Source organism: Rhamphochromis sp. 'chilingali' (assembly GCF_963969265.1).
Source record: "Rhamphochromis sp. 'chilingali' genome assembly, chromosome: 5".
NCBI classification, from domain to species: Eukaryota; Metazoa; Chordata; class Actinopteri; order Cichliformes; family Cichlidae; genus Rhamphochromis; species Rhamphochromis sp. 'chilingali'.
The window spans coordinates 37,387,495-37,517,717 of record NC_137932.1 but is presented as its reverse complement, the minus strand read 5'-3'; the positions used below and the strand labels follow the sequence as shown (position 1 = coordinate 37,517,717).

Sequence of the window (130,223 nt, the reverse complement as noted above, 5' to 3'; positions counted from 1 at the left end):
TGTGGATGGTGGGGTGGGTGCAGTTTTCTCTGTGGTGGGGTTGGGTGGACTGTCCAGGGCTCTGTGGAGCCGGAGGGCGCTACTGCACTGGGCCCCGGTCTGATGGGCCTGGGCCCCCCTTCCCTGGCGGGTCGCGAAGGATGGGAGTGCCTACTGGGGTCAGCGGGGGAGCTGGCCCCAGGGAGGGGTTACCTGCCCCTCCCTTCCTTCCCTCCCCATCTCCAGCTGCCTCCCTCTTCCCGCTCCTCCACAACCACCCACACATGCAGGGCCTTGGAGTGGGGGTATGTCACCAGGGTGCAGAGGAGGCTACCCCCCCCCCGTCCCCTTCTGGCTGCCTCTGCCTCAATTTTATCCCACAACTTAGACATTCACATTATTCACACTCTCATTACACATACATATAGGATCTTGGGGGTGGGCACAATCACGGAGTCCAAATTACCATCAGGGTGTATACCTCACCCCTGACGTCGTTGCCCACCTCTCAATTTTAAATACACTTAGTCATTGAGGGCTAGCAGGAGGGACTATGCGCTTACCTGCTGCTCCTTGGCAGGTAGCTCCATGCCCTCCTGGGTTTTAATTGCACCTTAGAACACATATGCATCAACACTACAATGAGCGGGTGGAGGGAGGTTTGGAGTCTTCTCCCACCCCCATTCTCTGCGGCCTGCTGGAGCGGGAGGGCTAGTAGGAGGAGTTGGCCGTCCGACTGCGGTCTGGGGTGTGGGGCCTCCCTGCTGCTGCGGAGTCGGGGTGGTCTGCCTCTCCCCACCGCAGGGAAAAGGGTAACACCACCTGGGTCTGGGTGCAATTCCCCCCTCCAGGGGCAAGGGTACCTAGACCCGGTTTGTAGAGTACGCTTGGGGAGTGTGATTGTGTGTACAGCGTCTCTTTATGTCTGTCTCCACGTTGGTTGAGTGTGGAGTGAGTGCATATGAGAGCATGAGGGTTGGAATGGATGTTTGTGTCTGTGTGTGCCTGTATGTCTGCGTCTATATGTCAGGTTGGGTATCAGACGCCACCTCTCTGGGGACACCTCAGGCCCTCCAAGGTTTGGAGGCCTATCTCCACCCACCACCACTTCCCCTGCCGGTGGCGGACTCCCTCAGGTGTCGGTGTGTTGGTGGTTCTTTGTGTCTGGGGGTGGGCGTCCGGGTACACACCGGCTCACTCCTTGGCGGCCGCTTGTCGGGGCCTGGGGCCTGGGGCTCGCTCGGGCCCCTTTGGAGGTGGGGTGCCCCCGGCCTCTCGGCCTGGGGCTCGGTCACTCAGGCACAGCTGGGGGCCGGCGGAGCTCACGGGCACGTCACTGCAACTCCCCCTGACTTCTGCTCCGCGGCTGCTGGGCGAGCCCTCATCTGGGACTCTCCTCAGCTCTTACTGGAACAGTGGCGCGGCTGCCCCTCTGTTGGTCTTCCATGGTCTCTTGTGTTCTGGGGGCCTCTGGATGTCTGGAGTTTTGATCTCCTCCATACCCGCTTCACACCCTGGAGGACGGGGCTGTGGCCCCCCCACACTCCCTAGCAGATCATTACATGGAGAAACCTTTGGAATGCAAGCATGCTGATCCACACAGGTATGCACACATGGGTATTCACAGACGCGGACTAAAGCTTTCTTGGCTGCTGCCTCAAAGCACACTGTGCGCTGTCTATCTTGCGTGCTGCACAATATCGTTTATTATTTAGTAAATATTGATATCTATGACTAGCTAGATTATTGTGATGGTGCTTTGTTTTCTCTATTATTATGTTGCTCTTTGTTGTTTGCTGTCTCCTCTGTTTGTTTTTTTTGTTTGTTTTTTTTTTTTTTCTCCATACAGGTGACCCAGGAGTTCTTTTTTTTTTTCTCTCTCTCTTCCCCCCCCTTCTCACCGTCTCTTCTCCCCTTTGGTTTTCTTTCTTTCTCTCATTCATTCCCCCTGTCCTATTTATTAAAAAAAAAAAAAAAAAAAAAAAATGACAAAGGATGAACTGAAGCTCTGCCATCACGTAATGTCGCATACTGCTGTTTCTGATGTCATTTAGAAAAAAAAAAAAGAAAGCAAAATACACAGAAATGAGGGCAAACTCAGAACTTTTGCACAATACTATAACATTGCAACCAAACGTGTACTTTATCCTGATATGTGCACACCAAATCTATTCAGCTTATCCCCTTAACGCTCATGATTGCTGCAGTGACAGGGGCTGGGTATGTGACCCAGCTTTTTGAGTTTATTTTAGATTTGTGATTTCTTATATTATATTGAAAATATGTTAAGTTCTTGTGTTGTTATTAGTAGTTAGGATTTAGTTGAGTTTTGTTTTAGTTTTCTTTCACCTGTGTCTCCTGGTTTATGAGTCTTTTCCCTGTCCTCTATGTAGTTTGTCTTGTCCTCAGTGTTTTTTCTTTTAGTTATGCCCGTGCCTTCCCTTATCTGTTCTCATGTGTCCCTCCTTGTGTTTCGTGTCTCCCCAGTCTGTCATGTGTTCCATCATTAGCCGTTTCCGGGTCCAAACTAGGCTTCGGGTCCCAAATTCAAACGAACACTGCAGCATCAATGAGAGTTACAAACTGTCTAAATTCCTTCCATCCATCCATCTTCTTCCGCTTATCTGGGGCCGGGTAGCTTCACACTCGGCTTCACACTCAGCTGCGAACCGTTCCAGTGCGAGCTTCATCATCTGATGAAACCAACAGAACCACTTCATCCTCAAAAAGCAGAGATGACATTCTGAGACCACCCAAGTGAAAGCCTTCTGCCACTTGGCCATGCCTAGAATAAATTCTTTCATTTTTAATAAAATGATCAGCGTTGCTGCTCTACCAGGTGTAACAATTAAGTCTAACATCCAGGCATACACGAAAAAGAGTTTATGAAGTTTAATTAGCAGGGAGTTAGCTCGCTAGTTTTTATTTAAATATAATATACCATGTTCTGACTGAGAGATTTCTAAAAAAAAAAAAAATAAAAATTAACTACAGCTTTGCTATCACTTCTGACATAAATGAAGACATAAAACTAAACAGCAGTGACATTTGTCGGGTTACTGCAGTTGGGCTAGCTGGTATATAATGATGGCTACCTACACAGCTATGGTTACCATAATATAACCAAAGTGAAGCTAGAGGGTGAACGACAACTTTTTCCACTTGAAAAAAGTTAACGTGAGGGTTCCCGATGGTTAGGAGGTTAGGAACAAATGCAATTGCGTGGCAGGATGCTGTAAATGTACAATCAATCAATTAATCAATATGAGGTTAGTCATTAATATACTGCTGCATGGGCTGGGCTGTAGTTACAGCATAAGGTTTTAAAAACTAAGCTTTAAAACTTGCTGCAGATGAATAGTGGTAACAAAAACCAGGAGAGCTTGAGAGTGATCACTGACTTTTTTAGGGGCTTGTTCAGATGTGTATTTAAGTCCTGTGTCTCCTTCTGTTCCTTGTCGGGTCGTCTGTTTGTTTTCATGTCAAGTCCGAGTTTTTGATTCCCACTGTTCAAGTTTGAATTATTTCATTTTACGTTGTTGCACGTTCCTGTTCAGTTTCATGTTCTTGTCTCTTTTCATTGTCTTCATAGATAGTCATGGTTTTTCCCAGTGTAGATTTCAGTTTAGTTTCACCGCACCTTGTTTTTCTGGGTTTTTTGTATCAGACTCGCTTTTTGTTAAAAACACCAGTTCATTTCTCCTGTGTGTCCTTTTTGGGTCCGTTTCACAAACACACCGGCGTAACCTTGCCGTGACATGGAGTCTATCAAAGCAAGCCATTAAGTATACATACTTAATGACATATACATATAATTCTTTATTTATTCATTAAATAAAGACTTATGACACCAAACTGACCGCAAACATTACTCCTCTATTCATCAATTCCAATGAAAAACCACCTTGACCCACATGCGAAGCAATTTCAACTGAAAAAAAAAACAACTTTTGCAAAACCACATGTTGTTTCTGTAGCTTTACTCCATCTCGCTTACATTTATATAACAAAGAAAACTCCCTTTTAATCTCTCTGCAGCTCATATTTCTGTCAGCCTCTCTGTGACACATCATCAAGTTATAACCACTATGATGTATTTAATGAACATGATTAATTTCTTCCTTAATCTTTGCATGCTCCGATGAGAGCGACACCACATGAAGACATTCATGATGAACAATGTAGTTAGGAAACATCCACCATAGAGCAGCAGATGAGGATGAGAACATCCGCTGAATCCATAAATGTGGTTCTATTTAATTCTTGTTGGGCTGTTTGAAAGATATTTTTTGAGATGATAGCTTAATCAAAAAAGCAAATCCCTGTTGTCTTTCAATCTCCAGAAAACCCCAGCCAGTTTTCCAGCACATTTCTACTGATGTGATCAACTTTAAAGAATACCACAGAGGTTTTACTGTGTCACTTCCCAGCAATGAGCCAAACAAATGTTTTTTGTGTTTTATTTTTATATAAAGGTCAAGACACAATTCAGAGTATATAAGTCATACCGTGCTCAGTTGGGCATTGTAGCTATGTAATGCGTAACTGTGGCTTGTAATTTAGGCGCCAACACACTTTTGTCAATGGAGGGCAGCTCCTACGTCTGTTGAAAAATTTAGACGTCTTCTTTTAATATATGAGATTAAAAACTGTGATCCAGTAGCGAACAAACATGAAGTGATGCAGTCTGCAAGACATAATTACTTAGAGAAACTTTTGTGCTGTCAGACTACTAAGTGTGTTGTTAAGCAGAGCACTGCTTGGTAAAGTCAACATGGCAACACTTTGGCTTTCAGCAGTTATGAATTTGTCTTGTTCTCCACATCGGCTTAGTGCGTTTGGTCAAGAAATAGACTGTAGATAAAAAGTGGCAGTAGCCACTGTATTAGTACCCATGGTATAGACTTGATTCTGAAGTTCATCCTCATGTCAATTTACTGGAACCAAAACAGCAAAACCAGAACTTAATTTCCCAAAAATGGAGTAAAAACCTCTGAGGTGTTACACTGTTATGTTGTGTATGTTTTATAGTGCGCTGTCAAAAGTGTAAAGAACCTACAATAATACAGAGAAAACTCCCTATGAGCAAACACTTGGCGACAGTGGGAAGGAAAACCTCCTTTTTAACAGGAAACCTCCAGCAGAACCAGGAGGGTTAGCCATTTCCCTCAAACTATCATCATTTCTCGTATGCACAGTGTCACCGATGTTTAACGTGCTGTTGTATTTTTGGAGGACTACAATCACGACTGTATAATGTAAATTCTGCACAGCGTGCAGGTATCGGCATCCTGTGTTAGTAAACTGGTTCCCTGAAGCAGCCACTCCCCTGAAAACTTTATGCCTAAATATAATTTTGCATAAGTGCCTACAGAGACTAAAATTTCACCACACCAAACAGGTGTTAAACAGATGTTTTGATAAATCTCAGTCATATGGCATCATTTTGATTTTGTTATTTTATCAAAGACTCCATTATTAAAATACAGACCCAACTCATTGGATTTTTGCAAATCGGTTGGGAGAAAAAATGCTGGAACTGCTGTTTTTCCGTTCCCTGACAGAGTAACACTGTGCTGTGTCTGGAATTCATTATTCTGACTTTTGTGATAAAAAGATTAAGTGTTGGGGAAATAACACTGACTTTAATAGGGCTGCGGTGGTGTGAATAGCAACACTCCTGCAGTATTATGACGTATTTCTGTGCATGCCTTAAGTAAACCAGGTAAGAATGGAGTAATAGAAGGTTTAAGGGAACTTAACCTATATTCATCAGTCCAGCCGCTGACCTTTAATCTGGGAGAGACCATGGCTGTGAGCCAGCAGGAGGTGTAAATCTTTTTGAATTGCACGCACTACCAATTTGGTCACACCTTCTCATTTAATGGATTGTCTTAATTTTTCTGCTGTCTATATTGTAGATACAAACTGAAGACATCAAATATATGAAGCAAGAGGTATGGAATTATGTAGCAAAGAAAAAAATGATGAATAAATCTAAATATAAAGTAGCCACCCTTTGCTTTGGTGACAGCGCTGCAAACCCCTGGCTTTCTCTCAGTGAGCTTCATAATGTAGTCAATTGAAAGTAGTTTTCCCTTCACAGGTGTGCCTCGTCAGGGTTCATTTGGGGAATTTCTTGCCTTCTCAATGGGGTTGGGACCATGAGTTGTGCTGTACAGAAGTCAGGTTGGCACACACCTGACAGCCCAATTAGACTGTTAGAATTCATGTTATAGCAAGAATCAACCAGCTAAGTAAAGAGAAATGACAGTCCATCATTACTTTAAGTACTGACGGTCCATCAGTCAAAAAAAGAAAAAGAAAAAAAAGAACTGAAGGTCAGTCAGTCTGGATAATTGCTTTCAATGTATTCCCAAGTTCAGGCACAAAAACCATCAACCACTGAGCTGGCTCACATGAGGACCACCCCAGGAAAAGAACACCAAGAGTCCCCTCTGCTGCTGAGGATAAATTCATCCGAGTCACCAGCCTCAGAAATTGCACCTCAGATTAGAGCCCAGACAAATGCCACACAGAGTTCCAGTAGCAGACACATCTCTACATCAACTGTTTAGAGGAGACTGATCAGGCATTTATGGTCAAATAGCTGCTAAGAAGCCATGACTAAGGAAAAGAAACAACCGGAGAAGATTTGTTTGGGCCAAGAAACACAAGGAATGGACATTACACCAGTGGAAATCTGTGCTTTGGTCTGATGAGTCCAAATTTGAGATCTTTGGTTCCACCCAATGTGTCTTTGTGCGATGCAGAAAAGGTGAACGGATGGTCTCTCAGTGCATGGTTCCCACCGTGAAGCATGGAAAAGGAGGTGTGATGGTGTGGGGGGCTTTACTGTTGACACTGTTGGGGATTTCTTCAGAATTGAAGGCACACGGAATCAGCATGGCTACCACAGCATCCTCCAGTAATATGTAATCCCATTCTGTTTGCGTTTAGTTGGAACATCATTTATTTTTCAACAGGACAATGACCCCAAACACACCACCAGGCTGTGTAAGGGCTCGTTGACCAAGAAGGAGACTGATGGACTGCTGTACCATGGCCTGGCCTCCACAGTCACCTGACCTAAACCCAATGGAGATGGTTTGAGATGAGATGGACCACAGAGTGAAGGCAAAAGGTCCAACAAGTGCTCAGGAACTCTGGGAACTCCTTCAAGACTGTTGGAAAACCATTTCAGGTGACAACCTCATGAAGCTCAGAGAGAGAATGCTAAGAGTGTGCAAAGCAGTAATCAAAGCAAAGGATGGCTATTTTGAAGAACCTAAAACATTAAACATGTTCACTTTTTGTTTACTACATAATTCCAAATGTGTTTATTAATGGTTTTGATGCATTCAGTGAGAATCTACAATGTAAATAGTTATGAAAATAAATAAATATACATGATTTACAAATTTCATAAACCCATATTTTGGTCACGATAGAAAACAGAAAACATATCAAATGTTTAAAATGAGAATATGCACCTTCTCATAAAAAAATCAGCTAATTTTGAGATTGATGGCAGCAAAACACCTCAAAAAAGCTGCAATGGAGGCAACAAAAGGCTGCAAATCTCGTTTAGTTCAGTGATTAACACTAAAAAGAAACAGCTGGAGGAACATTTTTGTAACTTTTTAGGTTAATTGTCAACAGGGCAGTAACATGACTGGGTATAAAAGAGCATCTTTGAGAGGTAGTTTCTCTGAAATAAAGATTGGCAGAGGTTCAACGATCTGCAAAAACTGCAAATTGTGGAGCAATTTCAGAATAATGTTCCTTTTTTTTTTTTTTTTTTTTGGCCTGTCCCATTTGGTTCTTTAGCCATCAGAATTGTTGTCTGAAGACCAACAAGGATACCCAATGGATTTACTTTGCCAAATGGATCATCGTGGCATTGCCGTATTGGTCCATTTGATCGATCTTTGTTTTTATTATTTATTATATTTTATTTTCAGATGTTACAGACGGGACAGACATGAGTGAGGGATAGGAAAGGGAGAAAGAAAGAGGAAGGAAAAGAAAAACAGAAGGGGAGAGGGAAAGTGAGAAAGGGGGGGAGAAAAACAAAATCTCCTGGATCACCTGTTGAGAGAAGAAGAATAGAAAACAAGCAAAAAAAAAACCCAAAGCAACATACTAAACACAACACCATCGCATTAATCTAGCTAAGTGTAAACAGCAGTAAATACTAAATATTCAATGTTGTTGTGCAGCACGCAGGACAGACAGCGCACAATGTGCTTTGAAGTAGCAGCCAAGAAAGGTGTAATTTAAGTCTACGAGCAGTGAACACCCGTGTGCATACCTGTGTGGATCAGCGCGCTTGTATTCAAATGGTTTCCACATGTAATGGTCTGCAAGAGGATGTAGCGAGCCATAGCCCCGTCCCCCAGGGCATGAAGCAGGCATGGAGGAGATCCAGGCCCCAGACATCCAGAGGCCCCAGAGTGCGAGAGCCCAAGGAGGACCACCGGAGGGGCATCCGTGCCACCCTCATGGGAAGGGCTGAGGATCCCCAGACAAGGCGTCACCCAGTAGCCACCGAGCAGAAGCTAGAGGTGGCTGCACCGGCGTGCCCGCCGGCTCTGCCGGCAGCCAGCTGTGCCAGAGTGAACCGAGCCACAGGCCCAGAGGCCGGAGGCCCGAGGGCCCCCCGCACCCCGGAGGAGGCCTAACCGAGCAACAGCCCCGCCAGGTAGCCACCGGGAGTGAGCTGGTACATACCTGAGCGCCCAGCCCCGGACACCAAGAACCACCAATGCACCGACCCCTGAGGGCATCAGTCACCGGCAGGGAGTGTGGTGAGGGGAGATAGGCCTTGGAGGGCCTGGGAGTTCCCAGAGAGGTGGAGTCTAAGACCCGACCTGACATATAGACACAGACAAACAGGCACACACAGACACACACATGTATTCCCACCCTCATGCACACATATACAAACACTCAGCACTCACCCAACGTAAGGATTGACATAAATGGACATGTACACACAATCACACTCCCCAAACATACTCTATACCCCGGGTCCAGGTACCCTCGCCCCCAGAGGGGGAAACAGAACCCAGAATAATGTTCCTAAATGTAAAATAGCAAAGACTCTGAATATCTCCTCATCTACAATAATACCTGATGATATTAAGAGAATCTGGAGAAATCTGTGCAATACTGGATGTCCGTGACCTTCAGGCCCTCTGGCAGCACTGCATTAAAAACACGCATGATTCTGTCATTTGTGGGCACAGAAACACTTCCAGAACTCCCTTTCTGTGAACAGATCACAGGTTAAAGCTCTATATTCCACCACTATAGTCTCTGGACCAAAGTTCATTTAAAATGGACTGAAGCAAAGAGGAAAAGTGTTCTGTGGTCAGACAATTTGAAATCTGAAATTCTTTGTGAAAAACATGAACACCCTGCCCTCTGGACTATAAAAGGATAGGGACAAACACAGGTTGTTAACTGAGATTTTGGAGAGTTCAAATTCCTGCATCTCTGATAGTATGGGTGTGCAGTAATACCCGTTACACATCTGGAAACACATAATCAGGTTTTAGAGCAACATATAGTCCCATCTAGATTAAATCTTTTTCATTGAAGACCTGACATATTTCAGCAAGACACTCCTAAACCACAGAATTTAGCTATCACAGCAGCATGGTTCCATAGTGGAAGAGTCCAGGTGCTGAAGTGAACTTCTTGCAGTCCAGACCTTTGACAAATTGAAACCCTTGGTGGATCATGACATGAAAAATACAAAAAAGAAGACCTAGCACTGTCGAACAGCTGGAATCCTGTATAAGGCAACATTCCTCTCCTAGAAGTTCAGCAGCTGGTGTCCTCAGTTCCCAGACTGTTGCTACAAGAAGAGAGAATGTGCTTTCCCAACGTTTATGAGACATGTTGCTGACATCAAGTTCAAAGTGGGCTAATACTATTCTTAAAATGGTACATTTAAACATACAATCTGTTTGCAGAGTTATATTGCAAATAAAATATGAGTTTTCTAATCATTCCATTTTGATTTTATTTACGTTTTACACAGCGTCCCAGCTGTTTGTTTTTTTTTTCAGATTGAGGTTGTGATACTTGTTGTGCTTGTATGGGCTAAAACTTCACCAAACCTCTGATAATCCACTAAAAAAGCTCTAATCTAATTACTCGACTTTTTTTTTTTAGTTCATCCGGTGAGGTTTTGAATCCATTTCATCTGCTCAAAGGGTCACACTGTTTCCACAAGACACAGAAGAACATGTAATCCTTCAAAGTTTAAGCATGAAACGCACAACTACAGCTGATTTGTGGGATGTGGGAAACACTTGATCGCATTGATCGCAGTAATATGATGGAGACTTATTCAGATCCAGATATCAAAGCTGCTGATGTATTTGCACCATCATTGCTGGCTTATGACGTCACTCTCCATTAATCGGAATGTAATGTTCCTGAATTTGCACTGTACATATGACCATCACCTCAGAGGACAAGCTGAATAAAGAGGACGTAAGTCCCAGCTGACTTTCTTAACCCCTGTGACTCTTGTTGAGGTTTGATGCACTTTTAGCACAGCGATATCAACTGCAAGAAACTTTGGCCTATATATAAAGTTACAATCACATGTGGTCTCAGTTTGGATGAGAATCAGCTCCAGTTAGCAGCACTTAGCCTAAATTAATGACTCACAGGTCTGGCATGACATCAACACCTTGGCATTTTGGTAGCCACTGAAATCATGTCCTCTTTATTTTATTTTAGCTGTTTTATGTGACTTTTGGAAGCTAAAGTAATGATACATTTAATCAACTAATTTGCTAGGTTTTTTTTTTTTTAGATTGGGTATGCTTAAATATTGCTACTTCTTCTTTAAAACAAGTTCCTCTGTTTAGGTGAGTATAAAGAGCAAAATAGGAAATTAACTTCAAATCAGGCCAAAAAAAACCAACACATTAATAAAACCGTCCCACGCCAAGGTTGAGAATTTGGCAGAGCCCAGCCCAGCATGTGTGTATGTGTGTGTGTACAAATGTTGGGAAATGTCAGCATATGTTATCCCACACTTGTTCTTATTAAAAGGAAACTTGAAACCCCCTCGGTGCTTTGATGACAGCAGTCCACATGACCTTTTTCCTGCTTTTGGTGCTTTCTGCAGAAAGCCTAAATCCTATTAAATCGGGCACTGAATATCCTCCGGTTACTAAAGTCTCTAACATGATGCCAGATCTGCCAGTCCGATCTGAATATTCTGGCCTTTGTTTATGATTTCGGCTTTAAATAAACCCCTCTCATTTAGAAGAGATCTTGGGAAAGACATGTCTAATCTGATATAAAACTCATCCTGTTTTGGGTGGTTTTCAACAAATCAGTCTTGCTCCCTGAGAAAATGTCTGTAGTTGGATTAAAACCTCTTTGCTAACCTAAATATAATAATAAAAGTGCACTAGTTCATAAATATTTATTCAAGAAAGTGCATCACTTGCATTTTGAACCCTTATAAGAGGCAGAGCTTTCGCTAGAAGAAAAAGCATCATGATTTTTAAAGAATGAAACTGACAGGATGACACAGACTTGTTAAAGCATTGAAGTAAAATCAAATTAATGTTTAATACTGAGGGAATGTTTTCATTTTGAGGAATGATCCCCGCCCTTCGCAGGTCAGCACCTGTTTCTTTTTAAAATGAAATGAAAACTAGAATACCCAGAACTGCTGACTCGCATTCCCGTAGTCTTTCAGACTATTTTCCTCTTTATAAATTTCATTTCAGAAGCATGTGTGAAAGTCGGTGTGTCATCTCCTGATAAACTCGCCCACGAGGCAGTCTGCAGTCAGAGGGGCTTTAACGTAGGACACCGGATATTCAGGTTACTCATCAGGAGCGGTACTCAGCTTTAACAACATTTGAGTAATGAGTGTGACTGAAGGGAGGTCCTCAGTCTGACAAAATAAACATGATGATGATGTCATTGTGATGTCATCACATTTCAGACTGAATGCTTAATGAATGAGTTGAGGGGCCACAGTGTACGTTACATAGTACTGTCACCCCTCGCTGGGTTATATTTGGCTTCCAGGAAGCCAGACTTCCTCTTCTCTTTTAAAGCGGTCTTTAGGAACAGCTCTCTGTGCTTTCTGAAGGACATTGGCCACTTTTTCATACATTTTCTGTCTACTCCATCTATCTGACCTTTTTCAGAGGAATTTGTGGAAATCATCAATCATTCAAGCAAAAAGAAGAAGAAGAAGAAGAAGAAGAAGAAGAAGAAGAAGAAGAAGAAGAAGAAGAAGAAGAAGAAGAAGAAGAAAGTGCTCCTAGCTCAAGAGATGAATCTGTGCTGTCTACTTATAATAGACAACTTAGCAAATAATTACACAAGAACTGGACTGAAAATTAATGCTAACAGTTCACCGACTCCAAATTTGAAATTTTATGATTTGAATGGTTTTTAATATGTATGGCAAAGGTAAGGTGAGACATACAGCAGGTATCTGTAAAATACAGTCAAGAGCAGTGGGCGAAGAGGACTCAATGGCAGAGCTCGGAGAGGTCAACTTAAGTGCATTTATTTACAGTGAAACACCCAGGTGATGTTACAAGTTGTGATGGGGAAACAGGGGCTCCTGGGATGCAAGGATCAGGGGCATCCAAATAATCCAAACTCTCCTCACTCAGCTCAGGCACTCTCTCCAAGCAATCCAGGGAGGGGGAATTCCAGGGAATGTCTGTATACAAAGGAAAGAACAGGGGGCAGGCAAAGAGCACACGCCACACTAAAGAGCTGAGGCTTTACTAACAGCATAGTTGAACAGTCTAGCAAAGAACAAAGCTCAGCCACTCGCCTCCTGATGAGCTCATCTGGAGCAGGTGATTGACTGTTGCAGGTGTGTTCAGCCAGAGGTGGGAACCCGTGATGAGTCCCACCCATGAACACAGACACACAACCACAGAGAGAGGAGAGGGAGACAGAGAGTAAACAAAGCCTGCAGCAGGCAGCTCAGGAGGACTGAGGGACGATGACACGGTGAGACTGTTTGGTTTAGGGCTACATTTCAGCCGGAGCTGTTGGGGAGCTTGTCAAAATCCATCTTTACAGAAAACTGAGCAAAAGGCAGCCAACATGGAAAGAAGAGCTTTGAATGTCCTCCAAGGAGTCTGGAGAAATATTTACTTCACCTGCTACCCTCCTGCTGATCTCCCATAATCACCCCAGTGTGTATAAATAGTCCTGTCTGCCTCCTTGTCCTAGTCATACTGTTTCTATATTGTTGAAATCTAGTACACATTGTCATGCCTCTCTCAGTAAGGTTGTAATGATCATTGCAAATCTACCCGCATCCTCCCAAATAGCAAACACTAGCTTAATGTTGTGCATATGGTAAACATAGAAAAACACAACAAATATCAGCATGTTAGTATTGCTCTTGTGAACGTGTGTGAGTAGTCTGTTCCCCCAAACTAATAAAAATGCTCAGAGTGCCCCTTTAAAATTAAAAAATGCACGCGAAGCTCTCAATTTACCGGTCGATCTACGTCCCTACCCTCACCTATGGCCACGAGCTGTGGGTAGTGACCGAAAGAACGAGATCGCGGATACAAGCGGCAGAAATGAGCTTCCTCCGAAGGGTGGCTGGCCTCTCCCTTAGAGATAGGGTGAGAAGTTCGGCCATCCGGGAGGGGCTCAGAGTAGAGCAGCTGCTTCTCCACATCGAAAGGAGCCAGCTGAGGTGGTTCGGGCATCTGACAAGGATGCCTCCTGGGCGCCTCCTGGGTGAGGTGTTCAGGGCATGTCCCACCGGGAGGAGGCCCCGGGGCAGACCCAGGACACGCTGGAGAGATTATATCTCTCGGCTGGCCTGGGAACGCCTTGGTGTTCCCCTGGATAAGCTGGAGGAGGTGGCTGGGGAGAGGGAGGTCTGGGCCTCTCTGCTTAGGCTGCTGCCCCCGCGACCCGGCCTCGGATAAAGCGGATGAAGATGGATGGACGCTGAGATACCAGGTATCACATTAAAGCTACATTTAAACCACAAAGCTTTAATCTGCCAAGCCCAACATTGTAATTAAAGCATTTTAATGAGGGGTCCAGACACTTGGCATAACTGAATGTGTCCATCTTTTTGTTGACCGACTTTCATGAAGTTCATGTTGGTAGTTTTTGCATTGCGATGAGTACAAACAGAATAACAATTTTAAACGAAGGGAATCCTTTTGTGGTATTATGAAGGATTACATAACATCGCAATTAATATTTCATCTACTTATTTCTGAAAACATATCTGTCTGATATGTTTGTAAACTTTTATCCTTATCTTTCCTTTGTTTTCAGCATTTGCTCTTTTCTGGCTTCTCTCAACCACCCTTCCTGCAGAGTTTTTCAGAGAACCTCAGCTGTTATTTTAAGAAAATACCACCCAAATCTGTCCTTGAGGGAAAAGCATGACCTCACATTCATCCCCTGAGAGGGAAATTACCATGAACTGTCTGTCCTTCCTATTAGACCTTCTTCAGTCTACAAGGATTCCCATGTAATTGGGCCTCCCAGCGGATGTTAATATATCACCAGTGAATCTGCAGCCTGACCTTTGACTCTGAGATATTGCAGACAAGCCAAGCAGCAGGGAGAGAGCAGAAACACACTCTGAGCAGGTGAGGTGGATCAAAGGTTTTAGTCTTCTGCTTTTAGATTCAAAAAATCTACAATACTACCAGAAGTACTAGAGGGATTGTTTTACAAAATACCTTTGGTTTTCAAATTCTGTTTTGCAGCCAGCAATTGTGACGGGCTCACTGTTTTCACGGGATCCTCTGTCCTGCTTGCGTTGATTTTCTAAGCAGACGTCATCGTGATGGAGACACAGCAAACGGCTGGAAGTTTTCCTGCGCTGAGCCAAACCACTGTCACAGCAAGTATAACAGGTACAAGTGTTTGGTCTCAGCTGACCGTAAGGTTCAAAGTTAATAATGTCAGTAAAGAGTGCTCCCTCCAGAATGACGCAAAGCTGCATGAAAGGCTAACAATGCAAAGCGTGGATGTGCTTAGACTGTAAGCAAAGGCATATTTTACTGCTGTTCAGTTGCAGTGTGTGCTAAACGCCTCTGACTGAGTCTGGCTCTGGATCTATTTTCATCCAGGCTCTTCAAACTGTTTCCTCTAATCGCTGCACATTTGAAGCAGATACATAAAGCCTCAGAGACTAATTCAGTTCTCAGAAGTTATCTTCAGCTTTCACATCAGCTGCCCAGGTGAACTCCCTTCTGCTTGCTTATTTTTCCACTGGCATTGCATGTTGTGGCACACAGAGCTCATTTCCAGCTGGGCTATTTTGGGCTCAGCTGCCAAGATTCTGATCTTTATGGGATTTTAAAACTAAGCACCAGGAATAAACCTTTAAGTAAAATGAAAATCTTATGAGCTTTTAAAAACAGACTAGCAGTTCTGCCAAAGAGCCACTATTTACTTTAAGTTAGTGGGTCTAAATTGCACTTTCCATGCATAATATAAACAGCGCTGACAATATCACAGTATGTTTGGCTGTTAGTCCTAGCACAGTGAGTTTGTTGAGATTTGATGGGAACTGAAAGCTTTTGCAGGTAACGCTTTGTTTTGTTCTTCTGTTATGTCCTGTTCCAGCTGTGGGAGAAACATATGAGCTTACACGGTGGCTGTAAATCATTTGGCACATTTCCAGCTGCAAGAAGCTTTCATGTGAAGCGGATAAATGTCTGTTTATGAGGTGTAAATTTCAACAGTTTAGGCGTTTCCATTTGCAAAGCAGCTGTGTGGTCAGCAAAATGACGGACCGTCAGAGGAACTTTAATCTCCGACAGTAGATATTACATAATCCTTTTTAGAGACGTCTTTGACACATTAACTGCCATCAAGAGCAATCATGATTTTATGAGAATATGATCACTTTAGACTGTAGCTCTCAAATAAAACCCACAGCCACTTTATAAGGTACACCTCTTTAACTGTTCATTAACACATATCTATTCAGCCAATCACACGGCAGCAGCTCGGTGCATTTTGGCAAGTAGACATGATCAAAATGAACTGCTGAGACTCAAACCGAGCATTAGAATCAAGCAGAAAGGTGACCTATGCGACTTTGAATGTTGGCGCCAGATAGTCTGAATAATTCAGAAACTGCGTATCTACTGGGATTTTTCCCATATGGCTTTCTCTGGAAAGGAGAAAATATCCATAGAGCGGCAGTTCTGAGCAAAAGGGTCTTGCTGATGACAGAGGTCAGAGGAGACTGGTCAGATGCAAAGGGAGCCAAAAGCAGACTCCAAAGGCAGGCGGGAATAAAACACAAAGCACTTGAATGATGGCTAGTTTGCGATCCAAAATTAAAATCTGTGAAAGAAAAACAAATGTAATCCAATTTACTGCCAATAAATGGGAGAAGACAACAGAGACTCAAAGACAAAAAGCAAAAGGAAGGCAGCGCAATAAATACACAAAGGGTTCATTTGAGGAAATAGAAACGGGGGAAATGAGACAGCTGAAACCGACATGAATAATGACACAAAGGACGTGAAACTAAACGCAAGGACACAGGAGACAAATGCATACACACAATAACTTTACACTAAAGGAAACACAAGAAACTCTTTTTTTTTTAACTAAGAGCATGAAAATAACTAACAAATCTTCTAAATAATCACAACATTGGGAAAAAACTCAAATAAAGAAAGCTTGTTACATAGTTGCATACAGTAGCTTGTTACAACCAAGCTACTGTACGCAGAAGAGCTCTGAACTTACAGTAGCAGACCACACCTTGGAGCCAAGAGCAGGAAACTGAACCACAGTTCACACAGGTTCACCAAAAACAGACAACACAAGACTGGAAAAGCATTGCCTGGTTTGATGAGTGTCAGTTTCTGTTGTTCACATGATAGGGTCAACATTTTGCATAAACAACATGAAAACATGGGGCAAACCTGCCTTATATCAACAGTTCAGGCTGCTGAACAGCTCCTTGATGTGATGGTGTGGGGGGGTATTTTCTTGGCACACTTTGGGCCCCTTATTACCAACTGAGCATCGTTAAACAGCCACAGCTTACCTGAGTATTGCTGCTGACCATGTCCATCCCTTTATAACTACAGGGTACAATGATGGATTTATGATCTTAAACTGGTTTCTTGAACACGAAAATGAGTTCTTGGTACTCAAATGGGCTCCACAGTCAGCACAACATTGCTACAACTGACCTAAAGCAGCTCTGCACCTTTTGTAGTTAATATTTTCTAGACAAAGTGCTTTACAGTTTCAAATAAAACACAAGGCACAGAAAATCACAAAGGTTTTAAAGCCATGTGAGTTGCAGCTGATCTGGAACAAAAGCAATTTCTGAATAAATTTGCAATTAAGATTTTCGAGAAATGCAGTCTCAGTGATTCTGACTTTAATCAGAAGAAAACTATGTCTTAAATTAAAGTATCTGCCAAGTTGCGAAATATTCCAAGACTTTCACTCATTCGAAGCATGATTCAAAGCTCTTGGGAAAAGATTCCGGTCTACGTTATCAAACACTGCTTAAGTCAGAAGCGGCTAAGAGCAGAAGAGCAAGTGTGATTAAAAAGATGTCGGACCCTGAAGTGAATATTGGATTTCATGGGCTGTAAAGTCCAAAGCATTCACAGATGTCTGTTATCTGAGTCAACAGAAGCAACATATTTCTAAGTTCTGATCTTATCCAGTTCTCTTTTTTTTAACGATGCTATGACTGCTCAGCACTGGTATTTTCCTACGGTGTAAATCAAAGTACGACAGCCTGTGTTAGCTGGGAAATTGTTACCAAGCACCCCGATGAAGGCCACAAGTTGAAACGGGCTGGTCAAGCAGCAAAGTTTATACCACGAGTGTTGCAGGAGCTTCGACTTCTTTAGAGGACCAAAACTACCAAATTCTCACAAGAAAACTATAAATCAGAACTGATGAGTTCATGAAGTGTGACACAGATTGGTAGTTCAACTTTTATTTGCCAGTGTAGCTATAACATCTAAATGTCATCCACTGTAGCCGTTTATAGCTGGAATGTGTGTCTTCAAATGAACACATAGAAATAAAAAATTAATATAGAAGACTTGCACACAAGCTGGTGAAGTGAAAGCTCCTTATTGATTTGATATGTAAAGAAACCCAACGCACCTTTCCTAGAGGCCTGAGCATGTCAGTGCAGGGGTTGATCTGACCGTGTCAGCAGAAATAGTCCATTGACAACAACAGAGAGGTGAGGCATTTCTATACCAACGGCAGTGAAAGCTACCTGGACGGTTCTGCTAACACGCTTCCTGTTTAGTTGTGATGCACTTTGTGATCTTTGTCTCAAAAGGTCATATAGAAATAAAATTTTACTTATTTATATTGCTTAATTTATGTCACCCATAGGGCATGAGTGGAGACTGAGTGGAGAGTCAGTCATGTGCTATGGGCTTCACGGTCACCAAATGTCAGCCCAGCTAGACACTGGGCAGGTTTCTGGGCTGATCTTTTGAGAAAAATATCCTGCAGTCCAGCATCAAATCAAGCCATCAGATAGCTGCGGCTCCCTAAGCCTGGTTCTGCCAGAGGTTAAAAGGGAGTTTTTCCTTCCCACTGTCGCCAAGGGCTTGTTAGAAGGGTCATCAACTGCTTTGGGTTTTCTCTGTATTATTGTCGATTGTTTACTTTAACATATAAAACACATTGAGGCAACTGTTGTTGTGATTTGGAACTATAGAAATAAAACTGAAATGAGCTGAATTGTGTTGATTTCCCTTTAATTTGTTGCCAGTCTGTAGCTTTGTGTCGGTCTGTTTGTGTTCACCTTCGAACTAAACAGTGACTAAAATCCCGTAAAACTGTTACGTGACGCAAATGAAGCCGTTTAGGAGTCGACCTTTGCTGCAGTCACACTTTTGCATTATTGCTAAATTACCTGTTTCATGTCGGGAAATGGATTGAAACACTGACTCTGCATCAGTTAGATGCTTGCTCTGCAGTTTGCTTACACACAAGGAACGCCCTGTGTACACATACTCATAGTTTTAGATACATACACACAAATATTTACTCATATAAACCACAAATACTGCAATCTTTGTAAACACATGATTTGAAGGCGTGCGGACATCAAATACACAAATACACATAGGTTTTAGTGAAATTGTGACACACAAACTGTCATGAATCGCTGTGTGGCAGGCAAGCAGGAGTGGTGGACCCAAAATGCAGAACTCAGACAGGGAAGTGAAACTTAAGGCGCAGCTTTATTGCTGGGAAAAACCTCGTACAACTAAACTCACCAAAAGAAAACCAAAAGTCAGAACAGCGGAACCAAGGACTGAAACACTGGAAAGAAACACTAAACTGGAGCAGGAGACCAAACACTAGGAACATAGAAGCAGAACACACAGCTAGTTGAGGGTACGACACGACACTGACACAGAGAAACACAGGGCTTAAATACACAGACGGCAGAATCAAGGGATGAGAGACAGGAGGGGAACACACCTGGGAGAAATCACAGCTGACGAGACAGGGGAAACGTAAACTGAGCACACTCACATATGACACAAACCTTCACAATAAAACAGGAAACTCAGACACATGGAACCAGACAAGACATTGACCTAACCAGACAGATTCACAAACAGATGGGGTGACACCATAGACAGAGACAGACTCAAAGGCAGACCAAATATAACACACAGAACTCAAACAATAATAATCATCATCATCATAAACTAGAAAATGATAACTAAAAGCGCTGGGTCACCGACCCAGGACCATGACACAAACATTATCCTAAATCCGTTAATTAACCAAAATATACACATGTAAGAATTTCTGTGCTCTCACACAAATTCATCCTCATAATAATTTGACCCTTTATGTCCTCTCTTCATGGTTCCCAGGGGCTACCATGGTATCCATGGATACTATGTCTCGCTTCCACGGGGAAGGAGTTCGCTACAAAGCCAAGCTGATTGGCATGGACCCAGTACCCGACGCCCTCGGAGAAAAGATGTGCAGAGACTCCATGATGAAACTAAAGGTAGTCCACCGCCAAAGTAAACTGACTTCTGTCTGCTCTTGATTAAACTGGTTGATTTCCTGTAAGATCAATCTTCATTTTTTCACTTTATCAGAGAAAAAAATCAAAGATAAACACCAGACGTTTAATATTTCATGACTGCTGAGATTAATGTTATCATTTGGAGGTACTTGTATTTCACAGACCAATATTTTTTTAAGCATCACAGCAAAAGTATTTAAAAGCTACGTCAAGATCTGGGAGGATATATTTTTTCTGTCCTTCTGTCCATTTCGGTCAGCGCTCAGATGTCTCAATATCTAATGGAGGATTTGCATGAAAGTTATCACAGACATTTTTGGTTCCAAGATAAAAATGAAAAATAAGAAAGTCCTTGTTGTCTTGTGGTGACCCTTCCATCTAAAAAGAAAGGAATAAATCTTTAAAGTAAGTTAGGTGACAAGCAACAGAAAAGAAAATCATGTGCTATACTGTACTTAAAGATCCCAATCTTAAGTATTCAGATTCAGTAGTGTTGACAGTTAGAACTTACTTTCTGTCTTCTGTTTTAGTTTTTTAACCATAGACTGTATATAAAAGAAGGCCAAAGCCACTACACCGTTTGGTTTACTGACTCCGTTTTTGACTTGAGCTCTGCAGGTCATTATAAAGATCTGCCTTGCTTTTAAAGTGAAAACAAAACATCACATGTGTTAAGGTTAATTTACACCTCAGAGCCCTACTCTAAAAAACTGTCACAGCGAAAGAAAAGACACTAAACTGGCAGTTCAATTACAACTCAAACATTACATTACATTACATATAACATTACAGCTAACAAAGGCAGCTAGCCAACAAAGAAGAGCCACTCAGTGCTTCAGAGACAGAGAGTGAAAGTGGACAGTGTATCCATTTTTTTGTTTATTAATATAAAACCCATCTGTGAAGCCGGGGGCAGTACAGAAAGGACTCCCTTAGACTGCTTTTTAGTTTCAGTTTCCTTGTTTTCCACTGAGATATCAGTGTTATTAGTTAGCTAAATGTAAGTCTTTTAGCAGCAACACATCTGTACTGGCATGTGACGGTGCTGCACAGGCTCTAAAAACTAACTTTAACCACTTAAATCCAGCTCCATGCAGAGTGTTAAATCTATGGTTATTTTTAGAGGAAGCCTCTGTGATGTAAGTTAACACGTATTGTTTCATGCACATTTTTTATGCACTGTCTATGATATGAGTCATACGTAGGAAAAGCTCCTGATTGCTGTTTGTTTCAGTGGAAGAGCATGCATCAGTGAGTTCAGATCTTAAAGTTTTTCTTTGTGTTTGAGTTTATTTGCTAACTACAAGGTTTTAAATACTCACAGACTGCAGACTGAAAACTGTCAGAAACAGACTCGATGTGTAGTTTTTGGACCTTTGTAGACCTTTCTGATGGCATTTGAATTTGACAAAGCATTATTATTAAATATTTTTTAAAAAGAAACTCTTCCTTAACACAGTTTTAACTCTATGTTTGATGAATGAGCAGTGTCTTTGTTTTTTCAGAAAGAAAATGAGTTGTGGGAACATTCCTGCTGTGGAAAAATGGCTTGTAATGCCTCTGACATCCTGTTGACTCCTGACGTGTTCTTCTAATCTCAAAGGACTTTGCATGATGCAGTGAGAGTTTGTTTGGAGAAGCGCGCCACAGCTTTTGTAAAAAGTCAAAAAAGGGGGGAAACAATAATAAACGATAAACAGACACGGACAGAGCGAGGTCACAATCACTCAAAATTGTAATCACACTTGTGCGACCTGTCAAGACCGTCAGTGTCAGCATGCATCTAATGTAGTGTGAATAACTTTAAACTGCAATCAGCGATCACACACACACTGCTTTGAATATAAATGTTTATACCATACACAATACATTACAACACAGTTAGAAGAAACACACTACAGCACTGGTGTGAGTCACCGATCGCAGTCACAGGAAGGACATCATAGTAACGAGTATAAAAATACAGACGGCAGGAGCCAAACCACAAATCACTCAGCAAATAGAATCAAAGAGTGAACTTTGTGCAGGTAACTGTGGAGTAGCTCAGGATGTGTTTGACACAGATCTGACTGCTGTGAAGGCCAATTCAGGGTCTCTGGGTGATTGTTTGATAGCAACTGCAGAATCGCAGCTTTGCATATGAATAATGTAAGCTGTGTACAGTACTGTGCAAAGGTCTCGAGCCATGCCTGATGTTTGTCAAGACCAGTTTTAAAAAACCGCGAGAACATCTGGCTGCTTGGAAGTGTGACTCAAGACTTTTGCACGGTATACTTGTTGCATGTTTTGAGACCTATATATTTTATACAATTTAAATATAATAATTTATCAATAAAATGTGTATAATGCTGAGAAGAGGACACCTTTATGAAATATAATATAAAAAGCAACCTGCGAAAACCACCCAAACCACACACTCAGCAATAGCAAAGACAGCTTCCAGTAGGAAAAAGTGCTTAGAAAACCTACCCAGATCGATTGGGACTGAAACAGATCCACTGCCAATGTTTTTGTGGCTGTAAATCATGGATTAAAACAATTTCACAAAGTAAACCATCAAAGAAAGCACTTGCTTTTTTGTTAGCAGCAATGATCTGTACATCCTGGTTTGTAAGAGGTCCTTTCAGCAGACCACTTCTGGCTGCAGATACAATGTTCCCTCCGGCTGTCCCGGCATGCTTACTGGTGGTGTTACATCAATCGTAGACACAATGACTGTGAAATATGTCAGAACTGCTCTGTCGGTTAATTCGTTTAGCTTTACTCCTTAATGTGAGATTCATCTCGCTTTTTATGTGTGCTCTGACTTATCTCATTGGAATATATGTCTGTCATTTCATGTTTACTTCTTATTCAGCTCACCTGTGCTGTGCTGTTGTGTGAATGTGTGTGTGCTAAAGGGCTTTGAGGTAGCAGGAAGGAAACAGGGAATCCACAAGAGGAGAATTTGGTTGAAAATTTCCTCCAGTGGCTTGAAAATTCTGGATGAAAGGACCGGGGTGAGTCAAGCAAGGGATTTCCCAACATGTGTTGTGTTGTCCTCAAATTGTAGCGCCCCCTTTAGGTTGATAGTTAGTCTTAAAATGACTGTGATTCTTCAGTGGACAGTTCATGCTTGGATTGCATAATAAAAGTATTTTATTACACTGCAGTTTATTTTCCAAAACTGGAAAATCTTAAGAGGTGGAGATGATATTTACACAAGTGCTGAGGATCAGTATCATAAAGCTGTTCTTATTTTGGTGGTTAGAGTTTCTTGTATAATAAATAAAAGATAAATCCTCATTTCAGGCTGTTCTTCACGACCATGAGAGGAGCAGGATCAGCTCTTTGACCAAAGATGAGTCTGACCCCAGAGCTCTGGCTTACATCTACCAGCATCAAGACAACTACATCCTCTTCTACATCAAGATGGCTAACCTGGTAACGAAACACAGTACTAAAGCAGAAACAGGTGGTGTTATTAAATACTGCTAATATTAATGCTAATACTGCTAATACTGCCACATAACATATAAACATTTAATAGATTATTATATAAAAATGATTTAATAAGTCATTTATTAGCAAAAATGTTTACTATAACTCCTCCAGTGGGCACATATAGCAAGTATAGTTGTTTAAGCACATAAAAAAATACTGAGCCACCGCAATGCAATTTAATGCTGACATGATTTATCAGCATTATTTAACTTCATTTAACCATCAAACCATCCATTCTCTTCAGCTTATCAGGGTCACAGGGGGGCTGGACCCTATCGCAGCTGTGAGAGGTGGGGTACAGAATGGACCAGTAACCTTCTGATATATTAAAAAAATTAGATGAAATTCAAATGAATTCAATTTTATTTATACAGCGCCAAATCACAACAACAGTCGCCTCAAGGTGCTTTATATTGTAAGGTAGACCCTACAATAATACATACAGAGAAAAACCCAAGAATCATATGACTCCTATGAGCAAGCGCTTTGGCGACAGTGGGAAGGAAAAATTGCCTTTAAACAGGAAGAAACCTCCAGCAGAGCCAGGCTCAATGAAAATATACATTTTCATGCAGGAGGCATTTTTTTGCAATTTACTGCTCACAGTAGCAGTGCATGTTTGACAGATTCAGTCTGGACGGAGGAGAGAAACCTCAATTTCTGTGCAGTGTATTTATCTGTGTAGCATTAAAGTTCATTCTAAATAAATACAGTTAGCTTGCTCGAGCAGCATTCTAAACAGCTGGTCCGAAACTGTTTTTATCATTTACGGAATATTTCAAAATTCAGACTAATGGTGTCAAAGCCTGAACTTGAGATGATTATTCATGCTTTTATTTCCTCCTGTTTAGACTACTATAGTTGTGTCTTTTTACTTGTTTTGTTTTTTTCTTTTTTCTTTTTTAGCTTCTCTTTTCTTTTCTCTTTTTTTTTCGCAATGGGGCATCACACGCTGAGAGGCGTTTTTTCCATGACATGCAAACAAATAGGGTTTGTTTTGGTAAGCCCTCTGAGACTACTGTTCTGCTGTCTGCAGTCAATCAAAGTCTTTATTGTGTGCAGCAATTTAACCACTAGTTGTGTTTATGTTAATGTTGGGTATTGTATGAAAACATGTCAGTTGATGATGAAATGCTTTAATTTAAGGGAGTTCATTTTGGGGGGATTCAAATTTAAAAGACAAAATGTTAAGAAGCACTAAAGAAATTGTCATGCATATCTACTTGTGATTTCTTCAGTACAGAGAAACCTTTGTGTTCACATGTTGTGGTGCTCAAGGGCAGGGAAAAGAGATAATTTACTGATACATATACATATGTAATACTGTGAAAAACTCTTGAGCCACCCTTGATTTCTTCATATTTTGTTGAAGAAATCAAGGGTGGTTTGGGGCAATAGCTCCTCAGGCTGTAGAAAAGTCTTTTAAAGATTTTCTTTGGACATTGGCTGCTTTTCCACTTATTTGCAGTCCAGCCTGTGTGCCTGAACAATGTCAGATGATTTATTCTGTTTGTTTGTTTGATCATAAGTTATAGAACTTATGTCTACACACAGCAAACAATATAGAAAGTACCGATTTTTTTTTTTTTTTTTTTTTTTTTTTTTTTTTTTTTTTTTTTGCCTGTCCCGTTTGGCTCTTTTGCCATCAGAATTGTTGTCTAAAGGCAAAGAAAGATGCCCAACGGATTTACTTTACCAAATTGACCATCCCAGCCTTGCCGTAATGGTCCATTTGATTCACCTTTTATTGTTTATTTTATTTTACGGGACAGACTTGACTGGGGGAAAGAAGGGGAGAAAGAAAGAGGGAAAGAGAAACAGCTGAGAAGAGGGACGGGGGAGAAGGGCAAAAGACAAAAACCAACAGAATGGGCAGAGAAGAAAAAAAATGCATATATCAATCACCTGGGTCACCTGCTGAGAAAGAAAAAAGAAAACAAGCAGAAGAGAACAAGAGCAACAGAACAAACAACATCACAATGATATATGGGAATATGACAGCAAATACCAAATATTAAACATCATTGTGCAGCACATAAGATCAACAGAACACAGTGTGCTTTGAGGTAGGAGCCAAAAAGGGTGTAGTTTGTGGGTGTGATCACCCGTGTGTACACCTGTGAGCATGGACGCGCTTGTTTTTTGTTTTTTAAAAGGTTCCTTCTTGTAATAATCTGCTAGAGGGTGTGGGGGGGCCACAGCCCCGTCCTCCAGGGCATGAAGCAGGTATGGAGGAGATCAAAACTCCAGACATCCAGAGGCCCCCAGAACACAAGAGACCAAGGAAGACCAACAGAGGGGCAGCCGCGCCACTGTCCCAGAAAGAGCTGAGGAGAGTCCCAGATGAGGGCTCACTCAGCAGCTGCGGAGCAGAAGCCAGGGGGAGTTGCAGTGACGCGCCCGTGAGCTCCGCCGGCAGCCAGCCGCGCCTGAGTGACCGAGCCCCAGGCCGAGAGGCCGGGGGCACCCCACCTCCGAAGTGGCCCGAGCGAGCCCCAGGCTCCAGGCCCCGATAAGCGGCCGCCAAGGAGTGAGCCGGTGTGTACCTGGACGCCCATCCCCGGACACAGAGAACCACCAACGCACCGATGTCTGAGGGGGTCCGCCACTGGCAGGGGAAGTGGTGGTAGGGGGAGATAGGCCTCCAAACCTTGGAGGGCCTGAGATGTCCCCAGAGAGGTGGCGCCTGACACCCAACCTGACATATAGACACAGACATACAGGCACACACAGATACAAACATCCATTCCCACCCTCATGCTCTCATATGCACTTACTCCACACTCAACCAACGTGGAGACAGACATAAAGAGACGCTGTACACACGATCACACTCCCCAAGCGTACTCTACAAACCGGGTCTAGGTACCCTTGCCCCTGGAGGGGGGAACTGCACCCAGACCCAGGTGGTGTTACCCTTTACCCTGCGGTGGGGGGAGGCAGACCGCCCCGACTCCGCAGCAGCAGGAAGGCCCCACACTCCAGACCGCAGTCGGACGGCCAACTCCTCCTCCTAGCCCCCCCACTCCAGCAGGTCGCAGAGAATGGGGGTGAGAGAAGACTCCAAACCTCCCTCCACCCGCTCATTGTAGTGTTGATGCATTTGTGTTCTAAGGTGCAATTAAAACCCAGGAGGGCTTGGAGCTACCTGCCAGAGAGCAGCAGGTAAGCGCATGGTCCCTCCTGATAGCCCTCAATGTCTACGTGTATTTAAAATTGAGAGGTGGGCAACGACGCCAGGGGTGGGGTGTACACCCTGATGGTACTTTGGATTCCGTGTATCGTGCCCACCCCCAAGATCCTATATGTATGTGTAATGAGAGTGTGAGTAATGTGAATGTCTAAGTTGTGGGATAAAATTGAGGCAGAGGCAGCCAGAAGGGGACAGGGGGGGGGATTAGCCTCCTCTGCACCCTGGTGACATACCCCTACTCCAAGGTCCTGCATGTGTGGGTGGTTGTGGTGGAGCGGGAAGAGGGAGGCAGCTGGAGATGGGGAGGGAAGGAAGGGAGGGGCAAGTGACCCCTCCCTGGGGCCAGCTCCCCCGCTGACCCCAGTAGGCACCCCCATACTCCGCGACCCGCCAGGGAAAGGGGGCCCAGGCCCATCCAGACCGGGCCCAGTGCAGCAGCGCCTCCCGGCCCCACAGAGCCTGGGACAGTCCACCCAACCCCACCACAGAGAAAACTGCACCCACCCCACCATCCACTCATCTTCCAGACTACATAAGACAATAAACACCCAGGCTGAGATCTTCCTCCACCTCTCCTGTATCTCCCCCTCCTGCAGAGGGAGCTCCTGAGGAGAGGAAAGCTCCTGCAAGATGTGACAATCTCCCCCACCAGTTGAAGAGCCCCCCAGGTGGCTCGATGCACCGGCGGCACCCTGCTCCAGGGCTGGGCCCCCATGCACCCACCCGCCCACAACCCCGGCAACACACCAACCAGGACCCAAGCCCCCGAGGCCCGGTCCGGGTCCCAGCCCAGAGACGGAGCGCCCCCAGAACCTCACGCCCATCCCGGACCCACCCAGGGGCAGCCAGGCTACCAGGTCAGTAACCCACGTCCGTCAGCACAGACCCTCCCCTAGCCCCGCTGCACGCAGCCGCGAGGAAACAGTCACCTGAGAGCCAACAGAGCCCCTAACCGGACATGACCGCTACCCCGGGTTGAGCCCCCCAAGGAAGATGCCTCCGGGGAACCCCCCGACGCCCTAAGCCTGTCCCTACCCCCACACCAATCACAACAGTGAAGGCGGGACCAAACTATGACCCCCCACCCCCACTAGGTGATGGAGCTGATCAAAGGAGCCCAGAGCAATTGGTCTGATGTGGTGGCAGAGGCTGTATCAAGGCTAATGTAATCTAATAGATAATTTCTATATTGGTTAGAATTAAGATTATTTTTATTTTTCCAGTTCATGAGGACTGTTTTCTTGGCTATGCATAGGGCAGTGAAAACCATATGGGCGATATTCTTTTCTGAAGTGACATTATCTAAGCTGCCCAACAAACACACTAAGGGGGAAGTTGGAATGTTACATTTCAGACACTTCGATAAGTCGTCACATATCTCGCGTCAAAACTTCTGCACTGGTGGACAGAACCAAAGAGCGTGGATATAATTGTCCGGTGAATTGGTTTGGCAGTGTGAGCAGTTGTTGGTAGACGTAAAGCCCATCTTGAACATCCGATGACCTGTATAGTGCACTCTATGTAATATTTTGTATTGAATTAATTGAAGACTGGGATTTCTAATTAGATGAAAGGTTTTTAAGCAAATCTGAGACCAGAAGTTTAGGTCTAAGTTAACTGATAAATCCGCTTCCCATTTTGCAATAGGAAGTGATATTGATTCATCTGTTTTAGAAAGCATTCTGTATATTTTGGATAGTAATTTGGGGGTTTTAAGAGTAAGAAATTGAACCACACTTGGTGGTGTTTGTAGTTCAACTTGACCCGGTTTAAATTTCTTTTTTACTATGGATTTAATTTGTTGATATTCTAAAAATCTTTTCTTGTTGATCCCATATTTTGTAACTAGTCCGTCAAATGAAATAAATTCTGTTCCTTCTAGTATATGTTCTAAATATTTGATTCCTTTACCACTCCAATCTGAAAAGTTTATCATATTATTGTTTTGTAATATGTCAGGGTTGTTCCAGATAGGTGTACGTTTGCATGGGATTAATGAAGACGCCGTCAATTTTAGAAACTCCCACCATGCTGTCAGAGAAGAGCTGATGTTGATGCTTTTAAAGCATTCATGTCGTTGGATGTTTGAGCTGATAAATGGTAGGTCTGAGATCTCTAGATTATTGCAAAGTGCTTGTTCTACATCTAGCCAAGGTTCATCTAAGAGGGTATGTTTTAGCCATCCTGAGATAAACTGAAGCCTGTTGGCTAAGAAGTAGTGCTGAAAGTTAGGCAGTTCTAGTCCTCCTTTATCCTTGGTCTTTTGTAGTGTTTTTAAGCTTATACGTGGGGGTTTATTTTTCCAAAGGAATTTGGACATACATGAATCTAGCGATCTGAACCAATCTTGTGGCGGTTTAGTTGGGATCATTGAGAATAAATAATTTATTTTTGGTAAGACCATCATTTTTATAGCGGCAACCCTTCCCATGAGTGATATGGGTAGACATTTCCATCTAGCCAGATCATCTTCTACCTTCTTTAAAAGTGGGATATGGTTTAATTTAGTTAGATCTGCAAGCTTGGGAGAAACATTAATACCTAAATATTTTATATTTCCCGATTGCAGTGGTGTAGAAGAGGAATTATGGAAGGAGCAATTAATCGGTAGGACTGTAGATTTTGACCAGTTAATTGAGTAATCTGATATTCTTGCAAAAGAGTTTATCAATTCAATCAATTCTTTTTACTTGTTTTAACAAATCAGCCTTAAATCGTCTTCAGACTGTGCAGAATGCTGCAGCCCGTCTCTTAACAGGCACCAAGAGAAGATCTCATATTATTCCAGTTTTAGCCTCCCTTCACTGGTTGCCTGTAAGTTTTAGGTTTCATTTTAAAATTTTAGTTCTAACCTTTAGGGCCCTACATGGTCAAGCTCCCCAATATTTATCTGACCTGCTGAAACCACATTCATCTTCTCGAGCTTTAAGCTCATTAGATGAGAGACTGCTGGTGGTACCGCGCACTCGTTTTAACCCTCTTGAGGCAGGCGTTGCCGATTTGCAACAGTTAAAAACTAACAACCTGATTACCCCACAAACATATTTTATGAAGTTTTTTTTACTCAGAAGTACCACTGCAGGACTTGGTTGTGCATTAGCAACAAAAAGTTTAATTTGAGCCTGAGAGGGTTAAAACTCGTGGTAATCGTGCCTTTCAGACTTTGGCACCACGGTTGTGGAATTCTCTTCCACTGTCTCTACGCTGCACGTACTCCATTGATTCTTTTAAAAAAAACAGCTTAAGACATTTTTATTTAGAAAAGCATTTGAATAATTTCCTCCTTTGTTTTTTTATTGTTTTATTGTATTACATTGCTGTTTTATTTACTGTTACATTGTTTTATATTTCCATTTCTTGTGTTGTAAAGCACTTTGTGATTTTTATCTGTGAAAAGCGCTATATAAATACATTTTACTTACTTACTTACATTCTCCTCAAAACAGGCATGCAAAGCAAACTTTAAAAAGCCAGCTCATCGTGAACGAGAATGATTGTCACTATAGTTTGTTTTGCATGTGGCTGCATTGGCCTGTTAAGAGTTTGCACAGCAGTAAGATGTTTTATCTGTGTCTCTCAGGCACATCCAGTGTTCCTCGACATCCAGGAAGTTTGTCAGCATGTGGACCGAGAGATCTCGCAGCAGCCTGCAGAGACACCAACACAAGTCAGAAAGAAGTTTTTTTTTTGTCCCTGTGCTTTTGGTTGGTTTATTTGTTAGCTTTCACTCACCACTGTTGGGTTTTTTTTCTGTTTCAGGGCGCTTCTTTACTGGTTCTACACAAGAGCTCAGCAGCAGAGGTTCATTATTTTTAATCATCTTCACTTTTTCTAAATGAAGGTGATCCCAAATTTAAACAAAATATTTCTGTGTTTTTATACATGGACTTGCTTACTTTACAGGAACCAGCTCTTGAAGATCTGTTTAGCCCACGGCCAGATGTTTCATCACAGCAGACAAAGCAGGTATAAAACAACAATACAAGTTTTTATGTGAGATAACAGCCATATTTCACATGAAATAGCTGACAAAAGCAAGTGTCCAAAGTTGGGTTGAAATGGTAGGAGGCTAAGCAGCAGTGTCTCCCAGTTTCTGTTTTTTCCCAGGGGATCCTGAAGTTGTCCCAGATTAGATATGCGATCTCTCCAGTTGATTGTGGTTTTACCCTGGGGTCTCCAAACCTCCAAAGGGAGGCTTGTCCGAACTCCTCGTCCCCTCTCTCAGGCTGAGCGCAGCCTGCCTGAGGAGGAAAGTCATTTTAGACACTTGGGTTCATGACCTTACTCTTTTAGTTATTCGTGACTATTTTTAGTTTAGTTTATATTATTTTCACAGTTAGTTTCTTTAATAAATTGTGATTTTATAGTGCTATATGTATACATCTTTCTTGTATACTTGTATATGATATTATTTGTATATTATACTTTTACAGGTGCTCAGTGTGTTTAAGTTTAACTTTTTAACTAAAGTCTAGCTTTGATCCTAATTAATAATTTTTTTCACCCCCAGTGTCACTTATTAGTTTAGTTGTAGCTCATTATAATAGCTTTGGTGCAGCATTATGGAATCTCGCAAAATAAGACGATTGTAATACAACTACACTTCTGTCTCCTCACTTTTAGGTAACATGTAGGTGAGAATTTATATTTTATTCTCTCCTTGTTTCTGCCAGCAGCCCTCATCCACCAATGAGCTGATGGAAGTGTTTTCGACCCCACTGGGGGAGCCTCTGGCACAAACTCAGATCCCAGGTATCAGTAAACATAAGGACGCGTTCCTCTTAAAAACAGCAGATTTGTAATAACAGTACACCTCATAGTGTAGCGCTATTTGAAAAACAAAAACTATTTTTCTCCTCCGTCAGAGCCTCCACAGCAACAGCAAATGCTCTCCAGCTCGCAGATTCTCTCTATGTTCCCCACACATCCTGTAGGTGGCTCTCCATACTCATCTCCCACATACCCTCCAGCCAGCATGCCTTGGGGCCAGCAGGCGCTTCCAGGAAACCAGTGGGCGGCCCCGTGGCCCACTGCGCCTGGCAACATTTCACCATGGGCACCACCAGGTGTCACAGTAGCCCCTACATTAAGCCAGGCTCCCAGCATGGCCAACCCTGTGCCCGGTTTCATGATGGGAGGAAACGCAGCCCCTACGCCCTCTGGTGTTAACAGCTACTCCACCCCTTTAAACTCCTTAAACTCCACCCCTATAGGAACAACATCAGCGCCACTGTCAGTGTCCTCACCCTTGGAGAACCCCTCCCTCCTTTGAAATGAGTGTAGAAATATGAATTTATTGAGTTCATGTTTTGTTTTTAGAATTTTTAGTAAAAGAAAACACCACTACACACCTACAATGAAGCTCTAAATTATAGCACCAATATTCTTATATCATTCATTTTCTTATATATTTAACTACTTCAAGGGCTGCCATGAGATGAGAGGTGGAGAGGTTTCAAGTCCTTCACAGGGGCTAACAGAGATAGACAGACAACAGTTCGTGCTCATATCCACACCTACGGCTGATTTAGAGTCACCTGTAAACCTAAACCGACTCTAGAAGCCAGAGAGCCCATAGAGAACCACACAGGCACGACCATGAGCACGCAAACGCTACTCAGAAAGCCCCCAGACTGAGCCTGAATCCTCTTGCTGTGAGCCAACAGTGTTGACTCATTCGCCAATATTGTAAACTGAAGTACAGTTATGGTACAAAGTTTACATCCACTCAGCATGGGCATGAATATTGTGGTAATTTGGAGGTTTTAATCATTTATTTGAACAAGAATTGCGTGCACAAGTTTGAATTTATTTTGGGGGTGGGTTTCAAAAATATACATACACAACCATTAATATTTGGTGAAACGTTCCTTAGCAGGTTGCACCTCAATCAGACCCTTTTGGTAGCCATCATCAAGCATTTGGCATAATTCTGACTGGACATTTAACCATTCTTCTTGGCAGAATTCATAGACTTCAGAGTTCAGTTAATTTTGTTCGTTTCCTGGCATGGATCCACCTGTTGAGTGTAGTCCACATATTTTCAATAGGGTTGAGGTCAGGGCTTTGGGAAGGTCATTTAGTTAGCCTGCTTTATCCATTAGGATCATTGTCCTGTTGGAACATCCAGTTGTGTCCAAGTTTCAAGCATCTAACTGTTGATTAGAGATTAATTTGATGAGCTCAGAGGTAGTGCTTCTCCTTCATTATTCAATCCACTTTGTGTAATGTACCAGTACCATTTGCAGCAAAACAGCCCCAGAGCATGATGCTACCACCACCATGCTTGACAGCTGGTACAGTGTTATTAGGCAAAAAAGCTCAATCTTTGTCTCATTTGACCATAAAACTTTTCTCCAGAAACTGTTTGACTTGTCCATGTGGGCAACTGCAAATTTCAGTTGAGGTTGAAGTTGCCAGTTTTGCAGCAGGAGCTTCTTTCTTGATCAATACCCTCTCAGACAGCAATACTCACTTTACTGTGGACAGTGATGCTGCTGTTCCAGACGTTTGCAGTTCATGGCAGGCTTGAGCCTTTTCCTTTCATCTGAGGGTGACAGTTTGGGTCTTCTTTAGACCTTCACAAAGGGATGATCCTGGGATCATCCCTTTGTGAAGGTCTAAAGAAGTTAGAAATGCCCCATTAAACGTCTGGAATAGCCTTCAGAAAGCCCCGACTTTAAACGTCTTGAAAAGTTATGGACTACTCTTAAAATCCAGATCTTTGAACTCTTGTAGCTCAACATGGCAACAGCAAATAAAGAAATAAATATTACAATACTATTACTAACATTAATAAAAGCTTAAACAGACTAACAGACAAACTGTACAATTTTTATTTCTAATGAATATGTAATAAAATGTTTGTGCTGAACAGTGAAATCTGTCAATAAATGCTCAGAACTTCCAACTTTATTTTTTCATACAAATCCTGTAGTCTGTAAATTTATGAGGACTTGATGTTGATCACTTACCATGTTCAGTTTTTTAAACAGGACTTTTTGAAATGGACTGTTTAACCATTTGATTTGTGAAATTTGCTGATATCAAATGAATTCCGACTTTCTGTCTTGTTGAAAGGGATTTTGGGGAAGTTTTTTCTCCTTCTAAATCAGAGTTTGAGGAAGTCTAATTTACACAATATAAAATCTTTTTAAGAAACTTGTGACTTCCTCAGATTTTGGCTATGAAAAGACGGCTGACTACATGACGTGTACAAGATGAATAAATGACATAACGTACGAGGAAACCCCGCTCTTACTTCACTAAAATTCTCGTCCTTTCATGTATTTTTCAACATCTCCTCGTCTTATCTAAATAAGGTTATTTTATTCTTTCCTGCCCTAATTAATTTGCTTTTCTTCACTTCATGCGCTCGCACATAATCAAACACAAAGAGTAGATCAACAAAAGCACACAGTGAGATTAATGCCACACTTAGTAAGGCCCGGTTGGATGTTGTTGTGCACATTATGATAAGGCTGACCTTTCAGGGCGAAATGAAACAAAGTGGTGCGCCTATTATTTTCTGCTCTTATTCTTATGTTGTGTCACTATCAGTCACCCTCTTGCCCACACTGAATTGCAGAGCATTTCCTCATTCGCAGTAAGCTCAGTGTGGTTGTGCGTGCAGCAGCACACACAGCTACATCGGCCTGGATACTGGTGTTACTACTAGACATGGAACGTTTTGACCACTAATAAACTATCACTGAAGGAAAAGATGGTAAGGCATTCTTATTTATTCTTTTTTTGAATGTACTAATGATGGACTAATTAGGAATTCCTCCACTGAAGCTTACACAATCCTCTTCAGGCGCTGTGTGTTTAACTCTGACCATTTCCTCCTGACCACCAAGAGGTTTATGAATAACTAGACTTTTGTAGAAGGAACCTCAGCAGGTATTATTGTAACACTACAGGTCTAACCTCAGTTTCTATGTATCCTCCACTTAGAACAAATGTACTTTTATAACTGAACCATCTTTAAAACGTTCAAGTTTTGTAACACAATATCCACAAAACATGACAAGTACAGTTTGGCACAGTTTTTCTAAACAGCGTTTATTGGATCAGTTTCACAGGGGAAAAAAGGGGAAGTTGAAGAGAGGAAAAAAAGAAATGTTCATGGTCAAGCGGATGAAAGCAAGTTTTATTACAAGGCTGTTGCTGGTTAATGATTCACACTAAACTTTATGGCTACCTATTTTCTAATGTATCCGAATGTTAAGCACCCTAAGGCTTTTTGTTAGACAAAAAAAAAGAGTCATAGTCATAGGTTATGAACTCTTTTAGGAAAGGATTTTATTCTTCCATCACTTTTCTTGTTTCTTTTTTACTCATCAGCAGGGAGTATTAACCCTGGCCACTCTGATTTTACACATTAGTATAATTCTTGGGCTTCATGGGTGACTGAAAAGCTGAACTGGGGATAAAATAAATCAAGACATTTTACTTGTGAATGGTGTGGCCTTTAAACTGGACGTCATTGCAGACAATTGGTAATTATTTTAAAAAAAAACAAAAAAAAAACTTGGTTTTACCCTGACCATAAGAATGAAATTTGCAGTAGCATATGTATTTTTAACTGTCTTGTTTGTTACAGTAGAGTTACAGTAGTACTGTTTTCTCATTAGGACCTGAGTGCAGCACACCTGCACAAGCAGTCTGTGGTTTTTAAAATAATCTAGTTAACTGTGTCAGCCTGTGTTTGCTCTGCAGCAGGCGCGCGCTGACTGAAAGTGTGCGAGCATGTGAGTGTTTCTTTTTTTTTTTTGTGGTTTGGAGGGAAAGTTTTTTGTCTGCTTCCTTTGTTCCCTGTAACAAAGGCGATGCTGCCGCCCCGAACTGCGAACGGAGCTTGCAGCTTATTGGTGCAGGAGTGACAGCAGCATGCGTTTCTATGGTAACCGGGTGCAGGATGCTAGCTGAGGTATGGAGGTGTGTGGTTGCGAGCACTTCCTGCTCTTCAGCTACTTTTTGACTTTGCACAGCTCACAGCCTGAACGAGTGACACTGAGTGATGGTGTGATTCGTTTATTGTTTTTATTTTGTCAACAGCTGAGATATTCATTCCTCATGTTTCACAGCTTCCGTTTCGATTGTATCTCCCTTACGGTTCTTTTGATGCTGTGAGCATTTTGAAAGGCCGGGTTACTGGGAAATAAGATTTAAATCTCAATGTGACTTTTCACCTGAATAAATAAAGGATGATAATAATAATAATGATCTCTAAAATGTTTCTCTCTCTATTTCCGCTTCTACCATCCAGCACTACGCAACCTCTCTTGATTTACTTCATAAGGATTCATTTAAAAACCCCAATGTCTACAAAATATTTTAAATATAAGCTTCACAGAGATGCTAATTATTATCCATTGTTTCATCCATATGAAACATTTTTTAAGAATAACATGACTAAACGTAAAATGCATAAAATGCATAAAAATCTTGAGGTTATAGGGGAAAAATAATATATTTATTTTAATTTTCTCATCTGTTTACTTGGAAATATTAATTAAATAATTAATATTAGTTTGCAGTTCTGTCCATTTTCATTTTCAGCCATTTGGAAATATTCAAATGCAGTGGATGTCTAGTTAAAACTGCCAGTATGATAGCAACCAGCTAGCAGCAGTGCGTTGTGGTTCACAGAGCGATCAGACGGGAAATGACCTCTGAAAAGCTGATTAAGCGTTGGGAGATCCGTGCTCAGTCACCAGCAAAGCAAAGCAAAACACCCTGTCATGCACAGATGAAGCGCATGCCAGTAACTTCTAGAAACTCGTGCACCAGGGTCACAGGTGCAAACCTCTCTGTCATCAAGGTGCTTTCCTGCAAGTCATATGATTGTTTTTGTGAGCTCTGGAAAACGTGCCAGTACCTTCCTCCTCTGTCCCTTGGCTTAAGCCTTTTTGCACCCCTACTTGGCTCATAAACATCTTACACAAAAGGTGAGCAACAACATGTCACATGTTGAAGACTGTCTGCCTTGGTGTGAGTGTTCTGTTCACGTAGAAAGAGACAACAGTAAGTACAACGTATTTATGTAGTATCCCAAAGTGCTTTACAGAGGTATCAATAAAAACGAACTTGTGCAAGGTTAACATGAACACACATGTAATGAATGTTTCAATGGCTCTTCAATGGCATGTGTGGCATAATGGTGCAAAGCATAAAAAAGCGGCTCCACCTTAAACAGTTCTGTAAAAAACGAGTAAATAAATAAATAACTTATTGGACAGTTGTAACCAAGATGAACTTGTACCAGAATGATGAGGAAAAGTATGAAGAAAGGGAGAAACAGATCATGATCCAAAGCATTATGTGTCAAACAGAACCATACTCTCTGCTCAGCTTAAGCCAAATGCTGCAGAAGCAATCAGAAAGCACCTCACTGTGAAAATAGATAATGACCCAAACCAAGCAACAAGAGTTTCTTGAGGCCAATTAAAGAATATTCTTCAATGGCCAAGTAAGTCACATGATCTCCACCGAATAGTGCATGCTTTTCTATTATTGAATACAAAACTGAAAGCAGAGAGACCCTCAAACAAGCAGCAGCTAAAGGCAGGTGCAGTAAAGGACTAGTAGAGCAACTCAATGGAAAAAACAGCATTTGGTGAGTTGTTCTTTCATGCAAGCATTCAAAGGAGTATTTTTTATATATATGTTTAAATTGATGTTAGTTCACTAAAATGTGAAGGCTGTGCATAAAAGTGACTGTCAGTCTCAAACAGCTCATGCTAAATTTGTGATCAGTCATCAGTTCAGTGACATCTTTGTTCTTTGATTTATAATCCACTGCAGTGGTGTACAGAAGCTACAACTACAATAAAATGTGTCTTCGTCCCAAATGTCACGGAGAGCGCCGTCCTCCTAGTTCTCAGTCTGGTCCCTTCCTCACTCGCCATGCTGACTTTTAAAATACAAAGACAAAATGAAAGCCTCGGCTAACAGCTTCAAGATGGGGCATTAATCAGTGAGTGATGTTGCAGTGATCAGGCTATGAGTAATGTACTTTTTAATTTTTCTTTTCTTATTTTTGTCAGAGCGATTAACAACATTAGTTTAACGAATAGTTTACACAGCACACGTTTAACTTGCATAAGTTCCCTCAGATCTGCAGATCTTGAGGTACAGTTTCCAAGAAGAAGTAAGCAGCTCCCTTCGTGACTGCCTTTTTCAGTGCAGGTGTCACGCATGACATCACATCCCGTGTTTGTAACACTAAATGTCTGATTAATGCTTGATAGTACATCAGTGAGATCTACTCACACTCACAAGATCTACTAAAAATGATTGAAAAACAACTTTGGAGAAAGATATTCTGATGTTTACGGGGTTTTTTCTCACTCAGTGGAAGCCCTCACTGGAGTCAGCAGTGTCTTGATATGTCTTGGCTTTACTTTTAGGGAGCAGTGAGGTCATCCACCTTTATAAATAGTCTACTGCCAGCTTGCTAGAGAACATGTGAAATACTCTAAACTGAACTGAATAAAGTGATGCAGCAGAGTAATTTACGATTTCCAACTCATTCCTTTTAAAAATGGACATTCACCAGCACACATAAATAAACGTTTACATTGATACATATATTTGTACATATATTTATTATTATTTTCAGATGTAGCCATTCTTGTATTTTGCTTGTTTACATTATTGTATTTTGCACAACTCTGTTGCTTGTGAAGCTCGCACACAAGAATTTCACTCACATGTGCTGTACCAATGTACCTGCACATGTGATGTGACAATAAAAGTGATTTGATTTGATTTGATTTGATCCCCAGCAGGTTATATGAGGTCATGTGGCCCGCTGCATGTGGAGCAGACGAGGCTGAGAACTAAAGCTTTTGGAGTAACGGTGGACTCGCTCCCATTGAACTCCCACTAAAAACTTTGTTGTTGTGAAGCACTTTGCAATATTTATCTTCAGTCATCTTAAGTCATAATTTCATTTGTACTTACTTACTTAGAATAGCTGCAAGATGTGCAGTTTAGGTCTCAATACATCACCATTAAAATGACTTTAACCAGTAATGTGTTTGAGGAAGTGTTGATCCAAACAAATCTGCTCGGATTCTGCTGCCATGATTGTCATAATAGGTTATTTTGCAGCATTGCAGGGAAACAAACAGATTACAAATATGGACAAAACAAAGCGCTGGTATCAGACTTGGTTTTGGCACTGATAAGTTTATTTTAAAATGCACAATTGCAAATTGGTCCACAGTTTTGATGTGAACCAGTCCTATCCTATCTTCAGTCATCCGCAAAACCGCAACAACATTTTTCCAAAGTTTAAGCTTTGGAAAAATGGATTTCAAAAAACAAAAAGTCCTGATCAAAGACAACAGACCGAACGAGGTCTCAGCAGGATTTATACGTGATGAACGACATTTTAAAACGACCTCTAGTTCATGCAGGGAAGCAAGAATATGGGTGATGTGGCGTTTGGCTGCTGCATCTAAACCAACCAGAGGACTTAGAAACACGCATGAACAATGAGTTCAAATAATCGAGATGGGAGAAAATAAAAGTTCCAACTTGTTAAATGACAGCAGAGGTTTGATTTGTGCTTCTTAGATGAAATAAATGAGACTGGGTGAGCTCGGAGATCACGTTCAAAATTTAAATTCTTGTCAAAGATTTCAAGGAGGTGATTTGAGGTCGCCGGAGAAGCTAAACACAGCCAAACACAACAAGGTCAGCTGTGATGGTAAAACTGAGGATTATTAATGGTGAAGCACTGAGGCACTACTGTTTATCTTCAATATAGCTGAAGTACGAATTAATGAGCCTGTTAAGATGACCCAAGGGTAAGAAGTAAAACAGCTGGTCCCAGGGTTGAGCCCTCAGTGCATAACATTATGTTTTATTAGAAGATGCTTTCATTTAGCATATTTCTCAAGAGTGACAAGATTTTTGTTTTCCCCCTGTGTTTACTTTCACCAAAAATCTCGGCAAACAGGACTTTAGCTCACATGCTTTTTAAAAATGCATTTGTGCTGATCTACTTTTTTTTTTATTATTATTATTATTCTTGACTAACATCTAATAATAATTACTTCTCACATCATTTGGTTCTTTGGTGTTCAGAGTTCACCAAGAAGTTTCAAGTGCTGCAAAGAGAGCTATCAGTTCTGTGAACATCAAAACAAACCAGGAAACAGTGTTGTTGCACGCTGCATTCTCACTTTGTAAAGATAGCGTAGGGGTTTGATGTGTGTGTGTTTGTGTGCGTGGGGGGCATGCCTTGCTCTGTGCTGCGCTGCTAACTTCCTGCTTTACAAGCAGAGCTGCTGCAGTTGAGATTCTGCTCTTGTGTTGTTTTCAGGGGGACAGCGTTGATGTCAAGGCTCTGAGAGCCAAGTTCAACAGCAAATCCAGCACCTCGGATACCAGCAGCCGGGACAGCGGCTCGCCGAAATCTCCTCGACCTGGGTTTGGGAGAGCCATTCTTCCAGTGGCAGAGAGCGAGCTGACACAGAGACTTTCACCCACGATTCCTCCTCATCTGGCTGGCCCAGGCCCGGTGAGACTCCCGAGAATTGAGCCGATGGCGGCTTCGATCCCTCCCAGACCGGGTTCGTTCCCTCGACCGCCTGCCTATGCTGGACTCAGAACCCCCACTCAGCCAACAGATGCTACCAAAGTCAAGCAGACGGGGGAGATGCTACAGAACATGATGCTGAGGCATCAGAAGTCCCCGGTCCCCCCGGTCCCCCAGGTCCCCCAGGTACCCCAGGTACCCCGACTAGGAGCTGGAAGCTCAGCTCCTGTTCCACCTCCCACCTCTACCCCTCTTCCACTCAGACAGCAGCCTCGACAGAGGAGCGCGGGGGAAGTGACCCCACTGAGGAGGCCTCTGCCCCCTGAAGGACCGATGCCCGTGAAACCTAAAAGACCTCCGACTGTCAACTTGGAGCCGTTTCGGAGGAACAGGAGAGGGCTTCCTCCTGCTCTTCCTGCCCCGAGGACGAGTGATGGTAAGTCTGTCTGGTTCAGGTGTTCAAGTCCCTTAATAAGGTGCGCCATCATATTAAGTTAACACAGTAAGTGAGACCATCTTGACTTGTTTGTGTCTGCTGTACTGTGACTGTGGCTGGTGTATAGTTTATGGTAAAATGGTAAATGGCCTGCATTTGTATAGCGCTATACACTACATTCAGTCATTCACCCATTCACACACACATTCACACACTGGTGATGGCAAGCTACATTGTAGCCACAGCTGCCCTGGGGCGCTCCTAACTGAACTCCCAAAAATACAAATAATAAAATGAATGATGACTAACTTCCTTTGAGCTGCTCAGTTAAGTGGACCTGATGTTCTTCACGCTGTCATGTCCTGTCACGGAGATGGACAGAAACATAACCGTGTCTTTAATTTTCTTGCTACAATGGCTGAAAATGTCAGAATTGTCCAAATCAAATCTAAAAGGGACAACAGCAATCTGCGGTGAGGTAAAGCTCCGAACGTAAATCAAGCATTAAGTCTGATTTATTGGAAAATAAATCAGACTCTTAAAAGGAGGAGAGACTTTTAAAAAGAATCTGTTTTCAAATCTTGTAATGAGACAGATTCTGACACTGACAGTCCTCAGTGTGCTTTGTCAGTGACAAAAATGTGCTAAAAACTTGATTTGTTCAACCACTTTAAAGGAAAAAGCAGAACACTCAAACAGAGCACCAAACATCGCGTGTGTAAAGCAGTAATTTCTGCTGTTTGTGTGATTGCTTTTTGTGGGATTACACTTCTTTCATCCATTTCATTTTGTCGTAACGTCATTGTGCAAAGATTTTTTTCTCTGCTACTCTTTGTAGGCTCAGGAAGCAGAAGGATGTCTTTACCTGTAGCACCACCGGCAGTGGTCAGTCCTCCAAAACCTCCACAACGCTCTGACAAACCCAACAGACTGCAGCGGCAGATTGCCTCTGCGTAAGTATTTGGGTTAACACAACGATGATGTGAAGCCCTGTTATGTCTGGTTTTGAGCCTCTTATGTAAGAGGCCCAGTGCTGCTGAACTGATGCAAAGGAAACTGTGTGAAACTCTTAGTGTTTTAAACCAAGTATTATAGGACACCTTAGTTTCAGCTTTCAAATGACTTCATTTACATCTAGTGCGGGCAAGAGATGCTGAAGAATTACGAAGCAGAGGGTTTACCGCTGCTGCAGTCGTGACCCGAGATTAGAAAATATGTGCAAGGATTCGCCTGTTGCACAGCAACACTGTTTCTCAAAATGCATTTTGAACACACCTAAGTATACTTTCAAAGAAAAACCTTATTGACCGGATGATGGTTTTAACAGTCAAATTAAGCTTTTTCCTACTGAGTCAATACAGATGTAACAAAGCACTTGCTGACCAGTAATCAGAGAAACCTGTCTGATTGTCGATTTCAGGGACCTGGACGAAGACGAACAGGATCCCTATGACGATATCGACATTGACAAAAATGGTGAAGACTTGTTTTGTTCTTGAAGCTTCTCTGACACATTGTCTGAGCTATAGTTACTGCTTGGTATTTTTAACATTGTGTTTTCTATTAGAGGACATGCCCTGTTTTCACATATCGGTTTATAATTTATATTTTGCGTTACTTTACAGAGAACTGCAGCGAACACAGTTCACAGTGTGTTGATGGGGTGAGTAAAGAAAAGCAAAAACGAAAAATTTACCACCGTGGAAGTCTCGCTTTGCAAGAACATAGTGCACATTTCCCTGAATCTGTTAATAGACTAGGTTTAAAACCAACATTGCACTCTTAGAAAATAATAAGGCACAAAAAATAAACAGCTCTGATCATTTTTTGATTTAAGCTTTGAAAATCTACAAAAAGGCACTCTTTTATCAGAAGTAATCAGAAGTGCCGCTTTTATCTAATAATCCCGTACAAGATGACTTGTCTTTGCTCTTTACGGGTACAAATAAAAGCTTTTCTCTTGCAGGATGATGACGACGAGGTGTATGAGATGATTGATGAGTAAGTATGAATGTTCTGTCTTCCCCATTAAACCACTGAGTCTCTATTTAATAGAAATGTGGCTGCAGCTGCATGAACAGAAAGCAGTCTACAGTTTCTATTGTTTCTGTTGCTGCTTCTGTTATTTTTGCAACTCATAAGTGATCTGTGGTGCAGTATTTAAGTTACAGTGCAACAAATGGTACCTTGGTACGATATCTACATCTTTATTTATCGTTTACTATAAAGAGTAAGTCACACTCATTTCCTGTGATTCAACATACAGAATTTCCTGTTAAAGCAAAAACATTGTGACAGAATTCAGGCAACGTCTGTCGAAATGTGGGAAGACTGGAGAACTTGAAAAACTTTTTGTGTAAAACGCTTATGTGTGAAACATTTATCTGCCCAGAAAACGAAAAATAAAGGCACCTAACTCAAAATCTGTGAAGGGGGAATTCTTTTAAAAGGTGGCCGGTCTTCGTTTGTTTATTTGATTCTTCTCTTATAGGGAGCAAGAGAAAGCCACCATGAAAGAAGTTAAGAAGAAACAGGAGAAGGACATGAAAGAGATTCAGAAAAAAATGAGTGAGCTCAAGAAGAAATTTCAGGTAAAGACACGGAGAGAGAAAAGATGACTTTTAAGTTAGCCTGAATGGTTAATGGTTAAGTTATCCTGCTCCGCCTCATCCCTTTGGTGTAAACATTATATCTTTCCCCCGTGCAGTTACAAGGAGAGATAGAGGTTATTCACACCGCCAAAGTCCGGTACGACTGGAATGGGGAAGGGAAACTGGACCTGAGCGTGCACCAGGGGGACAGCGTGGAGATCCTCCGTGTGACGGGTAACCCGGGAGGCAGATGGTTGGCACGCACTATGAATGGAAACTGTAAGTTTACATTTCAGTCAATCACATAAAGAAAGCCTTTGAATAAATTGACTTGTACCAAAATATCAAAAGAAAAAAGAAAGCAAACAAAGTAGAGACTTCTGCATCAAAGTTTTCCATCTGAAACACTGGTTATTGTCGTCGGTGGTGATATTATCGTAGCTGTGGTTCAGGAGATGAAGCAGGGCGTCTACCAATCGGAAGTCTTGATGGTTTGATCTCCGGCTCCTCCAGTCTGCATATCAAAGTATCCTGGTGCAGAGTGTGTGTGTGAGAATTAGGCAATAATTAGGCTTAGAGTGAAGGACTGTATGAAGGTGTGTGTGACTGGGTAAGTGAGTTGCTTGGTGAGGACCTCTTGGCGTCGTATTTTAGCACAAGGTCCCTCTTTCATGTCAGATTTATTCAGTTTCTTCCTACTGATTTTATTTTTTTTCATTTGTTCATCAAAAAAGCAAAGTAATGCCAGTAACTGACAAATGAAAACTCAAATAATGCAGCTTTCGCATTTTTTCCCCCGAAAGTCGTTAATTACGGTACTTCCTTCTGTAAGATATTTTTTCTGTTCCTTACTTCCTCAAAGGGCTCTGGCAACAACTTTTCACTTTATTTATTTATTTTACTATGTCCTCAAAAATATAAAGTATCTGCAACTGAGCATTTGAGACCATAACGTCTAAAGTATCACAAAGTTACAATGTAAACAAAATGCAGTTAGTGTGACAGAACTTTAGCACATTATGGTGTAAGCGTGCTTATGTAGCAGGAGAGTGATGCTGTTGCTCCCTCTGCACGGATTCATTTAACAATAGTTGAACTCTCATATGGAACTGAGAAACAACTGCTTCCTGTGTTAATGTTAGAAATGCAGACTCTGGATATAAATATACATTCACTGCTCACTTTGTTAGCTACCCCTTTGGATGTGCCTGTGATCTTAGAATATCTTTAATTCTTTGTGAAATTGAGTAGAAATTCAACACGACTCCTTGGAGATTTTGGTGCAGCTGATCCAGATTTGTAGCTGTGCATCTGTAATGTCTCCCAATCAATCACATCCCAAAGGTGCTCTACTGGATTGACATCTACTGACTGTGGAGTCTATCTGAATACAATGAACTAATTGTCATATATTTGAGCTTTGTGACTTGTTCCTGCTGGAAGCACCAAAGAATACTCAGTTGGTACTCAAGATCCCAAACTGTGCCCCCACCATGAAGAGAAGCCTGAGCCATTGATACAATCGATCCATGCTTTCAAGGTGTTTATCCCAAATTCTGATTCTACTACCATAACGTGGCGGCAGAGATCAGGACTCATCATCAGACTAGACTTTTATCCAATCTTCTGTTGTTCAGTTTTGGTGAGCTCGTGTTAATTGTGGCCACAGTTTCCTGTTCTTAGCTGACAGGATTGCCAACCAGTGTGGTCTTCTGCTACTGTACCCCATGTGCTTCAAGGTTTAACATGTTGTGTTGAAAGATGCTCTTCTGCATCCTCTGATTGTCATAAGTGGTTATTTCCATGACTGTTGTGTTTTTATCAGCTCAAAGCAGTCTGGCTATTCCCCTCTGACCTCAATAAGGCATTCTCACCCAGAGGACTGCCATTCACTGGATATTTTCTCTTTTTTGGACCACTATCTGGGAAAATCCTGGCACCAACAACCATGCCATGTTCAAAGACACTTGATTCATCTTTCTTCTAGGATTCTGTGCTGTGGCTATTTAGCATAAATCTAGTTTTATTAAGTAATAAAATAAGTAATACTCATCTAATATACAGATCAGATTCTGGGTATTAGATGATTATGTGTGGCTAATACGTATCGTATAATCATGAAATGTCACAATCAAGCCACAGTGCTTCATTTTGTTGTTGCACTTCTCTGCAGATGGATACATCAACAACTCGTGTGTGGATATTGACTATGAAGCAGTGAAGATCAAACACGGGTACAAAAAATCAAACTCACAAGCGTTACCTCCACCACCCCCGGACCCACCACAGATCTTTAATATGGACTCCGACAACAGAGACAGGTGCAGGATAAGAGATTGCTAATTCTGCTGCAGCTTCACATCTGTTCAGTTGAATTTCATTTTCAGTTTTACTCACGTCTCTTCCAACTAAACCCTTGTTTGTATGTTTCCTCTAACTTGCAGCCTGATTCAAGATGAGGGTAAGTGACTGCAGACCACAGTGAAGTGCAAATAACAATCTATGCCAAGTTAAGATGATATAAAAATACAAAAGGATTTTTCTCTTGTATTTTTCTCTAGTGGAAAAATGTATAGGGATATATTTGGTGCCTAATTTGTCTTTTCTAGAACATTTCTATGAGCTACTTGGCAATCTTGCAGTATGCAAGTGATAGCTATGTACTTTTAAAATTTTTTAGTTTTAATGACAAATATTTGAAACAGTTTCTTTCATCAGATAATATTTATTATTATTTCTTATTATGTAGCATTTATTATTTACTATTATTTATTCCTTTTAGCATCTGTTTTATGGACTTTTTTTTGGTTCTCAGATGACTATGATGATGTCCAACCACTACCTGAAGATTTCCCACCTCCGCCACCTGAAATCAGGTATCAGTTAACCCCCAATTAATTTGAAGAAGGCTGAGATATTGATGACTAAGTATTAGTGAATTTTCATCATAAAAATAACTTTTACGTGTGCAGATCTAGTCACTGGTGACATCAGATGGTGTTAAAGAAAAACTAAATTTAACAATGAGAAAATTGATAATGAATTCATTTGTGATTAACTGTTATACCATATTATATTTTTCAGCATAGACCCCAAAGTGGAGAAGGATTTGAAAAAAAAATTTAAGGTAAACCTTTTTAAAAACTTTGCAGAGTGCCATCTGCATTGCAATCAATTCAGATGTTTGTTTGTTTTTTACTCATGCAATGGGAATCGCCCTTTTCATTATTTTTTTTAATTCGACCACTGTGACTGTTTCCCAGTATGATGGACCACTCAGGGTGCTGCACACCATGTTAGTGGATCCTAACTCCATCATAAAGAAACCAGGAGCAAAAGATCTGCCTGTAACACAGGGAGAGATTGTGGATGTCATCCAGCTCACCAACAGCAAGAAAGCTCTGTGTCGCAACAGGTTTGGGAAATGTATGTAAAACCATCAGCATCTCATTCACTTTTGTAATTGTAATTTGTAGAATTTGCAGTTCATTGGTTTAAGAAAACATGAAGTACTCTGGGATTTTGTTTGTTTGTCCTTTTTCAAATATATGATGTCATGAGCTTTTCTTACTGTTCTTTTCATATGTCGTTCATTACGGCCTCTGGAAAAAGAAATAAAATTCCTGTAAAAGATGTACACATCTTCTAAACCTTTCGCAGAAGAGGCTTTATAATTAAAACATTTCAGCCATTTGTATGTTTATGTGTTTGAACATGGCCCAGATGGAGTCAATGGTGACTTAAAGACAATATTAAAAACAAAGATTAGACAAGAAACTGCTGTGAAGATTATAATAATAATAATAATAATAATAATAATAATAATAATAATAATAATAATAATAATAAGAGCATGCTGGAAAAACAAAACAAAACAGTGCAATCATATTCCCAAAAATATTAATTAACTAAATAAAAAATTACCTCAAATGAAAGCCAAATAAAACATTATTTCTAGTAATAATAAAAGGGGATGTCACACAGTTTTAGTTTATTTCTTTATTATTTATAATTATTATAAAATGACATCTTCTCTCTCTACAGCACAGTATTTGCTGAATATGTTGATCTGCTGCTGCTTGATGAAAGATCAGGCCATTGACATTTCTTCCTATATCCTTTCTTGTTGGTTAAACCTGACCCAAATATTACCATAAAACTTAAGATATTTCAATTAAACACAAATTTGTGCCACAGAAAGATAAAGCCAAGAGAACAACAAAGTTACAAGAATTTACTCCTTTATAATCACTGATGTTCAATGAAAGTCTTTAAAACATAGTGTCACAGTCACAGCAAAGAGGGATCCAAATGCAGGATATGCAGACAAAGTATAAAAAAAAATAACTGTTAATTAGACTGACGGTAGAAGTCTATGGACAAAAGAAGCAAAATTCACAGTAACACATAAAAACAGCAAACTCTTAAAGAAACACATGAAGCACACAATTATAACAACAACAACAACAAAAGAAAAGACACTGACAATGACTGTAGGGAGACTAGTGATCTATATGCACTAATGAGGTAATCAGGGAGAATGGAAACACTAGAGTAACAAAACACAGCTGAAGCTAATCAAGGTAATGACAAAGAAAGAAAAATGAAATATAAGACACGGGAGACAAATGCCTACCAAAATAAAAGAGGAAGCGTTATTACACAGCGACAAGGACTTGACAACATGACACAAGAAGATTAAGATTTGACAGGATACAAGAAGATACAGTACTAGTGAGGATGAACTAACATATGCCAATACATGAATGAACTCCACAGAGAACAATCCCTCTAACCTAAGTAAAGATGTACTGGTGGACTTCACCTTGATTTTGAGGTCACGTCACTGGGATTCGAACTCGTTTGAGATTTTTAGTAGCTACACCTACGCTATATAAATTTGAAACTCCTACGTCGGCTCGGTCTCAAGCTATCACATTCACATCGCCTGCCAGCCCAGCAGGGCAACAACAATACCCATCGGCCTTTTAAGTCTTTATGGAGTAATAAAAACACAACACAGATCATTTTTGTGTAGTAATATCAGACAATAATTCAAAAAGTATTTCAATATTTCAAATGATGATAATAAATAGTGATAATTTCTGTGCTGTCTCCTGTTTCACAGATGGTTATGTGTCCAGATCTCTTCTTCTTCCAATGTAAGTGAATCCTCCTGACTTCATATGTGACTGACTATGTCAATGTACTTCCTTAAAGTGTAAAGAAGTAATAAATCACACTAAATGTGTGTTTTTTGAAGATTGTCAAAGATAAAAGCTTAGTGTATGAAATGTATAATATAAGGGTCATTGATGTGCACATCTGTGTGTCCGAGTGCATGATACTGTTTAAAAAGATCTGTTGAAACTAATTTAATCCGATCATTGCATCTAGGAATTTATTATATAAATTCCCATCTTTGAAATTAAAACTAACACTAATGTAGTAGACAGTGTTAGAGGTTTAAATAACATTAATTTAATTGCATTTTTTTTTTTGCACTTTTTTCGTGCCTCCTGAGTTTTGCAAATATTTTCATTTTATACAGGCTGTTACTTGAACACCTGTATTGAAGGACAAAAGAATTTGAAATTTTATAACTAAACATATTCCTAGTTTTACATTGGTTGCCCCCCGACCTGGCAAGTATATTTGCATGTATACTAGATGTGTGAGGACACACGCTGTCTGTGTGCATGCGAAGCAATGTGCAAGCTAGGACTGTGTCGTTTTTTCATTACAACATGCAGAACAGGAAGTAGAAACCTTTTAAGTGGAATTCAGGTACACACAAATGTGCATAACCACCTAAAAGTTTGATTTCTTCAACTATTTACTGATTTATATAATTATTAATGTATTGCTAAAAGTGCATTAAACTGCACCTCTCCTTTCTTTAGCTTTATATTATTCTGGGTCCTATTAATAGGTTGAGACAGATTCTTCAACATTAGGCAGTCGATCACAGTAACAAATAAGATTGATAACAGGGGAAAGAATAATATCCTCTGGAAGGGGAAACCTCACTTAAAGTGTAGAGTGCCCGTCTAGATGAGCTGATGTTTCCCTTCCCACAGCTTCAGCAGCTTCCACAATGCTTATTATCCACAGCAGATTTCAGGCATTGTCTTTTTCCCCCGATTCCGGCTCCTCTGAGCTTTCACTTTTCTTCTATTCTTCTTGTTTCTGTGTTTATGAAATAGGAGTACATACGAATGAGGATCATTTTATCACATTAAATCGTTTTGTTATCAAGCAAGAGCCAAGATGAAAAATCATAAATAACCATTAAAAAAAATGTAACAAAAGTTATTACAGTTTTGTATTTTCTAATTTGTTTTTAGCTTTATTTATTTATTTATTTTTTAATTTTAACTTAAAAAAATTTTCAGTCTAGCTTCAGTTCATTTCAGGAGCCAGTTTGCTTGTTTCAGTTTAGTTTCAATTGCTTAAAATGTTTAGTTTTGCTTCAGTTTTTATTAGTTTCAGTGTTCGTTTTAATCCTTTATTTAGTGTTTCTGGAGAACAGAAGCAAGAGACAGGAAACCCAGTAAAACACAAAAATCCAATACACACAAACTGCCCATCAAATCCTCATCAGCCAAATGCTAATAATACGTTTTACAAAATGTACAAGTGCTAAAACTAAAGATACTCGCTTCATGTTTTTGTTTTATTTTAGCTTTGTCTTTTTTCTGAAAGTCTAGTTTTTGTTTTTATTTTAGTTGAATAAAATGTTTTTTTCACATGTAGTCTTTGTGAAACTGTCTTTTACAAATCTTATCTAAATATCCAAACCTTGTTTTTGTCTGGGCCTCAGAAGCATATATTATTATTGGAAATCTATTCATGTATTCATAAACTAACATTAAAACTGAAATTATCCACTCAGTTACAAAAAATATGCACGTCACAGCAATGGCTTGTATATAACCATCTTTTCTGCTTTTAACTAGTTTAGTTTAAACCTTGTTGATGAAGCTTATGGAATATCACAAGTTCCAAATATTCTTTTGCAGGGAACAAGACATTTATGATGACGTCGACTATGCAGATGGTAAGTTTCCGTTTTTATACTCTGCAATAAAATCCAGTCAGACTGAGCTTTTGTCATTTGTAATTGAAGTGCAAGTATAAAGGCGCATTTTCTTTCTCTGTTTTGTTTCAGATGTCTACGACAACGATTCTCTGTAACATGATTATTAAAGTGTATCAAACTAAACATACAAGAGAGAAAAGGAAACAAACAAACCAAACATTTTTTAGCTTTATCGAACTATAACCAAAAACTGGATGCTAGAAAATCAAGTAAAGACAGAATCTGTCTGGATACAGATGCTTTATTTGATTGCACAAACTTCAGAAATGTGTTGAAAAGTCACAGGTTTGTAGAGTTTCTGTAGATTTGTTTGTGCTAAGCTGTATAAAAGTTCAAACTTAATCCAACTGTGTAATTATTCAAACTGACAAAATCAAACGATATATCAAACTTAAATATAAATATAATAATTTATAAGGACTTGGGGGTTTTTTGTCCACAAAAGGTCACTCATAATAAGACTGTGTAAACAAACTTACTGTAAACCTTCACTCACCTGCCACTATATTACCTGCTCAACGTATCAACACGTGATGTCACAGAGCTCACTCTACTCAAATGGCCTCCACAGTCACCAGATCTCGGTCCTGTTCATGGACTCACAGACTCACAACATGGATGTGCAGCCAACAAAATCTGCAGTGACACTTGAATCTCTGCCATAAAGAATTAAAAATGGTTTTAAAAACAAAATGTGGGCTGGAACCTTATATTAGTAATGTATAGCTAATAAAGTGGCTGGTGAGTGTAAGTGCACACAGATTGTCGAAGGTCAACAAACTCATCAGTGTTTGTCAAAGTGCTTGTATAGAAAATAAATACACTATTACTGTTGATGTGTGTATTTTTCACCCTCTGAGATAATTTAAATAAAATAGTTTTTATCTGATGATTGATTGTTTTGTTTTGTTTGTTCCTTAATAAAAAATAAAAACAGAGCTCAACTAGTGAAAATGTTTGATTATGTTTAGTCAAATGGGAGTTAAAGTCCTTTCCTGCTGTGGTAAAGTTTATTTTCTAGAAAGACTGAGAGGTTTGCCATCACTAAGGTGAGGACAGCTACACATTATCTGTCTGGGTAGGTTTACATCAAAGCTGAAATAACTCAGCAGTTCTATTCAATTCAATTTCATTTATACAGCTCCAAATCACAACAACAGTCTCAAGGTGCTTTATATTGTAAGGTAGACCCTACAATAATACATACAGAGAAAAACCGCAAAATCAAATGACCCTCTATAAGCAAGCACTTTGGCAACAGTGGGAAGGAAAAACTCCCTTTTAACAGGAAGAAACCTCCAGCAGAACCAGGCTCAGGGAGGGGCGGCCATCTCCCGGGACCGGTTGGGGTGAGAGAAGGAAGACAGGATAAAAAACATGCTGTGAAAGAGAGACAGAGATTAGTAACAAGTATGATTCAATGCAGAGAGGTCTATTAACACAAAGTGAGTGAGGAAAAAGCGCCCAGTGCATCATGGGAATCCCCCAGCAGCCTACACCTATTGCAGCATAACTAAGGGAGGATTCAGGGTCACCAGATCCAGCCCTAACTATATAACTTAGCAAAAAGGAAAGTTTTAAGCCTAATCTTAAAAGTAGAGATAGTGTCTGTCTCCTGAATCCAAACTGGAAGCTGGTTCCACAGAGGAGGGGCCTGAACACTGAAGGCTCTGCCTCCCATTCTACTTTTAAATACTCTAGGAACAACACACAGGCCTTTGTTTCTGTTTCCATCTTGTGGTGAAACCTCTCACCTGCATCCTGCAGAACACTCGAGAAGCGCTTTGCAGACAGAATGAGGTTTATGTCCATCTCGTCTAAAATTATTTTCCTTTCATCCACAGTCATAAACCATAAATATTTATAGATGTTTGCTTTTTATTAAGAAATGCTTAGTTTGTACTGATACTTATTTATTCTTTAAATTAAACCCTCCTAATGCAACAATATTCATAATGCTGGAAAAAAAACTAACAAATATTAAACTGTATTTGAAGTCGTTCAAGTTCTTCCAAAACTGATTTAAAGCTCATCATTTATGTCAACAATGCATGTGTTTAAGCAGAGACACTGAAGAACAACAAAAATATTCAAAATGTCCAAATACTTACAGTCTGGGCTGAATATTTGTTGTTTAGTTTTTAGTTTCTGTCCAAATGCTTCTACCAGTGGCTCTTATTTATTCTTATTTTTATTATCATTTTGTTGGTGCTGGTTGAGACAGAGAAATGTGGAAAGCCCAGTCACAATAAACATACAAACAAATCCCTCCTCATGCTAATAAAATAAAAATACAGCCATATTTTGGAAATCTTTAGAAAACTTAAAGTAAAAATGATAGCACTATTTATGAAGTTAATAACAAACTGAATTTACGTTTTCATCCCCTAAGCCAGCCCGCTGGACTTTAAGACAACCATGATATCAGACTACTAATTTCATGTTTGTTATGTGACGGATGTGTGAAGGCAGGAGAAGGACCCAAAGTGCAGACTCCGGAGAGTAACTCAAAACACAGCTTTAATGCTGAACTCAAAAGGGTAGCAAGGGTAGCAAAACTAGAAATACACTTACACAGACAGAACAGACAGCTAGATAAGGGTAGATCACAACACAGACACAGAGAAACACAGGGCTTAAATACACAGAGGGAGCAATCAGGGAATAGGTAACAGGAGGGAAACACAGCTGGGGCAAATCAGGCCTAACGAGACAAAGGAAGCAAAACCAGATACATTAACATCAGACATGGACCTTCAAAATAAAACAGGAAACATAACACAGACTGAACTAAAGACACAGACTCACATGCAGGCACTGCAACAAAGGGAACAAAGACATGGTACCAGGGCAGACAGACACTGACTGGACACGGGGATATAGCAACTAAGGATTACACAGAGACATAAACCATAAGACATAACTCTAACGAAGAAACCAAAGAATAGAAATGATACCGTTTTTCTCAGTCGCTTTGGTGCGTTTCTCAGATCAGAATTGAAATTCTCATAACTATTAGTTCAACCTCCACAACACTCAGTCATTTGTGCACATCATAGTAGCAATTTCTCCTCTCTCTGAACAAACTGCAAATGATTTTGGACATGAATCAGTTGCTTCCATACATTTCCCTGCTGCTTTCTGACATTTCCATTTGCTTATGTCATGTCAGTCAAAAGTAATCATACCTATGGATGCTGAATAGTCGTTCCCAATAAAACTAATAGTCATACATCCATTGCTTGAGTCATCACACACAAAATTGTTGAACTAGTTATCACATGCCAAATATTGGCCATCTGTCAAGCAAATCCTATACCTTTCTGTATCATTGTTCCTGGAAATGTCTCCGAAATTGAACAATTGATCTCAGGTGAATTACAGCTGTCACTCATGAGGAGGCGTGTGAAAGTTTAGTTGTAACCAATGACAAACAACTTGTTCACTGTCAATAATGGATGAATCCTGTGAATCCCCAATTGGCAAGCATATATAAACTGCGCAGGAGCTAGTGTGTACCATTTCTACACTTCTGTGACACAAAATGGAAGGTCAGCACCGTGGAAGAGGGGTGAGGATGGGGGGAGGAAGGGGAAGGGGAAGAGGGAGAAGAGGCAGATATAGGCGGATTCCTAATGAAATAAGGGCTACAATTGTGGACCATGTTGTCAATCACGGCCTCACCATGGAGGAGGCTGGTCGAAGGGTGCAACCCAATATTGGAAGAACTACTGTCAGTTCAATCATTCAAACATTCTGTAGGGAAAACAGGTATGCAAACAGTAATACACTGTACTGTACTGTGCCATCTCAGACACATCACATGTTACTGTACTGTATTTGCAATTTCACAAAAAGTTCACTCTGCACCACATAGGATTGTAAGACAACCTCGCGGAGGCGGAAGAGGGCCCCTTTTTACCCCACAGCAAGAAGAAGCCATTTGTGCAATGGTCATTGCAAACAATGCAATAAAGCTGAGAGACATACAAAGCGCTGTCATAGAGAATTACACGGTATTTGGCAATATTGAATCTGTTTCAATTTCAACAATTGACAGAGTACTCAAGAAAAATGAAATCCACATGAGCAAATGGCCCTGCTAGCAGCCATGGATGCAGCATGTGACGACATCACAGCAGGGTCCTGCAGAGGATGGATTCGCCACTCCAGGAGATACTTTCCTCGCTGCATTGTGAGGGATAACATCTGTTGTGATGTAGATGAAAATATGTGGCCAGACAGACAGGAACGTCTGGATGTGCAAGAATGATTTACTGTACTGTTACATGTGCTGTTTATTGTTCACATTAGTGCACAGCTCTACCAAATGGGTGATTTTATGTTTACATGTATTCTACAGTGAACAAGTGACTGTAGCATATTTTTCTTTTGCACAATTCTGTAGGATTACAAACACTTCTACACAATGGAAATGTGAAACGTACGTATTCAGTGTCTCAGTTACTCCCAAGACTCCCATAACATCTACAGTAACTTTACTGCACATTTCAGATGGCTGTACAGGTAGGCCATAGTGCTGTCGTCAGCATTTTCAGGTGTCACCAATTGTTTTTGCAATGGGAAACACTGAAATTATAAACTGTCATAGTGGAAACATGACAATGCCATTTGACTATCTTGTTCATAAAGATGGTGTCAAGACTTTTCATTTTGATGGCACTGACAGTTTCATTGACATGGATACTTGCTTTTGAGGTATGGATAATCAATTCTGTGCATGTGACGTGCTTTTGCAGGCTATCCACTAGGTTTTGCGGTTTGCACTAATTGTTTTGGGAAATGCACTAACTGCTGTGCAAATGTTAATGGTGTTCTAAGAAACGCACCAAAGCGACTGAGAAAAACACAATAAACTCAAAACCCTGGGTCAACGACCCAGGCATCCTAACAATGTTCAGCAATGAAAGTAAGTAACTTTAATTTCTTCATCAAAACAGCAATAATGTTGTGCTTTACTTTATTTCACGCTTCTTCGTTTTGTTTTGGGTTTTTTTTGGTTTGGTTGGTTTTTGTAAAACTGTAAATTTGAAAATTCATGGATAATAACTATAATAATATTTTATCGTTAAAAATAAAATTTCAATTAGAGCTTGCACGTGCAAGTGGATTAACCATCGCAGAAACAAAAATATAATTACAGTACTGTAATATATCACATATAGATAGATAGATAGATAGATAGATAGATAGATAGATAGATAGATAGATAGATAGATAGATAGATAGATAGATAGATATGTTTAAATGTTTCGTGGTGGTTGTACTTGCTTTTACTTAAGTGTGCTACTTTAAAGAAAATGATTTTAATTTGATTTGCATATTTGCAGACATTTAGTATATTTACATTTGACATTAATCCACAGCATAACATTGTGTCAGCCCCACAGTGTTGGGGAGTAACGGAATACATGTACCGCCGTTACGTATTTAGAATACAAAATATGAGTAACTGTATTCCGTTACAGTTACTTTGTTGAAATAAATGGAATACACTGGGGTACTTTCCTGTTTCATTTTGTCGCGGGTCAGGACTGTTTGGGTTTTGTTTGACAGCTACGTTCTTTTGTTCCAGGCGGCAGCGTTACGGTTGCCATGGTTACAGGGCGACGCTCTCTCTCTCTGCGACTGTGTGTTTCCTGGGTGAGAGAGCGCCTTTTCGTTGTTGTTGTTGTTGTGCTAAGCTAACAGGCAGAATGCTACAAGCATAGCTCTAAAGAATGTAGCATCATGTTCAGTGTAGTCCGTGCTGCAGGGAGAATGGACTGCCATACACGTTATGTGTCTGTGAGCGCTAGGAGGGAGAAAAAGGGGAGTGGAAAGGTACGAGCAGTCATCGAGCAAAAACGGGAGCTGGAAGCATGTAAATATAATAATAACCACTGCAGCCAAGAAGAGTGCCTGACGAGCCCAGTTGTAAGTAAGCTATTAAGACTCGACTGTACACTGTGTTCGTGTTTTCCTCCGAAAACAACAAGTTCCGTTGGAGCAGTCTTTCAACGCCTCTCTCTGTCTGTCGCAAGAAAAGTTGACCCACACAACAAAGTAGAGCTATTTTTCGGCTACCAGCCGACAGGGACCCCGCCGTATTATGCTGGGCTTACACTGTGCGATTTTTTCAGTCGCGCGATTCAGCTCCTGCTCAAACTGTACGATTGACTCGCAGGGGTTAGAAGTTCATAGGTCACGATGCAGGGTCTCACAATATACGGCCCGATGCTCTGATGCGACCTGAGTGCTCACACTGTGCGTCCATAAAAATGAAGGTTATAACAGAAATTCTGTCGCTCGCTCTCCCTCTCCGTCTTTCACTCACACAGACACACCACCACCATCAACTTTGCTAAATTGCTAATGAAAAACATTGGTCAGGCAGCTGTGATTGAGCAGCAGTGTCGATCCAACTATTTTCACGGTTGTTGTGGTCGTGATAATTTTGTGAGGCCACATCGAAAGGGCTCGGATGGTTCTACAGGTTGTGCCTCCATCGCTTGTGTCCAGATCACACGCTGCACTGCCGTGCTACGCCGTCTTTTTCGCTGACATTTGTGTTTGCGCGTGCGCAGTGTGGCAAACTGCGGTGACACCCTCACGACCAAGCGATTGATGATCGGGAGCTGGTCGTGAGGTGTCAATCGCTTCTCGTTACCCCACGTATACTACACGATGCACGACGCACGATGAAGGCCAAAATCGGGCCGATCGCCAAAACGATCGCACGACTCAAAAATCGGCTCAAAATGGGCCAAAAATCGCACAGTGTGAGCCCAGCATTAGTCAGAGGTCCCTTTACTACAGTTCGGAGTCGCGGACCTTCAGTAATAGTAATAAATCACACAGCAATAGTACATTCACGTTGTTGTAAAAAGCATGATAATATTGTAGCGGGTCAGGGCTGTTCGGGGTTCTGCTTGTACAGTTATGTTTTGTGTATGTTGCCATGGTGACGAGTGACGCCCTCTCGCTGCGACGGTGTGTCCTTCCGGGGTCAGAGGGCGCCCTATGTGTGTTGTGGTTGCCGCGCTGAGCAGTTAGCTAGTGGCAGTGTGTTCTTCTGCAAATGTAATAAACGGCTGTGCTCCCTGGCTAGCTCACGGGAAGCAAGACCAAACGATACCTCCGTCTCCTCCTTGTCTGAACTCGCCACAATATATTAAGTAATCCAAAGTATTCAGAATACGTTACTGTCATTGAGTAACGTAACGGAATAGGTTACAGAATACATTTTGGGGCATGTATTCTGTATTCTGTAATGGAATACATTTTAAAAGTAACCTTCCCAACACTGCAGCCCCACCCCACCACACACACCATTTATTTATTTATTTATTTATTTATTTATTTATTTATTTTTAATCAATTCCAGCTCCTGGCCGGACGAAGGAGACGCTCGATTGAATCGACGATCTTCTACTTGAGTCTGCTTTGGGTGCTTCCTGTTTCAAAGTCCAGCTGGGGGAACAGATCACGAGCAAAAACAGCAAATCTAACTGGAGATGGTGTTGGCCTAATAGACTTTCTTATAAATCTAGCAGCGCTTCGACAGAGCGGAGCAGACATGCAGCGGTCTCTGGAGTCTCTGGTGCAGCTGCTGGAGTCCTACAGAGGCAGAGATAAAGTCGTGAGTATTCACTCGGTCACATTGTATCTGTTTAAAGTGTTTCACTCGGTATAAACCATTAATAAAAACAGTGGTTACACGCTTACGAAGTGGATGCCAAGTGGAGACTGATATGTAAGTACTAGACTGTGGTTCTATAGAAACTGCTCATATTTGGTGTTGTTACATTACTTAAGAGCAATGAGCAAACATGCTCTGTGTTAGTTAAAATTAAAGCATCAGCCTAGTAAAGTATGTCTGCCTGAAGTCCACACATTCACTAAATCTCTGACAATAAAATGTCCTTTCTGATTTTAAATAATAATAATAATAAAAAGCTACCCACAAGTCTCTGTTTGTCTTCTTTGCAGATCAGGACAGTGTGTTATGGATCCCAGCTGGTTGGAGGAGTTCTTTCCCGGAGAGCAGAGGCAGATGTCCGGTCCCAGCGGCTCGGGAAAAGCCTGCTGCTGTTTTCTGCTCAGCTCAGTCACTGCAGGACGGTGCTCAGGTTGTTCGATGACCTCTCCATGCTGGCCTACTCCCACAGCTACGGGTTTGGAAATGGGGTGATTCACACAGCGTATGCACTGCATCACTCTGTGCTAGCCTGTAAATCCCACTGTAACGCTTGTTGCACGTCTTTCCAAGGAGGAGGACGCGGCCGTGCGCTGGATATCCGTGCTGAACAACGTAGCGGACCAGCTGTACTACCCCTGTGAACACATCGCCTGGGCCGCCGACGCTGAGCTCATCAGAGTGAAGTCCGATAAGTGGTGGCTGTTCAGCACAGTGCTGTGGGGAACCTCACTGCTGCTGGGAATCCTCAGGTGAGATCACCTGTTCACATCCATACATTACTTTTCTAATGCTGCCTTTATGGCATGCTTTTCTTATTTTTGTTTTTTAAAGGCCAGAAAGAAGGAGTCTTATGTAGTTTTTCTGCACCTGTAAATGTAACATATGCAGGACATCTGCTGGCCAGAGCTCCTTTAAAGAACATGCATAGACAAGCAGCCCGTATCTGTCTCTCTGTGTTAGCCCTTTTTCTGGTGAATTTGTGCCTTTTTCAAATCCATAAATCTTCAGTGGGAACTGAAAGGGGAGGGGGATGTGAGAGGAAAGTCAGAGAGAGATTAAGTCAAGCACTTCTACGTCCTACTTACATAATGACCAGAAACTCCTTAATTTCATTATCCCATCTCTTTTTTTCCTCAGCTTAGAGCTTTGTTTATTTTCCAGACCCTCTTTCTTTTTTATCTCATCTGTTATTTCATGCAGTTTTTAGAGAAACCTGTGAAGCATGTTTTAAGTCTGAGCACTGAAGCAGACATCAAACCCTTGCAGTGTGAGTTGATGTACGATGTGAATCATTTGTCCTCTAGATCGCTCCGAGTTCTTCTGCTGCTGAGGAAGAAGCTGAAGAAGAGGCACGAAGGCAGAAACAGGTATTTGATTCAGTTTTCTTTCTGTTGTCTCGTGTGTTTCTAAGCACAGTTACAGTAACATAGAGAGGGACTGACCGGTTATGAAAGGTTAAACCACACGTTTTCTCCTGCAGTCGCTCTCAGCTCCGCCGGCAGATGCGAGGGGAGCTGCTGTCCATCCTCAGCAGCATGGCTGACCTCAGTAACGCCATTCACTGGATGCCGCCCGGCTTCCTGTGGGCAGGACGTTTCCCTAACTGGCTGGTGGGGCTGATGGGCACCACGTCCTCTCTGATTGGTTTGATCCAGATGAATGCCGGTAGCGGTGATCAGTCAGACACTACACAGTCTTCACCAGAGTGAGGAAGAGATGGCAACACTAAACGACTGACGGATTTATGGATAATAGTGGAAAATGATTAGACTCCAGTCAGACTGTCTGTGGAGATTAACTGCAGTCCTGTAGCTTGTAGCAACAGGAACATAAATTAAATTGTGGCCTATTACTGCTTTAAAAGCAAAAAAAGTCACTGCACTTGTGCTTAATTAGGAGTAATTAAAGATCTCTTGATGAATTTGCCAACCCGTATTCAATTTAGTAGCTTTTGATTTACACTTGGACATTTTAGTCATGAGAAATATCATTAAGCTCTACTGTTCATTTCACTACACTAAACATGTTCAGCAGTAAATTCAAGCCCTAACGACCCTGAGGTCAACAAGAGGGAACTTCTGCTGTAAAACTTTTTTCTTTGTCTTTTGTTTTTAATGATTTTGTCTAAAGAATCATCAAAACAGAAGAAAGGTCAGGCAGGTCACAGTTTGATTCTTGAGGAAACACCAGTGGTAACATAGCCTTAAAGTTCCTGTTTAATGGTCAGCTTCACTCTGGAATACGTCCACCCAGCTTCTTAACTGCTTATCCAGCTCAGTTTCACCAGGAGGCTGGAGCCTCTCCCAGTCTGCACTCTGGAATGGGATTGTAAATGATTGCCTTTAAGACACACTCCACGAACCTGGCTTTGAATATAGCATAGAATCATACAAACTGTGAATATAGTATTGCGTGTTATGAATGTGGTGACTGAGCTGTTTCAACTTCAGTCCCGCATTCAGTCATTTTTAAAATCTGTTTTTTTCCAACGCGTTACGTCCTCGAGTTCACACTGTATCAACCAGGTTGGTTAATGAGTTTCCCAGGCATTGAAGAGCTGTCACAGAACTGGAGAAATATCTCAGTTTCATTAAAAAAAACAAAAAACAAAAACATTACCACACAGTTACCACTCAAAGTCCAAATGTTTGAATGTGGTTTTGTCCGCTAACGATGATGTTTGTATGACTGGTGAAATGAAATAGAATGTGTCTGAAATGTGTTGCTAATTTAAATGTAATATAATTTTATATCATGGGAACAAAATTATCTGTTTTTCAAGAAATAAAATAAAATGTTAAATTGTTTGTCTTCTCAGATCATTTAATAAAGTACACAAGTTCTCGTGGGGGTAGATTTTGGGCGAAGTTTCCATCCCTTTATTTTGTGCCACTTAACCAGGATCTGAGAAGTGGCAGCAGTCTAACCCCAAAAGGCCAGGCACTCCTGTAAATACATTTGTATAGAATTTCATTCATTTATGGGCCAAATTGTGTGTGTGTGTGGGGGGGGGGATAAGCACTTGAATTCAATAGCTTTTCATGATGTCTCTTATGTGACCGGTTTAAGTAAAATCCGTTTGAAATATAAACTCAAATGCACGTAAAATAATTGTAAGTTTCCTTTTTTCGCGATCAAAAATTCGACGTTTGATTGAGCGGGACTTGAACGTAAATCCCGTTGACGTCAGCGTAGGTGAGCGTTGCTTTCAAGTGCTAAAGAACAATAAAATAAATGAGTTTGTAACTACTACACTCCTACATATAAGATTAATATTTTATTCTGCCACATTAGACCCCAATACTGCATAAACTGTATTTATAAACACATTCATATAATATTCCAATTACTTCTACGTCGTTAGGTTTTTGTAAGTGTCGTGTGTTTAATTTGGTTAAAGTACACGGTTTGTTTGTGATCAGTTGTTTAGAAATTTGACTGTAGCCCTTCGTGGTCCAGTCATTTGTGTAGACTTGCACAATTTGCAAAAGAGGAAGAAGAAACTAAAAGAAGAACAAACTATCTCGTGGCGATGTGAGACGCTGCGGTAGCACGTGAACGCAGCACGACTACAGAGTCAGCCGATAAATAAAAGCTGTCAGTCGGCAACTGACGGAGCAGCAACAATGAGTAGCAAACTCTGCTTTAAACACTAAAAGTGTCTCATCTTCGGAGTATGTGACATTGCTGAATTTAACAGTGTCGGTATTATTAGTATGAAGAATAAAACGAAGCCAGAGTTTTGGAAAACGTTCAAATTCCAAACCACGTCAACTCATCTGTCGTGGCACCTACGGGAGTCTGAGTGTGGACACAAAGAGAGCGACAGAGATTTAAAATATCAGGTGAAAACTTCTCTTTTAGCCGCTCGTACTCTCATATTTTGATTGAAGTGTTGAAATATTAGTACTGCTGCTGTTAAGCAAATGCTAGCTTTGCTGTTAGCCTGAGGCTGCTTCAACTGCTAACTTCGGTTAGCCAAACTCATGTCTTTCTCGCACCCTGAAAATAATTTTCGCTTGTTTGTGTGTTTTACCCTGCTGTCAGTTGTTTGCACTACCGCGCCAGTGTTTTTAATAACATGCCATGATTATCTGATCTAACGGTGGATTATTCACGCCATGAAAGATGCGTCGTCGAAAAGATCTGATCTGTGTGCTTATCTGTACAAGAAGGAGGGATCATAAACTTTTCTTTAATGCACGGCACTGCCAGATGGATCACGTACATGTTAAATATAGTAAAAGACTTAAATATAGTAGCTGACGAGTCCCGAGTCTTGTTTATTAAAAACATTTTACCAGTAAGGACCATAATTAATAAATATGGCATTTATTAAATTAGGTTTGGTGTGTTTTGATATTACCATGGTGCTAATCTTTATGGTGTAATAAATTACATGGTTGTTATTTATAGTTGTTTGATAGTTTTTATTTCTAAGATACATGGATGTGAAGGACTGTGCTCCCTGAGCCTGTTGGATGTTGCACTATAGGCCTGCATGCTCTTCGAGTGCATGATGTTTTCTATAAGCCTGAGACGGATTTTTCTATTTCAGTGTTTGTGGGTAAATGAGGACAAGAGGGTGCATAGATGGTGCATACTTTTTCGCTAAGGCATTCATGCTGATGCAGCCTGGAAACTATAAACACACTGTGTAGATCTGATATTTAATAACGGTGTTTTGGAGGTAGCTCATGTGAATTGTGAGTCTGGTTGAGGCTCGGCATAATTTAATTGTATTGTTAGGCAGAGCTGCTCTGCAGTCATGAGGTATTTTAATGGAGAGAAGCAACAGATAAGCAAGGTACAAAATACAGAAAGCAAGAGCTAATAATAATTTTGAGCACCATGTACCCCACAAAGTAACAACGCTATGATTTGTTCTTCTGAGTGATGGCTTCTGGAACAAAGCTATTTTTAAACATTGTCGTTTTACACAAAACTATCATCAAGAAGGAAGAACGGAAACTTACAATGGAAAGGGTACGATTCGTCAAGAAAAATTAAATCGGCGAACCACTGTAAGTGTCTGGTGTTCAGGGATGCTGTGGTTCACCAGTCAGCATGTTGGACCACTTCTGTCCTTTACAAACCTCGAGCCAAGACAAGGATAAAGCAGATTGCAATAAGAGCACATTAAAAATAAAGTCATAATGATTCTATCAGTGTAGAAATGATAAAGCTTTCTTAATTTGCTTTGAAATTCAGCTACTGTTCCAAGATATTTATAACACTGAACATGTTCCACCATCTGACCCTTAATGGATGTGACCTCTTGTACAGGAGTGCATTTCTTAGAGTCAGTGACATATCTTAGATATGTTTAATTAAAGGTGCGACTTGTCGTCATCCTGGAGCAGACTGACAATAACTGAGTCGTCTGCACTCTCTAAAATGACCCTCATCTTAGATCTGCTTTGATCAATATTTGTGTACAGGATAAAAAGATAAATATGGAGCCAGCCAGACTCTTTAAGTAAAAAAAAAAAATCAATAATTTAGATTTTTATTGTAATCAAACTGTTCTAAAAGCTTTCTGATTCAAATATGAGGCTCAATTGTATTGAAGGCTGAAGAAAAATCAACAAGCAGTAATCGTGCATGAGCATCTTTTCCCTCCAGCTTTTTAATAACCAGGTTCAACAACGTGCCATTATCCACTCCTGTGTGTGGAAAACTGCATGGGGATAGGCGCTTGCTCAGTTTGGCTTAAAATCTCTGACTTCACCAGTTGTTCAGCTCAGTAATGCCAGTTTTTCTCTGACAGGCTTTCTTACAGAATGGACTCAGACTGCCTCCCTGCATCTACAGACTCCCTGCTGTGTGATCCGGTTCCTGTTCATGGAGCCTCGGGGGTTGAGGTCAGCAGTCTGGCTGCAGTAGCTCTGCCAGGTTCAGAGGCAGAGGATCTGGATTCGTACAACCTGATCGAGCCTCCACCTTTAGACTGGAGGTCAGACACCTCTAGCGAAGCTGGTTCAGCAGACGATCTGGATGATGCCAGCCTTCCCACCTCAGCTGACTGTCTCGACAAGGCAGATCTGGGTGAGTCAGTATCGCTTCCTTTGGTTGAGAAAAACATTTTGACTCCAGTCGACGTGAACCAGCTGGATCTTGTCGGAAACGTTAAACAGCCTGCTGAGGATGTCGAGGCGAAATCGACAGACGAGGCTGAAGCAGGTGCGGGAGTATTGAGGGCTGAGGGCTTTAAGGACGCAGAGGAAGATCAAGCAGTGGTGACATTGGGGGATGTTGATCTCCACAAGAACAAGAGAGGTGAAGAGGAGGCTGCTGAAAGGAGATCAAATGATGAAGACCATATGCATATCCACACCCTGCTCAGTCAGCTCCAACTAATGGAGGAAGAGCCGCATCCCAGTCATCGGATGCCATCAAATCATCATTACTCTAGGCGATCTGAGCTGGAAGCATGTGCTCCTTCTTCAATAAAAGAGGACAGCGCTGAAACCAAAGGGCTGCTCTTCTCTGAAAGCCACCAGAGAGACCTGCTGGGGATGCTGCAGTGCACAGAGATAGGCGCAACACCCCGCCCTACCTCTCTGCCGCACAGAGGGGACGTGGACGCCGTGGTGTCAGTTTCCTACAGCCAGGAGGATGCACAGAGGTTCTGGAGGCATCACGGGAATGGTCAGCAACAACGGCACAGGGATGACTCCCTCACTTCACTGCCTGATGATGAGTATCCCGAGCCAGTGTGGATGAAGCTGGGAGAGCAGCCTCCAGAGGAAGAAGCTACTGCAGAGAGCGAGCAGGTTGGTGCTGTTACTAAAACTAATAATAAGGGTGGAGACGTTTGGTCATCCATCGTTTTTGTTATGATGAGTTAACTAATCCAATATTTGCTTTTTATTTATTTTTTTTCAGCTGATTAATGAAGCTATATAATGTCAAAAATAACACAGTCATCACTGGTTTCCAGAGCTACCACACATCTGTCCTGACTTCAGCTGTCTTTGGTCTCTTAGCAACACTAAAACGATAATCAGAATACTTTTTTTTTTCCTACCACCAGCTAACCCATCACTGAACTTATCTGAAGCACGTTCAGTTTTTCATGGACTTAAATTCACTAATTTGCTGTGCGTGCCTTCTTTGCAGAGTGCTGATGACCAGCCTTCATATAAAGATGGTGAGTCACTTATTATTATTATTATTATTATTATTATTATTATTATTATTATTATTATTCACTGAAATTTGACATTTGTCAAATATCTAATGTAATATGTGCTAATGTTTTAGTGCCTGGTCCTTGTGATCCTGAAGACCTTTTGGATGGAGTGATTTTTGGTGCCAAGTATCTTGGCTCCACTCAGATCAAATCAGAGAGGAACCCGTCTACAAACGCTCGTATGGCCCAGGCTCAGGAGGCTGTGGACCGAATAAAGGTGCTTTAAAAACAAAATAACCAAATATGCACCTTTTATCATGATCTGGCTGTGCAATGCATTGGTTGATGATGTTAAATCTGGTTTTATAGTTGTAGTGAAGGATTTTTTTTTCTTATTAAACATACCTGTTTTAAAGTAGGTGGGATGTCATTATTAAGTTAAGGATAGACATGTGGTGTACCTGTCCTCTAAGGTTAAATATGAGAGTGTTTTCTGTGGTTCTTTTAGGCTCCAGAAGGAGAGTCCCAACCAATGACAGAAGTGGATCTGTTCATTTCTACTCAAAGAATCAAAGTGCTCACTACTGACACGCAGGTACTGCACTCATCTGACCACATACATTCATTTTCCTCTCTTGTATCTCCTCATATCATAAGACCTCACTTCTCTCTAAGACTGTAGACCTACCTGGGGCCTACCAGGCTCCTGTCCTGTGGAATTAGCACCCAGTTTGGATTCGAGAGACAGAAACAGGCTTTAAACTGTTAAAGCTCATAGTTTGATGATGGATCAGGTGACCCCGAACCATCCCTTAGTTAACGCTGCTGATGCACTGAGCATTTTCCTCTCGCCTCCTGTCACTCCTGTTTATACATCACTACTGCATGCCATTAGTTTTGTCTTCTGTCTCTCTGTTTCGTTCTGGTTTGGCCGCCCCTTCTTGAGCATTGTTCTGTCGGAGGAGGTCTCTTCCTGGTAAAAGGGATTTTTTCATTCCCAGTGTCGCCAAGGGGGTCATCAGATTGTTGGGGTTCCACCCTAAATCTGCACAGTCTTTAACTTATAGCATAAAGCATTTGGGGAAATGTCTCTGGTAGCACTAAAATCCAATGATGGATTTCAGCAAAAGCTCAGTTGATTCTTGGCTTCATGGAACATGAAGACAAAAACCTAAATGTACTCTGAGAGAATGAACTTTAGCTAAATGTGTTAAAAAGTTGTCAGACTTGAGGTTGTAAACATCTGAAAACATACCCAACACAGCTGGTGACTTTTTATTACACAAAGCAGCATTGCACTCCTTGATGTTCATATTCAAGCTGAGCTCTCGCTGCAGGAATCCTTAATATAGAATTGGGTGGTGATTTAATATGAGGCCTCTAGTAGAAGCTATTTTTTTTTTCTACTGAATTGTTAGGAGAGTAGAAGTAGGTCATCTACTGTCATTGCTCCATTTGCATTTGCTCCATTCTGCAGTGATGGATGTGAAGATGAATGGTTTTCTTATTCAGTGTTTTTACTTCCAAGCGATATATGTTTATTATCCAAAGTTGTCATTTAGGACACAGATGAGGCATAAAAAGTAAAATGAAAATTGCATTTATAAATTACTTTGATGTAAAACAAAGACAAATATTTGTGGAAATTGCACTTCTGATTCACGTAAAGAACGCTCCACTAGCTTCCATGTTAACAAACAACAGTCTTTACTTTCATTTTTTCAGAATTCTCATCCAAGTTAGTTTCGGTCCTGAATTAATCTTAGGCGCCTGGTTTGTGGTTTGCCTTCGGTCTGTATGTTTGTCTGCTAGGTCAGTGGTTTGGTACATTAACTTGATAACATATTTGGCCTGGAGAAATGGTTTTGATGAGGTGAGGGTGCACAGACAATCCTGCTTTGCTTGAAGACACAGAATGAGGAACTTCCTTAATTTCAAATTTACTTTGATAAAGGCCTGGGCTTCCCTTTGGGATGTGCTCTCTCAAACACACCAATCTTTATCATATAATTCCTGTAGTTCTGTAAAAATGTCTTTAACAAGAGAGGCTTCTAAGAGGAAAAATGTTAAGTAATACCTATCTGCAGGAGGTTTAAACTCTATGCTGGTTCCAAACCAGACCTTCGTGCTCGCTCTCCCTGTCTTTGTTTCTTATCTTAACCACCGTCATGTCCTGTTTGCAGGAAGCCATGATGGATCACGCTCTGCAGATGATCTCTTACATCGCTGACATCGACAACATCGTGGTCTTGATGGCACGAAGGAAACGTAAGGGGCAAGATGGTGACACCGACTCAAACTCTTCGTCATCATCTGCAAAGAAGTGCTTGATGATCTGCCATGTGTTCTCCTCTGAGGATGTGAGTCAGTCAACTGGAGGGTTTTATATGGTGTGCAATCAGCATGATGCTTTCCTTCTTAGCACTTAGAGCTTTTCAGGAAGCTTGGTTGCTGGCCAAACAGCTCATTTACAAGTCCAGCCAGGCCTCATTGTTATATTGGTCTTTCATTTCTAATTACACAGTTTTGCTGCATGGTTACTGCATGTTTAAACACATTAAGCATGCAGTAAATAAGGTACATGGTGAAATATATGGCATTAAAATGTGTCTAAGATCGCTAAAATTGACATTGGACTCTCCCAGAGCCCCTTTGAACTCTTCCAGATTTCCTAGTCACATACTTTTGCCCACAGACTGGTTACCGCATGTCCTTGCGGAACACCCTCACTCAAACGGCAGCGCAGTATAATGTAAATAGATGTAGCGTTCAGTATCTTGGCATCTCCCGCCCTGCACACTCTTGCATCTCTTATTAAATTGCCAAGTCGGTTGCTGACAGCAGTTTCAGCTTCAGCTTGGCTGGCCTGGTTTCCTTCCTCAGACAACCACTGAGTTCTCCTCAATGTCAAAACCGTCTGGCTCTCGTCCCAGTTTCCCAGTTGGCGACACTGAATGGGAGGAAGAGCTTCCTTTAGAAGCTAATTAGCTCTGGGATGCTGAAGGCTGTGACCGCGTCTGCTCAGAGCTTTTTCAAACTGAGCTTATTTAACGTGTTTAAGATCATTTCAAAATACTTTCATTAACTCATGTTTACAGCAGATGCTATATGTGTGTGTAGCAAGAACTTCTCAGAGAAATTCAGATAAAATGCATTAAAGATAGTGTTTTGTGTTGATGCTCTGGTATCAAGTTGTATGACCCTTTGGCTGCTTGTCTTTACAAACGAACACATTTGCTTTGATTTGTTAGTATTTAAATGGAGGATTAAGGAAAAGTCTAGGGAAAAATTTGTTTAACAAATGCCCCTAGCATTTAAATGTAGAGTAGACATGACTGTAACAACAGTGCTGAACCCTGATTCAGTTTTGTCTGTCTCCTCCTGTTTGCAGGCTCAGATCATAGCCCAGGCTATCGGGCAGGCGTTTGGAGTGGCTTACCAGCAGTTCCTCCAGGCCAACGGTATCAAGGCCAGCGATCTGAGGCCCGGCGAGTACAGCGACTACCTGGAAAGTCAGGAACTCTACAACGGAGACTTGGCCCACTTCTCTGACTCTCAAAACCTCAGAGAAGTAAGCAGGAGGGATTGTGGTTGCAAGGCCACCCACACAAAATACAGCTGACTTATAATTTTGGCTTGTGTAGTTAAAGGACTAACCAAGGCAGCACACAGAGCCAATTAAAGGTCCAGGAGAGAGTGCAGGCAGGGTGGAGCAGGTGGAGACGAGTGTCAGGGCTGATTTTTGACAGGAGGATAGCAGCAAGAGTGAAAGGGAACGTTTACAAGGAGACCTGCTATGATGTATGGTTTTGAGATGGTGGCACTGACTAAAAGGTGGAGCTGAAGGTGCTCAAAGTTTCACTGAGATAGACCAGTGACTAATTAGCCAACGTGTTCAATTTATTCCAAAGCAGGCCCCCCTCTTACTGCAAATCATGTATCAAAATGCCCAAATGTGTCATCATGTTGTCCTAAAGTAGCACAAAGGTAGATTTGGCAAATTTGCAAATACCTGTTTGAACAGGTATTTTCAACACAAGAGTCAGAACCGTGCAAGATGCATTCACAAATCTTTAAAGGTGTGCAGCAGAGTTTTAAAGCAAAGACTGGGTTTGTGGGTGATTATGGTCTGACAGCTTGTGATGGGATCAGCAGGTGTGATCCCATCACAAGATGGTCTGCAGTTTGCTTCAGACTTCACACTTCAAAGTGTGTGTTTTATATATGCACAGCTGTTTGTTATTTATATTATCTGCACCTCATCTATTATTTCCTTATCTCGTCATGTTGTTTAGAAGTGTGCAGGGGCTTTCCTTTAGTGGTTCTAAGTATTAATAGAAGGTGTTGCAGGAGAGAAAAAAAAACAAGCCAAAAAAAAAAAAGAGCTCTGATTAAAACAACCACTGATATATTACAAGTCTCTCTGTGTCTGTGGATCAGGTAATCATGACCAAGGCTCCGGGGGAGATCTTGGGACTGGCGGTGGTTGAGTCGGGCTGGGGCTCTATCCTCCCCACAGTGGTGGTGGCCAACCTCCTCCACGGAGGCCCGGCTGAACGCTGTGGTGAGCTCAGCATCGGGGACCGCATCATGTCCATCAATGGGACAAGCCTCGTGGGTCTGCCCATCACCACCTGCCAGAACATCATCCGCGTAAGTAGGACACACAATGACACAAACTTCAAATTTCAGTGGTCATAATAAAGATGAGAAGAAAGGCATCAACAACAACAAAAGAAACATATTGTGCTGCAGATTAAATGCCTTTATTGTGCTGTATATGCAAGTTAGGATCACCAGGTGGCACTGTAGGTCCACACAGGACCAACATTAGCATCTGTCAACTTAAACTGTTAAAGCAAAACTTGCTGCTGATATTCAGTGTTTCAAACATTTTCGTTGTTTCGAGTTGACAGAAGTTTATACCTTTGAAACACTTAATCAAAGACACAATACGATAGTTACTTAATGCTGTGCAGTTTATCAACTTTAGTTTCCTTTATAATTTTGGCCTCCACTGATCATTAAACTAAAGTAATGAAGATAAAACCCTTATTGTGCTGCAATCCCTGGTTTCACCTTTCTGCACATACTTTTCCTTCAATTTGACCCCAATAAAATGTCCAATGTTAGGCTTGTAATGATGAAAACATGTCGTAAACGTTCACAAAAGTTATTACAAAAAGAAATAACTTTTGGTGAAAAGGTACACTTGGGTGAATAGTTTGCATATTTTCCTCAGTAAAGTTTTACTGCTCTAACTCTGGATCGCGCCTCCCTTTTTGTTGTTTCACCTTTTTTTCCCCACTTAGGATCAGAAAAGCAAGAAGTATGTGAGGCTCAGCATCGTCCACTGTCCTCCCGTCACCATGGCAATTATCAGGAGACCAGATCCGAAATTTCAGCTGGGCTTCAGCGTGGAAGATGGCATTGTACGTCCGCATCCATATTTCACATCTGTCATTATGTGACGTACCCCTTCAGCTTGGCGCTGAGCCTGCAGCAACCAGCAATAGAACAACAGTGTTTTTACCAGATAGCTTTAAGAGATTAACGTGTTTGGATTAAAAGGTCGGTAGCACTCGGTACAAGTAAATTATTCTGAACTATAAACATGCAGTTTTCTGTCCTTGGGTTGCAGATTTGCAGTCTGATGCGGGGTGGTATAGCAGAGAGAGGAGGAATCCGCGTCGGGCACCGCATCATTGAAATCAACGGGCAGAGCGTCGTTGCAACGCCCCATGATAAGATCATCCAGATTCTGACAAACGCTGTAGGGGAGGTGAGACGTAATCTAATGCTTACATTCACAATAACATAATCAAGTTCATTACACTTTAAAATGAGACTTCTCTCTGTCTGTGCAGATCCACCTGAAGACGATGCCAGCTTCAACGTATCGACTGTTAACAGGACAAGAGCAGCCAGTGTTTCTCTGAGCACTTCCTGTTTCACCTGGACAAAAATTCTTCAGTATTCAAACTTCATGAGCTTTTGCCAAACTGAAAATATTATGCAAGTGTGTTACATGCTGTTGTGACACCACTGAAAGCTGCAAACCGGATCAGTTTTGCATGTTTTTAGGACAATAAGAACATCTGAATATGAAAGTGCGATTTTAAAATGACAGGGATAGATAATAGCTCTTCATTTGTATTTATCACATATTTACATTTCAGGCAGTAGCTGAGATGCAGTAATGCTTTTTTTACTTTGCTTACGTACTTAGTGGTGAGCAGCGTCAGAAACACTGTACTTCATTAGTCTTCCAGCCTGTCGTGTGGCACCAGTGTGCCTGAGGTAAATTTGCTTGAAGAGGGGGACCTCGCTGAATCAGGACAAAGGGTCTGTGGCTGTCATTGTGATGTACTTCCAGCCCCTCACATGCACATACATTAGCTTCTCTGACTGTGTCGAACATGAAGCAGATATGCAACATTAAGAGACTGCCTTATTTGATAGAGAGATGCATATATTTTTAAGATTTTACTGTTCTCAACATTCATTAAAATGATCTATAAGAAAATATCTTGATATGCTTTATTGAATCATTGATGGTCAGACGTTTACATAAACTCATCACAGGTATAAATGTTGTGGTAATTTTGGGCTTTGAATTAATTCTTTGCAGTGTTCTTTTTCCAGAGTAGAATGATTGTACTGCTTATATCTCTAATGACTTATTGAATTTTAATTTTCTCTGATCCACAAGGGTCAAATATAAACATACCCACTTAAATCTTTTAAGAAGTGCAGTGTAGGGTTCTACAATGTCTAACAAATTGAGAAGGTCAATACCTATTCTTGTTAGAATTGTGATTAAATACAATTTGGAGTTTCTCTTTGCTAGCCTAAGGATTTGTTTGACAATACTCTGGTTTGATCATCAGTTTAAACAACTCTAAGTACAGGTTGTTTGGCTGTGTCATGGCTTTGCAGAGGTCTGGAAGAAGACCCAAATTGCCACTTTAAGATGAAAGGACACAAAGCCTGCTATGAATTAGAAATGGTTGGAACGCCAGTGTCCACAGTGGGATAAGTTTTATATCACCATGGACAGTTCAAGCTCAACTTAAATTTGAAGTTGCCCACATGGACGAGCCAAATGCCTTCTGGAGAAAATCTTTAAGGTGAGATGAGACAAAGATTGAGCTGTTTGGAGGAGCAAAGGTGAGGCTTTCAAACCTAAGACTACTACCAGTTGTCAAGCGTAGTGGTGGTAACATGTTTTGTTGCCAGTGGTACTGGTACATTGCAGAAAGTGGATGGAATAAATTCATCAACTTCAACTCAAATCACCAGCTAGACTGTTGAAACTTGGACACAGCTTGGCGTTCCAGGAGGATAATTATGCTTATTTCCAGAAAACCAACCGTTTTAAACGACCTCTACCAATTCTGCTAGGAGTGATAAGTATCCCACAAGTTGTTTTTATGGCTACCAGAACCGTCTGGTCAAGGTGCAACTCTTTCAAGAAGTCGGCACATACAGACATATGCAGTGGCACAGCCCTCCGAACTAAAGAACTCATAATGGACTGCAGGAGGCACAAACAGGGTCACTCCCCACTAAACATAAGTGGAGATATTTCTCCATCTTCCGATTTTTGGGCATCCAGCCGTCCGCCAATCGCATCTGGACCCATAACACCAACGCCCTGGTAAAGAAGGCCCAGCAGTAGCTTCACTTCCTCCATGTGAGAAAGAATAACCTGGACCGGAAGCTGCTGCTGCTGGTCTTCTGCCGCTCATCAGTAGAGAGCATGCTCTCCTACTGGGTGTTTCACCTGTTGAACTCTGGTCGGCATGTCAGGTCAATCAGGTCTCACACCTACAGACTCACCAACAGCTACTGATTCCATAAAAATCAATTGGATGCTTATACACTGGTATGCCACTTTAAAAATGTCAGCAGTGCAATGTCTAGTGAAAATGAACTGGTGCCGTTTATGAATTATTAATTGTGATTGTAATGTTTTTAATAATGTCAGGCTAAAGTTATAATGCTTTGTTGCTTGTATTGATAAAATATCCTTCTTTATGAATTACTTCTTGAACACAAGGGAACGGTTCATATTACTTAAAGCCCTGTGAACCTGTCAGTTCTCTTTTTTCCATGTTTCTTCAGTTACGAAATTATAACAGTAACCAATCGGATTCTTAACCGGCTTTTACGGCCACGCCCCTTTGAATGTGTTTGACCAATCCGCTTCATGTGTGGGCGGAACTTTACGCTGCTTACAGCTGCTATAGCAAACACTGGGAAGTCAATGTCAAGCTGTCGGCCGCTGGAGAGGAGCTTTAAAATCAGCTTTATTACACAGAGGTAATCATTAACATCTGTTTTACACTGAGATAATCAAATTGGTTTCTTTTCACTGTTTTCGTAAATGAGCTGATGTACACAATAGCAACATCACTGTATAGGATGCTAAGACAAGGAAGCTAATGTTTCTTCAAGCTTTTGTAAGCTATTGCCCTTATATTATAAGTTTACGCTTAACCGCTAAATATTGTTGTTGATAAACTTGTAGTTACAGTGTACTTTTGATTTGATTTGATTTCTCTAACATGTCTACTTTAAGAAAAGAATACCTGATTGAATAACCTAATTTCATTCAAGCAGTGCAAAGTTGTAACTTATGTGGATGCGTAGTTTCTGTGTTATGGGAGCATGAAACGTTACTGTACCTTGTTACATCAACACTGCATTAACTACCTGCTAATGTTTTCCTGTTCTCAAACAGGAAATAACAACCCCGTGAGAAACCTGGCGGTCAAAATAAAGAAAAATATATTTTTTTAAAAAGCCGGCTTTAATGGTTATAAAAACTACATCCTACACCTGCACTGACATGCGCAGAGATGCAGACTGTTTTGTAAGGTTTGCAAAGGGAATTAGTCAGAGCAGTTCTAGCTTTACTTAAACAGCTTTATGTTGTTTTCTAAATCTAGAAGAGACCATATTCTGGACGAATGGTTGAGCAAAAGTGAATGCCTTACAGTGAGACAGGTAAGCTGTTTGGATCAGGAGGATTTCAGGATCAAGCATGGGATTGTCTGACTTGAGCAGATCAGAGTGAGCAGAGAAGAAAACCTTTACTCTAAACACACATAGTAAGGCTGGCAGGTCTGTAACTTTTTTCTACATAATTTAAGTCCCCACTAGCCTAGACCTATTGCAGCAGAACTAAGGGAGGGTTTATTGTCGACTGATCCTGTACAAACTTTAAGATTTATCAGAAATTACATATTTAAACCTTTTAATCTTAAAAGGCTTAGGCTCTGTCTCACGTTCTACTTTTAAATGTCCTAGGAACCACAAGTAAGACATCAGAGTGAAGTGCACCATTTAGGTGATACGGTACTATGAGGTCTTTAAGATAAGATCTGGGCTGATTATTCAATACCTTGTATGGTCTGTCTTCACTAATAACATTTATCATAGTTATAATTTTTTATCATGATAACTATCAATTTATCATCACCTCGATTTATCGATTTATCATCGCCTCTGTCAGTGCGCCCCAGGGCAGCTGTGGCTACAATGTAGCTTGCCATCACCAGTGTGTGAATGTGTGAATGACTGAATGTAGTGTAAAGCGCTTTGGGGTCCTTAGGGACTAAGTAAAGCGCTATACAAATACAGAGAATATACCATAGTTAACATTAATAATGACACTTCTTTTTCCTTTTAAGAATTTTCTATATCACCCAAAAGGGAAAATACAAAAAGGCATGGAAAGTCCTGACACCAGCTGAAATCAGTCATTAGTAATTTGCCACTTAGTGATAATTAATATCAGGGGCCATAATTTGGAAGTGGAAGGTACATAATTTCACCAGAAACAGGGCATGACCAGGTGCTCCTGCAAAGTTTAGACAAGCCTGTGAAATAAAAGGAGAATACGGTCTGTTCAGGTTACTTAGAACTTTAGTGAAGTATTCAGGACTTATTTTACCTGCTGTGTTTTTGATTGTCAATGATTGCAGTATTGGCTCTGTCTGTCTTTTCTCCTTTGCGTACATTTCATAGTTGCCCTGATGAACTTGTCCTCTTCTCCCCACCGTTTTTCCAGGATCACGTCATGGTCAGGTAGGAGCGATGGGTTTTTTCAGACAACTGTTCCTCCTGCTCTGGAAGAACATCACGTACCGCAGAAGGAACAAGGTGATCACATCTTCACTACTTAGGATAAAAAGCAAGAGATTGTTTGATTCTATAAGGAAGCATAATGAACGAGACACAGACTGCACAGTACATGAGATCATTCTTCAGTTTTCCGGTGTATACATCACCATCTGAAGTATCACAGCACTTATTTGTCAGTTTCATTGCTGGCTATAGTCCTGGCCCGTAAAGGTCACTGATCGTTTGACCTACTGTTAACACCTCTTATGCTCTCCTCTTGTGCAGATCCAGCTCATTATCGAGCTCCTCTGGCCTCTCTTCCTCTTCGTCATCCTTATCTCTGTCCGTCATTCGCACCCTCCTTACAAACAGAGCCAATGTGAGTGATGCTGGGATATTTGTGTCTCTTCACAAACACGCTTATACGTCTTAAAAATGGCCTTTTGCCAACTGGTTAAAGAGGATTAACTCACTCAGAGTGAGTCTTGTGCCACACACGCACATTTGTGTTCTTGACCTGCTTTGATTAGTTCTCTATAAACATGTAGTGACATAACGTAACCTAAGAAAACACAGCATGCCAGCTCAGAGTGTAATGGGCAGTTAGTCTGTGCATGATAAAGTTACATCTCACTAACTTTGAGTTTAAGAAGATGTAAACTAGACCAAACTAGACTAGATCTGTATCAAATATGAAACCTACACGAAATGTTTCCAAGTGCCTCCACTGGACCACAATCAGTAAGGCTGAACAAAGTTAAAGTTTTACATATATATACAGCCATGTGAGAAAGGTCGTCACAGGACTTTATGCAGTTCGGTAAAAAACTAAGCCCACCCATGACTCCTTAGCTTGTAGGTCCACATTTAGCAGCAATAACTTGAAGTAATCATTTCTCTTAGGGTTGTGGAGAGATTTTGTCACACTCTTCACAGCATTGCTGTTCATCACCTTTAGCGTCAATAAAGGTGGAGAACTGAACAAATCACCACCTATGAAGTTGAAGTTTGTTCAGATGAAACTTTACAAACCTGAGTTGTTTCACCATCTTCTTTTTATGGAAAAGAGGCTTTCTCGTGGCAACCCTTCCAAAACAAGACAAACTGTTTCAGTCTTTTTTAAATTGCACTAGCATGAACGTTAGCATTTAACACGCTAACTGAGACCTGTACAGTATGAGATGTAGCTCTTGGCTGTTTTGCAGTTTCTCTGAACATTGCATAGTCAGACCTTCCATTCAATTTTATTTATATAGCACTAAATCACAGCAACAGTCACGTCAATGCTCTTTATATTGTAAGGTAGACCCTACAATAATACATACAGAGAAAAACCCAACAATCACATGACCCCCTATGAGAAAGCACTTTGGCGACAGTGGCAAGGAAAAACTCACTTTTAACAGGAAGAAACAGGTGGATTTGCTGGGATGTCCACTAATGGGAAGATTGTGGCACTGTTTTAACACACAGCTGAATCCTAGGATAGGATGTTAGGATTATTGCTCAGTCTAGTACCTGGTGGATGTATTTTAGGTCACTTCTACAGTATTTTCATTGTTTTGTGGCTCAGGCTGATCTCCTTTTCTTTCCTTGTAGGTCACTTTCCAAACAAAGCCCTGCCGTCAGCAGGGACCTTGCCCTGGATTCAGGGCATTATCTGCAACATCAACAACCCTTGCTTCCACAGCCAGACACCAGGAGAGACACCCGGCCAAGTTGGCAACTTTAACAACTCCATGTAGGTAGATCGGAGATTAAAAACATGGCCAACCACCTAGAGTGGTGCAGTTTAGAGTAGGATCATTGCTTTAACGGTACAGTACTAGTATTCTGATTACAAGTGTTCTGAAACAAGAAAAACTGTAAGTAAAAGTATATTTTAGAAATAAAGCAACCTCACCTGCATCTTTCAGCTCATTTGCAAAAATGTGCATACATTGCACGACTTTATATAAACACATCCTATAGGAATAGTTTTAAAATATTTCTGAAGGAAATCAGAACACTTGTCTTCAGGCAATATGACGTAAAAGCTCACAGTTTTGCATTCTTTTACTGTACACAACAGTGTACAGTAAAGTAAGGCAAATTTAGGACTAGCAGGCAATATGATTGAATAGACTTGGTCTGTATACAAACATGAAGTCAGTGTTTGCTGTCATTAAGTATCACACACACTCTCAATCTCACTGTTGTTTTCCTCCAGACTGTCTCGGCTTCTAGTGGATGTCCAGGCCGTTCTGGCCTACAGTGGTAATCAGAGCTTCGCCGGCTTTCAGAAGCTAATGGAGAGCGTCCGGAAGCTGGGACAAAGAAGTGGAGCCCTGCCAAGTACTGCAGCTTGTTTCAATCTGTTGAAGCATTGATCCAAGGAATACATATTAAACTGAGGGCAAACTTTGAAGAGGAGCAGTTTAGAATTTCTTTCTTAAATGGGCACCATTAGCCAGAAAGAGTCATGAATAAGTACAGTCATTGTGGCAGAACATGAAGCTTTACATAAAGTCAATGTTTAGCTGGGGGTTTTTCTTTAGGTTTAGTTGCCATGTAGCTGCGCTTTATTCCCGCTTTTCACACAAATGCAAAAACCTTCTTTGTTTTTAAAAGAAATAGGGGGGAAAAACAAGAATTTATACAAAGAAAGGAATGTTGGATTAACTTTGATGTATCTGAGCAGGCCTTACTCAGTATGTGTACGCGTGGTTTAAGCACAGCTGAATGATTGTGTCTTATTGCTGTTGTGAAAGCAGGACATAGTGATTGCTTAGCTTGCCCTGCCTCGGTCATATTGAGTTACTTCCCCTGTTGAACAAGAGACTGAATGAAAGCAGGTTGTCAGTGTTTTGTTTTTCTACAGCAAGGCAAACATTAACATGTGCTCAGGTCTTAGTTTAAAGAACCTGCTGCACTGTTTCATTTGGGTAACTGTTTGGAAGGATGAAATTAATATTTAGTTAAACCTCACAGGAGACAAGTAGAAGAGAAAAAGAAGGTTATTCTTGGTGAACCAGTTTTAAATTTCTAGATAAGAAAAACAAAAATATAAGGAAGGAAGTTCAAATGATGAAGCCTGTATCGATGAGTTTATGTGAACAGAAATCATACAAGCAAACAATGGAGAAAGCTGCTGCACTGTTCTGTGACCTGCAAGTCATTAATAATGAACCAGTGACTGGAACCGGGCTTATTCTATTCTGCCTCCCTGTAGCTGGTCGCATTTTAACTTTATGAGTTTGTAATTGTGTTTTTTTACTCTCAGCAGCAGGAAAAATCGTTTTTTTAAAATAGAAAATAAGGCTAAAATCTATCAAACACGTCAGTATGAAAAGGAAGAAACTATCGGACGTCATGTGCTACCTGAAAAAACTACAAATTAACTGTGCTAACTTTAAGTTTAAAGTGTTGATACTGCAAACTCAGCTGCAAGCTCTATTCTAGATGTTAAGTGTTGATTCTAGCTTGGACTTTGATTTGTGGGGCTTTGTGGGGTTTTGGCTGTAATCTTAATCTGTGTATTTCCACTGCAGATCTCCCAGTAAAACAATACCTGAGACCAAATGAGACATTTTCCACCTTCCTCCTGACCAATGCCAGTATGTCACCTGTGAATGTGGACACACTGCTGAATGCTAGACTTAATTTTCAGGTTGGTTACCGGCTTAAATCACAAATAAACCCATTATCTGCTCTGTAGAACTAAAACTCTTTTGGCCTAAGTGGTTAATCCCTTTTAGGATTAAAGATATAAACCAATCTAATGTAAAATTTTACACAGAATAAATAACATTTATTACAGAGAGAAGAAGAAGAAGAAAGATATAATCCAAAATGAAAATAAGATTTCTGTCACTAACAAGTCTTTGAGGTGTTTGCTGCCACCAAAGTTACATTATGTGCTGAAAAGCAGTTACTGTAACTTGTTACAGGAAAGTCATGTAATTTGTGATGATATTTTAATGTAAACTGTTAGTTTTCCCTTTAAGGCATCACTGAATTTTTTTGTTGGGTCAGTAGCAAGCATATTACCTTTGTATTGTTTTTGTCTGATGGCCAAACATCCTTAAAAGAACGTTTTTGTCCACCCCAGACTACACTGGCTGTAGCGGAGATGCAGCTAAAGGACATGGTGTGTAATAGAAGTGTCCTAGAACAGCTGCTGACGGTGGATGGAGGAGAAACCGCCATGACTGATCTTCAGACCCAGATGTGTTACTTACCAGCTGATGTGCTGCAGGAGACCGAGCGCCTTTTCCTGTCTCAGCTCGACTTGACCAAGTTCTTGACGGTAAGCATGGGCTGATGGAGAAACCAGCGCAAAATTTAGTGAATTCAAAGCAGCACGAGTAACATGGGCCACCTCTTGTCCCTGTCAGAGAGACCGTCTAATGGCCAACGCTGGAGAACTCAGGGCCATCAGTCAGGCTGTCACCTCAGTTTCCCAGGAGCTCACTGCCCTCCTGGATGATGTAAGAGCACATTAGATTCAGTCTATATCTCTATCACACTGGACATGATCAGTTCAAGACCATCAGACCTTCATCATTTTTTGTCGTATTTCTCTCTCACCTGTTTTCGCCCTTCATTTCTGCCTCTTCTATGCTTCTTGTTCCTTCTTCACTTCTTTCAGATCTCCTCCCTCTCCAGTTTTGCAGACATGAGCGCAGCTCTTCGTGTCCTGTCTCCAGAAAATCGCACAGCAATGCCCAGAGAAAGTTTCAGAGCTTTTTCAAAGATCGTGTGCGGTCACCATGAACTTGACGGTGAACGCATCCCGTCCCTTAACTGGTATGAAGACAATGACATCAAGTCCTTTTTGGGCAAAAATGGCACAGAGGACGTGAATGTGGAACACAACAACAATACAAGTAAGACGCTGTGCAGTTTCTGTGGCAGGATGTTAATGGCAATATGTGCAGACAAGACCTGGCTTGAGGCCTTGATCCTTCTGTACTTCAGGGTGCACTTGCACCACTTAAATCAACACAACCCCACTGAGAAACACCTGTGTTGTTTAACGATTGTCCTGCTTGGCGGGTTTTTTGCTTCCTGCAGCTCCCTTCTGTAAAAATCTGATCCAGGCGCTGGAGTCCAACCCTTTGTCTCGCATTGTGTGGAGAGGAATCAAACCTTTGTTCATAGGAAAACTCCTCTACACACCCAACACTCCTGCAATCCAGCAAGTTATGAAAGAGGTACAGCAATCTTATACTCACTGTTTTATAAACAGAAGGTGTCTTCAGACCAGGATGTTTTAGGTTTTCATCCACAAAATTCAAACAATTTCCACAGTGTTTTTTTTTTTGTTCCTGTCTTCCTCCCCCCAACACCAACTACTCAGGGCACGTGGTTGCCCCTCCCTGGAGGTCTCTTCCTGTTAAAAAGGAGTTTTTCCTCTCCACGCTTGCCAAGTGTTTGCTCATAGAGGATTGTCTGATAGTTGGGGTTTTCCTTGTGTTATTTTAAGGTCTTTATCTTACAATATGACATTATATGAAAAAAAATTAAATTAAAAAGGAAACCTTGACTAATATTACCTTCTGTAAGATGTGTCAGACGTGACTTCTTAAGCTAACTTTAAGTTCGGTTCCGCTGAAGGTGAACAAAACATTTGAAGACCTGCAGATTATCCAGGAGCTAAATGAAGCCTGGCTTGAGGTGGGACCACAAATCAAGAGCTACATGGAGACCAGTGTGGAGGTTAAGATGCTACAGGTCAGACTTTCTCTCACTACAAGAGGAAAGAGTGAAATATATAGCATTTTTCAGCATTTTTCAGTCATAATAATGTGTCTGTGTATGTGTTTGCGATAGGATTTGTTAAGGCAGCCAGAGATTGCAGTACTGGTTAACCTGCGTTTGGAAGACACACCCTGGACAGCTTCACGCATCGCACGCTTCCTATCGACACCCTCTCCAGATATCCCACGGAGGCCCGGAGCGCCGCTGACCTGGCTGGACATCTACAATGACATAAACCAAACTATCTCCACTCTTGCACAAGTCACAGAGGTTCTCCTCCTTTGCTGTTATTTATTTTTAAATATTAATAAAATAGAAAAGTGAAGTTTGCTTAAAGCCTAATTCCACCTTCCTTGTGATTGTCTGTTTATATCTTCTGCATGTTTTCCTTCGTCTCCTGCAGTGCTTCTCTCAAAACAAACTGGAGGGGCTGGAAACTGAGGGTCAGCTGATTGAAAGAGCGCTGGAACTACTAGAGGACAGGCAGTTCTGGGCAGGTGTTGTTTTCCTGCTGCCCAACACTTCCTCGTCTGAGCTGCCCCCACATGTCACATACAAGATCCGTATGGACATTGATGATGTGACCCGCACCAGCAAGCTCAAAGACCGGTACTGAGAAGTACTGTTCCTGTTATAGTTCATTACTATCAGCAGTAGCTTATTCCTTTTAACCAACACTTTACAGCAGTTAAACACAGGGCTGCTCCTGCTGTTATTGTTTGTTCTGGATAATGCTGTAATTAAACTAACCATACTGAGACAGCCTCATCATGAAACAAGGAAGACCTTAGGACGGTTTCTCTAGCACTTTAATTCTTGATTTCATGATTTCTTTTAACTTCAGGTTTTGGGATCCGGGTCCAGCTGCTGACCCCTTCAGTGACATGCGTTATATTTGGGGTGGTTTCGTGTATGTTCAAGACCTGGTGGAGAGAGCGGTGAGCCGAGTGCTTACCGGGATTCGACAGACTACCGGCATCTACGTCCAGCAGATGCCCTACCCCTGCTATGTGGACGATGTGTGAGTGGCGTGCAGTTGTAAATGGATGTTGTGAACTTTCTTGATCTATAGTCGAGTTTTTCGTCTAGAGCAGCTGTAGGTGAGGAGAGAGAGTTATGCTGGATCCGAACAGAACTGAGAGGTCTCTGTTTAACCTGTCAGCCCCTGTCTCTGTGTTTCTGAGATAGCTGAATCTGCTGTCCTTGAGGGGAAACATTAAGCCATGACAACGAGGAAAATCTCTTTCATATCTCAAATTTATTCTCTTCCTTTTCAGTCATTCTGTAGATTTTTGCTTGGGATCATAAACTCGTAACTCAATTTGGGCCGAGCTTTAGCTGTAAGCAAATGGCTTCACATCTGACTCTAGAATACTTTGGTGGAGAGATGAGTTCATGGTCAACTCGGTGATTGCAAGGTGGACAGGCACCGTGGCTACCAAAAAAGTGTAAACCACTACTCCACCATCACCATGACCAGTTGGTTTAAGGTGTTAGTGCTGATGTGCTGTGTTTGGTTTTTGCCAGATGTGGTCCTGTGCATCGTGGCCAAACATCTCCGATTTGGTCTTTCCAAAGGACATTGTTCCAGAAGTCTTGTAACTTTGCAAACCAGCTTTGTGCTATCATCCCTTCCAAACAAGCCACACTTGTTCCATCCTTTTCTAATTCTGCTTTTATAAACTAACTTAAGCTAACTTATAAACTAATACTAAATGTATTAGAAAAATCATTAGAAGTAGTAGAACTAGTAGTACCTTTACTAAAGAAACCTGCTGAAGAGAGAAGCTGGAGAATAAACATGGACGAAAAGATAATTATAGGCACGATCCAAACAGAGTTAAAAAAAAATGTATAGAAAAAACCCAACTTAATATTTTACAGTGAGCTTGGTTTTTGGAAGCTGAGTATAATATCAGAGTGCAACAAGATCAGCTTCTTGTAATAACAAGTTGAGTGTCTGGGAGTTTCCGAGTTCATTTGATAGGGCTGTTGGAGTGCAGCTCAGGAAAGCCTTCATAATTGTCACATTTTTGTGTTTAACACTTGCTGCTGTAGCCTTCCGTGTATCACTGGTTTAACATCAGCACACACATTTCGTCTTTGGTTATTTTCCCCACAGTTTTCTTCGAGTGCTAAACCGCTCTCTGCCGCTTTTCATGACACTGGCGTGGATCTACTCTGTGGCCATGATCATCAAAGGTGTGGTGTACGAGAAGGAGGCGAGGCTGAAGGAAACCATGAGGATCATGGGTCTAGGAACTGGGACACTTTGGTTCAGCTGGTTCATCAGCAGCATAGTGCCATTCCTGATTTCTGCGGCACTGCTCATCGCTCTGCTCAAGGCAAGATGATGATCCGTCATCACACGCACACTACATTGCAACCCTGTAGGCTGAACAGGAAAATGTGAACATCACAAAGTCTGCAGTCATATTTTTTTTAAGTAATGAGAGAATTTTTCTAGTGGAAATGATTTGTGTATTAAAGTGTTTCATAGTTTCTCGTGATGACTAACATGTTTTGGGTTTTTTTGCAGTGGGGCGACATCTTGCCGTACAGCAACCCAGCCGTTATTTTTTTCTTCCTCACAGCTTTTGCCACCGCCACCATCATGCAGTGTTTCCTCATCAGCACCTTCTTTTCAAAGGCCAACCTGTCAGCTGCCTGCGGGGGACTCATCTACTTCGGACTCTACCTGCCTTACGTCCTGTGTGTCGCCTGGAGAGACCACCTCAACAGCACACACCGAATCTTAGCTGTAAGTAAAAAAAATGATAGGGTGCAGTCATCAGGGAACATTTTATAGGGAAAAGGAATCCCTTAATTGTTAAATATGAGCATGGGCCTTATGTGAGAGTGCTTAGTTTTATTTATGAATGTCAGTCAATGATTTAACAGGGTGTAATGTGACTGTCTGTTTCTCTCAGAGTTTCCTTTCTCCTGTGGCCTTTGGCTTTGGTTGTGAGTATTTCTCTCAGTATGAAGAGCAAGGTGTGGGCATTCAGTGGTACAACCTGCACTCCAGCCCTGTGGAGGGAGACCGATACAGCTTCACTGTCTCCATAGTTATGTTGTATGTGGATGCCTTCATCTATGCCATCGCTGCCTGGTACATCGAAGCAGTGTTTCCTGGTATGGATGTTTCCTGCTTTATCTTAGCTATGCTGTAGATATTTTACATCTGTTTATCTGTTAAAAAGTGCGAGACGACCACGGTCTTCTGTCCTGTGTCTCAAACTGGAAGCTTTTGTTTGTGTTTCACTTTATGTGTTTAGTTCAGAGACAAATTAAAGTTGTTCAGTGGCATAACATTGTAGCCACCACTGGCTATCTTTTTAAACACTGTAATGTTATCCTTTGGATGAATGTGTGCATAAGTTTGTGTTTTATACACCAGGTGAGTATGGGATCCCCAGGCCATGGTACTTCATCTTTCAGCTCAACTACTGGGGAGGTGTTCCCCTTGAAGCAGGCATGCCGATCCCCCCTGCACCTACAGAACAGAATGAAGGTACTGTTTCATTTTGCACTGCAGGTTCCCAAAGGAAGGCTCATTACTGTCACTTATCGTTTATATAAGGTGCTTTTTTATTGGACAGAGTTTTAGTAACCTGTCATCCTGCACCGTGATGACTTTTGAGCTCAGCTCTTTATGCCAGTTTAAAGACATTCCTGGCAAATTTGCAGTTTTAAGACCATTAAGTACAAATCAAGGTAATGAGATGAGACTATAAGCCAATTAATTAAAACGATTTTAGAAAACAAGGAGACTGAAGTTGAGCCTAGACCCATAATCCTTTTCAATTTGTTTTTTGTGTTCTTGCATTTGTTTTGTTGTTTTAAGGCATAATAATGTGCTGTTTTCCCTTCGCATATTCACAGATTTAATATTGCCTCTTTATACCTGTAATTAGATCACATTGAACCAGAACCCAGTAACATGATTCTGGGCGTAAGCGTCAGAAATCTGGTGAAAATCTACAAGAAGGGGGGGAAACTGGCCGTAAACCACCTGAACCTGAAGTTCTATGAGGGGCAGATCACTTCTTTCCTGGGCCACAATGGAGCCGGCAAAACCACCACCATGTAAGAGCAGCTAGCTGAAAGTTAGACTGTGGATCACAAACATAATTTACATGCAGAATTTTTGGAGCGTCATTAACTGAAATGTGGTTTTACAAACAAAGCTGTGGCTGTGCGGCTTCAAATTTTAAAATCACATTAGAATAAATGGTTAATGAGAGATGTGATTGTAGTTTCATGTAGATGGCACGTTGGGTCAGTATGGTTTTTTTTTAATGTGTCTGATGTTTGATAGATCTGTCCTGACCGGTCTGTTCCCACCCACCTCTGGGACCGTGTACATCAAAGGGATGGACATCCGCCATGACATGGACCTCATCAGGAGGACGCTGGGAGTTTGTCCCCAGCACAACGTCCTGTTTGACATGTAAGGCCTGCTCACAAGCTCTGATTGCAACTGATTTTATGTAGCTTGCATGTAGCTTCTTAAGTGGTTATTGTAATTTATTAAATTTATTTTCCTGATTGTTTAATGAAATGAAACACTTTAATTAGGAAAGAAAACTACCAAATTAGCTGTTTTGGCTATTCTTTAGCTTATAAATCGTTTCATGTTAGCTGAAAGTCAAAAAATTGAAATTTAATGAAACTTGTTTTACATCATTTGCACTCAGGTGCCTTTTAGAACTTGTTTTTTCACTTGTGGTTGAACATAATTTAAAAAGAGACAACAATGTACACTTCACTTGGGAAGGAATTGAGCTGTGAAAATTCTCACAGCTCTCTGTAGATGCAGATAAACTGTCAAACTGCATTTACAAGACTCCAAGGGCTATGTTTGTGACACGCGTCGCCTTTCATCACGTCACAATTGTAAACCAAAGTAAACGGCTAACATCATGCTGAAGTGGCCTCTGATTATCTTCGGGTGGCCCAGCCAAAGACTTAATCCCTATACACATTGATGGCAAGACCAGACGATGGCACTTAACAGATGCTTGAAGACATCTGCCAGGAAGAAGAATAAACAGCCTTTATTGAGACATACAAGGCCCGAGCTGCAACGTGTTGAAACAACGTTCAGAATACCTTTTTTTTTTTTATAGTGTAGACTGTTTTGATCAGATTTCTATTAAAGAGATATTTTCATATTTTCTCCTTCTTTCAGGCTGACGGTAGAGGAGCATGTGTGGTTTTATGGCTGTATGAAGGGTTTGTCTGAAGCAGAGGTGAAGGCGGAGCTGGACACTTTGCTGGAGGATGTCGGCCTCCTGCACAAGCGACACGAACAGACCAAAAACCTTTCAGGTAAAGTTACTAGTTTAACTCCAGTGTGTTGAGACTTTATGAATGAAAAACAACAGGTTTGTTTTTCAGTCAGTTTTCTTTTCAAGCTTGAAATTTTCCATTTGTCAGGCGGCATGCAGAGGAAGCTGTCTGTGGCGATAGCGTTTGTCGGAGGCTCAAAGGTGGTCGTCCTGGATGAACCTACAGCTGGGGTTGACCCGTACTCCCGCAGAGGGATCTGGGACCTGCTGCTCAAATACCGCAAAGGTGCTGTGAACAGTGTTTTCTGATCAGGGTTTGAGGGTGAGAAGAAAGCACATTTTAGCCAGGAGACTAAACGGTCATTTGTTGGTTCTTTGTTTAAAGATAACATTCTTCTTGTTATATTTAGTGGGAAACATGAAACCAAAAAGCAGACTAGCAGGCAAACTTAATAAACAGTAAAACTAGCCTTTATTTAGGCGAGACATAAAAATCCAACAAGCAGCAGAAACACAAAGGCTATTGATTCAAGTGGGGTGGAAAACACAGGCAGGCAAAGATGTGATTTAAGTGCACACTAGGGTAGTTGATGGCAATGGAAGACACCAGGGAACACATCTGAAACTAATCAGGGGAAAACAAGACAAAAGAACTAAAACTAAGTACAATGCACACAGGACAGGACAAATAAAACGGGAAGTAATTGAGCAAAGGAACCTTGATCCACATCTCTGTAAAGCCTGGATATGCTTGTCTTTCTTTCGAGATCTTTATTCTGAGACTTATAAGAAAATAAATCCCACTAACGTGCTCTCTTTCCCCCTCAGACCGGACCATCATCCTGTCCACCCACTACATGGACGAGGCAGAGTTGTTAGGTGACCGGATCGCCATCATCTCTCAGGGGAAGCTGTGCTGCTGTGGCTCACCGCTCTTCCTTAAATCCCAGCTGGGGTCTGGCTACTACCTCACTGTGGTGAAGAGGGAAGGACTGGACACCAGCACTCCCAGTAATTTCAGTATTTCCACCAGTACCAGCTCCAACAAGCTCCCTCCTCTCATCAAGGTTTGTTTTCATTTATATTCATCATATAAATGAAAGCAAATTTAAAGTTTTAATTCTTTATCTATTACCTTGCTGTTATATAGTTTTTATAATTTGCACATAAGTTTAAAGAAAGCACAGAAATGTGGAGTACTGAAAGAACCGTTCTCTGCTCTATGTTTCAGGACAGCGACTCGTCACTGAGTGAAGACACCGGGCTGGGAAGTGAGGATAGCAGCTCATGTGAGTGTAAACTACATTAATTGATCATTAGCAAGGTTGAGCACCAATGTAAAAGCAGACGTTTTGGTGGTTTGTTGGTCTGGAGCAAAGAAACTGCAATTATCATTTGCAGATGAGACCGAAACAAAAATATTAGCGCCACATTTGCGAAAACAAAGCACAACATTTCAGTACAAACACCTCATATCAACTGTCAGCACAGTGGTGGAGGGGTGATGATTTGAGCTTATTTTGAAGCCACGGGATGTGGCCATCACACCAAAAGCTTGGTCAAAACAAGAAAATGATCTCAGGACAACAGAACAGCTGAAAAACTGAAGAATCGAGGCTTTGCACTCGCCAAGTCCAGACCTCAACCTGATTGAAATGCTGTGACCTGTGCATAAATGAATGCACACAAACATCAATGAACTAAAGCAATTTTGTAATAAAAGTGGGTTTAAAATTCACCCACAACAATTTGAGAGACTGATAAAGTCTTATAGGAAATGGTTATTTCCATTTCTTGCTGTTAAGCTGGTTCTACAAACTATTTAGTCGTGGGCTGTGTCCGTGGACTTCCTCCTGTTTTGCATTAAACCTCTGAAGTTGCATTTTGTCGGGTTTATGTGTAGCTTTAAATATGTAGCTTACAATAGGAGAGACTGAAAATGTTGAGTACATGTTTGAAAACATCTTTAGAAGCAATTTAAAATCACATTCATCATCATCATCATCTTCATCATCTTCAGATTTGGCAGCTTTGCTGTCGCTGGTTCAACACCACATCCCTGGCGCCAGACTGGTGCAGGAGTCTAGACGTGAGGCGGTGATCAACCTGCCACAGACGGCCGCCAAAGACAGCAGCCTGGCCATCCTACTGATCGCACTGGACCAGAGACTGACTGAACTGGGAATCAGCAGCTACGGGCTGTCAGACAGCACGCTGGAGGAGGTGAGACAATGTTACAGTTACATTTCCCAGTTACATCACTGGAAAATATGAAACTAGGTCAGTGAGTGCTTGGTTGTGATAAAACTAGTATAAAAATCTCCTATTACACAGTAATCGATATAGTGAATGCACGGTCCACAAGGGTGACGTAAAAGTAAACTGATTGAATGGCGTATTATCCGTCTCTTCAGGAAGGCTGGATATTTGTGGAGCTGCCAGTAACAGGCTTAATATTAGCCTTCGATTAGCACTGATAGCAGATTTGTGGAGCCTGATAAGTCACATTTGCATGATTTACCTTCTCACTCTCTGCTCCTTTGCAAGGTTTCTGGATGCTCCCTTCACTGCCACCTGCTGTCTGCAGCTTACACCGTTAAGGAAATGCCTCAGTTTGAACTTAAAATTGCTTTGGCTGAGTTTTTATAAGAAACTCCTGCAACAGAGTGGAGTATCAAATGTCCTTTAACCCTTGTATGGTGTTCGGGTCTGTGAGACCCGTGTTCAGTTTTTTTCAAAAGAAAAATTAAACAATTAATTATTTTTTCACGTGTAAATGTGTTGTGTCTTTCCACTCACTCCACTTGATTATAACTGATTTATTTATAACATTTTATATAAAAGAAAAACGAGAAGCACATTAATTCATAAATGTGATCTAACAAAGGTAAAGGGAAAAAATTAACCATGTTTGCTGTTCATATGTCTTGTAATTGGGATGAAGTAAACATCTGTTGAGTAATTTAACATAAAATTGTTTGATAGTGTTAATTTGGAAAGCCAAAACTCTAGCGGGTCCACCAGACCCATGAACACTGGCTGAGTAACAAAAATACGAACACCACACAAGGGTTAAGACATTGTAGATTTCCACTGTTTCCACAAATAAAATGTTGTGGGGTTTATTTATTGTTTCTTTGTTTTCGTTTTCACACTCTTTGAAAGAGTGCCTTATTGTGCATGTACGGAGGATTTAAATTTAAAGTATTTTCCAGATCTTTCTGCGGGTGGCCGAGGAGACAGGTGTGGACACTGAAGCAGAGGTGCAGCCTGAATCACCCCACAGCCAGCAGCCGTCAGGACAGGGAACTGATGGCCATCCTCTAGATGAAGCAGATACAGGTGTGTGTGTGTGTATACGCACACAATCACACACATATCACATATCATGCACATGTAAATGTTCTGTTTCCCCTTGTGACTGTTTGTTTCCAAAATGCTGCCAGGAAGGAAAAAGCCTCATAGAAAAGGTACTCTCAGCTCGCAATTGGCTGAAAATAATTATTAGATGAGATTCATTTTTTTCAGTAGAATTTAAGTGAAATGCAAAAAAAGTAGACGTAAATTATGACATTTCAGTTTTTTTCTCTGGTTTATTTGGATGTGTCTAGGTCCAAGTATTTATCAGTTAAATGTACATTAACAGTCCAGGTTCTCACATTGTTTTTCTTGTCAGCAGAACCTCAGGAGACAGACCTGCTGAATGGCGATGGCCACGGTGGGGTGCCTGCAACTGGCTGGTGGCTGACATGGCAGCAGCTGAGAGCGCTCTTCATCAAACGCTGGCTTTACGCTCGGAGGAGCCGTCGGGGAATCTTTGCCCAGGTTAGACTATCTGTCAGCAGCTGACTAAAATATCCACCCACTTCTACCGCTATGCCTTTTTCTTTGAAATTAGCTGCTTGTCATTAGCTACATGTTGCAGAATGATAGTTATTCTGAAACATAGACGGATATCTTTAAGGACGTCTCGATTTGTGCCTCAGATCGTTCTCCCTGCTGTATTTGTGCTGATCGCCCTGCTCTTCAGCCTTATTGTTCCTCCTTTTGGGAAGTACCCTGCCCTGCAGTTGCATCCCTGGATATACGGCGAGCAGTACACCTTCTTCAGGTACCCCACATTGAGTCGTAACTGCCTACAAAAGCTCCCTCGGCATTTTGTTTCTGTTATTGAGCATATTATTGAGGAATTCTTTCATCTGTGTTTTTATATTCACAGCAACGATGATCCTGGAAACCCAGCCATGGAGAATCTGCTTGAAGCTCTCCTTGACCAGCCTGGATTTGGTACCAAGTGCATGGAAAAGGAGGACAACATGACGTAAGATCATCCCATTGAACTGGTTTCAGTGGTATTTATGGAGGCAGTAGTAAAGATAGAAGGACTTGTGGTGCTGAGACATCATGATGTTAAATACAGTGTATTAGGCACCAGAAAATATTTATTTTCCTTACACAGATATTACTGCTGTGGCTAAAATGTATGCACGTTTTCCTCAGGTTTTCAGAAAGTGTCGGTTTTAGTTTGGTTACAGAGTGGTTAGACAATATAAAACCTCCAGTGGCATTCAGCTGAAATTGCATCTCTCTATAAGTAAACATATAGATTTGAGTAAATCTGCGTACTTTTTTTAATATTTTCACTGCACATCGATGACTATGACACCAAAACTGTCTTCTCCCTGCAGGGATCCTCAGTGTGAAGCTGGGCGGGGTGGTTTATTCATGAGGCCACAGTTATCTTACTCTACCTGGGACATGTTCAGCAGAGGCAACTGGAGCAGAGACAGACCCTCACCTGAATGTCAGTGCAGCACAGAAGACGTCTACCGAATGCTCCCCGAGTGTCCTGAGGGTGCTGGAGGGCTTCCGCCTCCACAGGTCAGCGCGGGCTCAATCAGGACTGATTTACTGTAACACAGTGATCAGATCTCTGCACCATCAGAAAATATCACCAGTTAACTCATAACAGAACCAACATTATCTGAATTTTTGTCATGAAATGTTTGTTTTCGTTAAATACTGTAGACTATGTCTGTACTGTACTGGACCCCAGTGCTTTCAACTGACCCATTGCAGTTTTTTATTTTTCAGATTAAAAGGCCGACTGGAGACATCCTGCAAAATCTGACAAGTTATAACATCTCAGATTACCTGGTGAAGACCTACTCTCAAATCCTTAAGAAAAGGTACTTCATTAACTCAACACAATAAAAATATACATATAGCTATTAGGGGTGCAACGATACACAAAATTCACAGTTCGGTTCGGTTCGATACTTTGGTGTCACGGTTCGATATTTTTTTCGATACAAAAAAAAGTTCATGCCTTTTTAATTTGTCATTTATTAAAATTATAAATATATATTTTAACTCAAAAGTACAGTTTTTAAATTTAATGTTGCTGAAACAAAAGTAATTAAAAAATCTGATTGAGGAATCACTCATCTTTGGAAAAGAGAGTTTATTACAGAGAAATGGCTCTTTCCAAAATAAAAGTTATACTATACGCTTCTTCTGGGCTATATTCTCAGCAGCATATTGTAGCGGGTCAGGGCTGTTCGGGGTTCTGTTTGTACAGTTATGTTTTGTTTATGTTGCCATAGTGACGGGTGACGCCTTCTCGCTGCGACGGTGTGTCCTTCCGGGGTCAGAGGGCGCCCTGTGTGTTGTTGTTGCTGTGCGGTTGCCGCGCTGAGCAGTTAGCTAGCGGTAGTGTTCTTCTGCAGATGTCAATAAACGGCTGTGCTCCCTGGCTAGCTCACGGGAAGCAAGACCAAACGACACCTCCGTCTCCTCCTTGTCTAAGCTCGCCACATTGGTGTCAGAAGTGGGATGATGGTGGCACCCCATGTTCTGACCCGAGTGACTTTTCCCCCGCGGGTCGTGACCGGCCGGTGCGCCAAAAGAAGGCACCTGGACATTTGCAAAGTGAAAGCAAAAAACAAGCGCAAAGTCAAACGCGATTTCAATATGTCACATATTGACAGTGGCTCACCGATGCCAATGACATAACTACCCAGCTACATTTCCGAAAGAATGCAAAAGCATTGACATATATTTTTCTTCCTACAATAGCCCGACGGGCAGGGCAGAGATAGATTTTGGTAGCCCGACTGGAAAAATCGCTAGCCCCGGGACGTCGGGCTAGCGATTTTGCAAGCCCTGTGTTACAGGCATGGCCCTTTAAGGATGAAGCCTGATGGGAAATGTATTCGGGATGTGTGTTAGCGGGACTGCCTGGTGTGTGTGTGTGTGTGTGTGTGTGTGTGTGTGTGTGTGTGTGAAGAGAGAGAGCGGAGAAGGGGAAAAAGTAACGGTTAGCTACAGAAGGAAAGAAAATAAATAAAAGGAATATAATAACTCCCTCGACAGCCAGAGTTGTGTCGGCGATGCTCGCTGTGAGTAAACTGTTTCAGCCCACTGTACGCGGTGTTCGTGCCTTAGAGAAGAAATAAAGTTCGGTGAAGCAGTTTCCTACGCCTCCTTCGATCTTTTTGCTAGCGGAGTTGACCTGTATAGTAAGCTGTTGCCGGCTACGAGTCAGTTACGGAACCTTCAAGTAACTGCCAGAGGTTTCCTTACTACGGTTCGGGGCCGCGGATCTGGCGCGGTAACACCTGTATCTGATTGAGGAATCACTCATCTTTGGAAAAGAGTTTATTACAGAGAAATGGCTCTTTCCAAAATAAAAGTTATACTATACGCTTCTTCTGGGCTATATTCTCAGCAGCATATTGTAGCGGGTCAGGGCTGTTTGGGGTTCTGTTTGTACGTTATGTTTTGTTTATGTTGCCATAGTGACGGGTGACGCCCTCTCGCTGCGACGGTGTGTCCTTCCGGGGTCAGAGGGCGCCCTGTGTGTTGTTGTTGCTGTGCGGTTGCCGCGCTGAGCAGTTAGCTAGCGGCAGTGTTCTTCTGCAGATGTCAATAAACGGCTGTGCTCCCTGGCTAGCTCACGGGAAGCAAGACCAAACGACACCTCCGTTTCCTCGTTGTCTGAGCTCGCCACATTGGTGTCAGAAGTGGGATGATGGTGGCAGCCCATGTTCTGACCCGAGTGACTTTTCCCCCGCCGGTCGTGACCGGCCGGTGCGCCAAAAGAATTCACCTGGACATTTGCAGGACTTTGTGTGGGGCAATGGGGTCGTCGGGGACGACTGACCCCTTAGGTGGGGGCTATGTAGCGGGTCAGGGCTGTTCGGGGTTCTGTTTGTATAGTTATGTTTTGCTTATGTTGCCATAGTGACGGGTGACGCCTTCTCGCTGCGACGGTGTGTCCTTTCGGGGTCAGAGGGCGCTCTGTGTGTTGTTGTTGCTGTGCGGTTGCCGCGCTTAGCAGTTAGCTAGCGGCAGTGTTCTTCTGCAAATGTCAATAAACGGCTGTGCTCCCTGGCTAGGGAAGCAAGACCAAACGATACCTCAGTCTCCTCCTTGTCTGAGCTCGCCACAATATTAAACATATCAGGTCCCCATAAGGAGAATCATGTGCTAACGGCTGTCTAAATGACCCGGGTAAAGTTTGTAGCATGCATGCTTGTTGTTTTTGTCTGCTAACACTTGTCTTTGCACTAGGATGATGTCAGCGTAAATGTGCAGTCATATTCGTTGTGTTCCCACTAGTGCTGTCAGCGTTAATCTCGTTGAAATGACGATAACGCCACAACACGGCAAATCTCCGTTAACGAGCTACCCCTGCGTGGGGCTAGACGGCTAACACGTTAACGAGCTAACTGCGCGCTAACACACTAGTTCCCACCCATGTAATTGAGCATTGCGTGGCACATCCAACATACTGTTTTACTTTAGTCCATGACGCGCTTACCTTCAGGGTCATACGTCACATGAAAACCAAAATAATTCCAAACGCCAGATCTGAATGAGGGTGGGGGAGGTTCAATTTGCCATGTTGCAAGGAGAGCTTAACTTCTGTCTCGCTAGCTTGCCCTGCGCTCTTCCTTCTGATGATGCTGTCTGTGTTGAGCGCTCAGTGGATCTGCGCTCGACAGTGCAGCCTAGGCGGAGTAGTCGAACGCAGATTCACTGAGCGCTCAACACAGACAGCATCATCAGAAGGAAAGTTGATAAAATAAATTGCAAATTTTGTATTGTTCGATACATATGCGTACCGAACCGAAAGCACTGTATCGAACGGTTCAATATCAATACGAGTATCGTTGCACCCCTAATAGCTATCATTAATTTTGATCCCAATTGACCGAACACTTCACAGTATTCATAAATATCTTTATAAACTTTGACTGATTTGCATTTTTCCATCATGAATATAACTCTGTGATCGCTTCTCTCTCTCTCTGCCTTTAATAGCCTAAAAACCAAGAAGTGGGTGAATGAATTCAGGTAAGCTGTTAAATTACACTAATATACAAAATATCTGCTCTATTTAACTGTGATATTTCTTTAAATGCTTTGAACTGTTTTAAATGAACTCGGTTGAACCACCTTTGTATTATTTCTAAAATGTATCACAGATACGGAGGCTTCTCCCTCGGAGGCAGAGCTGTATCTCAAACCCAATATCTCCAAGACTCGGTCATGGCCATCAGGACTCGTTTCCGAGTCTCACAGGTACAGAGAGCCTTAAGATGAGTGCTTTAATAAGACTAATTTTTTTTTCTACCTTTACAGAGAGAAAAGCAGGGAAAATGGAAGTAAAATATTTAAAAGGGCTGGAAGTTCTACTGCTGGTGCCAGGAAAAGCTAGTCCTGACCAGAGCACCGGCTAATAACAATAAAAAGCTTCACCCACCATCCCCCACACCACATGATTCCCCATTAAAGCCGTCAACACTGAGAGTCTGCTTTTTGCTTCATCACAGAACAGTTCACTGGGAAACCTGCTGCACAGACTCCCAGAGGTCTTAGGAGGGCTGAACAGTGAAAACAATGTGAAGGTAAATGAGCGTCTTTTTATCTGTCTTTGTGTCTTCTGTTTGTTTTTCCCCAGACTTTAAAGAAAGCGATGTAGGTGATGCGTCCAGATATTTGTGTCTGCTCAAACGCTCTCTTTTCTGTGCTCAGGTGTGGTACAACAACAAAGGCTGGCACGCCATGGTGTCATTTGTCAATGTGATGAACAACGGCCTGCTGAGAGCGAGTCTGCCGCCAGGTCCTGAGAGGAGGAAGCACGGCATCACTGCCTACAATCACCCACTCAACCTCACCAAGGAGCAGCTCACTGAAGTAGCCATGTTAGTTCACTGCTGTGGAGAGTTCAAGTTCACCAGTTTGGCTCTTGTGCTCGTTGTATTAGTTCTGTTTATGTGAGGGGGAAGATTAGAGTGGATTTAAACTCTGCACTGTTGTAAAAAAATATTTTATTTTTTTTCTTTTAAAATAAAGAGGTCCACAGTCCTCTGATGTGTTTTTCTCTGCTTTCTCCTTCAGGATGACTACATCGGTGGATGTCCTGGTTTCCATCTGTGTGATCTTTGCCATGTCCTTCGTGCCGGCCAGTTTCGTCCTTTTTCTGATCGAGGAGCGAGTCAGCAAAGCTAAACACCTGCAGTTTGTCAGCGGGGTCAAACCGATTCTCTACTGGCTGGCCAACTTTACCTGGGACATGGTCAGTACAGCTCGAGATAGAAGAAGTTAACTGTCCTCACTCAGACAGATTTGTATGCATCAGTGTAAGTCAGGAAGTTTCATCAATCCATTTACTACTGTAAAGGGTACTGTCACTGTAAAGACCATTACACACAGCATTGAGCAATAATGAGCTGGTCCTGATGTTTCTGAACAAGACAAGGAAGAAACTGAGATTTCACGGTTTGATCCAGGAGTTGCAGCTGTATCACGGTGCTTTCGCACACATTTCAGGATGTCGGTGGGACAGTTTGAGCTCTCGTTGGCTTCCACATCTGAGGAAGCAGAGACATAAGTTCAGAGACCTGATTGACCTGGAGAAGCGTCTAGCTGTGTGTCTGAAGTAAAATAGTATTATTTTACTGTTTGTGGATCCAATACATGTTTTGAGCTACGAGCGCTCTTGTTGCCAAATGCAGTGGTCAGATTGATCAATGCTGTTTATTCAGACCCAAAGAAATCAGAAAATTCAAGCTCAGTATGAAAAAATAAATGTCCAGGGAAATTACTGAGCATGAATAGTTGCATTGAGAATCGTCCCAGAAACATTTTTAACACGAAATATTTGTACAGATTTTACATGTCAGGTGTGTAAAGGCCTTTAGACTATCATCACATACTTGACTAGATAAAAATCCAGGCTCAGGATAGTTTTCCCTTTTTTCTTTGTTTCCAGTTAAACTACACCATTCCTGCTATCATGGTGGTGCTGATTTTCATCAGTTTCCAGCAGCAGTCATACGTTTCTGAGACCAACCTGCCTGCTCTTATCCTGCTCCTCCTGTTCTACGGGTGGTCCATAACCCCTCTTATGTACCCAGCATCCTTTGTGTTCACTGTCCCAAGCACAGCTTATGTATTTTTGACCTCCATCAACCTCTTCATTGGAATCAACGGCAGCATCGCCACCTTCGTCCTGGAGCTGTTTGTAGATGAGGTAAATTTTACGCAGGCGTGAAGTTCAATTACTTCTTCACCTGTGTTCTAGGAATAAGTAAGGCATAAATATATGTAAATAACAGTAACTATGCTTTAACCCTCTTGTTTTACATTTTCTTAACTAAGGAAATGTTCCTTAAAATATTTCTCTGCAGTAGAAACATAATTTTGTTTAATGCACCTTTAACTAATACATCATATGTGAATGATTTTGTCTTTCCAGTATCTGAACGAGGTGAACAGAATCCTGAAGAAGGTGTTTTTAATCTTCCCTCATTTTTGTTTGGGACGAGGACTTATCGACATGGCCAAAAACCAGGCCATGGTGGATGCGTTCAAAAGACTGGGTACATACTAGTCAGCCTCAAAAGAGTTATTTGCTCTTACAAAGACTAAATATAGATGTAATGTCTCTCCTCCAGGTACCAAACCAAGCCTGGACCCCCTTCAGTGGGACTTTGTAGGAAAGAACCTTTTTGCAATGGCAGTAGAAGGTGTCGTCTTCTTCATCTTTACCATACTCCTTCAGTACAAATTCTTCATCCGCTACAGGTAAAATAAATAAATAAATAAATCTATTTTTAACGTTCTCTGCACTCGTTTCTCAGGTTGTTTCCCTTTTCCTTCCTCTTATTGCTGCCGTGCAAGTGTGTCAGTTTAATGGATAGAAATTCTAAAATCAAATAAAAGTGGGATCTGTGAGTTGGTTGCTTGTGTGTTTGTTCAGGCCTTGGTGGACTAAGCCTGAGTTGCCTCCTCTTGGTCCAGAGGATGAGGATGTTGCGAGAGAGCGAGAGAGGGTCAAAAGTGGGAAAGCACACTCAGACATCCTCACCATGATCGACCTGAGCAAGGTACAACGTGCAGGAAATGTAAACGCTGAACTTGTTTAGGTCACTAATTAACTCTACTGCAGCTAAATGTTTCTCATTCGAGAGACTCTCACTGATGAGCTGTCCTCCTCCTACACTGACACAGAGTGGTGAATTTCAGCTTAAAAGTGTAACAAATAAGCTTCTTGTTGTTCAGGTTTATAAAGCCGGCAGAAAGCCAGCCGTAGACCGTCTTTGCCTCGGGATTCCTCGCAGCGAGGTGAGGGATCTGCGCACCAGTGATTGTGAAGACACACACACACACCCACCCCCTTTGGCTGTCAGCTCTGTGTTCTTTATCCATGTAGTTACAGCCACATTATCACAGGGACTGTTTTATGATATTGTAAATGCAACTTGAGGTACTGCTTTTCACCACTGTAACTGCTATTTATACTTTCACATGTAGTCAGAATCAGAAAGGGTTTTATTGCCAAATGTTGAGCAGATTTACAACATTAGGAAATTGCTGCGGTGCTTCAGTGCAAACAAACCGTCATAAATTACGCTTAAATAGACATGAAAATAAAAATAAGAATAAGAATTAAAAGTGCTAAGTAGATAGATATATACATGATATATACATGAGTGCAGGTGGTGATCAGTGCCAAACATGGAATGATGCAGTGAACAGTGTAGTGCTGCAGTATCTAAAAATACCATCGTTACTAGCAATGGACCTACTTTTTCTATAGTTGCTTCTGCTAGTAAAAGCTTCTGTTATCTTATGACTTAATAACTGAGCTGTGTGTATATAAATAGAGATGTTTGTAGCATACTGCTCTTATGTCTCTGCCGTCCAGTGTTTTGGGCTGCTTGGGGTCAACGGAGCTGGGAAGACGTCAACATTTCGGATGCTAACTGGAGATACACCTGTCACTCATGGAGAGGCTTTCCTCAGCCAGCACAGGTACAAAGCGTGTCTGCTGCAGTGACTTCAGCCCCTACAGAACTACTATTGTACCAAACCACAGATATTGCATCAGCTATTTCTCTGCTCTCAGTGTGCTGACAGAAATGGAGCGGGTCCACCAGCTGATGGGTTACTGCCCACAGTTCGATGCCATCAGCGACCTGCTCACAGGTCGGGAACATCTGGAGCTGTACGCCCGCCTGCGGGGGGTGCCAGAGGAGTTCGTCTCTAAGGTGGTGTAAAATTCCCAAGCTAAAGTTTTATGAAGGAAGATATGCTGAAGAGTTGGTGTTTTTATTTAGCTAAATATGTGGCCATTGTAAAAATCTAGGTTTTGTCATCTTTAAATGTTATTTCAAGAGGTGAAGTATCAAGTTTGGCTACAGTCAGCAGTTTCTCTGCTGTTCTCTAGGTGGCACAGTGGGGTGTGAAGAAGCTGGGGCTTACTCAGTATGCCGATCAGGAGGCTGGAGGCTACAGCGGGGGCAACAAGAGGAAGCTCTCCACAGCCATCTCCCTCATCGGGTCTCCACCTGTCATATTCCTGGTGATGATTCAGCTTAATAGAAAAGATGATGCGGTTATTATTGAATGACCTTCATCCTTAAAATATTCCTAACTTATATCTCACTCCGTATCTCCTCTATGCTCCCCCACCACCTTTTGTCAGGATGAGCCTACCACTGGCATGGACCCAAAAGCCAAAAGATTTTTGTGGAACTGCATTCTCAGTGTCACCAAAGAGGGAAGAGCTGTAGTGCTAACCTCACACAGGTACCAGTCAGTTCAGCTTTAATTCATTCCCGATGGAGTTTTGTATTGTAAAGGCAAAATATTTACTGCCGTCTCTAAATGTTTGTATTGTCAGCATGGAGGAGTGCGAGGCACTTTGCACCAGGATGGCCATCATGGTCAACGGCAGGTTTCGGTGTCTTGGGTCTGTGCAGCACCTGAAGAACAGGTAAGCAAACGCTAGTGCTGTGCGATACAGCAAATATAGGCATACGATCCGATACCAGCTAAACAATATCCACTTACCTCTACGAGCCGCTGCACTTCTCCCCGATTTAATGTCTGGTGTGTTGTCTACATTAGACAGGCTGAAAGTGCATCCTGTAGTGTTTTGCATTTCACCCCCAGTTCTGACTTAATACTGAAAAAAAAAAAAAAAAAGTACTGAAAATAGCCTTGACCCTTTCAAAACAGAATGTGAACAAATTCGTGAAGAGGTCAGGATCAGAGAAGTTTATCTTCTCATGTAACAGTCGTGAATCACGTGCTTCGTTCCTTCCCGTCTTTCAGGTTTGGTGATGGATACACCATCATCCTTCGTTTGGCAGACACCAAATCGGACCCCGACTCGTGTCCCGTCAGCACCTACATGAAGGAGTGTTTTCCTAGTATTGAGCTGAAGGAGCGGCACCAGAATGTGCTGCAGTACCAGCTACCTTCGCACGCCTGCTGCCTCGCTCGAGTCTTCGACGTGCTGGCAAACAACTACGAGGAGCTGGGCATCGTTGATTTCTCCATTTCACAGACCACGCTGGACCAGGTGAGGGCTGTGATGAAGGTTTAAAAACCTCTTTAGTTTTGGAAAATGACTATTTCTGCAAAATGGGTGGTGTAAGTCTCATGGCCTATGATCCCATGTAAGTGGAGCCAAGTGATTCTTTCTTAGTGATTTTCTCCACATGTGGCGCTGCGATACCCGATCTGCCAAATCCCACTTTAAAGCTTGGTCATAATTAAACAAGACTTGGGTCAGTAAAGAAAGAATAAGTCTCAGTGATACTAAAGCCCCTTACCTTTTGTAGGTGTTTGTCAACTTTGCCAAGGATCAGACTGATGACGACTGCCTCACAGATGTGGTCGTCAGTAACGGGACAGCACAGCCAAACGCACCCGAGCACAGAGTTAATCCTCCCGTCAATAAACCACAACCACCAATCGTTCCTCCTCAACCAAGCAAAAGTCCACACCTGCCTGGGAAATCATCTGACAGCAAGTCAAAGGCGGGTAAGCCGAAAAAAGAAAAATCTAGCAAAGGCAAATCTGGCTCTGTGGCAATGCGCGCACTACCACATCCAGAGGAAATGGCCCGGGAGGTGGCTACGGTGAGCCGCAGGGCCAGCACTGAATCAGACGGCAGTAACAGCGGTCTTCAGGGAGAATCAGGCAAATCTCGTGGGTCGAAACGCAGAGCAGAGAGTTCCAGCAAAGATCCCTCGGTTCTCTTTATAGTCGGCGGCAACTCAGAGGAGAGCACGCTATGAAGCGGACTGGCACTAAACGAGCGGACCAAAGACAAACAAAAGCTTCATCTTCCCCTCTGTATGTCATTTGAATGCTGCAAAGTCTTCACAGGGACATGAAAAAATGAGCACTTTAAAGTCCATCAGTAAGAAAACGCCAGTGGACAAGTGGACTGAAATGTTACTGTCTGAGAAAAACAGAGTAGAAGCTTTAAAAGAAACAACCGAAGGTCCTTTGTGGTAATGACTTCGGTGCCTTGCTCAGCTCTTTCATCTGTAACTCTTTACCCTCCACAGCGAGTAAAATAAGTACAGAAAGCATCAGTTTTCTGAGTAAATATATTTCTAAAGGTGCTGCTGAAATCCTCACCAGATGACAGTAAAACTATACCATATCAAACAATAGATGTCCACAAATTATGTTTTGTGTTATAATGAGAAATTACACAGGGAAAAAGTGCTGAACACAGTTACTGAAATTGATTTAATACTTTGTTTAAAAAAAAGGATGCATATAGGCCATCATGGATGAGTGCATCCACATTGTACCTGCTGATTTCAGGTCTTCTTGCAGATCTTGGAGAACTCTTCTGATCATCCTTTTCGCTCCTCTGTCTGGAGTCTTGCAAAGAGCCACTGGTTGTGACTGGTTTGTGGTGAAATTATGTCCTTTCCACTTCACGATTATGGCCCCAACAGTGCTCACTGGAACCATCAGTAGTTTAAAAATTCTTCTGTAACAATCCCATCAGTATGTTTAGCAACAACAAGCATGTGAAGGTCTTGACAGATCTCATTGGTTTTACCCATCATGAGATGTTTCTTGTATGACAGCTTGGTAATGAGACACATTTTATAGGCCATCAGTTAGAACTGAACCAGCTGATATTCATTTGCACTAAGTGGCAAATTACTAATGACTGATTTCAGCTGATGTCATGACTTTTGCCTTTTGCATCTACTTTTTCCCTGTGTCATTTCTCATTATTACACTTAATTTATTATTAACTTGATTTATTATCATCTGTGGTTTGATTTATTTGCATGTGTGGATTGGATGGGTTGTTACTGACATCTGGTGAGGATTTCATGCCGATAGCACCTTTAGAAATAGATTTACTTCAAAAATTGGCGACACGTTCAGAACTTATTTTACCAGCTGTATATGGGTTGATTAGTCTTACACTGTGTTTTCTCTTTCTGTGTCAGTGTCATCACTCCTCATTGGTTTATTTGTCCTGAATGAATGTTATGCAGGGGTCGCTGCTAAACCAGTGAGCAGTGTAGCTCAGGATTCAGTCATTAGACCTATTACAACCTCATCTTTGTTTTACAAAAAGCATTCTTTCAGTCTGAATACTGAAATATTCAGACTGTATGTTTTATGTTAATTCTCAAGGTGGTTTTATAGGTTAGAGGGCATTTGAGTGGCGGGTTGTTTCAGGACTATACAGTATCTCTTTTGAGGAGAGAATTTACCTCTTATTGTTTTGTAAAAAACAACTTTATTATATCTTTTATCTGAATGTTTTTTTATTTATCCAAATTTTTATTATGCAGACTAATCTTATTATTTATGAATTGGGGGGGGGGGGGGGGGGGGTTCTTAACTTTGCTTGCTTTTCCTTAAAAGAGCTGGAAACCTCGTGATAAATGAGATACACGGGTGTCACTGTAGACGTTAAATTCATGTCAAACATGCCAAAAATTCCACGTTCAATCAAAGAAGTAATATTTAACAAAACAGAGCAATCAGTGAGACAAAAACATTGCCTTCAGTCAACAACTGTTTTTATTCTGAACTATGTGTTTGTTTCTTTCTAACAAACGACACACTGGCTGCTGAATGTTACCGTACTGTAATGGCATTTTATATTTATTTATATATATATATATATATATATATATATATATATATATATATATATATATATATATATATATATATATATATATATGCATGAGACAAACCTGACGTATCAGAAGGATTTCATTCCAAAATGCAACCTGTTTTTAACAATGTGGGGCAGCTGGATGGGTGAGTGATTAGCACACGTGCACTACATGGATAAAAGTAGTGGAGCAGCCAAGGAAACCAAAGCCATGTTTGGAGTTTGACCTTCTGTCATTCTCAAACACTTCCTCCACTTATAGCTGATTGTGGGATATCTATGAGAGAAGAAATGTCACAAACTGCGGCTGTGGCGTCCTGTTACTGCACCAAGCTCAATTTCAGTGAGCTCTCTCCAACAGCACATTCTTTCGGGAATCTTTGTAAAGACAGACGGCATGCTAGCTGCTTTAATTCAACAGTACAGACTTACTCCCAATACTTTTGTCCATGTAGTGTAACCTTAAAGGCTTCTACAGCTGCGTGCTGTAATTTCCCAGCTCCCTCTCTTATATTTCCTGTCTAACTCTGGAAAAAAGGCAGAAAATGTTTAATAAAAGATCAACAATTATACTAAAATGCCCTGAAATACTGCAGAACTGAAACTGTAAGCTGGATGTCTCATTTTGGAATGAATATGCTGTTCTACTTGAATATCAGCTGTAAGATGTACGTTATTTCCTTGAAGTATGGTAGCTTAAAAGAATGTCTGGTGTTCTGAAAAAATTAAAAATATCTGCAAGTTATGTGTGGTTGTTGAGTCACTGCGGCGTCTGAGCAGTCAGGTGGTTTGGCTGCACCATCCTGAGGAAGATGAGAGGCGCTTTGGGTGCAGGATGAAGTGGAGGAAGGCTCATCTGTCTGTTTACCCTGCAGGCACCAGGTGATCTGTCTTTTCCAGCTCGTCTGTTTTAAAGGAGAAAAAAATGTAGAATCAAATTTTACCGTTTATCTGGTGTAGATATTTATGTGTACACACACGAAACCTGCATAAAACTTGCTCTTGTGATAATATTTGTTCAGTTCAGCTTGGAGTATTAACACTAAATTTAACTAACTGACATGATTTTATGTGTCACTGACTGTCAACAGCTCCTGTGGATTACGTACTACTGAAGTCAATAAAAAAAATAATTTTCTTAAAGAAATAATCGACACAAATAAATATCAGCATTTAGAAGACATCATACTTCTTGGGGTAAATAAAGTATATTTAAAAAAAATTAAGGGAATGCTCGATCATCACAGTGTGACACAGAATCAGTTAAACTTCAGGGATACCAGTGTGTCCAGTTAGGAAGCAGAAACCACTGTGAATCCTCCTGGTTTGGTACAAATGAAAGCAACTCCATGAGGATGCCGTGACCTCCTGATGTCCTTCAGCGGGACCTGAAGGAACATCATCCAGCAGTCCCGGGTTTACAGTGGGTCAGTAATGGCCTGAGCAGGCATATCGTTGATGAAGGCCAGTCAAGCTGCAGGGTGCTAGACTGTGAGAACAGGACATCAGGGCCCCGTGGACTGCATTTCTGGCAGTTTGATGAAAAATCTGCCCGTGAACAGCCCACTGGAGGTCATTCTGTGGGGCTGTGGCAGTGCTGTCCCACTTCAGACAATAGTCTGCCCTTCTACTGCCCTGTCCAGCTCTCCTTGTGCGAAGGCCCATCTCCTGGTATTTCCTTCAGTCTTGAAACTGTATTGAGAGAGACAGCAAAACCTCTGACCACATCTTGAAGGAGTTTGACTACATGTGTAGGTACTGTCTCATGCTACCACTAGTGACAAGGACATGAAATTATAAAGTAGAGGAAAAACTAGAGAAAATCCCCTACAAACACATCCCCTTATTGTCTTATTGTTGCTGCTATCTAACTGGACAGACTGCTGTCCCTGAAGATTAATGGAAACTGTAACATCCATCAAACGTACACGCTGCCCCGCTTCCCATCCTGCTGCCCGACACTGCTCTGATCTGTAAAGGCCACGAGGAGCTGATCAGTCCGGTCTTGTCTCCATAGTCCTTCCTCGGCCCCTCTCCTCTTCTTCCTCAGTCTGTATGTGACAGTTTGCAGCAGTGCATTCAGGCTGGACAAGGTGATGTCAGGAAGCTGAACCTCAGCCAATCTCTGCACAGAAAAGAACAAACTCAAAATATGGGACAATCTCTGAAGCTGTGGGGCGGGAGGGACAAAGGATAAAAATGCTGTGCAGTCCCATATAAAGACAGGCATATGCTCATGCTAAATAAGCCCTGACTGGAAGCCTACATTTCCCACAATCCAATCTTTAAGCTGCCAACTTCTTTTAGACATTGTCCCAGCTTGCTACATGCTGCGTTTCTTTTCTGATGCTCAACATCTACTATTTCTACAGGCTCTGAGGTGCTCCCCCTCAACCCTTCACCTGTGCTAAATCAGTAGACTGCCTCTTTAATGTTTAATACACTTCCATCAAGGACAGGAACCACTATGTTCAGAAAATGTCCCAGTGAATGGATCTGAAACTAACTCACACTCTTGGAGAACAGGGGATTGTCTATCCAGGGCCTGATGTCTGAAGCCTGCGCTGTAACTGCTCCACTGCCTCCAAAGCCTTCTGCTCCAAGCTTTGCAGAGCTGGTTGTTGCTTGTTGATGCACAGTGATGGCAGGCAGAGGAGTGAGACAGCCTGAGCTCTGATCAAATGGTTTTGGTTCGCTTATAGGCGGCGGCAGAAATGGAGAAGTCAGTGAGAGTCTTGCTTTGGTTGTTCTCTCTGAGGTTAATCCTGACTGGAGGTCAATTGCGTTTTGTTTCTGTTCCACTAGTTTGCTGACAGATGGGTCTCTGCTGCTGGTTTCTGTTTCCTGTCGACTCATGGAGGTGTTGCTTTCTTCTTTCTCGTCTTCCTCCTCCTGCTCAGTCTCCTTAGCCAAGGTTAAAACCGGCATTAAGTTGACACAAAGCCTCATTATGTTCCCTGATATCTCACATGTAGTCCCGTCCTTATCTGTGGTGGACCTGCTGTCCGATGTGATCTTCTTTATCCTCTTCTTTGACTTCACTGTGCTCATCCTGGGAAATTGCTTCTTTGCTTCTATATTTAGTGGGAAACCTGGTTCTAGTTTTACTATCACTGTGTTGTTCTCTTTCCCCATCTCACTTAATAAATATACATAAAAACACCTTTGACCACTTCCTATGAAATTATTCAGACATATCCCACAAAACTTTATTGCATAAAAAACTTCCCTCTCTGATCTGTCAGGCTGAACTCCTCTCTCTCCAGCAGCAGTGGGAAATACTGAGAACAATTGGAGGTCTCTGTGGCTGGCCCATTAAATCTGCTGTTATGGTAACGAGCACACAAACTGCTGTCACCTGAACTTTAAGAAGAAAGAAACCAAAGTCAAAGCAGGAATAATGCCTGAGCTCAAAGCTCTCCAACATGGAGGGTTTTACAGATGATGGAGGCGCTTACAGAAATTATGACAGGAATTCTTGTTTGCTGAGGTGGAGCAAAGATCGTCTATGAGAAAGATGCAAAACGACCCACTAAGGAGACGTTTAAAAACAACAACAACATCAAACCATTTTCTTAGAAATAAATCTGAAAGCTTTTTTTCAGCTGCTTTCAAATGTCTTTGTTAAGAATCATATGCACTTAAAATTATAACCTTTAGGTTAAAGTGAATGCTTCAGTTTTAAACAGATACTCACTGGACAATGATAAATTTTGCTTATTTCTACACTCTATTGCTTCAACGAATGTTTTAGTAATAGTCAAAAATAAAATGTTTCCAAACAAATTCATGGTCCATGTTTTATCATTCATCCTGAAGTCTTGTGTTATGAAGGATTTGTCCTCCAAATGTATTGTATTCATTTATAGTCATGTGAGACTACAAACTATGGACGGAGTGAGTGCTCTCTGTGTTTTCCTCTCTTTGTTTGTGGAAAAGACAACAGCCTACTGTCAAGCTAGCAGTCAGCAGCTAGCTGCTCACCTGATAATCTGTCCGGTTTTTATATTTCTTGTGTCAACTGTATTGATTTACTTTGTTCTCGATCTGTAAAGATACAGACAGTGGGATCTTTCCGCCTATTTTTTCTGGAATAAGATGGTCGTTTTGACAAATAGCAATGAAGAACAGGATTATATGTGAGTAAAAAAAACAAAAATACGAGTCTGTTTCGTTAGCTGGCTGGCTAGTTATTAGCCGGTAAAATAAGTCATATTAACATAAATAGCTAGGTTTATTTTCAGGAGTCGTTGCTTGTATTAGTTGTATTGCAACGTTTCCTGCACATAAAAATTTCAATACACTCTGTAGTTGGTTTTGGTTATTTAAGAGTTAAAGGGCAATTTTAACACTTGTCCTTGTGAGCCTTTTAGCACCTAACTAGCCTTCCTGTAGCGGAGTCTAAAGGTGAGAGGCGGTTCTAATGTTCAAAATCCTGTTTTAAGCCAGAAATCGCAACACCGACCATAATAACTAATACGCGTTTTTAAGGTTGCATTGAAACATGTTTCGTTAGGTCTTACTTATTAAACTAAGGTTTGGATGCCAGAGGGAGAGAATGGGCGAACCTAAATAGTCCAGGCACAGATTACATCATATTATGTTGCTAATAACCTGCAGAGCTCAGGCTAAAAATGGCATCAGCATGTTGACAACTGAGCTCACAGGAAGAAGCTCCAGCAGAGGCGGTCCACACAGACACCCACTGACCTACATCTGAAGCTGCTGTGGGATGCTCTGCTCTGTTCTGACCCAGTTACACAGAGAAACCAGAGGAGGGAAAAATCTGCAGCTTTCATGGGTGTATTTTCAGTTTTAGTAGGATAAATGTCATCTATATGCTTTCATCTTAGTTATTCCTCAGATAAGGTGATTACATGGCCATCCATGTAAATATGCGTATTTCAATAGATTTTTACTACAGCTGTTATTACATGTCGTTTCAGGGTGAAATTATTATTGTGCACCTGTACCAGGTGTTGTGCAGGAAAGGCTGTAACACAATAAATAAGTAAATAGTCAGTTATATGTGTTTATCCTGCTAAGGGCTTCTGTGAACCGGGCCTGTTACAGGGTACACCTTGCTTTTACTTTCACATCTGAGCATTTGAATAGGTTTAAATAAAGCAGCTTGAGGAACAAGTAAGCTGACTTGATTCCCTTGAAATTCCAACAACTCAATCAGATTTTGAGATTGGAAGCTGGAAATTCTTCTGAAAGATATATCAACTCAAACTCACTAAACTGATCCACTGTGCTCTGTTTTTCCAGCCTGGTAGAGGAGCGTAAATGCACCTCATTGCCTAGCTCTCCTGCCAAGCGAGTGTCACCCACCAAAAAGAAACAGTTCTATATCAACCAAGCCATCCGCAACTCTGACCTCACACCCAGGGCCAAAGGCAAGAAGAGCCTCCGCCGACAGGAGAACAGTAAGCTCTCATTTTACGTAAATTAAAAGAACGGCGTCAGAGACTGCAGGCTGAGCAATGCTGGGAAAGCATTGAAAGGATTACTTTGGGGAAGAGTCTCTGTGTGCAAGTTCAAAATGTTTTATAGGATGTATTTGAGGCTCCCGAGGCTGCTGGGCAACATTTTTACAAAGAATTCTGACGTTAGTGGCTTCAATACCTTAGAGGATGAGAAAAACGTTTACATTAGTTATAAAGTCATAAACCTGTCATTGCTTTGCTCATTTATCTCTCTCTAATCTTCTCCTTTGAAAATTAGCACGCTACCTTGCTAATCTCCTTGAGAAAGATGAGTGCTCCAAAGACGATCTGGAGGTTTGCAGCAACCCAGCCATCCCATCCATCTTCTATGAAGTCTGCACCAATGGAAACTATGTAGAGGTACACAAATTAGTGGCATTTGTTGCAAAAGTGCGAACGGCTTAAGAAAAGATTTATAATTTCACCGTGTCATGTTCTCAAATTTTATGTACTGTGTGCGCAAATATTTACCTGAGAGGTCCCACAGGAAACTGCCGCTCAAAAACCGTGTTTGTGTGTCCAAAGAAATGTAAACTGTGTGGTTTGGCTTGTGCGAGGTCTCACAGGGCACAGGGTTTTGAAGACCACCTAGAAAGATCAGGAACGCTGTCTAATGTCATTTCTTGTCTTGTTGTTGTTTTAGCCGTGGAACGACTTCATGAATTGCTCTGGTGAGGAGCAGGAGAGGCTGCTCTCTCTGTTGGAGCTGGAGGAGGCCAAGAAGAAAAACACCAACCAGCTCCTCAAAGACCAGAGGAATGGTAAGTCTCACCCTTTGAGCCTTTAAAGTGAAGCTGTTTGTCTGACTTTGTCGTCTCTCTCTGCAGTAAATCCTGCCTTCACTGCTCAGGACTGCTTCCAGAGAATTGATCGCAGGTTGCGAGCAACTCTGAGGCGGAAACAAATCCCCATGGTGAGTGTCTTCTCTGCTTCAAATCTCTCACTGTTTGGTCAGTGATTGCATCACTCATGTATTTGAAGTCGTTGTCTTTATAGTAAGTAGGGGTGGGCGGTATAAACGGTATATTAATTTGGCCAACGGTAGAGATTTTGACTATACCGCTCTACCGCGATAGCACATTTTGTTGGTGTCAACAAGCTGCGCCTGTTTTGGTCAGTAAGCACAACCAGAATTCATACATATGGCACACTGTCGATTTTTGAGAAAATTAAAGGATTTTAAGTGTGCCCTATAGTGTGTAAAATACGTTATACAGAAGAAAATAATATATCGTGATATATATCATTACCGCACATGCTTCAAATTATACCGTGATATGGATTTTTAGGCCATATCGCCCAGCCCCAATCCGGTTGTTCAGTGATGACGCAACGAATCCTACTTCCGGGCCTAAAGTAGTCTGCGTTTAATATGGCTTTTGTGTTGTTAACATGTTTAATGTTTTGTATTTTCTTCTATTTAATCTCAAAAAGCTCCTAAAACAGTCAGTGATCACTGTTGACCTCCCTCGGCTTTTATTACCGCTAATTATTTATTTAAGCTCAGTTTTTAAAACCTTAGGATGTAACTACAGCCCAGCCCATGCAGCAGTATATGAATGACTAACCTCGTATTGTGGATGGATTATCTCAGTTGTTCTCCTGGCTGAAGTTTGGTCCTTTTACAGCATCCTGCCATGCGATTACATTTGTTCCTGACCACCGAGAAAACTCACGTTAACTTTTATCGAGTGGAAAAAAAGTTAGCTTGTTTATATTATGCTAACATAGCTGTGTCGCTAGCGGTCACGTAGCACATCATTATATACCAGCTAGCCAAACTTCAGTAACCCTACAAACGTCACTGCTGTTTAGTTTTCTGTCTTCATTTATGCTGGAAGTGATAACAGAGCTGTACGTTTTAATTTGTTTCCAAAACCCCGCAGTCAGGACATGCTATATTGTATTTAGATAGAAGCTAGCGAGCTAACTCCCTGCTAACTTCTACCTCCGTTAAATGTCATAAATTCCATTTTCATGGATGCCTGGATGTTAAACTCAATTGTTACACCTGGTAGAGCAGAACGCTGATCATTTTATTAAAGATGAAAGACTTTAGACAGTTTTTCAACTCTCAGTAATGCCATAGTAATCGTTTGATATATGGACCTGCAGCGGAGATTAGACCCAGACACGGCTAGTGATGTCAGACTGAACAACCGGATAGTAAGTTCAACTCATGTTAGTTTTATGTAGAGCCAGTTATCTCTTAACCACCACTGGCAGGTCCTCTTAATAGACCCATCTGCTTGTGGCTTCGTGCTGCAAGAGTTATTTCCTCATTGATTAATCTTCCTATTTTTTTATGTTTTATATAATGTTTGAAATTTGTGAAAAAGAGGATGTTCATTAGCCTTCTGTTGTATGAATGTGCCCAATGAAACACTGAAGAAAATCAGAAATTATAAGATACTCCTAATCATTATCAGGGACAAAGATGATGCGCAGGGACATGAGAGCAGGACTCCCTGAGATCGCCTGCTGAAGTTTAGTATTTTTCCCAAACACAAACTATGAATTTTGTGAGATCTGTGGTTTCTGCTTCTCTCAGGGAACGCTGGAAGTTCTGGAGGAAAACCTTCTGAGCTTCTTCAACGCTCAACCTCACTCAGTTTACACAATCAACCTCAGCAGCAGGTAGAAATCCTCTTCTTTCAGTTGGTGTGTCTGTGCTTCTTCAAAAGCTTTTCATTCACTTTAGTCTTTAATTGGTTAGACTTTGATAATGGACAGTGGAATTACACCTGTGGGAAGTGGTCTGGAGAGCTCAGTGGAATGTCATTTGTCAAGTAAAATCTGAGCAAATTACGACCTAGTGATCCTCAGTGCATTGCTTTGGCACCTCATTAATGTGTTAATTAATCTCATCTCAACAATGCTGCTGTTTGGATTGTTCTGACAAACATGCAGGTTGAAAACATGCAGGTAAACCTGCTGTATTAGATTGCATCAAGTCTTTATCGTCTGTCACCATAGCGACAGGAACAGGAGAAAATAGCTTACAGCCGGTGGTGAATACACAGTCTCCCTTTGTCGAGATGTGCGGGGAAATTTGTACACTACACAAACGTAGTCAGTTTGAATCAAGTGGGTTAATAACTGTCACATTTCTGTTGTTTGTGTTCGTCAATCAGCTTTGAGAGGCTGCTGCTTCACGCCATCTGCCAGTATATGGACCTCGTCTCTGCAAGTGAGTGGCAATAATGCATAATGGCTCAGTCACACTAGGGTAAAGTTAGGATGGTAGATTGCCAACATGTTGCAGTCTGAGTCTGTCTGTGTCGATGAGCACAACTCTTCTGTGGCGTGTCTCTTTGCAGTAAAGGTTCGACTCAGCCGATTAGTTATTTCAGCTCGTTATATTACTGTGTAAAGGGAAGGTCGCTGAGCGCCTGTGTCAACCTATGAGCTTCTCATTCACTCATTTTATTTCTGTCTGATTGCAACAAAGCAAACAGTATTTATATATATATTTATTAGGGGTGCAACGATACTCGTATCGATATTGAACCGTTCGATACAGTGCTTTCGGTTCGGTACGCATATGTATCGAACAATACAAAATTTGTAATTTATTTTATCAACTTTCCTTCTGACGATGCTGTCTGTGTTGAGCGCTCAGTGAATCTGCGCTCGACTGCTCCGCCTAGGCTGCACTGTCGAGCGCAGATCCACTGAGTGCTCAACACAGACAGCATCGTCAGAAGGAAGAGCGCAGGGCAAGCTAGCGAGACAGAAGTTAAGCTCTCCTTGCAACATAGCAAATTGAACCTCCCCCACCCTTATTCAGATCTGGCGTTTGGAATTATTTTGGTTTTCATGTGAGGTATGACCCTGAAGGTAAGCGCGTCATGGACTAAAGTAAAACAGTATGTTGGATGTGCCACGCAATGCTCAATTACATGGGTGGGAGCTAGTGTGTTAGCGCAGTTAGCTCGTTAACGTGTTGGCCGTCTAGCCCCAGGCACGGGGCGATCAGGGGTAGCTCGTTAACGGAGATTTGCCGTGTTGTGGCAACGAGATTAACGCTGACAGCACTAGTGGGAACACAACGAATATGACTGCGCGTTTACGCCGACATCATCCTAGTGCAAAGACAAGTGGAAGCAGACAAAAACAACAAGCATGCATGCTACAAACTTTACCCGGGTCATTTAGACAGCCGTTAGCACATGATTCTCCTTATGGGGACCTGATATGTTTAATATTGTGGCGAGCTCAGACAAGGTGGAGACGGAGGTGTCGTTTAGTCTTGCTTCCCGTGAGCTAGCCAGGGAGCACAGCCGTTTATTGACATCTGCAGAAGCACACTGCCGCTAGCTAACTGCTCAGCGCGGCAACCGCACAGCAACAACAACACACAGGGCGCCCTCTGACCCCGAAAGGACACACCGTCGCAGCGAGAGGGCATCACCCGTCACTATGGCAACATAAACAAAACATAACTGTACAAACAGAACCCCGAACAGCCCTGACCCGCTACAATATGCTGCTGAGAATATAGCCCAGAAAAAGCGGATAGTATAGCTTTTATTTTGGAAAGAGCCATTTCTCTGTAATAAACTCTCTTTTCCAAAGATGAGTGATTCCTCAATCAGATACAGGGCTTGCAAAATCGCTAGCCCGACGTGCCGGGGCTAGCGATTTTTCCAGTCAGGCTACCAAAATCTATCTCTGCCCTGCCCATCGGGCTATTGTAGGAAGGAAAAATATATGTCAATGCTTTTGCATTCTTTCGGAAATGTAGCTGGGTAATTAGGTCATTGGCATCGGTGAGCCACTGTCAATATGTGACATATTGAAGTCGCGTTTGAATTTGCGCTTGTTTTTTGCTTTCACTTTGCAATCGCGCGAACTGTGTATAGAGAGTGACAGCACTGATTGGTGAGTGATGATAATTTGCGCACCAATTCCTCTGACATCGTCTTATCAATCGTTAGCTTACTATGCAAACATGACAAGTGAAATCTCCCGCAGCTTAAACATGTGAGAGGTTGATCGCGCAGAGAATCGCTGACCGTTATGTGTGTGTGTGTGTGTGTGTGTGTGTGTGTGTGTGTGTGTGTGTGTGTGTGTGTGTGTGTGTGTGTGTGTGTGTGTGTGTGTGTGTGTAAAAGCAGGATGATATATATTTTAGTTCTGCTGAGCCAAATAAGACAGGTCAGGGTGAAGAAGTGACAGCCAAAGAAAAGCTTACCACAAAATGGAAAAGTTATGACAAATCAGACTATAAGGCGAAAAGTAAGTGCAGCTTTATGGTTTCATGGACAAAATAATTTCTGTGGCTGCAATATGACGAGCTATATAACCGGGGCTGCACATAAGTGGTCCGCTGGTGCGCATTCGCTGTCAAAATAAAAAAAAAACGCGCACAAGATATGAAGTTGCAACGCGTGTTTACATACATAAGATTTTCTGGAGGAGGACAGACATTTGTTTAGAACTCTTACAGATGTCGAAGAAGCTCCTTTAAGCAATTACTTTGCAATTACTTTGATGTGTTTAAATATATATATATATATATATATATATATACACACACACACACACGTGTATATACGTACGTGTGTGTGTGTGTGTGTGTACACACACACGTACGTATATATATATATATATATACATATATATATATATATATATATATATATATATATATATATACACACACAAAAGAAATAAATGAAAAATGTAAACATCTATGTTTAGTGAACTTTGCAGTGTTGCTCTGTGGTGCAGCTACGACACCGTAGCAAAGTTTACACACTATGTCTACTTGATCCACGTCTGACTCCACGAACCCATAATGTTTCCACACCACTGAAGTTGTTTTTTTTTTACCTCTCTTTTCAACCAACAGCAGTCACTCTCCTCTCCAAATAACTTCTGCTTAGCTTTCCGAGCTTCCCTCGGGTCCTCTTAATTGTTGTGACGCGTGTTCGAAATGCAGAGAGGTGCGCTCGATTTGCCACACGGAGCAGCGCGAGAGTAAAGCACGAGGGAGGTGCTAATAATCGGCTCAGTCATTTTTAATGATCATTGAAAGCCCAGATCGTAATCGAGATTAAAATTCGATTAATTGAGCAGCCCTAATGCAATGTATTTTTTACAAAAAAACCCCCCAAAACTTACTGGCATGTATCATCTTTTCATCTCATTAAAATTGGAAGATTTTGAGTTGTTATCATTATAAATGCTTCTGTCTTTACATAATCGTACTTATCCAATCCTGGCTGCGCCTGCTAAGCCAGTTTAGTTTGTTTCAATCACATCACAGTGATCAAAATCTATTTCTCGCTTGTTGGGCCTCCAGGCAGCGACTACAATGGCTTACGTCAGACTGAAGTGGTGAACAAGCAAGAAGAGTTCCTGCCTCCTGGACTCCTGCTGTCTGCCTACCTGGAGCAGATGAGTTGAGGACAGGACCACGCCCGTTTCTGGTTCTTCCTGCTGCAGACAGGAGCTCTGAAATGTAGATATGATGTGCAGTCTTCACACGTTGTTTGTAATAACCACCCAGCTCAAATGTCCGCTTCTCTTTCTCTCTGTCAATTTTCCATAAACTAGATCCAAAAACGCAACAGAATCGATCACTGGAGCGTTAGCTAGGTTAGTTCGTGCTTAAAGTTGAATGTTAAACTGTTGGTTGGGTAATATGTAGTGAGTATACAGCTCAGCAAAGCAGGGTCTGAACACAAAGTCGCATCTGAGGCTTACAAACTGATACCTGTTTGAGGTTGGTAACTTGACCTCTCCTGTCACACCGTTACATTTTCTACCCCACGGTGTGTGTACAAGCAGCACAGGAAATCCAGCTGCTGAATTTTACTAACAGTGGACTTAACACTTGACAAAACAGGCACAGTAAATTACAGCAGTAAGTCCTGAAATAGAAAGCATACTGTGTAAGGTCTGTGAGTAGTCTGCAGCGCTGTGTGTGTGAAGGTTTTAGGACCGTTCTTAAATGAAATGCATCACCGCCTGAAACAGTAGCCTGCATGAATTTTAATCTCTTTATTACTCACAAGAAAGAACACCTCTTTCATTGCTACTTGCAAATTATAGTTACTCTCTTTCTATTGTGTGTATTATTTAGAGGCAGATTGAGGCTTTGAGGTGGGTCTGAGAAACCCTTACAGTTCAATCAGAGGCATCTTTTGTGACAGCTGAGTAGCGGCTTTATGAGTTCTGCTTCCAGTGCATGTGTGTGCCATGTGGGCATTAGGTTCAGTTTTCTGCATGTGCAGCAGATCGAGCATAGATGCTGACAGACTGCTGCTGTCACTGCACACTGTCAGTGTTATGTCAGTAATAGCCAACATTTAGGATAAGAAACTATATTATTCTATGTTTTGGTGCATCAACGTACAGAGTGCTCTCTCGGTTTACATGAACACACAGCTTTTAACTGCTAACACAGATTCAATGTATACTGTACCTACAGTAAATGGGGGATAAAACCTGCTGAGCTTTGACTCTCAGGTATGTTAAATCTCAGTATTTGCATCCCTGGAAAATACTTCTGCCTTATGAACACAGTTTCTATGTTTTCTCTGTACAATTTTCTACTTTGTACTGTACTTGGGTTTTGGAAACGTGTATCCAGGTTATTTAAGGAAAAAGAGACTTTATTTCTGTTTTCTTTTTATAATGACGGCAGCAGAGTAACAAAACTTGACCTGTTGGTGCATTTTGTCAACAACCAAAGTGTGCGTGTGAAAATCCAACTTCTCAGGCTTTTGACTTGTCACTCTGAATGTCATGTAGTGCTCATTTCTGTGTACTGTGTAGAGCCCAGCCTGTTTTTGAATAATGTTCACCTCGGGGCCATGTCAAATTTTCCATTACATGTACACATAATTGTGCCAATCATGTTACATTTAATTGACTTGTGCCAACATTTGAATTGAAAATGCCCAAAAAGTTTGAGAGCTTTATACAATAAACTGAAAAATCTTTGTGTATGTGTGCATATTTATAAGTATCGCTGCAACTATTAAATGATTTAAGTTTTTTTTTTCCATTTTCTCATTTTATTATCGTCAGAATGCTGAAAACAAAATCTGTGTGAGTGCTTTAAATAAATGGAAGTTAAAGTGTTCATTCACATTTGTAATATTGACTTAAAATCAGACCTAGTTTTATTCTTGAGATTGTTCTCCTTCTGCTGACCTAACAGCACAGGTATACGCGAAGGCTAACAGCTCTTCTCCAGCATCATTGCTCCAGTTCAACAACCAAATCTGTGTGAGATCAATATCCTTTTTTATCCATGTTTAAACTGAAATATCATCGTGCAACATTATGCCTTTGGACCACTTTTCTAAGGGTAATCATCATAGTATAAAAGTTTTATGTATGTGTTCCTTAATTCCTTCTGGATGAGAAGAGCAATCTTGATGAAACTTTGTATAAAGCAAATTAAATATGTAAATCACATATTAAAAGATTTTATACAAATATATATTTGTACATTTAACAGGTCAGCTGTTCTCCACCACCCCTTTTTCAATCCTGGCCTCTCTAAGAGTTCTCCCTGCACTGACATGAGTAGCACAGGGGGACAAAACCTTGTGGTCTCTCAGCAGCCTTCAAGTTGCAAAAGAGAAAGAACGCAGAAAATCAGTTGCAGTTCCCAAAACTCGGAAGAATTTTCTCAACAAGAATACGTCAACGCATCAGCCAACCCATCCTCCTCTAAAGATGATCTTGAAATATCTAAAGAGACCCTTTTGGGAGATCACTACGAGGTTGAGGGTTTCCTTGGAGAAGGGCGCTTTGGTATTGTAACCAAATGTCGCAATACAAAAACCAACGAAGTTGTTGCTATTAAAGTCAACAAGAGAAACAATGAAATTCTGCAACAGGCAAAAATGGAAATTTTCATCCTGGCGCAGCTACGAGGCTTGGATGCTGATAGATGCAACATTGTTCAATGGAACGACTTTTTTGTTGAAGGTCACCGCATCTGCTTAAATTTTGAACTCCTCGATCAAAGCCTGTGGCAGTACATGCGGGACCGGGGGAACCGGGTTCTCCCAATAGGAGAAATCAGGACAATGTTATTTTGGCTCGCAAATGCTCTGTTCCACCTGGGTTCTTTGGGAATAGTGCATGCTGACCTCAAACCTGGAAACATAATGGTTGTGGACTGCTATGAGTGTCCCATCAAAGTCAAACTTATAGACTTTGGCTTTGCATGTCCCGCATCTACAGTGATTCCTGGTGACTGTGTGGGGACGGTTGGTTATAGAGCACCCGAGGTTATGATTGGTAGTCTATTTAATGAAGCAATAGACATGTGGTCCCTGGGGCTGGTAGCTGTGGAGCTTGCTACAGGGCTTCCTTTCTACCCTGCGAGAAACAATTATGATGTTTTGAAATTCATCATACAGACCCAGGGACAGCCACCAGATCATGTTTTAGACTCTGGCTCATACACTGATAACTAAAGGGAGTGCAGAATTATTAGGCAAGTTGTATTTTTGAGGAATAATTTTATTATTGAACAACAACCATGTTCTCAATGAACCCAAAAAACTCATTAATATCAAAGCTGAATGTTTTTGGAAGTATTTTGTTATTTTCTGTATCACTGTGTTCAGCTTGGACAGGAATTTTATTTTAAGATGGCCAGCTTACAGGTTTCAGTGGGGTATGGAGGTGGAGGTGGATCACTATTTTTATAGGCTGAAACGTGTTAGAGCAGAAGTCAGAACACTATGTACAGTCAGCCTTCATTTCCTTATAGAGCAAGGCTGGAAGACTGAGGCATCGTCCAACTTAATAAGCACAATACTGCTACAAAACACAATACCCTGCATTGCATTTAATCAGCACTAACACCTTTACGGTAATGTTAATATTCACTGACGCTGGTTAAAAAACACAAAACAAAAGAAAGGAACTCTGTTTTTACTGTGTGACATTTGAAAGAAAAGGAATCAGATTCCATTCGTGTTCTTGTTTACGATGACACATCCAGCATTCATCTGCTAATCAAACAATGTCAGCACAACTGAAATTATAGTTTCCGTGTGCAGAGTTCACAGACGTGGGCCGTCAGTGCTTATCATGATATAATACTTTTGAAGAGGGAGGATTAAAAAAATAAATAAACTTAAGTGCATTCACACTATTGCTTTAAACCTTGACTCCAAATATTTAAAAAAAAGCAATGTATGTGCTCTGCATTTAGCAAATCTAATATATTTTGACATAAAGCACCCAGACCTAGTCTAGGATAGAGGGAGCCACCCCTTGTGTCTTCATAATTTGACTTTGACTTCATATTTCATGCCATCTTGGAATTTTTGTACTTAAATTATATTATTATTAAATTATATTATTATTAAAGTACAGGGAGTGCAGAATTATTAGGCAAGTTGTATTTTTGAGGAATAATTTTATTATTGAACAACAACCATGTTCTCAATGAACCCAAAAAACTCATTAATATCAAAGCTGAATGTTTTTGGAAGTAGTTTTTAGTTTGTTTTTAGTTTTAGCTATTTTAGGGGGATATCTGTGTGTGCAGGTGACTATTACTGTGCATAATTATTAGGCAACTTAACAAAAAACAAATATATACCCATTTCAATTATTTATTTTTACCAGTGAAACCAATATAACATCTCCACATTCACAAATATACATTTCTGACATTCAAAAACAAAACAAAAACAAATCAGCGACCAATATAGCCACCTTTCTTTGCAAGGACACTCAAAAGCCTGCCATCCATGGATTCTGTCAGTGTTTTGATCTGTTCACCATCAACATTGCGTGCAGCACCAACCACAGCCTCCCAGACACTGTTCAGAGAGGTGTACTGTTTTCCCTCCTTGTAAATCTCACATTTGATGATGGACCACAGGTTCTCAATGGGGTTCAGATCAGGTGAACAAGGAGGCCATGTCATTAGTTTTTCTTCTTTTATACCCTTTCTTGCCAGCCACGCTGTGGAGTACTTGGACGCGTGTGATGGAGCATTGTCCTGCATGAAAATCATGTTTTTCTTGAAGGATGCAGACTTCTTCCTGTACCACTGCTTGAAGAAGGTGTCTTCCAGAAACTGGCAGTAGGACTGGGAGTTGAGCTTGACTCCATCCTCAACCCGAAAAGGCCCCACAAGCTCATCTTTGATGATACCAGCCCAAACCAGTACTCCACCTCCACCTTGCTGGCGTCTGAGTCGGACTGGAGCTCTCTGCCCTTTACCAATCCAGCCACGGGCCCATCCATCTGGCCCATCAAGACTCACTCTCATTTCATCAGTCCATAAAACCTTAGAAAAACCAGTCTTGAGATATTTCTTGGCCCAGTCTTGACGTTTCAGCTTGTGTGTCTTGTTCAGTGGTGGTCGTCTTTCAGCCTTTCTTACCTTGGCCATGTCTCTGAGTATTGCACACCTTGTGCTTTTGGGCACTCCAGTGATGTTGCAGCTCTGAAATATGGCCAAACTGGTGGCAAGTGGCATCTTGGCAGCTACACGCTTGACTTTTGCGCCTTGGTTTTTCCACACGCTTCTTGCGACCCTGTTGACTATTTTGAATGAAACGCTTGATTGTTTGATGATCACGCTTCAGAAGCTTTGCAATTTTGAGACTCCTGCATCCCTCTGCAAGATATCTCACTATTTTTGACTTTTCTGAGCCTGTCAAGTCCTTCTTTTGATCCATTTTGCCAAAGGAAAGGAAGTTGCCTAATAATTATGCACATCTGATATAGGGTGTTGATGTCATTAGACCACACCCCTCATTACAGAGATGCACATCACCTAATATGCTTAATTGGTAGTAGGCTTTCGAGCCTATACAGCTTGGAGTAAGACAACATGCATGAAGAGGATGATGTGGACAAAATACTCATTTGCCTAATAATTCTGCACTCCCTGTATTTCATAAAAGAAAACTACAACGGACAGCGCTGGACATTTAAGACCGAAAGACAATTTCAAGATGAGACAAATTATCAGTCCAAGGACACTCGATACATAAGACTTAACTGTCTCGGTGAACTCAAACGACTACTGAACGTTAGCTGTCGGGGAAATATCCAACATTTATCTGTCAGCCTAATCAAACAGATGTTGGCCTTGGATCCAAACCAGTGCATAACACCCTCAGAGGTTCTCCACCATCCCTTTTTCAACCCAGGCCTGCACTGAGTATCACAGGAGGACAAAACCTTGTGATCTCTCAGCAGTCTTCAAAACAGAAAGATCACAGAGAATCAATATCCAGCATTGCTTCAACCCCAGACAAAAATGACAAAAACACAAACAGGGATTGGAAAAAGGCATTAACAGCAGATATCATTGCAAGAATTAATTAAGCTGCTCCAATAATGATCACTTTGGCTTTTCTTTTTTTTTTTTTTTAATTTTCACTCCACCCACCCCAACCAGTCGCGGCAGATGGCTGTCCCTTTATGAGCCTGGTTCTGTCGAAGGTTTCTTCCTTTTAGAAGGGAGTTTTTCCTTCCCACTGTCGCTCATTGCTTGCTCATAGGGAATCAGTTGATGGGGTGGCCAAAACTCTAGGGCAGGAGCCCCCAATCCCAGTCCACGATGGCTGGTGTCCCTGCAGGTTTTAGATGTGTCCTTGATCAACCACAGCTGATGTAAATGGATAAATTACCTTCTCAATGTGTCTTGAAGTTCTCCAGAAGCCTGGTAATGAACTAATCATGTGATTCAGGTGTGTTGACCCAGGGTGAGATCTAAAACCTGCAAGGACACCGGCCCTCATGGACTGGGATTGGGGACCCCTGCTCCAGGGGAACTAGCAATTCTTGTGAAAATTTAAAAGGAAAAAAAAAAGCCTAAAAAAATAAAAACAACTGATGAATATGTTCTTGAACTGAGGCACAATTTTGCATAAAATCCATTAAGTAATCTCTGTGTCAAGTTCTTAACAATATTCAAAGCGGAGCAGCGTACAACTTACCATTACATCGGTCCTTCAATCAGACCTAATTTGATCCAAATTGGAAATAAACTGGATGTTTATTAAATAAACCAGCTTTAAGCATCATCTAATTGTTGTTTGTAACTCTTTTTAAATATAGTGCAAACCTTTAGCCTCCTAGTAGACATACATGTTTTATAAATGGGAAAATCCTCTTTTCTTTAGAAAAGTTGAGCTCTGACCTTGAAGTCAAGGTCCCTGAGATTTAAACCTTACAGATTTTCAGTAAATGCAACCATGGTATTGATTTAAAAATTCTACATTGTCTCGTTCTTGAGTTATTGCATTCAGAAACTTGGGTGTCCACAGCACCCCGCCATATAACAGACTCAAAAGATTATGAGGTAGGGTTTTTTTGGTTTGTTTGTTTGTTTTCATAAAGACTACAACACAAAAATAACACAATTGGGAATATTATTGTCATTTTTTAAAACACTATTTTAATGTTATCTAATGTAGTGCAAAAAATAAATAACTAAATTGATAACTGGCACTGAGTCTTCTGTGTGCACACAGTCTGCATCAACACACAGGGGAACACTGAGACTTCAGAAGATTTTCACTGTGTTTGTCTATTCAGCCACAACTTTCAGATTTTTCACATAACAAGCAGCATGGATTTTGTCCTCATCATTTCAGCTAGAAGTACTTTATAAGGTGGTCTTTCAAGTGAACATTGAACAGGGTTTGTACAGGTGCTTGAAATCCTTGAAAATGCTCATTCAGGATTTAGACATTTTTATATAATCCCCCCATTTTCAAAGGCTCAAATTGAATTGAACAAGCAAGTTTTATGGTTAATAATTGACTGTTTGGAGTGTAGAACTAATAGATATCAAATGTTGTTTCCTCCTTTACTGTATCTGACTTCAGTTCTGGTTGCTTTTGCACTGTGAAGCTCTATCTGGTCAGCTTATGACTCCCCAAGTCATAAGCTGTCCCCACCCTAACTGACAGACTGAATTGTCGTGAAGCCTCTCTGTTTCCATTCATGAAGATGTCTCTTGATTGTAGTCTATCACAATGACATGGCAGTCTCCTCAAGATATGTTCATACCTTGAGTATTGAAGGGCCTGACTGCATGTGGTTTTGTGTTGTGCAGAAGCTTCAGCTAATGAAGGAGCATTTTGCCCTACAGTAATGTATTTTATGATCATTTACCTTTTACAACTAAATAATTGAACAGCAAAGTTGGGCTCTAATACTTCCCACAAGTGCAGTAACCACAACAAAACTAGTAACAACCACCAGAGAAAATATACTAGATTTCCACTAGATGGTGTTATAGTAAAACACAAGCATAACCCTCATTTAGACAATTTAACCTGATACACAGTTTGTGACCATGTATTTACTCTTCTGGCACTTTGCTTTCACAATTTTGTATTTTTTTCACTACCTTTTGGCATGATCACCTTTTAATTTGTTTCTCACATTTGTGACAAAGAGACTGCACTGGAGGCAAACAAGACTGTGTAAATACATTCAGCAAGTTGGATTAGTTTCCAGTTTCTGCTGAAGACAAGCAAAAACCAGTCACTTCAGAAAGATGTTCAGAATAAAAGCTGTAAAACTGCCAAAGAGCAGCACGTGAAGGTAACCGACATGAAGATAACAGGGTAACAAATGCAAGTGAATATGAGCATCTTTTTATTTCGCAGCCTTCCGTAAAGATGCTGAAACACAGTTTATTGCTGTTTATCATGAGAGCACGGGTCAGAGATAAGATCCCTCCAGGCTAAACCCTTTAAATCTAAATACAAGCCCAAACCGATTGTCATATTTGCATGCCAAACACTGAGTAGCGCACAGGCCTAGCACTCAGTATTTACATGAAAACAGGAATACTTATTTTCTGTTTATGTAAGAATATAAGGGTGAGAACTGTGTGTCCATGTTCTCATTAAGTAATCCTTCCATTGTTGTCACTGAAGCTTTTGTCTGGCTGTTTATTTATATCTAAAAGCAAAATGACTGTTTTTGTATTTTGCTGTTAAAGCCGTCGCTCCTCATGCCAACCACACCCCTGCAGCAGTTCATTTGTACTGAAAACGCTTCGGGCTCTTTAATTATTTTGGTATCAAGTGTGAAATTAGAGCTGTCATTGCGACAGGGGCCCATTTGATTTTAATTACATGTCTCTCTGGGACCGGGGCAATGAGCAAACTGCTTTCCTGGATCCCATTTCACCTGATGAGGCAGACACGGGATCACTTTTCTGTTTTAAATATCTCGAGCTGTACATTTCAGCTAACAGCTGCAGCGGGCTATCAGCCAGTCAGCATTCACCTGTCTGATTCCCACATGATTTTTTTTTAAGCAAAGATGTAACCAGGAGCTTTTTTGGAAACTATCAGAGATAAAGGGCAGAAATGACCTCCAGATTATTTACCTGTGGCTAAAGGGATTATTTTCTGTGCACTTTTTGCAAGTTTAATCTGTGTGAAGGCATTGTGGCTTGTAATTTCTCCATTCCCAACTGTAACATTAGAGGCTGTTCCCGTGTTTTTACACACTGCACACTGATATGTAACACCTAAAGTTTGGGATTTTGAGACAGAAAAGTTTGTTTGGAAACAGATGTGTGCACTATTTCCTCATTTAAATGCGACGACATATAAGACATTTAAAATAATGCAGTTAAATAGAGTTTCAGCTGACAAAGAGGCGTAAGCTTCTATCAAAAAACAAAAACACGAAATAGCGGTTGTACAGTATTGCAATCGATTTTTATCTCAGTCTAATTTGCTAATTCAGATTACAGAGCTACACGTGTTGTGAAAGTAAAACGTTCAACCACTTTGCCACCTTCATATTTTCAAAATGAATGTTGCGACATGAAATAAAATGAAACCATCAACGATTAAGATAGAGCCAAATTAGACTCGATTAACCCTAAATGAAACGAGCTTCGCGTAAAAGCTCACTTTGGGCACTTTGAATTGGGATACTCCCTAAAAATGAGCACAGGAAACACAAATGGGTTTACACAACTTCTTTTTTTACTGAGCATTATAATTTTTTGATTGCAAACTTTATATAAAGTGTTTGGAGAAAGATTTTCATTGTTTTTCTCTGTTTGGGAGCAATTGTATTTTTTTATTACCATTTTATTAATCATTTATTCTAGTCAGATACCTTTTTTAGAGGCCTGAAGGTGCAAAAAAACAAACAAACACTGACTCTAATAACTAATGCAGGATATTTTTCCAGCCTGATCTATTAAAGCCTTGCAGTATGACAAACGCTGTGAAAAGTGATTAATAAAAGGTAAGATAAGATATCTTAATAATTAAAGGGGAATTCACAATTTTACAGAAGCAGAGTGGACACAGCTGGAATAAACAGATGCAGCATAACCTAGCAACAAAAATGCATACTATACAAGGTAGAAGAAATATCATATGCACATCGTTGGCATTTTAGATCCCAAGTACCAGCAAAACAGTAAAACAGTGTTTCATTGTGGGCTACAGAGATGATCAATCAAATATCGATCATATCGATACCAACTTTGGTATTGTATCAGATCATAGTTCAGTATGTTGCCCACTGTTAACCAATTTTTTAAATTAAAAAATGTATATGGTAATTAAAATATGTTCTAAATTTAGCAAATTAATGTTGATTCATCTCATAAACCACCTTTAAAATTTATAAATATCTGTATCCGCATTGGTATCTGTGATACTGGCCATATAATTACTTGTTATTGGCTACTGGGTTTATTTTTCCTTTAACGAAGGAAGCTAGACCAACAGAATTTAAAAATATAAAATATTTTCTATTTTATAATATTTTATAGAAATATTTTTATCTGGGAAATTGAATTCAGTCAGTTTGGCAGATTAAATAACCCTTTTCTGTTGTAGTTTGATTGTAAACAGCTTCACTGTGTCCTTACGCAAGTGGCTGTTTCTGCTCTACGCTACGTTTTATTTTTATTTATTCACATTTTAAACCCCTGTAATAGGCCCACGAAATGCCGCACATTAAACCACACCTTTTCCCCCTTCTCTTTCTGCGCCGCTACTTCTGACGTCTGTTGACACTGCTACGTTTACTTTAATTCACCTGCTACTGTCCATCTGTTAAATACCGCAGGGACACCAAATGCAAAGTGTGCCTGAAGTTTGCATCATCTGCTCTAACGTCCCCAGCTTTCTGCCCCACTCCAACTTTATAGCCCTGCACTTACCCTGCCGCGGGGGTCGGGGGCGTCCGGGAGGAAGAGGAGGGGAGGTTGGGGGGAGGTAGGGGAGGTTGGGGGGAGGTGGGAGGGCTGGCCCCTGCTGATTCAGAGGTTAGGAATTTGCATCTGATTGCTGTTTGTTAACCAATGATGTGAGTGTGCAAACCGGAGAGTCTCTCCACGCCTCTCTCTCCCTCTCTCTCTCTCTGTCTCCGTGTCTGTCTAGCGCCACGCAAATTCTAAAAAACACAATTACATGCGCAAGCCGATCGAGTGGGTGTCATGCAGTCACATGAAGCCACTTCATTTCTAGTCGATATACATGCTAATCACCTCTCTTCGACCTCGTTCCGGGGCTTTTTCCTCTGCGCGTAACCGGTGAGAGCGAGAGCACTCGGGATTCAGAGTCGGAGAAAACAAGGAATGTTTCTTCCGGTTCTGAGGAGTGAGAATACCGAACGGAAGCCGATGTGGTAAGTTTATTTTCTCTCTGTGTCTCGCTCGCTTTATTTGTGCTCGAGCTACCCTTTAAACTCCGTTCACTTTTCCGTGGCTTCCTCCTTGTGTTTGTCTCGTCATTTATTAGAAAGGACGCAGTTTTTTTTATCGATACGCTTTCAAATGTCTGATTAATTGCCTATTGCAAAGGTAGCGGATGGACTCAAGGACCGTGAATCACTCACAACGGTTAGATATTAACCATACGCTGATTGAAAGGGCACTTTTTTGTAAACTATTCCCCCAACACCCCTCAAATATTTATTTATATATATATATATGTATATATATATATACATATATGTGTGTGTGTGTGTGTGTGTGTGTGTGTGTGTGTGTGTGTGTGTATTTATTAATACTATGAAGGGTAAAAATAGAAAAGGTTGTCATTTTAATAACTAGCAGAGTTAGTCTCTGGTGTTACCTGGTAACCGTGTCACCGTAGTAATAAGGGCTATCAGTCGATTTCTGACCGTTACGTTGTCACTTCAACCACGTCCCAAACGTAAAGCCGTAAGTTCACACTGCAGGAGGATTAGTCACACTACACACCGGCTTCGTTACGTGCCAATAACAGACAAAGCGCTTTTTTCTTGCTGTTAAATCTTCGCGGCTAAAAGTGCAAATTAAAGTATGTGTGTGGGGGTTTTAAATAAACTTATATAAATATATGCATATATACATTTTGAACGACGTCTGACGCCGCGTCCCGTAGAGCTCGAACCCACACCGCCATTACACATCCACTGTATGATTGTGTAACATAAGTACATCCCATTGCCCTTTAAGTTAGATATAAAAGCCAGCGCATGTAACTGCAAGTACAGCTGGGGCCTTCACTGGAGGTCTGGCTGCCATGTTCTGCATTAGCTGGGAGGGGACGAGAAGAGAGGTGGTGGTGGTGTTTTTGCAGGGGGGAGTCACCGGAGACCAAAAGGTGGCTTTATGGACTACTTTGAAGCAGGTTTTTAAGACTGCTTCATGCCACTCACTTTAGTAAGAGCAGGCAGCCCCAAAGGCCTGTGCTAAGAAGCAAGGTTAACATATGTAGCTCCATAAGACTCTAAACCACAGTCACGCGACAGTGGACGTAAAACCAGGTTTTCCTAATCTAGCTCTGTCCTTTCACATAAAAGAGGCGGAGCTGGAACCAGATGACCAATAGCAGACATGGACAGGGTCAGTGCTGCATTTTTCCTCCGAAGAAGGAAACCAAACCAACGTAATTTTAGCTCTAGCACAGAGCAAAAAGCATTAGTTTTACATATTAGAGCGGAAAAGAAGAGATGAATGTTGACTGTGTGAATTCCTGCGTTAATAAGCCTTTTGTTGTATTGCTGATAATGTTTGCACTCCGTGCTTACTGTCCCTTGTGGTCCACCGTAGTGGCAACGGGGAGTGTTTGCTGTCACGAAAGTGGGTGTGTTTTATGTTGAAATGGACGAGCGGCAATAAAGATAATGGTGGCTCACGAAGCAGATTATGAACACGTTATTCATAAGTTTGAGACAGAATATTACATGGTGTCAGAGTAAATCGAACTAAACGCCCACCGACAGAGCGAAATGGATTCGTCGGGAGTTCCTGCACCACGGATGGACTGGGATTCAGCCAATCTTCCCGATGCCTGGCGGAGGTTCGTGCAACATGTGAAGCTAATGTTTAGCGGCCCGCTAAGCGGCAAGCCCGAGGAGACCCAGTGCAGCTATCTTCTTCTGTGGGTAGGAGAAAGAGGCAGGGACATTTATAACACATGGCAGCTGTCTGATGAAGAAGCTAAAAAGCTGACCACATATCTCGACAGGTTTGAACAGTACCTCATGCCGAAAACGAACACCATTTTCGCCAGATACAAGTTTAATGAAAGACTCCAAGGTGAAGGGGAGTCATTTGAACACTTTGTGACCGAGTTAAAGTTACTCGTCAAGCAGTGTGGCTACGTTAACAGTGATGAAATGGTCCGAGACAGGATTGTCTTTGCAACCAGTTTACCACAAGTCAGAGAAAAGCTGCTGAGCCAAGGGTCAGATTTGACTCTAGAAAAAGCCATAGACATTGCACGCTCCTATGAGATCGCACGAGAGCAATTGAAAGCCATGGTTGACCCACACACGAGCCTGCAGGGAGCAGCGCCCGCGCATGCAGTATCCGCTAAGCGCCAGAGTACGCAGCAAAAAGATAGGAGGGCACCTCATTATAATAAGATGGGAAAAGTGTGTGGAAGATGTGCACGAGCACACAGCCAGAAGGAGGAGTGTCCTGCAAAAGGGAAGAGGTGCAAAAAGTGCAATAAAATGAACCACTTTGCCAAAGCATGCCGTTCACAAGCACCACACCAACCCAACCCAGTGTACTCTATTAACCCTGACACTCCAAGCGATGAAGCGGAGCTATTCATAGATTCCATAACAAAGTGCAACGAAGGGGAGGCCGATGAACAGGCTTACGCCGACGTAGAAGTAGGCTCACTGCATCACACCGTGAGTTTTAAGCTTGACACAGGAGCCACTGCTAACGTCATCCCTGCCCGATTGTTTAAGAAGTGTTTTAAGCAGGTTAGCTTGGCACCGCCCACACGCACACTATCTGGCTATGGAGGAGAAAAACTCAACATCAAGGGCACATGCCAGTTGAAGTGCAGGTGGAAAGGCATTCACAAGATGCTGACATTTGACATAGTAGACACTGCAGCACCCCCCATCCTAGGGTTGAGAGCATGCCTGGATCTAAACCTAGTCAAGCTGGTCATGTCAGTACAGATAACAAATGTCATGGAGGAGTTTGCCGATGTGTTCGAGGGCATAGGGAAATTCCCAGGAGAATGCGACTTACACATTGACCCAGACGCCATGCCCGTTGTGTGCCCCCCCCCCCCCCCCCCCCCCCCCGGAGGATCCCTTTCACACTGCGGGAACGACTGAAACGGGAGTTGGATGACATGGAGAAAAACGGCATAATCATCAAAGTAAAAGAACCCACAGAATGGGTAAACGGACTGGTGGTCGCAGAGAAGCGTACTGGGAAGCTCAGAGTATGCCTCGATCCTCGCGAATTAAACAAAGCCATCAAAAGACCTCATTACCCGCTTCCAACATTGGATGACATCACACCAAAGCTGGCAGGAGCACAGTACTTCAGTGTCATGGATGCTCGCTCAGGCTATTGGGCCATCCAACTAACCACCAAGTCATCGCTCCTCACCACCTTCAACACGACCTTTGGCAGGTACCGTTTTCTGCGCCTTCCTTTTGGGATAATATCAGCACAGGACATTTTCCAAAGGAAAATCGATGAGACGTATGAAGGGCTCAATGGAGTGGCAGCCATCGTGGATGACATCCTCGTGTTTGGCAGGACAAAGGAGGAACACGACGAGAACCTCCGTGCCATGTTTGAGCGCACACGGGAGCGAGGAGTACGTCTCAATCCAGAGAAATGTGTCATAGGCGCCACAGAAGTGAGCTACTTTGGACACAAACTCACCCGGGAGGGCATCCAGCCAGACCCAAAGAAACTGCAGGCCATAAAGGACATGCCACCTCCTGAGAATAAGAATGAGCTTGAGACAATCCTTGGAATGGCGAACTACCTGTCCAGATTCGCACCACGACTATCAGAGGTGAACGCACCGCTGCGTCAGCTGCTCAAACAAGACTCAGAGTTCATCTGGGATCAGACCCACGACAGAGTCTTCCAGCAAATGAAAGATCTCATAACCAGAGAACCAGGCCCCATACTGGCATACTACGACACGACCAAGGAGCTACGGCTACAAGTAGATGCATCAAAGTATGGTTTGGGAGCTGTGTTAATGCAGGACGGACATCCAATAGCATATGCTTCAAAGACACTGACCCTAACAGAAGTCAACTATGCACAGATCGAAAAAGAGCTCTTTGCAGTGCTGTTTGGATGCAAGCGTTTCCACACGTACATATACGGCAGGAGAGTCATCGTAGAGTCGGACCACAAGCCGTTGGAGCACATACTGAAGAAACCAATCTCTGTAGCCCCTGCTCGTCTGCAGCGCATGCTGTTACAGCTGCAGAGATACGACATAGAGATTGTGCACCGGCCCGGAAAAGACATACCTGTGGCCGACACACTGTCCAGGAAACCATTGCCCGACCAAGACAGCACACTGAGTGAAGGCATGGAGGACCAGATCCACTCAGTGATAAACAGCC

The 130,223-nt window shown here is 41.6% G+C and overlaps 8 protein-coding genes and 1 long non-coding RNA gene across 13 annotated transcripts in view; 7 read left to right on the top strand and 2 right to left on the bottom strand.

Annotated features, from left to right (window-relative positions):
* Positions 1–13,136: 13,136 nt before the first annotated feature.
* Positions 13,137–33,654, top strand: LOC308397028 (uncharacterized protein). 2 transcript variants are annotated; one of them, XM_080882754.1, is made up of 11 exons: positions 13,137–13,977; positions 14,476–14,624; positions 14,745–14,894; positions 19,890–20,029; positions 22,951–23,049; positions 23,342–23,473; positions 30,307–30,393; positions 30,486–30,527; positions 30,630–30,692; positions 31,400–31,478; positions 31,592–33,654. In XM_080882754.1, the coding sequence occupies exons 3-11, from the start codon at positions 14,825–14,827 to the stop codon at positions 31,996–31,998; spliced, it is 1,119 nt and encodes a 372-aa protein (XP_080738880.1). In that variant the 5' UTR covers positions 13,137–13,977; positions 14,476–14,624; positions 14,745–14,824; the 3' UTR covers positions 31,999–33,654. The 2 variants fall into 2 exon arrangements, with proteins under 2 accessions (XP_080738880.1, XP_080738879.1); XM_080882753.1 differs by having other exon boundaries at positions 13,137–14,624.
* A 702-nt stretch (positions 33,655–34,356) lies between these two features.
* Positions 34,357–55,566, top strand: LOC308397439 (FYN-binding protein 1). The gene is made up of 16 exons (XM_080883359.1): positions 34,357–34,452; positions 40,066–40,717; positions 41,556–41,670; positions 42,138–42,193; positions 42,343–42,380; positions 42,684–42,718; positions 43,209–43,308; positions 43,425–43,587; positions 45,482–45,629; positions 45,753–45,769; positions 46,124–46,184; positions 46,393–46,435; positions 46,572–46,734; positions 48,437–48,470; positions 50,331–50,368; positions 50,480–55,566. Exons 1-16 carry the CDS (start codon positions 34,450–34,452, stop codon positions 50,503–50,505), a joined length of 1,692 nt encoding a protein of 563 aa, XP_080739485.1. The 5' UTR covers positions 34,357–34,449; the 3' UTR covers positions 50,506–55,566.
* Positions 55,567–56,125: 559 nt separating this feature from the next.
* pex11g (peroxisomal biogenesis factor 11 gamma) lies at positions 56,126–60,914 on the top strand. Of its 2 annotated transcripts, none has more exons than XM_080882824.1 (6): positions 56,126–56,347; positions 57,798–58,052; positions 58,403–58,600; positions 58,683–58,861; positions 59,417–59,479; positions 59,593–60,914. In XM_080882824.1, the coding sequence occupies exons 1-6, from the start codon at positions 56,162–56,164 to the stop codon at positions 59,819–59,821; spliced, it is 1,110 nt and encodes a 369-aa protein (XP_080738950.1). In that variant the 5' UTR covers positions 56,126–56,161; the 3' UTR covers positions 59,822–60,914. The 2 variants fall into 2 exon arrangements, with proteins under 2 accessions (XP_080738950.1, XP_080738951.1); XM_080882825.1 differs by lacking the exon at positions 56,126–56,347 and adding an exon at positions 56,538–57,255.
* Positions 60,915–61,661: 747 nt separating this feature from the next.
* LOC308397104 (amyloid-beta A4 precursor protein-binding family A member 3) lies at positions 61,662–71,784 on the top strand. Its single transcript, XM_080882823.1, has 11 exons — positions 61,662–61,957; positions 63,883–64,888; positions 65,235–65,265; positions 65,379–65,524; positions 65,756–65,842; positions 67,431–67,607; positions 68,639–68,818; positions 69,688–69,900; positions 70,560–70,679; positions 70,889–71,029; positions 71,115–71,784. Exons 2-11 carry the CDS (start codon positions 63,896–63,898, stop codon positions 71,184–71,186), a joined length of 2,160 nt encoding a protein of 719 aa, XP_080738949.1. The 5' UTR covers positions 61,662–61,957; positions 63,883–63,895; the 3' UTR covers positions 71,187–71,784.
* Positions 71,785–73,504: 1,720 nt separating this feature from the next.
* On the top strand, positions 73,505–102,591 carry abca7 (ATP-binding cassette, sub-family A (ABC1), member 7). The gene is made up of 49 exons (XM_080883247.1): positions 73,505–73,572; positions 75,326–75,417; positions 75,664–75,757; positions 76,978–77,119; positions 77,588–77,712; positions 78,909–79,027; positions 79,469–79,666; positions 79,755–79,847; positions 80,009–80,246; positions 80,434–80,573; positions 80,977–81,093; positions 81,193–81,390; positions 81,524–81,729; positions 81,965–82,141; positions 83,243–83,465; positions 83,660–83,881; positions 84,051–84,255; positions 84,521–84,634; positions 85,038–85,209; positions 85,442–85,573; positions 86,315–86,454; positions 86,563–86,700; positions 87,243–87,481; positions 87,646–87,703; positions 88,435–88,637; positions 89,630–89,756; positions 89,861–89,884; positions 90,091–90,239; positions 90,401–90,525; positions 90,634–90,735; positions 91,103–91,295; positions 91,509–91,603; positions 94,743–94,775; positions 94,907–95,003; positions 95,255–95,329; positions 95,457–95,626; positions 95,823–96,000; positions 96,697–96,957; positions 97,183–97,306; positions 97,382–97,511; positions 97,687–97,813; positions 97,989–98,051; positions 98,635–98,741; positions 98,836–98,977; positions 99,157–99,291; positions 99,415–99,518; positions 99,613–99,705; positions 100,047–100,296; positions 100,559–102,591. The coding sequence occupies exons 2-49, from the start codon at positions 75,352–75,354 to the stop codon at positions 101,015–101,017; spliced, it is 7,122 nt and encodes a 2,373-aa protein (XP_080739373.1). The 5' UTR covers positions 73,505–73,572; positions 75,326–75,351; the 3' UTR covers positions 101,018–102,591.
* Positions 90,567–94,712, bottom strand: LOC308397380. Its single transcript, XR_013971740.1, has 3 exons — positions 94,240–94,712; positions 91,213–91,325; positions 90,567–90,692 (listed from the first exon to the last, which is right to left on the bottom strand). It is a non-coding gene; the product is annotated as an uncharacterized lncRNA (long non-coding RNA).
* A 350-nt stretch (positions 102,592–102,941) lies between the features above and the next one.
* LOC308397378 (uncharacterized protein) lies at positions 102,942–106,424 on the bottom strand. Of its 2 annotated transcripts, none has more exons than XM_080883249.1 (3): positions 105,400–106,424; positions 104,817–105,013; positions 102,942–104,580 (listed from the first exon to the last, which is right to left on the bottom strand). In XM_080883249.1, the coding sequence occupies exons 1-3, from the start codon at positions 106,021–106,023 to the stop codon at positions 104,496–104,498; spliced, it is 906 nt and encodes a 301-aa protein (XP_080739375.1). In that variant the 5' UTR covers positions 106,024–106,424; the 3' UTR covers positions 102,942–104,495. The 2 variants fall into 2 exon arrangements, with proteins under 2 accessions (XP_080739375.1, XP_080739374.1); XM_080883248.1 differs by having other exon boundaries at positions 102,942–103,793.
* A 389-nt stretch (positions 106,425–106,813) lies between these two features.
* On the top strand, positions 106,814–116,735 carry r3hdm4 (R3H domain containing 4). Its single transcript, XM_080883250.1, has 8 exons — positions 106,814–107,027; positions 108,160–108,317; positions 108,616–108,737; positions 109,021–109,138; positions 109,205–109,290; positions 110,929–111,014; positions 111,512–111,567; positions 114,688–116,735. Exons 1-8 carry the CDS (start codon positions 106,987–106,989, stop codon positions 114,789–114,791), a joined length of 771 nt encoding a protein of 256 aa, XP_080739376.1. The 5' UTR covers positions 106,814–106,986; the 3' UTR covers positions 114,792–116,735.
* Positions 116,736–125,647: 8,912 nt separating this feature from the next.
* The window catches only part of arid3a (AT-rich interactive domain 3A), a 52,834-nt gene continuing 48,258 nt past the window's right edge, over positions 125,648–130,223 (top strand). Inside the window, exon 1 of one of the 2 annotated variants that reach the window (XM_080883263.1) lies at positions 125,648–126,011. The gene's annotated coding sequence lies outside the window, so the exon portion shown is untranslated. The remainder of the gene's footprint in view (positions 126,012–130,223) is intronic. The other variant, XM_080883264.1, reaches the window with a different exon arrangement.

What these genes read in the sequence shown, in the direction of transcription:
- LOC308397104 (XM_080882823.1), top strand. Translation starts at nt 63,896, where the DNA reads ATGGACTCAGACTGCCTCCCTGCATCTACAGACTCCCTGCTGTGTGAT. An exon ending in CTACTGCAGAGAGCGAGCAG is followed by an intron (nt 64,889 to 65,234) that starts GTTGGTGCTGTT and finishes CCTTCTTTGCAG; the next exon opens with AGTGCTGATGACCAGCCTTC. An exon ending in TCAGCGTGGAAGATGGCATT is followed by an intron (nt 70,680 to 70,888) that starts GTACGTCCGCAT and finishes CTTGGGTTGCAG; the next exon opens with ATTTGCAGTCTGATGCGGGG.
- pex11g (XM_080882824.1), top strand. Translation starts at nt 56,162, where the DNA reads ATGTTCAGTGTAGTCCGTGCTGCAGGGAGAATGGACTGCCATACACGT. An exon ending in GCTACGGGTTTGGAAATGGG is followed by an intron (nt 58,601 to 58,682) that starts GTGATTCACACA and finishes CGTCTTTCCAAG; the next exon opens with GAGGAGGACGCGGCCGTGCG. An exon ending in AGGCACGAAGGCAGAAACAG is followed by an intron (nt 59,480 to 59,592) that starts GTATTTGATTCA and finishes TTTCTCCTGCAG; the next exon opens with TCGCTCTCAGCTCCGCCGGC.
- abca7 (XM_080883247.1), top strand. Translation starts at nt 75,352, where the DNA reads ATGGGTTTTTTCAGACAACTGTTCCTCCTGCTCTGGAAGAACATCACG. An exon ending in ACCTACAGAACAGAATGAAG is followed by an intron (nt 84,635 to 85,037) that starts GTACTGTTTCAT and finishes ACCTGTAATTAG; the next exon opens with ATCACATTGAACCAGAACCC. An exon ending in AAGTGAGGATAGCAGCTCAT is followed by an intron (nt 87,704 to 88,434) that starts GTGAGTGTAAAC and finishes CATCATCTTCAG; the next exon opens with ATTTGGCAGCTTTGCTGTCG.
- r3hdm4 (XM_080883250.1), top strand. Translation starts at nt 106,987, where the DNA reads ATGGTCGTTTTGACAAATAGCAATGAAGAACAGGATTATAT. An exon ending in AATGAAGAACAGGATTATAT is followed by an intron (nt 107,028 to 108,159) that starts GTGAGTAAAAAA and finishes CTGTTTTTCCAG; the next exon opens with CCTGGTAGAGGAGCGTAAAT. An exon ending in TATGGACCTCGTCTCTGCAA is followed by an intron (nt 111,568 to 114,687) that starts GTGAGTGGCAAT and finishes TTGGGCCTCCAG; the next exon opens with GCAGCGACTACAATGGCTTA.
- LOC308397439 (XM_080883359.1), top strand. An exon ending in TATCGACATTGACAAAAATG is followed by an intron (nt 42,194 to 42,342) that starts GTGAAGACTTGT and finishes GTTACTTTACAG; the next exon opens with AGAACTGCAGCGAACACAGT. An exon ending in AGATCTCTTCTTCTTCCAAT is followed by an intron (nt 48,471 to 50,330) that starts GTAAGTGAATCC and finishes ATTCTTTTGCAG; the next exon opens with GGAACAAGACATTTATGATG.
- LOC308397378 (XM_080883248.1), bottom strand. Translation starts at nt 106,023, where the DNA reads ATGGGGAAAGAGAACAACACAGTGATAGTAAAACTAGAACCAGGTTTC. An exon ending in ATCCCCTGTTCTCCAAGAGT is followed by an intron (nt 105,014 to 105,399) that starts GTGAGTTAGTTT and finishes TTTTCTGTGCAG; the next exon opens with AGATTGGCTGAGGTTCAGCT. An exon ending in GATGGGAAGCGGGGCAGCGT is followed by an intron (nt 103,794 to 104,816) that starts GTACGTTTGATG and finishes CCTTTAAAACAG; the next exon opens with ACGAGCTGGAAAAGACAGAT.
- LOC308397028 (XM_080882754.1), top strand. Translation starts at nt 14,825, where the DNA reads ATGGAGACACAGCAAACGGCTGGAAGTTTTCCTGCGCTGAGCCAAACC. An exon ending in ACTCCATGATGAAACTAAAG is followed by an intron (nt 20,030 to 22,950) that starts GTAGTCCACCGC and finishes TGTGTGCTAAAG; the next exon opens with GGCTTTGAGGTAGCAGGAAG. An exon ending in ACATCAAGATGGCTAACCTG is followed by an intron (nt 23,474 to 30,306) that starts GTAACGAAACAC and finishes TGTGTCTCTCAG; the next exon opens with GCACATCCAGTGTTCCTCGA.